At 47.4% G+C, this 134602-nt stretch overlaps 3 protein-coding genes across 6 annotated transcripts; 2 read left to right on the top strand and 1 right to left on the bottom strand.

The window, feature by feature from the left end:
- The first annotated feature begins 12831 nt into the window (after positions 1-12831).
- On the top strand, positions 12832-46468 carry LONRF1 (LON peptidase N-terminal domain and ring finger 1). Its single transcript, XM_038769125.1, has 13 exons — positions 12832-12837; positions 12922-13537; positions 26757-26875; positions 29441-29563; positions 30345-30494; positions 32552-32792; positions 32920-33016; positions 36107-36221; positions 36982-37103; positions 40220-40378; positions 40789-40951; positions 42119-42271; positions 45243-46468. Exons 1-13 carry the CDS (start codon positions 12832-12834, stop codon positions 45399-45401), a joined length of 2223 nt encoding a protein of 740 aa, XP_038625053.1. The 3' UTR covers positions 45402-46468.
- A 10241-nt stretch (positions 46469-56709) lies between these two features.
- LOC119947589 (multifunctional protein ADE2) lies at positions 56710-116732 on the bottom strand. 3 transcript variants are annotated; one of them, XM_038769150.1, is made up of 19 exons: positions 116342-116732; positions 113190-113330; positions 111999-112460; positions 109605-109694; positions 109330-109422; positions 103423-103506; positions 101910-101981; positions 100344-100739; positions 98907-98972; positions 97022-97176; positions 76304-76346; positions 71970-72167; positions 66118-66296; positions 65497-65676; positions 65248-65361; positions 63346-63429; positions 62948-63128; positions 61698-61856; positions 56710-57379 (listed from the first exon to the last, which is right to left on the bottom strand). In XM_038769150.1, exons 1-19 carry the CDS (start codon positions 116730-116732, stop codon positions 57222-57224), a joined length of 3246 nt encoding a protein of 1081 aa, XP_038625078.1. In that variant the 3' UTR covers positions 56710-57221. The 3 variants fall into 3 exon arrangements, with proteins under 3 accessions (XP_038625078.1, XP_038625076.1, XP_038625077.1); XM_038769148.1 differs by lacking the exons at positions 100344-100739; positions 101910-101981; positions 103423-103506; XM_038769149.1 differs by lacking the exons at positions 100344-100739; positions 101910-101981; positions 109330-109422; ... (2 more) ...; positions 113190-113330; positions 116342-116732 and having other exon boundaries at positions 56715-57379; positions 103423-103464.
- PPAT (phosphoribosyl pyrophosphate amidotransferase) lies at positions 79072-129454 on the top strand. Of its 2 annotated transcripts, XM_038769153.1 has the most exons (12): positions 79072-79242; positions 117986-118052; positions 119468-119674; positions 121355-121467; positions 121643-121788; positions 123100-123147; positions 123277-123349; positions 123655-123806; positions 126264-126391; positions 127472-127693; positions 128561-128681; positions 129048-129454. In XM_038769153.1, the coding sequence occupies exons 1-12, from the start codon at positions 79115-79117 to the stop codon at positions 129239-129241; spliced, it is 1599 nt and encodes a 532-aa protein (XP_038625081.1). In that variant the 5' UTR covers positions 79072-79114; the 3' UTR covers positions 129242-129454. The 2 variants fall into 2 exon arrangements, with proteins under 2 accessions (XP_038625081.1, XP_038625080.1); XM_038769152.1 differs by lacking the exon at positions 123100-123147 and having other exon boundaries at positions 79074-79242.
- The last annotated feature ends 5148 nt before the right edge of the window (positions 129455-134602 follow it).

Raw genomic sequence — 134602 nt, 5'->3', positions numbered from 1 at the left:
GAATAGTAAGCGTTTAACAAATGCAAGAAGGAAAAAAATAGCCCTATGCTCTTTCCACACTTACACCCCATTCACTGGTGTCCTAATAACTTAAAACAGTGCTTTGCACATAGTAAGCACTTAATAAATGCCATTTTTTTAAAAAAAATGGTCAGAATCCTTGACAGTGAACAGTACTGAGGAGAGCTGGTGTAAATTCCAGAATGAAACCATATAAAAAAGGACAAGCCCAAGTGGTGCATGGCTGGCAGTTTTAAAATTGCCAAATAAGGTCATTCTAGATAAAATAGGCACGTACGCCTCTGGATCTATTAAAAACACGCACAACGCACGAAGCATTTTATTTAGGCAAGAGGCCTGTTTCCAAGGCTAAAGTCTGAAAATATCGACTTGGTCTAGAATATTAAACTGGACCAGATGCACTACTTTGAGTCAAACATAACTTAGCTCACCTCCTCCAGGAGGTCTTCCCAGACTGAGCTCCCTCCTTCCTCTCCCCCTCCTCCCCCTCCCCCGCCTTACCTCCTTCCCCTCCCCACAGCACCTGTATATATGTATATATGTTTGTATATATTTATTACTCTATTTATTTTACTTGTACATATTTATTCTATTTATTTTATTCTGTTAATATGGTTTGTTCTGTTGTCTGTCTCCCCCTTCTACACTGTGAGCCCGCTGTTGGGTAGGGACCGTCTCTATATGTTGCCAACTTGTACTTCCCAAGCGCTTAGTACAGTGCTCTGCACACAGTAAGGGCTCAATAAATATGATTGATTGATTGATTGCCAACTTGTACTTCCCAAGCGCTTAGTACAGTGCTCTGCACACAGTAAGCACTCAATAAATATGATTGAATGAATAACTTGCCCAAAGCCTTCCGACCAATCAATCCATAGCATTTATTGAGTGCTTACCACGTGAGGAGCACTGTATGAAGCGCTTGGGAGAGTCCAAAGCAACAGAGTTGGTAGCCCTGTTCCCTGCCCACAACGAGCTTACAGTCTGGAGTCAGTCAGGCTGTCTAACGTATTTATTGAGTGCTTACTGTGTGCAGCACGCTGTTCTAAGCGCTTGGGAAAGTACAATAGAACGATAGAACATTTTAGACTGAGAGCCCACTGTTGGGTAGGGACTGTCTCTATATGTTGCCAATTTGTACTTCCCAAGCGCTTAGTACAGTGCTCTGCACATAGTAAGCGCTCAATAAATACGATTGATTGATAGGACAGACACATTCCCAATCCACAACGAGGGTAGAGGACGCATGGGATTTTGCCCGCAGCCCTGTATTTTGAGGCACTGACTCTGAAAACCAAAAGCACACTGAGAACGTGAAGTGGGAGGAGGCATTTGGTTCCTTCCCCAGTTTTGCGCGGCCCTGTTGACTCCCTAGCCCGATAACACAGTGACCTGGGCATGTTTTCCAGTCATTCAATCAATCGATCAATCAATCGTATTTATTGAGCGCTTACTGTGTGCAGAGCACAGGACTAAGCGCTTGGGAAGTACAAGTTGGCAATACATAGAGACAGTCCCTACCCAACAGTGGGCTCACAGTCTAGAATTCAATGCGTTAGTTACCTGCAGGATGTGATCATTACTTTAGAAGGGAAGAGGACAATTGATTATGTTCCCAATTTAGACACCAGCACTAAAACAATAAAAAGGTCGGTCGTTTCCTGGTGGGTTTCCATCACACAAACTGAGCCCCCAAAGCACACATATGCCAATGTGCCCTCAGAATCAAGCAATGGTATTCATTAGAGAAGCAGCATGGCTTAAAGGAAAGAGCACAAGCTTGGGAGTCAGAGGTCATGGGTTCAAATGCCGGCTCCGCTAATTGTCAGCTGCGTGACTTTGGGCAAGTCACTTCACTTCTCTGTACCTCAGTCACCTCATCTGTAAAATGAGGATTAAGATTGTGAGCCCCACATGGGACAACCTGATCACCTTGTATTTCATTCATTCAATCGTATTTATTGAGCACTTACTGTGTGCAGAGCACTGTACTAAGTGCTTGGGAAGTACCATTTGGCAACATATAGAGACGGTCCCTACCCCACAGCGGGCTCACAGTCTAGAACGGGGAGATTCTCCCCAGCACTTAGAGCAGTGCTTTGCACATAGTAAGCGCTTAACAAATGGTGTTTGTTAAGCGCTTACTATGTGCCAGACACTGTACTAAGCGCTGGGGTAGATACAAAGTAATCAGGTTGGACACAGTCCCTGTCCCACACTGGGCTCACAGTCTTCACCTGCATTTTACAGATGAGGTAACTAAGGACCAGAGAAGTGAAGTGACTTGCCAAGGTCACCAAGCAAATAGCCGGAATTCATTCATCCATTCATTCAATCGTATTTATTGAGCGCTTACTGTGTGCAGAGCACTGGACTAAGCGCTTGGGAAGTACAAGTCGGCAACATATAGAGACGGTCCTTACCCAACAACAGGCTCAGGGTATAGAAGGGGGAGACAGGCAACAAAACAAAACATGTAGACAGGCGTCAAAATCATCAGAAGAAATCGAATTAAAGAATTAGAACTCAGGTCCATCTGATTCCCAGGCCTGTGCCCAATCCACTGGGCCAGTGGTCAGGATGGGGCTTGGGAGAGTCATTCCTTTAGGCTATTTTGACTTCTCGTTAATAAGCCTTATTAAGGTCACATCTGTTCTTGGGGGTCCTGAGCCCACCTTTCACCTCCCTATCGGATGATCTTTAACAAGACTATAGTAGTAGAGCAGTAGTAGCAGGGGCGGGGAATGTGTCTACCAACTTTTTTACATTGTTATATTATTATATAACCTGTTATATTGTTATCTTGTACTCTCCCAAGCACTTAGTACAGTGCTGTGCGCCCAGTAAATGCTTAACGATAATAATGGTATTTGTTGAGCACTTACTATGGGCCAAGCACTATTCTAAGCGCTGGGGTAGATATAAGGTAATCAGGTTGTCCCACTTGGGGATCACAGTCTTCAGCTCTCCCCCTTCTAGACTGTGAGCCCACTGTTGGGTAGGGACCGTCTCTATAGGTTGCCAACTTGTACTTCCCAAGCGCTTAGTACAGTGCTCTGCACACAGTAAGCGCTCAATAAATACGATTGATTGATTGATTCAGCTCAATTTTACAAATGAGGGAAGTGAGACACAGAGAAGTTAAGGGACCTGCCCAGAATCACACAACTGATAAGTGGCAGAGCCGGGATTAGAACCCGTGACTTCTGACTCCCAAGCCTGAGCTCTTTCCACTAAGCCTTGCTGCTTCCTGTGGCCAAATATGATTGGTGGATGGATTGATAGATTGGTAGCATTTATTGAGTGCCCACTGGGAACCGTACATTGTACTAAGCACTACTAGGTGATAATATGCTTTCAAAGAAGAGCCTTCTAGCTGAGAGATTATGTGGCTCAAATATCCTGAGCAGGGGTGGTGTCTACCAACTCTGCTATTTTGTACTCTTCTAAAAGCTTATTACGGTGTTCTGCAGACAATAAATGCTCAATTAATACGTTTGATCGATTGCCGGATCAATCCTAAAAAAAAACCTTGTGAGATGTGTCTCGGTGGATTAATTACTTGGTCCAAGCACTTGTCCCATTTTCACTCTGCATTTTTCTGCAAATGTTCTTAGCAGTCGCCTCATGTAGGAGGTCTTCGGTCAGGTAACAGGATCAGGTGAGAAACAATCGGTCGATGCTATATATTTCCCGTTCTTCCTCCTACTTAAACTGGGAGCCCCATGTGAGAATTGATTACCTTCTAACTACCCCAGCACTTAGTACAGTGATTGGCATACAGTAAATGCTCAACGAATACTGGAATTATTGCTATTTTTATTATTTAAATCTTCAATGGTTTCCAGGCATAAAACTTTTGCATGCCCACAATTTACTTTCATTACGAGTAAAGAAGAATGTTGTCTGTCTAGACTGTAAACTTGCTATGGGCAGAGAATTTGTCTACTAATTCTGGGGTACTGTACTCTCCCAAGGGCTCTGCACATTGTGAGTGCTCCTCTAATAATGATGGTATTTGTTATGCGCTTACTATGTAAGCACCACTAAGCCACGCTGCTTCTCAATAGACTGTATCGACTCAATAATAATAATAATAATGGCATTTATTAAGCGCTTACTATGTATAAAGCACAGTTCTAAGCACTTGGGAGGTTACAAGGTTATCGGTTGTACCACGGGGGGCTCACAGTCTTAATCCCCATTTTACAGATGAGGTAACTGAGGCACAGAGAAGTTAAGTGACTCGCCCAAAGTCACACAGCTGACAATTGGTGGAGTCGGGATTTGAACCCATGACCTGTGACTCCAAAGACCCTGCTCTTTTCCACCGAGCCACGCTGCTTCTCAATAGACTTAATAGACCCTCTAGACTGTAAGGTGGGTGTGGGTAGGGAATGTGTCTATTGTTGTATAAAGCGCCTCTCCCAGGCGCTTAGTACAGTGTTCTGCATTCAGTAGGTGCTCAATAAGTATAATTGAATGAATGAATACATTCCAGTGATTGACCGATTGCCATCAGAAGGTTTTGAGAACCTTGAATGTGGTGGATATGCCAAGAATTCAGCTTTTCCATTAGAGTGTAAACTCCTGGGATGGCATGTGCCTTACTCCTGAGGATAATCTTCATCTGACCCTTGTCCAAAAAAGAGCCCTCCTTTTAAAAATAGCTGGCAGTTGTATGACGGAGTTGACTTTTGGGATAATTTTACAAAAGCTATTTTCCCGGAGAAAAATATTTTTGCATTACTAGACTGTAAACTCCTTGTGGGAAGAGATTATGTTTACTAATTCAGTTGTATTTTCCCAAGCGTTAGGTAAGGTGTTCAGGTGTTCAATAAATACTATTGATTGATATTGATGTCACTGAAAAATGGAAAAGGAATTTTTTAATCATTTAACCAGTTGGTGAAGAAAGACAAGCAGGAAGAGAAGAGTTTCTTTTGTCACATCACACCCAAAATACTCCTTCCCTCTACTAATTGGAGAATACTTCAAGCATGAGTCAGAGGCAAATCTATGTGTTGGTTAAAGGTAATTCGTTAATAAAAAGACATTAAAGGGCCATTTATTTAATCGGAATACCAATTCCATTTTGTTGGCACAAAATGTGTGGTGTATGGCTCTGTCTTTGGTATGCCGCTGAGAGTGATTTTGTCTGCAGTTTGCTGTTGATAATCTCAGTCATGGGATTGACTGAGTGCCCCCTTTTGCACTGTGCTTACCAAAGCATATAGTAAGCACTTAAATACCATTATTATTATTAAAAAGATGATCCCTGTGGGCCACGGTTTTTTTCCATTTGCAGTGCCTTTTGTTTCCAGTGCTGCCTCATGACATCAAGATCTCTCCCTACTAAAATTACATCTTTCCCAGGAAGCCTTCCCTGACTAATCTCTTATCTCCTCATCCTATTTTCCCTCCCTACTGACTCACCCAGGAATTCATTCCCCCTAAATACTTGGGTACTTCCCCCGCCCTGCCTCCCACATCAATCATGCACATATTAATCAACCTTATTTGTTGAGCACTTACTGTGTGCAGAGCACACAGGATAACAATAAATGTGGTATTTTGTTAAGCACAGGATAACAATAAATGTGGTATTTTGTTAAGCATTTACTATGTGCCAGGCACTGTACTAAACACTGGGGTATATTCAAGGTTGGACACAGTCCCTGTCCCACATGGGGCTCATAATCTTAATCCCCATTTTGCAGATGAAGAAACGGAGGTTCAGAGAAATGAAGTGACTTTCTCAAGGTCATGCAGTAAACAAGTGGCCAGGTCCTCCAACTCCCAGGCCCATGCTCTTTCATTCATTCAATCGTATTTATTGAGCGCTTACTGTGTGCAGAGCACTGTACTGAGCGCTTGGGAAGTACAAGTTGACAACAAGTTGCTCTTTCCACTAGACTACACTGCTTCTCACTGTACTAAGCGAAAGGGAGAGTACAGTATAACAGAGTTGATAAACATGTTGGTAGACACATATTTTTATACTCAGCTCCTTCCCCTATATACAATCCATTTTAATTCCCGTCTCCTTTCCAGACTGTAAGCTCCTTGCGGGCAAGGAATATATCGACTACCTCTAATGCAGTGGACTGTACTGAGAAGCAGCAAGTATTTGGGAGTCTAATGGACCTGGGTTCTAACCTCTAGACTGTAAACTCGTTGTGGGCAGGAAATGTGTCTGTTTATTGTGGTACTGTACTCTCCCAAGTGTACCGTGTTCCGCACAGGTTAAGCGCTCAATAAATACAATTGAACGAATGAATGAATCCTGGCTCTGCCACTCATTCATTCACTCATTCAATCGTATTTATTGAGCACTTACCGTGGGCAGAGCACTGTACTGAGCGCTTGGGAAGTACAAGTTGGCAACAAGTTGCTCTTCCCACTAGACCACACTGCTTCTCACTGTACTAAGCAAAAGGGAGACTACAGTATAACAGAGTTGATAAACACATTGGTAGACACATATTTTTATACTCAGCTCCTTCCCCTATATATAATCTATTTTAATCATCATCATCATCAATCGTATTTATTGAGCACTTACTGTGTGCAGAGCACTGTACTAAGCGCTTGGGAAGTACAAGTTGGCAACATATTTAATGTTCATCTCCTTTCCAGACTGTAAGCTCCTTGGGGGTAAGGAATATATCGACTACCTCTATTGCAGTGGACTGTACTGAAAAGCAGCAAGTGGCTCAGTGGAAAGAGCGCAGGCTTTGGAGTCAGAGGCCATGAGTTCAAATCCTGGCTCCGCCAACTGTCAACTGTGTGACTTTGGGCAAGTCACTTCACTTCTCTGGGCCTCAGTTCCCTCATCTGTAAAATGGGGATTAAAACTGTGAGGCCCCCATGGGACAACCCGATCACCTTGTAACCTCCCCAGTGCTTAGAACAGTGCTTTGCACATAGTAAGTGCTTAACAAATACCATCATTATTACTATTATTTGGGAGTCTAATGGACCTGGGTTCTAACCTCTAGACTGTAAACTCGTTGTGGGCAGGAAATGTGTCTGTTTATTGTGGTACTGCACTCTCCCAAGTGTACCGTGTTCTGCACAGGTTAAGCGCTCAATAAATACAATTGAACGAATGAATGAATCCCGGTCTGCTGTGTGACCTTGGCTGAGTCACTTCACCTCTCTATGCCTCAGTTACCTCATCTGCGAAATGGGGATGAGCGTGTGAGCCCCATGGGAGACAGGGATTGGGTCCAACCCGATTAACTTGTATCTACCCCTGCGCTTAGAACAGTGCTTAGCACATCGTAAGTGCTCTACCATCTTGCTCTGCACATAGTAAGCGCTCAATAAATACGATTGATGATGATGATGATGATGATGATCTTTACTACATTTACTACAAGGAAAGCATTCAAAAACTACCACCGATTGCTAGATTTCCAGGACCTCTTCTCCTAAAGGAACCTCTCCTATAAAAGCCACCGTTTCCCCCATTGTACTTCCCAAGCGCTTAGTCCAGTGCTCTGCACACAGTAAGCACTCAATAAATCCGATTGATTGATTGATTGATTGATTGATCCCTGATTTCTGTTGGGGCCTCCGGGGTTGAGCAGTGTCATTTGCAGTCTGGTTTCCCTGTCTTTTTAAAACGCTGGATTGAATTTGGAGGGGAGCGACTTGCTCGGCAGCCAAATGATTGCTTGGCCCCAGACTTCCTGATTCCTAGGGAAGTTAGGCGGCAGTGTGTAAAGGCTACAGCCCTGTTACAGCCCATTACATAAATAAGTTACATAAACGAGGACGAGTTATGTAAATATACATAGGCAGCAAACGTGAACTACCGGCGTTTACAGATGCCCAAAAGAAAACATGTAATCTGTCCCCCCCAGTCCCCATTCTCCCTCCCACGTCTTTGGAAGGATGGCGTTTCATAACCGGATTAGATTTGGAAGGGAACCGACACATATTTCAAAGAGAAAGTCACTGCCAGGAGACACACAATCCCTCACACTATTTCCTCAGAGTCACTCATTAATCCTCCTCAAGGAAACCCTCACCCCCTCACAATGATTAAAAATACTTTAGGAAATACACACACTCAGTGAATACGCACTGGAGTCAAACATATCCAGGCATACATGCCCGCTGCCTCTGTTTTTCAAAGTGAACCTTTCGAAGGATTGCCTCTGTACTTAATCAATCAATCAATCAATCGTATTTATTGAGCGCTTACTATGTGCAGAGCACTGTACTAAGCGCTTGGGAAGTACAAATTGGCAACACATAGAGACAGTCCCTACCCAACAGTGGGCTCACAGTCTAAAAGGGGGAGACAGAGAACAGAACCAGACATACCAACAAAATAAAATAAATAGGATAGAAATGTACAAGTAAAATAAATAAATAAATAAATAAATAGAGTAATAAATATATATACGTATATATATATACTTACATATATACATATATATTGCATATATACATGCATAATCGTGCACTTCTTTATATACGTGAACATAAAGAAGCATCATGGATAGAGCCCAGGCATGAGATCAGAAGGTCCTGTCATGGGTTCTAATCCCGCCTCCACCACGTGTCTGCTGTGTGACCTTGGGGAAGTCACTTTACTTCTCTGGGCCTCAGTTCCCTCATCAGTAAAATGGGGATAATAATAATGATGGCATTTGTTAAGCACTTACTATGTGCAAATCACTGTTCTAAGCGCTGGGGGGGATACAAAAGTTGTCCCACGTGAGGCTCACCGTCTTAATCCCCATTTTAATAATAATAATAATAATGATGATGGCATTTGTTAAGCGCTTACTACGTGCAAATCACTGTTCTAAGCGCTGGGGGGGGGGATACAAGGTGATCAAGTTGTCCCACGTGAGGCTCACCGTCTTAATCCCCATTTTAATAATAATAATAATAATAATGATGGCATTTGTTAAGCGCTTACTATGTGCAAAGCATTCATTCATTCATTCATTCAATCATATTTATTGAGCGCTTACTGTGTGCAGAGCACTGTACTAAGCGCTTGGGAAGTACAAGTTGGCAGCATATAGAGCCGGTCCCTACCCAACAGCAGGCTCACAATCTAGAAGGGGGAGGCAGACAACAAAACAAAACATATTAACAAAATAAAATAGAATATGTACAAGTAAAATAAATAAAGTAATAAATACGTACAAACATATATACATATATACAGGTGTTGTGGCGAGGGGAAGGAGGTAAGGCAGGGGGAGATGGGGAGGGGTAATAATAATAATGATAATGATGGATAATAATAATAAGAATGATGGCATTTATTAAGCGCTTACTATGTGCAAAGCACTGTTCTAAGCGCTGGGGAGGTTACAAGGTGATCAGGTTGACCCACAGGGTGAGACTGTGAGCCCCCCATGGGACAGGGACTATGTCCAACCCGATTTGCTTGTGTCTCCCCCCCTAAAGCTTAGTACAGTGCCGGGCACATAGTAGGTGCTTAACAATCAATCAATCAATCAATCGTATTTATTGAGCGCTTACTGTGTGCAGAGCACTGTACTAAGCGCTTGGGAAGTACAAGTTGGCAACATATAGAGACAGTCCCTACACAACAGTGGGCTCACAGTCTAAACAAATACCACAATTATTATTATTGTTATTATAATTTTTACTATTATTAAAGTAGTGCACAACTATCCACCGGCGAGACTCCTTTTTATTCCAGCTAGCATCAACCTTATAAAGGCTTTTTTGATCTGATTAATTTGTGTCTTGGAGTTTCATAGGAAATAACCTTCCGGGCATGAGATTACTTGAGCCTGGTGAGGTGAGGTCTGGATGTTGGTTTCATTCATTCATTCATTCATTCATTCATTCAATCGTATTTATTGAGCGCTTACTGTGTGCAGAGCACTGTACCTCCAGTAATGCCATCGATAATGCCATTATTATTATTATTATCTGTCAAATGGGGATGAAGACTGTGAGCCCCCCATGGGACAACCTGATTACCTTGTAACCCCCTCAGCGCTTAGAACAGTGCTGTGCACATAGTAAGCGCTTAATAAATGCCATCATCATTATTATTATAATTTCAGGGGAAGGGGTTGGCACTACGTAACAATGGGAGACCACGGCCTGAGGGGCTAACTGTGAGCCCGCTGCTGGGTAGGGACCGTCTCTATATGTTGCCAACTTGTACTCCCCAAGTGCTTAGTACAGTGCTCTATTTATTTTATTTATTTTATTTGTTTTATATGTTTTGTTTTGTTGTCTGTCTCCCCCTTCTAGACTGTGAGCCCGCTGTTGGGTAGGGACCGTCTCTATATGTTGCCAACTTGTACTCCCCAAGCGCTTAGTACAGTGCTCTATTTATTTTATTTATTTTATTTGTTTTATATGTTTTGTTTTGTTGTCTGTCTCCCCCTTCTAGACTGTGAGCCCGCTGTTGGGTAGGGACCGTCTCTATATGTTGCCAACTTGGACTTCCCAAGCGCTTAGTACAGTGCTCTGCACACAGTAATCGCTCAAGATGGAATGAATGAATGCACACAGTAAGCGCTCAATAAATACGATTGAATGAAGAATGAATGCACACGGTAAGCGCTCAATAAATACGATTAAATGAATGCACACAGTAAGCGCTCAATAAATACGATTGAATGAATGAACGAATGCACACAGTAAACGCTCAAGAAATACGGCTGAATGAATGAATGAATGCAGACAATAAGCGCTCAATAAATACGATTGAATGAACGAATGCAGACAGTAAGCACTCAATAAATACGATTGAATGAACGAATGCACTCAGCAAGCGTTCAATAAATACAATTGAATGAACGAATGCACTCAGTAAGCGTTCAATAAATACGATTGAGTGAACGAATGCATTCGGTAAGCGCTCAATAAATACGATTGAACGAAGAATGAATGCACACGGTAAGCGCTCAATAAATACAATTGAATGAAGAATGAATGCACACGGGAAGCGCTCAATAAATACAATTGAATGAAGAATGAATGCACACGGTAAGCGCTCAATAAATACGATTGAATGAAGAATGAATGCACTCGGTAAGCGCTCAATAAATACGATTGAATGAAGAATGAATGCACTCGGTAAGCGCTCAATAAATACGATTGAATGAAGAATGAATGCACTCGGTAAGCGCTCAATAAATACGATTGAATGAAGAATGAATGCACACGGTAAGCACTCAATAAATACGATTGAAGAATGAATGCACATGGTAAGTGCTCAATAAATACGATTTAACGAATGAATGCATACAGTAAGTGCTCAATAGACACGATTGAATGAATGAATGCACACGGTAAGCGCTCAATAAATACGATTTAATGAATGAATGAACACGGTAAGCGCTCAATAACTATGATTTAATGAATGAATGCACACGGTAAGCGCTCAATAAATACAATTTAATGAATGAATGATGCACACAGTAAGTGCTCAATAGATACGATTGAATGAATGAATGAATGCATGCACACAGTAAGTGCTCAATAAATACAACTGAATGAATGAATGCACACGGTAAGTGCTCAATAACTACGATTTAATGAATGCATGCACACGGTAAGCGCTCAATAACTATGATTTAATGAATGAATGCACACGGTAAGTGCTCAATAAATACGATTTAATGAATGAATGATGCACACGGTAAGCGCTCAATAGATACGATTGAATGAATGAATGCATGCACACAGTAAGTGCTCAATAAATACAACTGAATGAATGAATGCACACGGTAAGCGCTCAATAACAACGATTTAATGAATGAATGCACACGGTAAGCGCTCAATAAATACGATTTAATGAATGAATGAATGCACACGGTAAGCGCTCAATAAATACGATTTAATGAATGAATGAATGAATGAATGCACACGGTAAGCACTCAATAAATACGATTTAATGAATGCCCACGGTAAGCGTTCAATTAATACAATTTAATGAATGGATGAATGCATGCACACAGTAAGCGTTCAATACAATTTAATGAATGGATGAATGCATGCACACAGTAAGCGCTCAATAAATACGATTTAATGAATAAATGAATGAATGCACACGGTAGGCGCTCAATAAATACGATTTAATGAATGAATGAACGGATGAATGCACACAGTAAGTGCTCAAGAGATACGACTGAATGAATGAATGCACACAGGAAGTGCTCAAGAGATACGATCGAATGAATGAATGCACACAGTAAACGCTCAATGAACACGATTGAATGAATGAATGCGCATAGTAAGCGCTCAATAAATACGATTGATTGATTGAATGAATGAATGAATGAATGAATACACAGTAAGAGCTCAATAAATACGAATGAATGAATGAATGAATGAATACACAGTAAGAGCTCAATAAATACGAATGAACGAACGAACGAATGAATGAATGAATGAATGAATGAACGAACGAATGAACGAATGAATGAATGAACGAATGAATGAATGAATGAATGAATGAATGAACGAACTGCCGGCCGAAAGCCGTTACGTCGCTGCGCGCGCAACTCCCCCCGTCCGCGCGCCCGTCCCCCTTCGCGCGCACGCGCCGCCTGGAGGGCGCTCGCGACCACGTGAGGGACGCCAGCCAATGGGAGCTCCGGGATGAGGTCGGCTGACCGCTCGCCCCCCCCCCCCCCCCCGTGCGGGAACCCCGGCTCCCGGGGGATGCCGGGAGGACGGGTCCTCCGCGCGGAGAGGGGCGCATGCGCGCTCGGTCGGGCCGGGGTCGCGCGCGCGTGCGCGCGCGCCACACCCCCTCCGCTCGGGCCGCGTGAGGCGGCTGAGGCGATGTCGGTGGCGGGGCCCCCGGGCGGGACCCGCTCGTGGTCGCCGGACGCCGGGGCCCCCGAGGGCGGGGAGGAGGACGAAGAGGAGGAGGAGGAGGAGGAGGAGCCGGAGCCCCCGCCGCCGTCCCTGCCGCCGCCGTCCCCGGGCGACCACCTGAGGGAAGCGCTGGAGACGTTCTGGGCGGCGCTGCGGCGCGGGGCCCCGGCCCGGCCCGAGCGGCTGGGCGCCCTGGCCGACTGCCTGGTCCTCCACTACCGGCTGCGCCACCGGACGCGGGAGGGGGACGGACCGGGGGACGGACCGGGCCCCGGCCCCGGCCCCGGCCCCGGCCCCGGCCCCGGCGGGCTCCTGGCCTGCTGCGGCTGCCGGGGCTTCCTCAGCGAGCCCGTCACCGCGTCGTGCGGCCACAGCTACTGCCGCCGCTGCCTGCGCAGGCAGCTCCGGGCCCGCTGCCGCCTCTGCCGGGACCTGCTGCCGGCGCCCCCGGGCCCGGGCCCGGTGCCCCCGGTGCCCCCGGGCTCCGCCCCCGCCCCCGCCCCCCCGGCGGCTCCCGGCCTCCGGACCAGCGTGGTGCTCGGCCACCTGGCCGACAAGTGGTTCCCGGGGCAGCGGGAGCGCGCGCGCGCCGCCGGGCGGCTCGGGGACCTGCTGCGCGAGGGACGCTTCGCCGAGGCCCTGCGACACGCCACCGACGCCCTCGACGCAGGTCACTGCACGCTCCCCCTCCCTGCACACACACACACACACACCCTTCTCTCTCTCCACCCTCCGCCTCCCTTTCCCCCTTCTCTCTCTCTCTTCGCCCTCCGCTTCTCCCTTCCCTCTTCTCTGTCTCCACCCTCTGCCTCCCCTTTCTCCCTTCTCTGTCTTCATTTTCCGCCTCCCCTTTCCCCCTCCGCCTCCCCTTTCCCCCTTCTCCCTCTTCGCCCTCCGCTTCTCCCTTCCCCCTTCTCTCTCTCCACCCTCTGCCTCCCCTTTCTCCCTTCTCTGTCTTCATTTTCCGCCTCCCCTTTCACCCTCCGCCTCCCCTTTCCCCCTTCTCCGTCTTCACCCTCTGCTTCTCCCTTCCCTCTTTTCTCTCTCCACCCTCTGCCTCCCCTTTCTCCTTTCTCTGTCTTCATCTTCCGCCTCCCTTTTCACCCTCTGGCTCCCTGCTCCCCCTTCTCTCTCTTCACCCTCGGCCTCCCCTTTCCCCCTTCTCTGTCTTCACCCTCTGCTTCTCCCTTCCTTCTTTTCTCTCTCCACCCTCTGCCTCCCCTTTCTCCCTTCTGTGTCTTCATCTTCCGCCTCCCCTTTCACCCTCTGTCTCCCTGCTCCCCCTTCTCTCTCTTCACCCTCCGCCTCCCCTTCCCCCCTTCTCCGTCTTCACCCTCCGCTTCTCCCTTCCCTCTTTTCTCTCTCCACCCTCTGCCTCCCCTTTCTCCCTTCTCTGTCTTCATCTTCCGCCTCCCCTTTCACCCTCTGCCTCCCCTTTCCCCTTTCTCTGTCTTCACCCTCTGCTTCTCCCTTCCCTCTTTTCTCTCTTCACCCTCTGCCTCCCTTTTCTCCCTCCTCTGTCTTCATCTTCCGCCTCCCCTTTCACCTTCTGCCTCCCTTTCCCCCTTCTCTCTCTTCGCCCTCTGCCTCTCTTTTCTCCCTTCTCTGTCTTCACCCTCCGCCTCCCCTTTCGCCCTCTGCCTCCCTGCTCCCCCTTCTCTCTCTTCACCCTCAGCATCCCCTTTCCCCCTTCTTTCTCTTCACCCTCTGCTTCTCCCTTCCCCCTTCTCTGTCTTCACCCTCTGCTTCTCCCTTCCCTTTTGTCTTCACCTTCTGCTTCTCCCTTCCCTCTTTTCTCTCTTCACCCTCTGCCTCCCCTTTCCCCCTTCTCTCTCCGCCCTCCGCCTCCCTTTACTCCCTGCTCTCTCTTCACCCTCTATCTCCCCTTTCCCCCTTTTCTCTCTCCACCCGCTGCCTCCCTTTTAATAATAATGATGATGGTATCTGTTAAGGGCTTACTATGTGCAAAGTACTGTTCTAAGCGCTGGGGAGGTTACAAGGTGATCAGGTTGCCGTGGGGGTGGGGGGCCTCACAGTTTTAATCCCCATTTTACAGATGAGGTAACTGAGGCACAGTGAAGTGACTTGCCCAGAGTCACACAGCTGACAGTTGGCGGAGTCAGGATTTGAACCCAAGACTTCTGACTCCAAAGCCTGTGTTCTTTCCACTGAGCCACGCTGCTCCCTTTTCCTCCTTCTCTCCCTGTCCTCTGCGTCCCTTGACTCCCTTCTCTTTCTCCAGCCTCTACCTCCCCGCTCCCCCCTTCTCTCTCCGCCCTCCGCCTCCCTTTTCCCCCTTGTCTCCGTGTCCTCTGCCTCCCTTGACTCTCTTCACCCCGCCTCTCCGTTCCCCCTTCTCTCTTCACCTTCTGCCTCCCTGCTCCCCCCTCTCTGTCTTCACCCTCTGCTTCTCCTTTCCCCCTTCTCTCTTCATTCATTCAGTCGTATTGAACGCTTACTGTGTGCAGAGCACTGTACTAACCGCTTGGGAAGTACAGTTCGGCAACATATAGAGACGGTCCCTACCCAGCAAGGGGCTCAGTCTTCATCCTTCGCCTCCCTTTTCCCCCTTCTGTTTCACCCTCTACCTCCCCTTTCCCCCTTTTCTGTCTTCACCTTCTGCCTCCCTTTTCCCCCTTCTCTGCCTCCCTTTTCCCCCTTCTCTGCCTCCCTTTTCCCCCTCTCTGCCTCCCTTTTCCCCCTTTTCTCCCTCTCTGCCTCCCTTAACCCCCTTCTCTCTCTCACCCTCTCACCCTCTGCCTCCCCTTTCCCCCTTCTCCATCTTCACCCTCTGCCTCCTGTTTTCCTTTTCATTCATTCAGTCGCATTTATTGAGCGCTTACTGTGTGCAGAGCACCGTCCTAAGCGCTTGGAAAGTACAATTCGGCAACAGAGACAGTCCCTATACTCTCTTCACAATCTGCCTCCCTTCTGTCTCTTTTCTGTTCGCCCTCTGCCTTCTTTTCCCTCTTTTCTCTTTGCCCTCTGCCTTCTTTTCCCTCTTCTCTCTTCACCCTCTGCCGCCTTTCCCCTCTTTTCTCTTTGCCCTCCGCCTTCTTTCCCCTCTTTTCTCCCTGTCTTTTTTCCCTTCTTTTCTCTTCACCATCTGCCTTCTTTCCCCTCTTCTCACTTCGCCCTCTGCCTTCCTTTCCCCCCTTCTCTCTTCGCCCTCTGCTTCCCTTTTCTCTCTTCGCTCTCTGCCTTATTTTACCCCTTCCCCCCCTTTTCACCCTCTGCCTCCCTTTCTCCGCATCTCCTACCCCCCCCACCTCTCCCCTACCAGATCAGGAGGCTTGGGAGAGGGGCATCCTGCCCTGCACACAGTAAAACACTCAATAAATAGGATTGAGTGACTGATTCCTCCTAGGGGACTCTGCAGATCGGGATGCTTGGGGAAGGGTAGGCTTCTCTGAAAACACTCAGTGCTCAAAAAATATGACTGAGTGATTTCCTCGTGTTGTCCCATTCCCCCCCATTTTTTAAAAAAAAACAAAAGGTATTAGGGGCTTTCTATTTGCCAGGCACTGTATTAAGCACTGGGATGGATACAAGCTAGTCAGGTTGGAAACAGTCCAGTCCAACATGGGGCTCAGTCTTAATGCCCATTTTACAAGTGAGGGAATTGAGGCATAGAGAAGCAAAGTGACTTGCCCAAGGTCACCCAGCAGACAAGTGGCAGAGCCTGGATTAGAACTCAGATCTTCTGACTCTCAGGCCTGTGCGCTATCCACTAGACCATGCTGCTTCTCTCCCTCACAATCAGTGGATTGATTCCTCACTCCTTTCCTCTTCTGATGGGGAGAGAAGTGAGGGGAAGGTCATTGACCTGCCCCCTGTCGCTCCACATCCCTGGGGGACACTCAGCCACGGGATCCTGGGATCCCCCCAACCAGGGTCGGTCCCTCCTCATTCATTCATTCATTCAGTTATATTTATTGAGAGCTTACTGTGTGCAGAGCACTGTACTAAGCGCTTGGGAAGTTCAAGTCGGCAGCAGAGATGGTCCTTACCCAACAAGGGGATCACAGTCTAGAAGGGGGAGACAGACAACAAAACAAATAGGCGGGTGTCAAAACCGTCAGAATAAATAGAATTGTAGCTATATGCACATCGTTAATAAAATGGAGTAGTAAATATGTACAAGTAAAATAGAGTAACTTTCTTCTCCTCCTGCTCTTTCTCCTCCTCCTCTCCCCCCTCCCACCCCTACACCCCTGGACCATTAAACGCCCCACCGCCCGGCCTGGGGAGAGGGGAGAAGGAGGAAGGATGGGAGGCACCGGCGAGTCGCTCTGGTGTGGCCCTGAAGTTTTTTCTTCCTTCTTTCTTTCTGTCCTGGCGTTTTGAGACTTATTTTTAATCAGTCAGCAGTATTTATTGAGTGCCTACTGTGTGCAGAGCCCTGTTCTAAGCGCTGGGGAGAGTGCAGTACAAGAGAAATGAGCAGCCACGTTCCCAGCTCCTAAATGAGCTTACAAACTCCTTTAACTTCACCGCTGGGAGAGAAGTGGGAATCCCAGAGTGGGCTGTGTGGGGCGAAGGGAGTCAGCATCAGCAAAGTCACCCAGGCAAGCTGGAGGCAGCGAAGCCAAGTTGCATAAGCCCTGGGTTGTGTGTGTGTGTGTGTGTAGGAGAGGCGAGTTGTGTAACGCCAGTGACGTGGTGGGAGCATTGTAACAGAGCTGTGGGGAGAGAGGGGGCCGGCGCCATCGATACCTTGGGGAGGGGGAGAGAGAGGGAAGTTGGGGGTGGGAGGGTGTTGGTGAGCAGCTGGGTTACTTAACAATTTTTAGATTCCCCAGCTCCCAAAAGACAAGCGCTCCAACTCAAAATGCAAATTATGGCCCTTCCTCTGACCGTTGGAACCCCAGGCCCAAACTACCTGGTGCTCTCCCAAGCGCTTAGAGCAGTTGGTACTCTTCCAAATGTTGCATGAATGCTGAGGAGGGTGTATAATAATTATAAAGTGGGTTGGTTAAACACTATGTGACGAGCACCGGGGTAGTTATAAGATCATCGGGTTGGGTGCAGCCCTCGTCCCACATGGGGATCCCAGTCTAAATAGGAGAGAGAGGAGGATTTAATCCCCATTTTGGAGATGGGGAAACGGAGCCACAGACAACTGAAGTGACTTGCCCAAGGTCACACAGGAGGTAAATGGCAGGGTCAGGATTAGAACTCAGGTCTTCTGACTCCCAGCCCTGGGCTCTTTCCACTAAACCACACACTAAGGCCAGATAGAGATGATGGAATGATTCATAAATATAAATGCACTTTAAAATGTGTCATCAATGTGCCATCAATCCTGTTGAGCGCTAATTGCATTCAGAGCACTGTACTAAGCGCTTAGCCATCAGAGTGTCTTATGTGCAGGGCACAAAAAGAATTACCGGTGGAGCTGGTCATTTTAGTGCAGCTGTAAATTTTGTTTTAAGCCTAAACCTGGGGAAAGGGTTGGTTCTACCTGTTTATAACTTGACCTTCCTAGGCGCTTAGTACAGTGCTCTGCACACAGTAAGCGCTCAATAAATACGATTGATTGATTTAGTACAGTGCTCTAAACAAAGTAAGCCCTCAGTAAATGTCGTTGATTGCTAGGTCTCTGCCTTAATAGTAGTATTCTGTAATATAAATTCTCCTATCAGCAATTGCTTCAGCCTCAAGAAAACTGAGGTCTCAAGTAGACACAAGTCCCTCCAGAAAAGAAGGGAAGGGGTGGAAGTTGTTAATATTACTAACACACCAAAAGCTGTCTCTCCATTCATTCATTCTTTCGTATTTATTGAGTGCTTACTGTGTGCAGAGCACTGTACTAAGCGCTTGGGAAGTACAAGTTGGCAACATAGAGACGGTCCCTACCCAACAGCGGGTTCACAGTCTAGAAGGGTTCACAGTCTTTGACATGTGACTGTCAATTCTGTTGTGTTGTACTCTATCAATCAATCAATCGTATTTATTGAGCGCTTACTGTGTGCAGAGCACTGGACTAAGCGCTTGGGAAGTACAAGTTGGCAACATATACAGTCCCTACCCAACAGTGGGCTCACAGTGGGCTCACAGGGGGAGACAGAGAACAGAACCAAACATACTAACAAAATAAATAGAATAGACATGTACAAGTAAAATAAATAGAGTAATAAATATGTACAAACATATCAAGCACTTAGTATTGTGCTCTGCGCACAGTAAGCGCTCAATAAATGCGATTGAATGAATAGTCTAATCCTGGCTCCACCATTTGTCTGCTGTGTGACCACAGGCAAGTCACTTCACTTCCCTGGGCTTCTTACCTCATCTGTAAAATGGGGATTAAGACTGTGAGCCCCATGTGGAACAGGGACTGTGTTCAACCTGATTACCTTGCATCTACCCCAGTGCTTAGAACAGTGCCTGGCACATAGTAAGCGCTTGGAGAAGCAGCGTGGCTTAGTGGAAAGAGCTCCACCTTGGAAGTCAAAGGTCGTGGGTTCTAATCCCGATTCTGCCACTTGACAGCTGTGTGACTTTGGGCAAGTCACTTCACTCCTCTGGGCCTCCGTTCCCTCATCTGTAAAATGGGGAGGAAGTCTGTGAGCCCTACGTGGGACTCCCGGATTACCTTGTATCTACCCCAGCGCTTAGAACAGTGCCTTGCACATAGTAAGCACTTAACAAATGCCGTCATCATCATCATTATTATTAATAACAAATACATCATCATTAGTAGTAGTAGAAAGTACTCAAATATTCATGCCCTACAGGGACCCAATAGAAAGCATAGAACTGTATGTTTTGCCACCTTTAAGGGTTAATAACATGGGCATATTACCGATCTCTTGGCTTTTGCTTTCAAAAAGCAGGTGTTTTAAAGTGTAAGACGCTTAAAGTATAAAATGGCTTCTCAACCCTGTATAACGTGCATTAATGAGACTTTGGCATCTCATGACTTAGGTATTTTGGCAGTACTTACTCATTTGAATTAGCGCATTAGTCACTTGAAATATCACCTCAAATTATTTAAAGCCCTCTGGAACTCAGAATACACGTCATACACGTAAGGGGCATTGTCTTTATTCTCACAAAATCTTCATGGGGAGGGGGCAGTGATGGTGTCTTCACTCCTAGTTCCTATTTCATCTTGCTCCCTCCAGTCAGCACACCTGGTGCAAAGCGAAAAGGGTCTAGCGCAACTGTTAAAGTGAAGTTTTGTGGAAAATTAGGGCGGAGTGATAGCATATTTATGTAGTGTTTAATTTTTTTGCTTTATTTTATTTGTACATATCTATTCTATTTATTTTATTTTGTTAGTATGTTTGGTTTTGTTCTCTGTCTCCCCCTTTTAGACTGTGAGCCCACTAGTAGGGACTGTCTCTATATGTTGCCAATTTGTACTTCCCAAGCGCTTAGTACAGTGCTCTGCACATAGTAAGTGCTCAGTAAATGCGATTGATGATGATGATGATGATTTATAACCAGGCTAAGCAGGAATCCCAGCCCCCTTTCCCCGATGAGGAAGTCAAGCTCCAGAGAGGTTAAGTGAGCTGTCTGAGGTCAAATAGCAGAAGAGGCAGAGCCGGGAATCCCGGGCTTCCAGATCCATCCTCTTGTGTTGCCAGCTTGTACTTCCCAAGCGCTTAGTACAGTGCTCTGCACACAGTAAGCGCTCAATAAATACGATTGATGATGATGATGAACCGTTAGCGCCCTTGCATGAAGCCAGGCTGCCGATAATGGGGTTAGGGCCCGAGAGGCCAAAACGTGGCTCCTTCACATCAGAGTGATTTGTTTGTTTTCTTATGGTATTTAAGGGCTTACTATGTGCCAGGCACTGTAATAAACACCGAGGTAGATACAAGACAATCAGGTTGGACACCCTCTCCGTCCCACATTTGACTCAGCCTTGATCCCCATTTTACAGGGGTAATTGAGACAGAGAAGTGAAGTGACTTGCCCAAGGGCCCATAGCCAACAAGTGGCTGTGATCTTTCCACGCCGCTTGCCACCCATTCCTGCAGCTGAAACGACAGGTCACATCGGGGAAACTGTCCCCGCACAGTGCGTTTCCACCTAGTCGGCCCTCCTATAGCGCCAGTCGATTGTATTTACTGAGCGCCTTCTGGGTGTACTAAGCGCTTGGGAGAGTACAGTGGAATGATAGACACGTTCCCTGCCCACAGTGAGCTTACAGGTTAGAGGGATTGCCTGGCTGCCTAGAGAAGCAGCGTGGTTCAGTGGAAAGAGCCCGGGCTTTGGAGTCAGAAGTCATGGGTTCAAATCCTGCCTCCGCCAATTGTCAGCTGTGTGAATTTGGGCAAGTCACAACTTCTCTGGCCCTCAGTTACCTCATCTGTAAAATGGGGATTAAGACTGTGAGCCCCCCGTGGGACAACCTGATCCCCTTGTAACCTCCCCAGCGCTTAGAACAGTGCTTTGCACGTAGTAAGCGCCTAATAGATGCCATCATTATTATTATTCCTCAGAGTACTGTGTCGTGCCGGACACCGAGCGTGACATGGGCTTTGGCCACTCTGTGAGTGACCCGGTAATCAGACCGTTGCGTCTTGTGCAAAGACCATTCCCTTCATACCTTTCTATCAAGTCGTAGGATAAGTGGGTCAGTGATTATTATTGAGCGCTTACTGTGTGTACTGTACCAAGCGCTCGGGAGAGTGAGAAGCAGCGTGGCATAGTGGATAGATCGGGGGCCTCGGAGTCGGAAGGTCATGGGTTCTAATCCTGACTCTGCCACTTGTCTGCTGTCTGGCCTTGGGGAAGTCACTTCACTTCTCTGGGTTTCAGTTACATCCTCTGTAGAATGAGGATTTGAGACTGTGAGCCCCACTTGGGACAGGGACTACGTCCAATGTGATTAGCTTGCTATCCACCCCGGCACTTCGTACAGTGGCTGGCACATAGTAGGTGCTTAACAAATACTATTATTATTATTATTATTATTATTATTATTATTACATTACCAAGTTAGTAGCCACATTCCCTGCCCACGAGGAGCTCACAGCTTAGCGAGGAGACAGACGTTAATGTAAATATATAAATTAGGGATGTAGACATAAGTGCTGAGGGGCTGAGGGTGAGGTAAATATCAAGTGCCTAAATGAGACGACTTGGCAAAACTGACCAAACAGAATAAGAGCTGTTCACCACCCTCCCAAAAAAGATGCTAAATTCCTTGAACATTCTTGGTTATAGTTCACTTTCCTGTCATAGAGGCCAGCTCATTACCATCTGACTTGAGTGAATCCTTTGCCGTAAGTTAACAATAATAGTTGTATGTGTTAAGCGCTTATGTGGCAAGCACTTTACTAAACACTGGGATAAGTACAAAATAATCAGGTTGAGTACGGTCCCCATCCCTTATGGGGCTCACTGTCCATGCAGGTTTTGAATCCCCACTTTGCGGATGAGGAAATGGAGGCACAGAGAAATTAAGTGATCTGCCCAAGGGCACGTGGTCGGCAAGTGACAGAGCCGGGACTTAAACCCAGGTCCTCTGACCCCCATCCCTGACCCCTTTCCACTAAACCACCCCGCTACTCATAACTGGAGGGCTCGTTGATCAGCGATTGAAGAGCAGGTGTTCTGGGGCTTGGCTTCTGATAATTACTGAAAATTCATGCTTCTGTCTTCCTGAAAAATAAAAATTTCCTAAATATACACAAGATATGTCTGAAACAGATGAGCAGGTAGGAGGGACTGTTCATTTATAGCCTATTAGTTGGCAGTGTTTTACTTTTGTGAGAGAAAATTGAGCATTTGAGTATGACATTGTTGTAGAAATACCATGGCATTGTTTTAGAAACAAATTGTCATTTGCATTAACACTGACGACAGCTAAGAAAAAAAAGCTCATCTTCATTGACGTCATCTAGTTCTTTTTTCAGAATCAAGGGAAGAAATTAATTGAAACTGATGGCCCCAACCATGCTTGAATTAAATGACTAAAAAAGTCTGGAAAGCTATGGCCGTGTCCCATTTGTGTTCTTGTGCTGAAATGCAGAGGTTTCCCAAAGCATTACATAACTCCTTGGTGTGGGGTGCGTGTGTGTGAGTGTTTAGAGGACATTTAATCCATTAAACTTTAAGTAGATGTTTCATAACTTTTGGGTGGGAAAGGTATTTTGTAAATCTCAAGTTGTATTTTTGTGGTTACTTTGACTTTTATCAATTTTACTGTATGGAAAGCAGCGTGGCCTTCTGGACAGAGCCAGAGACCTGAGTTTAAGTCTTGGCTCTGTTGTGCAACCTTGGGGAAGTCACTTATCTGTGCCTCAGTTCCCTCATCTGCAAAATGGGATTCCAGTCCCTGTTCTTCCTCCCACTGAAGTGATCTTGTATCAACCTCAGCAATTAGTACAGTGCTTGGCACATAGTGCCTAACAAATATCACAATTATTATTTTCTAGCTTGTCTATTTTCTTGCATACTTTTGAAGAACAGCTTCCCCCTCCCCAGCTTGTTTTTGCCTTTATAGCTGATCAAACCGTACATTCATTCATTCAATCGTATTTATTGAGCGCTTACTGTGTGCAGAGCACTGGACTAAGCGCTTGGAAAGTACAAGTTGGCAACATCTAGAGACGGTCCCTACCCAACAGCGGGCTCACAGTCTAGAAGGGGGAGACAGAGAATGAAACAAAACATATTAACAAAATAAAATAGAATATGTACAAGTAAAATAAATAGAGTAATAAATACGTAAAAACATTCATTCATTCATTCAATCGTATTTATTGAGCGCTTACTCATGATAAAGACCAGCAAACCCCACAGCTATCTGTAGTGTTTTTGTACTTGTTAATACCCAGCCTCAAAACTTAGGTTTATTCAATTGTTTATTCAGTTATTTATTCCAATTACTCTATTTTTAAATGTATCTGTCTCCCCCTTAGTGTAAGTGCCTTATGGTCAGGGAAGGTGTAAGCTTAACAAAAACCATCATCAGGTGCTTAGTACAGTGCATTGGCCACAGTGGGTGCTCAGTAAATGCTAATATTACGATTACCTGATGGCCCCAAAGTATGTAAAGAAGAAAAAATTGGGCCCATAGACAGGAATCCCTCAACCATACTTATTAATGGCCAGCAGAGCATTGTACTGAACGTCTGGGAGAGTACAGTATAAGAGTTCATTCATTCAGTCATATTTATTGAGCGCTTACTGTGTGCAGAGCACTGCACTAAGAGATAGTGGACACATTTCCTGCCCCCAAAGAGCTTATGGTTTTGAGGGGGTTGACAGACTTTACAACAAATAGAAATGAATTGGGAACCAGATCCATCCTTTGAAATACTTTTTGGAGGAGCAAATACATTTGGGTGGAATAATGCAGTGTGGCTTTTGAATACTCCAGTCTTGTAGGCACAGTCGTGATGTTTTTTGACCATGTGTGATATTCTTGTTGTGATATTTTTAGAGCTTTCATTCATGTGGAGCCATTCTAGCCTGCAGATTAAGTCTAAATTCAAGGCTATATAATGAGGCTTTTATTGGTAAATTTAGCGACAGATATAAAAGATAAGTGGAGGGTGAATAGCTTCAGAATGAAGCCTAGTGCTCGGAGACATTACAGAAATTGAAAAGGAAAACCTTTCATCTTGATTACAAACTCCAGCATACTGACTTTCTATTACAACGGAATACTAAGCAGCTAAAGAAACTGGAAACCGGCATCGGCTTGATAACGTTATGCTTTAGGAAAAGGAAAAAAATAGGATGTGACAGAGGGCACTCAAATAGAATTAGAATATTAAGAAAAATGTCAGTGGTGTTTAATAAGTCTTGGGCTTCCATAGAGAAGCGTATTGGAAAATGAAACAGATACCAGAAAAAGGTGAAATCTGTGTGACTTAAAAGTTAAGCACTGTTGCACAGCATTTTAAAAGTGTTTCGGGTAGTGAGTTTTTTCTGTAGCTTATTTTGAAGGAGAATTAAGAGTGGTCTTGTGTCCCCTTCCTCAACGAAGGGCCACTTCCCAACCCTCCTCTAAGGAAAAATGACTTTTTCTCATCTTTTCAGTTCCCAACTCACCACAATGTACTTGGTTATAATCAACCATATTTATTGAGCACTTACCATGCTCTAAGCACGTGGGAGAGTGCAATAACTCAGGAATGAGTTTAAAATTCCGTTTCCCAATCATTTGGTCCCATTGTTGTTCCAGAAGGGTAAAGGGTAGCATCAGCACATTATGGACCATTCATTCAATCGTATTTATTGAGCGCTTACTGTGTGCAGAGCACTGTACTAAGCGCTTGGGAAGTCCAAGTTGGCAACATAGAGTGACGGTCCCTACCCAACAGTGGGTTCACAGTCTAGAAGGGGGAGACAGACAACAAAATATATTAACAAAATAAAATAAATAGAATATGTACAAGTAAAATAAATAGAGTAATAAATATGTACAAACATATATACAGGTGCTGTGGGAGGTCAGGTGGAATAGTAATAATAATATTCATTCAGTCATTCAATCGTATTTATTGAGCGCTTATGCGGACACCTTGTTGGCGGTAGAGTGGCCAGCCGCCACATCCTGTCCCGGACAACCAGTTGTCAGCAGGCCTGATCCCTTAGGTGCTGATGCAGCGCCGGAGGTCTTCAAGTGTAGCGTTTTTTATTTCAAATTTTATTTTATTTCTTATTTCAGATGCCAGCCCCCTCCCCCCCCACCGGGTCCAAAGGCTCAAGCCCATAGATTCCAGGGCCCCGAGAGGAGGAAGCAGTGGCCCTGGAGAAAGGCAGGGAGCCGGGGGTCCCTCCGGCTAATGGTGAACGGGCATTTCCCCTCACCGGTCCGGCAGTGTAACACCGTGTAGCCTGCTAGCGTGTGACACGCTTCTTTGTGTTTGTACGTGCCGCCAGCAAAGAGCAGTCCGGTCTTCGCTAGCTCTGTCAGGGGCAGGGCACACGTCTACCAACTCTGTTAGGGCTTAGTCTCCCAAGCGCTTGGTACGGTGCTGTGCACATGGTAAGCGCTCAATAAATACCACTGACTGGTCACCCTAGCTGGACTCTGGGGAAGAGGCAGCACGAAGGAGGCGGTCATTTCCCAGAGGCCCGAGGGTGGCCAGCCTGACCAGCGAAGGTCATGTTCTCCCTGTCTTCTACTGTGCTGTCCTTAGAGACGTTTTTCTTCTCTTCTTTGCCATTTAAAGGGAGGGTCACGCAACAGACAAGTGACGGAGCCCGGATTAGAACCCAGGCCTTCTGACATCCCGGCCTGTGTTCTGTTCAGTAGGCCCCACTGCTTCTCTTGTTTCTGTAGTAGCCCAAGTTCCCAGTACAGGGCTTTGAATTCAGTGAGCACTCAGTCAATACCATTGATTTATTGGGGATCTGGTTTGGAAGCTTGGGATTTTTAATCCTTTGCGATATAACTACGCGCTCCTTACCACCTAATCAACGGCTGCAGGAAGACCATCTACGGTGACAGGTGTACCAACGACTAGCCCATCGCATTCCAAACTTATGGGTTTTATGTAATGTCATCTTTCGTTTAAGAAGCCTGGAAGTTTGAAATTAGATGATAGGAGGTGAAAGTGAAACTAGTTTAAAAATAACTCAGCTTTTTCTCCGGTGGATTTGAACCTTATCTATCTTTAAAAATAGAAGGCTATTAATCTCAAAACTCTGGCAAAGCGTACTTATAATGAAGGTTGGAAAACAATGGAATAAGATTTAAAATTCAAATGTGAAGGCGGGCCTCAGTGGACTGTCTGACTCATAGAAAGAATTTAAAGTGTCTTACAGAACTCTCCAGTTGGCTAACCATCTTCAGATTAGATTAGTTTTACTTAGCCCCGGCAATGTTACGTGACTTCTGGATACTAAACGTTGGGTACTGTGTTCATTTTGCACTACCAGAGTTTTATAAAATCGTTGTTTCTTTTCAGAGCCTGGTGACTTGACACTAAAAGTTTACAGAGCTGAATCTTATGCTGGTCTACAAGAGTTCAAGGCAGCCATAGAAGATCTAAATGCAGTTCTCTCTCAGCTTCCAAACTGGCCCGAGGTAAAACTACTCTTTGGTATTTTCATCAATTTTTAATTTTACCTCTAGAATAATTGCATTAAGTAAGGGTTATTAGCTCCATCCAGATAGATCCGCTGACTCTGACTCAGGTAAGTGGTGTTCTGGGAGGTTTTATGGGTGAACTTGAAGCCCTGAATAATTAAGATCTGAATTATTATTATCGTTGTTGTTGTATTTAAGTGCATGCTGTGTGTCAAACACTGTTTCAAGTGCTGGGGTGGATACTCAATCCATTCGGACTTAGTCCCTGTCCCTCTTGGGGCTCACAGGCTACGCTGCGTGTTCTGGTAGTTAGAAATCCTGACTTGCCTTCATAATTACATCCCCCTTTCAGTTTGTGTAATGGATAACATGCCCTGTTTTTTTTTTTAATGGTATTTAAGCGCTTACTATGTGTCAGGCACTGTACTAAGTGCTGGGATTGAAACAAGCTAATCAGGTTGGACACAGTCCACGCCTCACTTGGGGCTCACAATCGTAATCTCCATTTTACAGATGAGGATAGTGAGGCCCAGTAATGATATTTCTTGAGCGCTTACTGTGCACAGTGCCTGTACTAAGTGCTTTGGAGCGTACAATATATGAGTTGATAGGCATATTCCCTGCTCACAATGAGTTTACAGTCTAGAGGGGGAAATAGACATTAGCGTAAATAAATAAATGACAGGTCTGTATGGAAGTTCTGTGGGGCTGAGGGAGGAGTGAATACAGACAGCAAATCAGAGTGATGCAGAAGGAGCGGGAGAAAAGGAAATGAGGGCAGGGAAGGCCTCTTGGAGGAGATGTCCCTTCAGTAAGGTGGGGAGAATAATTGTCGTCTATGAAGAGGGAGGGTGTTTCAGGACAGAGGCAGGACGTGGGCAAGAAGTTGGCGGCGAGATAGAGGAGGCTGAGGTACAGTGAGTAGGTCGGCGTTCGACGATCAGAGTGTGTGGTCTGGGTTGTAATATGAGAGCAGTGAGGTGAGGTAGGAGGGGGCAAGATAATTGAATGCTCCAAAGCCAATGATAAGGAGTTTCTGCATGATGCAAAGGGGAATGGGCAGCCACTGGAGGGATTTTTTTTTTTAATGGTATTTGTTAAACGCTTATTATGTTCCAAACACTGTACTAAGCACTGGGGTGGACACAAACTAATCAGGTTGGACACAGTTCCTATCTCACCTGGGGCTTGCAGTCTTAACCCCCATTTTCCAGACAAGGTAACTGAAGCCCGGAGAAGTGAAGTGACTTGCCCAAGATCACACAACAGACAAGTGGAGGAGCCAGGATTTCTAACCCAGATGCTTCTGACTCCCAGCCCTGTGTTCCATCCAGTAGGCCAAGCTGCTTCTCATTGGCAGTTCTTTGAGATGTGGGGAAGACGCAAACCGAACGTTTTTGTAGAAAAATGATCCGGGCAGCAGAGTGAAGTTTGGACCAGAGCGGGGAGAGACCAAGTCAGTAAGGAGGCTGATGCAGTACCAGTCCGTTGTGGCCATTCGCACCTTGCCAATTTGTCCTTCCCAAGCGCTTAGTACAGTGCTCTGCACACAGTAAGCGCTCAATAAATACGATTGATGATGAAGATGGTGCTGCGGGACCGTTGGTTTCCCCGAGCCAGCCCTCCCACGGAGCAGGCTAGATCCTTGGGACACTCCTCTTCTACCACGCATCTGCCCCTCGACTGTCCCGAGCTCCCTTTAGGCCCCTACTAGGAAAGGGCAATGCTGGGCCAGAGCTGTGTGGATAACTTGGGTGCTTCCAGCCCCACTATCTCTGGACACCCCCCCCGGGTTGGGGGAGATGATCCTCTCCCGCTCCCCAAGCACAGTTATCAGTGCAGCAACTTGCAAGAAGCTTTATGGTATTGCACAGTATGGAGCCTGGCCTATTTTTGTTTTAGGTTGAAATCCATTAGGAGATTTTAGCCAGCCACATGCGTTTTCTTTGAGAGAGGCCCAATGCTCATAGTGCTGAAACGTGTCTCAGTAGTGAATGTGATAGCTAGCGCTTAGTACAGTGCCTGGCTTGTAGGAAGTGCATCAACAGATACCGTCATTATTATGAGTGAATTGAGTGAATTTGACTGCCGGCTCAATTTCAGCCCCTTTAGTAGATCTGCAAGGGTTTGCTAAGTGTTTTGGCCTAGTCAGGGAAAATCCGCTCCAAGGGATTGGGTGGAAACTGCTTCCAACTTGATAGAGGAAATGAAACAAGCAGTATGGCCTAGTGGAAGGAGCAGGGGCCCAGGAGGCAGAGGCTCTGAGTTCTAATTCCAGTTCGGCTATTGGCCGATCCGTATTATATTCTTTATGAAGAACTCCTCCCAGGACCTGGTATCTCTGAACAATGTACATTATGTGAATTGTCTAAATTCCTTTGAGGGAAAACTCCACCTTCAAAATCAGCTGGTTTTCACGGCGTAAAATAAATTGGTTAGTTTACCCTTGTGCTCACTTTTGTCACTTCCCTTATAGAATGTTTAGGAAATCCATTCAGGGAAGAATGACTTTCCCACCCATCTTTTTGATGTCTCATTTTACTTCATTTTTATCTATCTTAGGTCTACTTCAGGAAAGGAAAAGTTCTTCATGCGGCAGGCTGTGTTGGTGATGCCTTACAACTCTTTCTTCAGTGCTTAGCCCTCGATGAGGATTTTGCACCAGCAAAACTAGAAGTTGAAAAGGTAGTCTTCCCTCTTCTTTCCGGAATAGCTCAAATTAGAACTCGGATAAAGTCCGGCTTCACGTGCCCATCAGTGGAGCTTTATTGGAAAGACGAGTGAGTTGATGCGGGTGGAGTGGTATGTTGTGTCCATAAGCGTTTGAAGTTTGTCAAATATTCTTTGACGAGATTCTCCCAAATTCAGCCCACTAAAATGGTTGAATTTTCTTTCCCTTTTTCATATGTCCATTGGCTGATACATGGAAAATTATTTCTTAGTTTACTTAAATGTGGACATTTATGGCAAAATAAGTGCCTTAGATAAATCATATTTATATTCGGTGAGCCCTGGTGAAGGTGAATGTCTGCTCAAACGTGTGCTTTACGAATGATGATGACCTGAAGTAGTCTGTCATTGTAATGTGAGGGAAGTCAGACATTTTTTAGGGCTTAACTTCATGTTTTTTTAAATAATAAAATGCTGTTTTCTTTTCATGTGACCCTATTGTGTTGTAATAATTCATGAACAATGCTGATGTCTGTATCTTTAAAATTAATTTGTGGCCAATAACTGCCAGACAAGCCTTCTACGCATAGAAATTCTTCATTGTAATTATATTCTTCGGCTCATTTGTCTGGCAGATTCTAGGTTTTAAGTAATCCATGAGGCATTTTCCTTTGAACCACAAACCTGGCACTTAACAAATGCCACGATTATTAATGTGCTAATATGAATTTACTTGATGCTTACAACAGGCCATAGCAAAAGATTTGTCCTTCATCCTAGCTAATGTATCTTATAGATTTTGTGTGACTTATTGTCACCAGAAAATGTCAAAGAAGGTCTGAAGGAATCTTCCTGGAGTTCGCTACCGTATATTCGAAATAAACCTTTTGTTCTCGGTTCGGAAAGGGAAGAGTCTTGCTGCCACTTACAGTTTTGCTCACCACAGGTAAGGAGTGAATGTCTAGTAGAGTGTCAGAGCTCACATTTTGTGGAACACACCCTAATTTCCCCACCCTTCAGTAACTCCTCGGGGTAGATCTCTGCCTTCAGAACGGAACTGTAGTTTGGGCCATTTGGCCTGGCAGAAAGAGAATAGGAGACCCTGCTTCTAGTTCCGGCTCTGCCCACTTGCCTGCTCTAGAACCTCAGGCAGGTCATCTCTCCGGGCCTCGGTTTCCTCATCTGCAAAATGGGGATAACGTAATTGTTCTCCCACCCTGTGTGACTGTGAGCTCTGTGTGTGAACAGGGACTGTCAGCTCTCATTATCTGGAAGGCACCAGGGGTCAAAACAAACACACACAAACCCTTCTCTCTCCATTCCCCCTGCCCCCCAAACTTCCAAAATAAGAATTAGGATCATGACCTCTGATTATCTATGGGTTTTCCACTTAACAGATTATTGTCTATGCACCTCCCTCCCTGCCCTCTACGATCCTCCCAAGAGTCTGTTGCCCTGTTATGCTCGTTCAATCAGTGTTACTTATTGAACGCTCTCTGTGTGGAGGGCACTGTACTAATCACGTGAGAGAGAAGAATATGAGTTGGTAGGCACGTTTTCTGCCCACAAAGAACTTACAGTCTAGAGGGGAGACGTCCTTTAAAACAAATTCTGGCTATGGATGTTTGTGCTGTGGGGGAACTTTCACTCCAGGCTTGTTTCCTCCCTTCTCCTGGAGGGCTTCCCTCCTTCTTTGTCTCTGATGGGCACTGAGATGCTGCTGCTGCTGCTGCATCCATTTTCATACCCCCAACTTAAGTCAGTGATATTTATTGAGCATCTTCTAGCAGCGTGGCATAGTGGAAAGAGTCCGGGCTTGGGAGTCAGAGGTCGTGGGTTCTAATCCCGGCACCGCCACTTGTCTGCTGTGTGACCTTAGGCAAGTCACTTCTCTGTGCTTGTTACCTCATCTGTAAAATGAGGATTAAAAGTTCGAGCCCCACGTGGGACAACCTGATTACCCTGTATTAACCACAGAGTAAGTGCTTAACAAATACCATCATTATTACTGTGATTATTATTACCTTCTGTGGGCAGAGCACCATACTAAGCACTTGAGAGGGTACAGTATAACAGAGTTGGTAGACATGTTCCCTGCCCACAGTGAGCTCACCGTCTGGAACCAAAGCAGGCCTCCCCAAAACACACCACTCTGAGAATCCATGGGCCAGAGGGTGAATCATCATCAATCGTATTTATTGAGCGCTTACTATGTGCAGAGCACTGGACTAAGCGCTTGAGGGTGAATCCCAGCAGAGAAGAGAAACAGTGTGGCATAGTGGACAGAGCCTGGGAATCAGAATGTCATGGGTTCTAATCCCGCCTCTGCCTCTTTTCTGCTGTGTGACCTTGGGCTAGTCTCTTCACTTCTTTGTACCTCAGTTAACTCATATGTAACATGGGGATTGGGATTGTGAGCCCTATGTGGGACGGAGACCGTGTCCAACTCAGTTTGCTTGTATCTACCCCACTGCTTATTAACAATAATAGGACCGGCTAAGAGCAGGGAAATGGCTTCAGTCTGGCTGCTGGAGAAATCCCGGCCTTTTCTGTAGATCGCTGCAATTTGATAGGTGATTCTGAGAGCTGAAAAATCCAGCTCTGTTGTGGGTAGCAGGAACCTTAGTTGCTCAGTTCCTTAAAAAAAATAAGAATATGATGTGGGTGCATTTTTCCACCACTTCAACTGCATGCCCAGCAGTTCTGCACTAATTGCAAATGCCAATAACCTTTCTTAAACTAATCATTTACCCCCCACCCCACCCCATTAAAGTAGGTGAACTTTGGAATGCTTTCAGCCAGTTCTGGCAAGAAAAAGATTTTAAAGTGGTTTTTTGTTTTCGTTTTCTTTCCACTTTATTTGTTGAGAATGATCTCCTTTGGTCTTGAAGTTTGTAACACTGCAATTTCATTTCAACATGGTTTTTGGCAGCAGTGACGTTGTGCAATTTTCAAAGGAAAGAAGGAAACCCAATTAGCTCTGTTTCATGGTCTTTTTAATAGAATGAAGAAGTGCCAGAGGTCACTTCGGAGCCTGTCAGAGGAAGCCTGAATCGTGCCCAGTCTGCACAGACTCTTAACTCCCCAGAAATGTTCACCAAAGAAGATGGTTTGAAAAGAGTTTCTTCTGAGCCCCTTCTCTCTGGTCAAGAAAAAAATACGCTGCTGAAAAGGAAGCTGTCTCTCCTGGAACAAGATGTTATAGTTAACGAAGATGGCAGAAATAAGCATAAAAAACAAGGAGGTAAAATTGTCTTTGGGGGGTATCGTCTTGCCTCCACATTTATATGGGAGTATACAGTGGTGCTCTTTCTGTCGTAGAGTTGGTGTGGAGAATTCTTCCAAGAAAACACTATTTAATTTTCTCATAGACACGACAAAAGGGCTTGCGGCGATGTCACTGGTGTGTGGAAACGTCCCAGAAGATCTGATAGATGTGTCCGACTTTGAGTGCTCTTTGTGTATGAGGTAAGTGTTCTTGCACGGAACGCTGATCGTGAACATCGAGTTCTGGAAATGTTAAGGTTTATAAGGCTGCACTTTTCGATCAGCGATCGCGGATAGCGAATTGACTTGCAGGCGGCCTTCTCGAGCCGGACACGCTTAATGACTGAGGGGCGTTTTCCATTTGTTCCAGAAATCTTTACTGTGCCCTGCCAAATAATGTAAGAGGTCATGAAAATGATGATCACAGCCTAGTGAAGCATGCGTTTCAAGGCTACCTTGTATTTTTCCCCTCCTCACTTAGGAACACAGCATGGCCTAGTGGAAAGAGCACAGGCCTGGGAATCAGAGATCCTGGGTTCTAATCCCAGCTCCGCTATTTGTCTGCTGTATGACCTTGGGCAAGTCGCTTTGACTTCTCTGGGCCTCCATTCCCTCACCTGTAAAATGGGGATTAACTGTGAGCCCCATGTGGGGAATGGACCGTGTCCAACCTGATTAGCTTCCTGCCACAGTAAGTGCTCAGTAAATATAATTGATTGGTTTTGTCTACCCCAGTGCTTAGTATAGTCCCTGACACATAGTAAGTGCTTAACATGCCATTAAAAAAAAATCTGTAATTTGATCTTGACACTCTCCCCTTTCTAAAATCTAGCTTTTTATAAAGAATACTTAATATTTACCAACAGTGGTAAAAAGGGGGGAAACTGACACCCTTCTCAGCCACATAATCAATTATAAGAATACTTAATATTTACCAACAATGGTAAAAAGGGGGGAAACTGACACCCTTCTCAGCCACATAATCAAGAAGCACCATCTTCAAATAATATCTTCTTTTAATGGTATTTAAGTGCTTTCTGTGTGCTGGGCACTGCAGTAAGCACTGGGGTAGTTGTAAGCTCAAACATTATTTCTTTCCTCCCCCCACCCCCAACATGTGGGCACCACTGGAAGGATCTGACTTTCCTTTTGAGCCTGGGGGGATTTGAAGACCCAGGAAGTCACCACCTTGGATCTTAATAAGAACCAGTGCTTAGAACAGTGCTTTGCACATAGTAAGTGCTTAATAAATGCCATTATTATTATTATTATTAAGCCCTGGCTGGAAACTCTCAGGTCTCTTCAGGCAGTCAGTCACTGGTATTTTTTGAACGCTCATTGTGTGCAGAGCACTGTCCTAAGCGTGTGGGATCAAATTAAAGATCAAATTACAGATTTTTTTTTAATGGCATGTTAAGCACTTATTATGTGTCAGGGACTGTACTACAGAATAACAATAGAACAGATAAATTCCTTGCCCACAGTGAGCAGAGCCTTGGGCTGTGCTGTGATTGCCCTCATGGAGTGTGAGCCCACTGTTGTGTAGGGACTGTCTCTATACGTTGCCAACTTGGACTTCCCAAGTGCTTAGTACAGTGCTATGCACACAGTAAGCGCTTAATAAATGCGATTGATGATGAGGATGATGAGCACCTCTGCTTACCCTTACATGTTTTGGTCAGAACGGTACCAGGCAGAATAAGGGGATGTTCTTCCTTCCAACAGGGCACCTCAACCCTGACTTTTCTGGACTGTGAGATTCTTCGCTGACCCAGCCCCATAGGAGCATTAACTGATTAATTTTCTAGATTGTGAGCCCGCTGTTGGGTAGGGACCGTCTCTATACGTTGCCACCTTGTACTTCCCAAGCGCTTAGTCCAGTGCTCTGCACACAGTAAGCGCTCAGTAAATACGATTGAATGAATGAGTCATCATCAATCGTATTTATTGAGCGCTTACCGTGTGCAGAGCACCGTACTAAGCGCTTAAAAAAAATCTATACAAACATATATACAGGTGCTGTGGGGAGGGGAAGGACATCATCAGTCGTCATCAGTGTGATGACAGTGAGTGATGGGAAAAGTAGCTTAGCATAGTGGATCGGGCACAGGCTTGGGACCCGTGGGGTCTCATCTCTTCTCTGCCACTTTGCTGTGTCACCTTGGGAAAGCCGCTTCACTTCTCTGTGCCTGTCACCCCATGTATAAAATGACGATTGAGACCATAAGCGCTTAGTACCGTACAAGCGCTTAGTACAGTGCTCTGCACATAGTAAGCGCTCAATAAATACGATTGATGATAAGCCCCGCGTGGGATAGGGACTCTTCCCCAACCTGGTTTGCTGATCTCCACCTCAGCGCTTAGCATGGTGCCTAGCACACAGTAAGCACTTAACAAATACCGTAGTTATTATTATTATGATAATGATCACTCTGTTGGGAAGTGCTCAGTACTGGGAAGGTATAAAAGGGCTGGGCCTGTGGCCACTGCGTTTGCTGACTCTGTGACCTCAAATGATAAACCCAGTAGCTGCGCTCAACCCAGTGGGAATCTTAACAAAGGAAGTGGTCCAAGGTGTCGTGAATAAAATCAGCCGTTTTCCTTCTCAAGCACAGCCAATTCTCATCAGCTGTGAACATGTGTGGAGATTCCTGTATGGGGGAGGTCGCTGGGATCAGTAAATGCTTCTGTGGGGTTGGGTACCTGAAGAACCTCACAAGCTAGAAATGTCCAGGTTGAGGTATCCCCACGTCTGACAGGCACGGTGCCGAAACATCAATCAATCAATCAATCAATCGTATTTATTGAGCGCTTACTATGTGCAGAGCACTGTACTAAGCGCTTGGGAAGTACAAATTGGCAACACATAGAGACAGTCCCTACCCAACAGTGGGCTCACAGTCTAAAAGGGGGAGACAGAGAACAGAACCAAACATACCAACAAAATAAAATAAATAGGATAGAAATGTACAAGCAAAATAAATAAATAAATAAATAAATAGAGTAATAAATATGTACAACCATATATACATATATACAGGTGTATATAAACATGTAAGGAAAACTCTCATTGGTGGCCAAACTGACTGCATGCAGGTATAAAGACTTACCTCCTTCTTTAGTTTCGTCCTCTCCTCCTCCTTTACCTCATCCCTTCTAGCTTTACAAGGGAACTGAGGCTCTATCCGATTGCATTTGAAGTTAATTAATGTGAAACCATTTTTTTCCCCCCCCTCCTCTCCAGTGTATGGTCAGTGTGTAACCTAACATCATGCTCTCTTTTGGTTTCAGGTTATTTTTTGAACCTGTGACAACTCCCTGTGGACATTCTTTCTGCAAGAACTGCCTCGAGCGTTCTTTAGATCACGCACCACATTGCCCCCTTTGTAAAGAGAGCTTAAAAGAGGTAATTCAAAGACGTGCCTCTGTGGACTCTGGAAAGTCACTAATTTCTGTTCCGTCTTGGAAATAGTCATTTTTCAGTCTACTTTCCCAGGAAGTGTGCTAAGAAGTTACGGTGGGAGAGAGGATAAGAATGTTGATTTCTGAGGCCGTCATTTTACTGTTTAAATTCTGACTCTTTCCAGGGAAGCTTAAGAAAATCTGATCAACCCTCTCGCTTCCTTTTTTGGTACCTCACTTACAAGGCGGCCATGAATGAATTTCAAAAGCTACCTGCTAGCCACAATTTAATTATCAATCCGTGATATTGGGGGAGCCCGATACAGCAGAATTAGCAGAGACATTCCCTGCCCACAGTGAGCCCACGTCATCCTGAATTGAGCAGGTTATTCAGCAATATCACCGCCTGCCGAGACCATTTTGCAGGATTCCAGGCCAGATGTAGGACTTGGGCCGGGTCGGCGGCAAGACAGGTGAGAGAGGCACAGTGAGAAGGTTAGCACTTAGAGGAGTGAAGTGTACGGGCTGGGCTGTAGAAGGAGAGAAGCACCGGAGCAGCGACACACTGCGAGCCCCAGCCACTGGGAAAAGGAAGCCCTTAAAGCCCGGGAAGTGGACCCTGAGGGTGGCCACCCCTGCACCTGCTCAAGAAGCCCCATCCTTCTACTTCAGATAAGGAGGAAGTCGAACCAGATGGTATTTAGATTATAGCAGCCCAACTTTTTGCAAATAATCTCTCTCTGCTGTTTGTGGTTTTCTGTCAGTATCTGGCAAACAGGCGGTTTAGTATCACCCAGCTCCTGGAAGAATTAATACAGAAGTATCTCCCCGAGGAACTGGCTGAGAGAAAAAGAATTTACGATGAAGAAAATGCTGAGCACTCAAAGTAAGTTGGGTTTCACCAGGGTTAATGTACGGCGACAGCGACTCGCTCGCTGAAAGGCCTCCGAGTCCCAGATGGATTGAAGTGGACGTTTCTTTGGGTTCTTGCTGGTCATAGAAGTAATGTCAAATTCACTTAAGTCATACCATTTCCTTACCGTTCTTATTCTGGTGGTCATCCTCTTTTGGAGGATGAGCTGCTTTAGCAGTTCAAGATGTGTGGAGAGTTTCAATGTAATCCTCGAAGCAAATTGGCCACATATTGTGAAGGGTTTTTGGGTCTTTTCCTTCCCTGTGTCTTTCCTTTACCTAGCCCTACAGGAGAAGCTAGTGGGAAAGGTGAACGATCAATAGCATTTACTGAGCGCCTACTGTGTGCAGAGTGCTGTCCTTAGCATGGGGACCAGTACAGTGGAAATAGGAGGCACAATCCCTGCCCATAAGGAGGCTACAGTCTAATCCGGGAGATGAAGCCCCAATTTTTGGATAGGAGGAAGAAATACAAAAATGGCAGAGTCAAACAAATAAGTCCCTTAAGACCAGAGAGGGTGAGAGGAGCTGAAGATCAAGGAGAAACCTGTCATCTCACTCTAACTTCTAAGGATTCCTCATGCCTTTGGTAGATTAGCCTGGCTTGGATGAGTTTCTCATGTTTTGTGCAGCATCTCGAGCAACTGAGCTAGATTTCTCTTTAAAAAAATAAGAGTAGATCATAAAAAAAAAACACAAGTTCCATCTTTGGATCAGCTCAGTGGTCCATCCAACCCACTACTGGGACACCGGGGCGCTTAAAGAACTGTGTGTTGGTTCTCTGTCTGGATGTCCCTCTTCATTGTTAGCGATGGCCTAAATGGGCAGGTAATGTGTCTGTGTGTTGTTTGTACTCTCCCAAATGCTTAGTGCAGTGCTCTACACACAGTAAGCGCTCAATAAATACCATTGAATGAATGGATGGATGATACATGGGGTCCACCCCTAACCTTTTCACTAGATGCTATTTTTGGACCCTCCATCCAAGAATTGATCCAGACCCCATCTGAACCTGTTGCTCTCTCTGGCCTTCTTTGGTAGGTAGTGAATTCCGCTGCCAGAAAAGTTGTCAAAATCAAATGGGGAGGTGGGGGGATGTCTGTAGATGACAAGCCTCAGAGTGTCCTAAAGACACTGTCTTGTCTAGAGGTATGATGGGCACGCCTTGGGAATTACTATAATTCTAGGTTTTGGTCACTACTATTATTTTATTTTGTTGGTATGTTTGGTTCTGTTCTCTGTCTCCCCCTTTTAGACTGTGAGCCCACTGTTGGGTAGGGACTGTCTCTATGTGTTGCCAATTTGTACTTCCCAAGCGCTTAGTACAGTGCTCTGCACATAGTAAGCGCTCAATAAATACGATTGATTGATTGATTGATTGATTACTATGGGCATTTCAGAGGTGCAGTAACTAGCCCAGGCCACATGTGCACAAGACGGTCTTTAAATGTGCTCCAGACTCCTATGAATTTGAACGGAAATTTAGTTTATTATTCTTATGACAGTTTATTGGGCTACAGTAGTCTCCTTTCTAATATTTCTTAAGAGTGTATTAGGTGCTTAGCATTGGGGTGGATACCAGGTAATAATAATTATGATTATTGTGGTATTCTTTAAGCACTTACTATGTGCCGAGCACTGTTCTAAGTACCGGGGTGGGTACAAGGTAATGAGGTTGTCCCACGTGGGGCTCACAGTCTTAATCCCCATTTTACAGATGAGGGAACGGAGGCACAGAGAAGGTAAGTGGCTTGCCCAGGGTCACACACAGCAGGCAAGTGGTGGAGCCGGTGTGAGAACCCGCGTTCTGTGACTCTCCAGTCTGTGCTCTTTCCTTATTGGAAAGGAAAGCCTTGCTGCCCCACCTGCAGGGCTCACGGTCCGTCCTGTGGGGCAAAGCCAGGGCTCTGGGTTTGGGATTCTGAGGCCTGGGATAAGAATTCCAGGGGCAGGGAACCCCAAGAGGTGAAGGTCCACCTTCAGACGGGGGTGATGTTTTTTGGAGTGGATGACCTAACTGCCTGGAGACAGTCTCTGAGTAAGGCGCCTGTGTATCTCCAAGTGCCCCTGTGGAATGTCGGTGCGGAGAAGTGGCTTCGGGGTGTTTGCTCAAGTTTCCATAGTTGGGGGTGACATTTAGGAGAGGAAGGAGGCCTTTAAGGTTTTGTTTTGTTGGTTTTTTTTTAATGGCATTTAAGCACTTACTATGCGCCAGGCACTCTGCTAAGCACTGGAGTAGGTACAAGGTAATCAATCACTCATATTGAGCGCTTACTGTGTGCAGAGCACTGTACTAGGCACTTGGGAAGTATAAGTTGGCAACATATAGAGACGGTCCCTACCCAACAGTGGGCTCACAGTCTAGAAGGGGGAGACAGAGAACAAAACATATTAACAAAATAAAATAAATAGAATAAAAAGGTACAAGTAAAATAAATAGAGTAATAAATACGTGCAAACATATATACATATATACAGGTGCTGTGGGGAAGGGAAGGAGGTAAGGTGGGGGGGAGGGAGAAAGGAAGGAGGGGGCTCAGTCTGGGAAGGCCTCCTGGAGGAGGGGAGCTCTCAGTGGGGCCTTGAAGGGACACAGGTAATGAGGTTGGACACAGTCCCTGTCCCACATGGGGCTTACAGTCTTAATCCCCATTTAACAAATGAGGGCAATTGAGGCCCAGAGAAGTGAAGAGACTTGCCCAGGGTCACACAGCAGACAAGTGGCGGACCTGGGATTAGAACCTAGGTCCTTCCGACTCCCATGCTCTACTAGGCCACGTGTTCCCAGTTCTGACCCACTTCTCTTCTCTTCCTGTCTTCTATCCTTATCCTTGTAATCTTTGGTCCTCTGCACCGCTCTTCCTTCAGAGATTTGCTTTTTTTAATCTCTTCTTTTTTTATATAGAGCTGGACTAGTACCTTGTAAATTCCAAATGAATTATTTCAATCTCAACAAGGTTAACTGTAGTAAACCTTATTCATCCCTCTCATCTTTGGCAAGAATAAAGTTGCAAAGTTGCTGGCTTGCATGCTCTGGTGTAACCCAGTGATTAGTGCTTTGTTTTTTCTCTTTTTCTTTTTTTTCTTTAGCTTGACCAAGAATGTCCCAGTATTTGTTTGCACTATGGCATACCCCACCGTGCCTTGCCCCCTTCACGTGTTTGAGCCAAGATATCGACTGATGATTAGGAGGTGTATGCAGACTGGAACTAAACAGTTCGGGATGTGTGTCAGCGACTCTCAAAACAGGTATGTTTTGGGGGCGGTCCTTAAACTTTAGTGTTGGAAAGCGATCCAGACATTTACCTTTTTTTGAAGAAGCACATGTGAGCCTTTTCTGGGATTACTATTAATATTAAAAGTAATAGTGATATTTGTTAAGCACTTACTGTGTGCCAGGCACTGTAAGTACTTGGGTACTTACAAATTTGTCGGGTTGGTCACGGTCCCTGTCCCACATGAGGTTCACAGTCTTAATCCCTATTTTACAGATGAGGTAACCGAAACCCTGATAAATGAAGTGACTTGCCCAAGGTCACCCAGCAGACAAGTGGAGGAGCGGGGATTAGAACCCAGGTCCTTCTGACGCCCAGACCCGGGCGCCATCCACTTGGCCGTACTGCTTCTCTATCAAATCCCAATCCTGCCTTTCATGTTAGTTTTGCAGATTACGGCTGCATGCTGCAAATCAGAAATGTTCACTTCTTACCTGACGGGCGGTCCGTGGTGGACACCGTCGGAGGAAAGAGGTTTAGAGTTCTGCAGAGGGGAATGAAGGATGGCTACTTCACTGCCGACATCGAGTACCTCGAAGACGTGGAGGTATTAAAAACCCATGCCGCCGACACCCTGGCATGCTCGACTCTCATCCGAACCGCCTTGGTTGGGAGCCGTAGAAACCGTATCCGAGGGGTACACGTCGATTACCACCGTCACTCCGCTCTAGGAAAGCCGCGTGGCTTTGGTCGTAGCACTGTTGGGTGGGTCCCAGCTGGCTTACCGGTTTCTGTCAGTGGTGTGGCTTCTCATTTGAATTTGAGCGCTGACTGTGTGCAAAGCTTTGTATTAAGCGCTTGGGGGGGAGCACAGTAGAACAATAAACATACACATTCCCTGCCCACGACGAGCTTACAGTTAGAGGGCAAACTTTGTAGAGGCACCGGGGCGGAGTTTAAGTCTAACCACACGTAGTAATGAGGACCTGGAAGAAGGAAGGGCAGGAGCTGATGAGAATGATCAGTTGGGCAAGGCTGGCTAAGTCTTTGGTAACGGCCCAGCCTTGACTTATTCTTGGTGATAAGGCTAGGCTGGGAGATGCGTCACCCCTCCCAAGCAACTAGGGCACCTCTGGTGAAATTACCGTTCCAGGGCACTCGTCAGTAGTCAGAAGAGCCTGACTTCCCGTCAGGCACCAGGAAAACCGAGCTACGGACGGCCTGCCGAGAAGCATACGGCTCGGCGGAGGCCACCGAAAAAGATGGGTCTCAGGTCGCCTCCCGAAAGTTCAGGCGTTCGGACTCCGATGTAAAGGATGGACCTGATTTCGGGACTCGGAATCTAGTACCTCAGAGTCGAAAGGCTCTCCGAATGAGTCGGAGAGAAATTTGCCAAGTGCTTGATGATTGTTATTAATATAGTAAAAATGGATTTTGTGGGCACCTAAGGACTTAGTCCTGCCTTTCCTGTTTCCTATTTTTGGTTGGAGTTTAGCTGAGAGAAAAGCAGAACCAAGTGCCGAACTGAAACATCGGTTGCAGGATACGTAGGAAAGTGGGTCAAGTGAGAACTTGACAAAAATTTAAAAAAGGAATGTTAGAAGGGCCGTTGAAGTGGAGCATGCTTGGGTTGGACGTCATTCTCCCTGCCATCACCGCTAATCGGTCCCCAGTCCCAGGATCGTACAAATTGGGTTTGTAAGGTCATTGAGTTGATGGTGTCTTTTTAACTCCTTGACTTTCTAACCCTTCAGTTGTACTGTCGTCTTCACAGGTCGAAGATGAGGGAGAGCAAAAGAACCTCAAAGAGCTTCATGATCTGGTGTACTCTCAGGCCTGCAGCTGGTTCCAAAACTTAAGAAACAGGTTTCGCAGTCAAATCCTGCAGCACTTTGGGTCGATGCCGGAGAGAGAAGAAAATCTACAGGTGAGAAGAATCCCCTATTGCTTGCTTCTGACGTGTGGATTTTTAAGGGAATGGAAGTGTTGGGTGAGGGTGGCGGTCTGGGTTGGAAGCGCCCCAGTGAGGGGGAGGGAAGGGCGCTTAATACAGTCCTCTGCCCACGAAAAGCGCTCAATAAGCACCCTTCCTCCATTAACTTTTACCTCCGGCTTCCTTACCCGTTTTGGCAAAATTTGCCTGCTTGGGCAAATCACTTAAGTTCTCTGGGCCCTATTCTCCCTCCTACTCAGCCGAGCCTGATGAACTGGCATCTAACCCAGCGCTTAGTGCTTGACACATAGTCAACACCATTAAATAAAAACCAAAAGGACAAAAAAAGTAACCGTTTAACTGTTCCCAAGCAGCCCTCTGCTGATCTCTTGTGGTGAGGGACCCGTTTAGACATCTGGTGAGGGAAATCTAAACCCGGATTAGCTCATTCATTCATTCATTCATTCAATCGTATTTATTGAGCGCTTACTGTGTGCAGAGCACTGTACTAAGCGCTTGGGAAGTACAAGTGGGCAACATATAGAGACGGTCCCTACCCAGCAGTGGGCTCACAGTCTAGAAGGGGGAGACAGAGAACAAAACAAAACATATTAACAAAATAAAATAAATAGAATAAATATGAACAAATAAAATAGAGTAATAAATCCGTACAAACATATATACATATATACAGGTGCTGTGGGGAGGGGAAGGGGAAGGAGGGGGCTCAGTCTGGGAAGGCCTCCCAGATTGGATTTAGCTGGATTTAAATCTCCTGAAAGCACCACGCCTTAACCGTGATGTTAACAGAATTGATGAAATGAGAAGACGTTTAGGACTGTTAGCTTAGCTTCTCACTTAGCTTCTCTGTGCCTCAGTTCCCTCATCTGTAAAATGGGGATTAAGACTGTGAGCCCTATGTTGGACAGGGACTGTGTCCAGCACAATTTGCTTGTATTGCACCCCAGTGCTTAGTACAGTACCTGGAACATAGTAAGCGCTTAAGAACTATTATTGTTATTATTGCTGTTATTAGAATACCACTGGGTAGGTGACCTTGGACAAACCATCCAAATTCTCTGGGCTTCAGTTTCCTCCCCTGTAGAATGAGAATAAAATACCCGTTCTTCCCCCCCCCCTTAGACCATGTGGAATAAGGACGACATCCAGTGTGATTTCCTTGAATCTGCCTCAGTGTTTGGCACATAGTATGTGCTTGGTATTTCCCCATTCCTAATTATTATTATGATGGCATTTAAGCACTTATTATATGCCAAGCACTGTACTAAGTGCTGAGGTACACACAAGTTCATCAGATTGGACACAGTCCCGTGGGGCTCACGGTTCAAGTGGGAGGAAGAGCAGGCCCTGAATCCCTATTTTACAGATGAGGAAACTGAGGCACAGAGAAGTGAAGGGACCTGCCCAAGGTTACACAGCAGGCAAGCAACAAAACCGGGAGTAGAATCCAAGTCCTCTGACTCTGAGGCCCGGGCTCTTTCCTCTGTTTGTTAATTCAGTTGAGTGCTTACTGTGTGCAGAGCACTGTACTAAGCACCTAGCAGTGTACTGAGGCCACGCTGCTTCCCTAATCTGTTGTAATGAGTGTCTTCCCCTATAGACTAAGCTCCTTGGCGGCAGGGATCGTGAGTTGTCCTTTCCTAAACACTTAGTACAGTGCTCTGCACACAGTTAAACTCTCAATAAATACCACTGATTAATAAAGGCCAGCGTAATAGAGATTACTTGAGAAAGGTCTCCTGGAAATAGGATTTCGGAAGTTCCAGGTGAAAAGCAGGGCATGAGCAACTAGTTCAAGACAGGAGAAGATGCAATGAGGCACAGTGAGTAGGTGGGCTTGACAGGAACAAAGATTGCAAAGGTGAGGTCAGGCGGAAACCAGCCAAAGGGCCTTCAAGCCGATGGTCAGGAGTTTCTGCTTGGTGGGGAGATGAGCCTGATTATTTGTTTTATGGTACTCGTTAAGCACTGTCAAGTTCTGTTCTAAGGACAGGGATAGGTACAAACTAAATAGGTTGGATACAGTCCCTGTCCCGCATGGGTACTCACAGTCTTAAGTAGGAGGGAGAACGGGTATTGAATCCCCATTTTACATTTGAGGAAACTGAGGCCCAGAGCAGTGAAAAGACTTGCCCAAGGTCACACAGCAAGCAGTTGGCAGAGCCAGGATTTAGAACCCAGGTCCCTTGACTCCCAGGACCTTGCGCTATCCATTGGGAAGCCAGGAGACACGCGCACGATGATGGGGTAGAGGGATGATCTGGGCAGCAGCGTGAAGTGTGGCGTGGAAGGAGGGAAGGTCAACCAGGAGACTGATGCCGTAGTCCTGCTGGGGGAGGATGAAGAGGAGAGGGAAGGATCCCAATAATTGTGGTTGTTGTATCTGTTAAGCGTTTACTATGTGCCAACTACTGTTCAGTGCACTGTTAGCTTACAAGCTAATGGTATCTGTTAAGCACTTACTAGACACCAAGCACTGGTCACTGTTAGATATGTTAATGGTATTTGTTAAGCACGTACTATGTGCCAAGCACTCTTCTAAACACTAAGTTAGAGGCAATTCCGTGGTATTTAAGCATTTATATGTGCCAGGCATCGTTCTGAGCACTGAGTTAGATACAAGATAGTGGTATTTAGATATAAGTTAACCAGGTCAGACACAGTCCCTGTCCTCCGTGGGGCTCACAGTTGAGGAGGGAGAACAGGTATTGCCATTTTGCAGATGAGGAAACTGAGACTCAGAGAAGTGAAGGGACTTGCCCCGGGTCACCCAGCAGGCATGTGGCAGAGCGGGGATTAGAAGCCAGGTCCTCTGACCCCCCCCGGGCCCGTGCTCTTTCCCCCTTGGCCACGCTCCTTCTCCTGTCGCCTTGTCTCGTCCTCTGATTTCTAAACCGCCCCTCGGCCTGGCCAAGGGACTGAACGCCGTCTGTCCCCTTTTCAGGCCCCTCCCAACGGGCCGGCCTGGTGCTGGTGGCTCCTGGCGGTCCTCCCCGTAGACCCCCGCTATCAGCTGTCCGTCCTGTCCATGAGGTCTCTGAGAGAGCGCTTGGTGAAGATACAGCACATCCTGGTCTATTTTTCCAGAGACCAGTCCAAGTGAGGCTCCGGCCCCCGCCGCACACCTAGTGCCGGGGTCCGAAGCGGGACCCAAACCTCGCTCTCTCTCTCCCCCGCCGCGACCTCCCCGAACCTCAGAACGGCCGCCAGGCTCGAGCCCACCGATCCCTCGCCCGGGAAGGGCGGACCGTCCACCCCGGCGGCGGGGAATCCTCTCCGTCACGATGAGAGCGTGGCACTGCCGACCGAGAAGCCACGTCGCCGGCTCTGAAGCGAGAGGAGGACTTGGGTGTTCGGCCACGGGGCTCGGTCAAGGGTCCTAGCCCAAGTTTACAAAAACTAGGAACACACTCAAGTTGTCAGCATATCGAATTTGCCTCAGACTTAACCGTCCTACTTGCTACTTTTTGCACAACTCCGTGAACTCTAGTACTGAACGTCACCGTTGGCCGGAATGGCAGTTCCTGCCCGACCGTCTCGACCGCCAGTATGGCACGGACTCTTCGTCGTGTAAAATATCTGGTCTCTCTAGAGCTGAACTCCTCAATTTCACACACACACTCTTTCTTTTTCAGGAACAGTTTGCAAACCTAACACGGTACTGTGCTTCTATTCAAAACTACACTTAAAACTGTGAAGAAAAAAAACAAACAAAAGCTGGTTTACATAGAGGTGTACATAGAGTTGAATGGGGGAATTCCCCAATTCAGTACCTTGTTAGTTCGCATGTTTGGGGGCTTTTTACACTTGAGCACTTAAATAGTTAGAGCTTCAAACAGGCAGAAGTGGTAGGAATTGCGTAGTGTAAACCCGCTAGAGGAAAGACTTTATGTAGAACCAACCGAAGGTTTTGTTTTTGTTTTTCTGTTGGGGTTTTTTTTTGTTTTTGTATGTTTTGGTGCAGACGTTAGAATTCTCTGCCTTATTCATATGGATTAATAGGGCTCACTGCTGTGGCACCATCGGTATTCATCCAGCCCTAGGTACTTTTATAGAATTATTCGTTGCAAACTCGTGACCGTCCGATATTGGCTTTCTTTTATGTAAGTCATTTGTAAACATTTCTTATAAATTTTGCTTTTGCTAATATTTAATTTTCAATAAAAATTAAGTTCGTAACCTTGTCTTTTTTTTTTTTTTTTGTAACGTGGAAAGGTTTTCTCGAAGCAGCTTTTCTTTTCAGAACCGCTGCTAAAGAGCAGCGTGGCCAAGTGGAAAGAACACGGCCCTGGGAGTCGAAGGACCCGACTTCTATCCTGACTCCGCCACTTGCTTCACGCAGTCAATCAATTGTATTTATTGAGCGCTTGCTGTGTGCAGAGCACTGAACTAAGCACTTGAGAGAGTACAATGCAACAGAAAACAGACGCTTCCTGCTTGCTCTGGGACCTTGGGTGAGCCACTTCTCTGTAACTTACTCTCCTCAACTGTAGAATGGGAATTCAGTGCCTGTTCTCCCTCTTAAGACTGTGAGCCCTGTGTGGGACCTGATGATCTTGTATGTGCCCCAGCCCTTAGTACGGCGCTTAGCACATAGTAAGCACGTAATAATCATAATGGTATTTATCTCCGAACAGCGGTTCCACGGACTTGACCCCCTCCATCGTTTAGAAATGTTGCAGTGGTGGGATTTTAACCGCTGCTTCGGTGGGAGGCGAGGAGGGCAGATGATGAGGGCAGAGAAGCCCTGGGAGCCAGAAGGGCCTGGGTTCTAATCCCAGCTCTGCCGGTTGTCTGCTACATGGCCTTGGCCAAGTCACTTCATTTCTCTGGGCCTCAGTTCCCTCATCTGTAAAATGAGGATTAAGACTGGAAGCCCCATTGACTATGCCCAACTTAATTACTTGGCATCTACCCCAGCACTTAGTACAGTGCCCGGTACACAGTAAGCTCTTAACAAATGCCATTTACAGCAATAAAAGGGCAGTTTCAGGAGCCAATCTTCCTTCACTTGTCCCAGCCTCCTCTGAGACTGCAGGATTGGGCTTCTGGGAGGAGGCATCAGAGGTGGTAGTGGGGGGTGGTTAGGAAAGGAGGGCGGGGAGAGAAGGGGCAGAATCAGTGCCAAGAATCTGCAAATAGCAAAAGATGATCTTAAGTGCCCACCAAACCTGCACACATGGGAAAAGTCACTACCTCGGTCGTCGGTGGGCAAAGAGGTCGGGTCTGAAAACACACACTTACATGACGTGGGTTTGTGTGGGGGAGAATGAAGCAGATGAACTCCCAGGACCCGTGAAATTGGTCAGGCGGCATGGTAAGTCTCGCGTGAAGAGCCGCTGTTCAGTGGGAAGACCCCGGCTTTGAAGAACGAGGGCAGTGGTGAGGGGATTGGGTGCGATTTAGGGACGGAGAGGTGGGATCCCGAATGTCCCAGGAAGGGCCAAGAAGGTGGCCAAACCCCTTGTTTGTTGCAGCTCTGATGGATGAAGTTTGCCGACCCATTCGCGGAAGCAGTGGTATGTTGGAACACTTGGGTTCCCTCCCCAACCCGGCTTTTAATTTGGTCCAAATCTGGATTTGATTGGCGTCGCTCCCAGGCTGCGATCAACACTTGTTTCTCCCCCATTTTTCCTGTGCGTTCCCAACGATTTTCCCCGTGAGACGGAGCGTCTGTGTTGAACTCTCACTGAAAACCCGGTAAGTTCCTCCATTTGGAAAAAACTGAACACATTGTTCTGGCATCTGCAATGGGAAAATTTCCACATCCCTTCCCACCTCCCAGGTTCTTCCCGCTGCCTCTCAGGTGTCTTTCCCTTGATTTCTAGGGACAGTGAGTTACAGGACAGTTGCAATGAGGGTGTTTCTCCCTGGGAGTTGTCTCTAGTAAATGCACCTCACTGTGGGAGCACATTACCATCAGCCTGAGAAGTCGAGTGAGCTACTGGAAATCAATGGCTTTTAAACATACTCACGTCTCCCTTGTCCTAAAATTAATCCTCCCTCTGCCCCACGGTTCCTTCCAGTTATCGCTCCATCTCCCTCCTACCATTCCACTTCAAACTTTTTCCGATGATAATATAATAATGATGGTATTTAAGTGCTTAGTATGTGCCAGGCACTCTAAAGTGCTGAGGTGGATACAAGCAAATCGGGTTGGACACAGTCCCTGTCCCACATAGGGCTCACAATCTCAATCCCCCTTTTACAGATGAGGTAACTGAGGTACAGAGATGTGACGTTACTTGCCCAAAGTTGGCAGACAAATGGCAGAGCCAGGTTTAGAACCCATGACCTGACCCCCAGACCCGGCCTCTGTCCCCTAATCAATCAATCAATCCTATTTATTGAGCGCTTACTGTGTGCAGAGCACTGTACTAAGCGCTTGGGAAGTACAAATTGGCAACATATAGAGACAGTCCCTACCCAACAGTGGGCTCACAGTCTAAAAGGGGGAGACAAAACCAAACATACTAACAAAATAAAATAGAATAGATATGTACAAGTAAAATAAATAGAGTAATAAATATGTACAAACATATATACAGGTGCTGTGGGGAAGGGAAGGAGGTAAGCCATGCTGCGTCTCTCGTCTCTGCCGGGATTCACCCTCGGGCCCACGGATTCTCAGAGCAGAGTGGTGTCTTTTGGGGAGCGTTGTAGGCCTGCTGTGGTTCCAGATGGTGAGCTCATTGTTGTGGGCAGGGAATGTGCCTCCCAACTGTTATACCGTACTCTCCCAAGCTCTTAGTACAGTGCTTCGCCCACAGAAGGTGCTCAGTAAATACCATTGATTGAAGTTGGGGGTACCAACACGGATGCAGCAGCAGCAGCATCTCGGTGCCCATTAGCGGCGAAGAAGGAAGGAAGCCCACCAGCAGAAGGGAGGAAACAAGCCTGGAGTGACAGTTCCCCCACAGCACAAACATCCATAGCCAGAATTTATTTCAAAGGACGTCTCCCGGTCTAGACTGTAAGTTCTTTGTGGGCAGGGAATGTGCCTACAAACTCTTATACTCTCCCATGTGATTAGTACAGTGCTCTCCACACAGAAAGCATTCAACAAATAACAATGATGGAGCAACAACCTCTTAGGAGGGTCATAGGGCAGGGAGGGGGGTGCATAGACAATAATCTGTTAGGTGGAAAACCCATAGATAATCAGAGGTCATGATCCTAATTCTTATTTTGGAAGTTGGGGGGTGGGTAGGGGGGATGGAGAGAGGGGTTTGTGTATGTTTGTTTTGACCCCTGCGGTGCATTCAAGATAATAGCTGACAGTCCCTGTTCACACACACAGCTCACAGTCACAGAGGGGGGGAGAACAGCTATGTTATCCCCATTTTACAGATGAGGAAACCGAGGCCCGGAGAAGCGACCTGCCCGAAGTCCTATGGCAGGCAAAGAGCCGGAACTAGAAGCAAGGTCTCCCGTGAGCTTTCTGCCAGGCCATCAAACCGCCTGAACTACAGTTCCGTTCTGAAGGTAGGAATCTACACTGAGGGGGGGTGGCTGAAGGGAGAGGAAATGAGGGTGTTCCACAAAAAAGTAAGTTCTGACACACATTCCTTACCTGTTGTGAGCAAAACTGTAAGTGGGAGCAAGACTCTTCCCTTTCCGAACTGAGAACAAAAGGTTTATAGCGAATATATGGCAGCGAACTCGGAAGATTATTTCAGACCTCCTTTTACATTTTCTGGTGACAATACATCATCAATCGTATTTATTGAGCACTTACTATGTGCAGAGCACTGTACATAGTTGTTTACACCCACTATCTCCACTTCTTCTCCAGTTCTCTTCTTGACCCCTTCCAATCTGGCTTCCGCCCCTTTCACTCCGTGGAAACGGCCCCTTCTAAGGTAACCAACGATGTCCTTACCGGCAAAGCTGATGACCTCCACTCTGTCCTAATCCTCCTAGACCGATCCCTTCCTCCCATCCTCCCCCTCCATATATGCCAGACCACCACTCTGCCCCGCTTCAAAGCCGTATTAAGTTCCCATCTCCTCCAAGAGGCCTTCCCAGATTAAACCCCCTTTTCCCCGGCCTCCTCTCCCTTCTGCCCTTGGATCTGTGGGCATTTGATATTTGCCCCACCTTCAACCCCAGAGCATTTACCTAAATATAGATTACGTATTACAAACTATATATATAAATGTCTGTCTTCCCCTCTAAACTGTAAGGTCATCGTGGCAGGGAATTTGCATTGTACTTTTCCGAGTGCTCAGGACAGTAAAGGCTCAAAAAATACCACTGACTAAGGGACCTTCCCAAATCTTGTTTTAGCAACCCAAACTCTGACAAGAGCTATTAATAAATAACCAAGTTGGGATGTTTCAGCTGACCCTTTTGTCCTGTTGGGAGGGGCGGGATAGCAAAGAGGAGGTCAGGAGGTAAGCCGCAGGAGAAAAATGAAGCAAGTCCGTTGATTATAGGCAATGTATTCCTGGTGGAAAAAAAAAATATAACTAAGTCTACCAACAAACAAGATTTAATTGGGCCTCAAGTCAGTTTCTCTGCAAAATGAGAAAAGCAGGCAGATGACTGGGTTGTGAGATGTGTTGGGAGAGGGTATCCTTCCCAAGCGCTTAGTACAGTGCTCTGCACACAGTAAGCGCTCAATAAATACGATCGAATAGCCCATAGCCCCTGAGAGAAGCAGCGTGGCTCAGTGGAAGGAGCACGGGCTTGGGAGTCAGAGGTCGTGGGTTCTAATTCCAGCCCCGTCACTTGTTAGTTGTGTGACTTTGGGCAAGGCACTTCACTTCCCTGTACCTCTGTTACCTCATCTGTAAAATGGGGATTCATTCATTCACTCAGTCGTATTTATTGAGCGCTTACCGTGTGCAGAGCACTGTACTAAGCACTTGGGAAGTACAAGTTGGCAACATATAGAAGACAGCCCCACGAGGGACAAACTGATTACCTTGTCTCCCCCAGCGCTTAGAACAGTGCTTGGCACATAGTAAGCGCTTAACAATACCATTATTATTATTATAAATCCACTTATCTGCTATGTGACATTGGGCAGGTCGCTTCACCTCTCTGTTTCTGTAACCTCATCTCTAAAATGGGGATTAAGACTGTGAACCCCACGTAGAACATAGACTGTGTCGAACCTGATTACCTTGCACCTACCCCAGCGCTTAGTAAAGTGCCTGGCACGTAGTAAGCGCTTAACGAACACCACTAAAAAAACCCCCCAAAACAAAGTATGAGCTGTTGCAAGGATTCCACAATCAGCAGCCTTGAGTTTGGCTGACAAAGGACAGGAGAGAGGCATAGGGAATTAATTTATGGACTTTATTGAGTTCACTAAAATCCATTTAGTAGGAGAAACAATCATACATTCCCAGGTAGATGAACAGATAATGAGAGTTACAGGTCAGTCAGCTAATTATCTTTAGCTGACTAAATTATTAAAAAATAATTAAAAATTAATTATTTTTAATAATAATTTTTAGACTGTGAGCCCACTGTTGGGTAGGGACTGTCTCTATATGTTGCCAACTTGTACTTCCCAAGCGCTTAGTACAGTGCTCTGCACACAGTAAGCACTCAATAAATATGATTGATTGATTGATTAATTAAGGCCAACAGGTGGGGTAGGAGGAATCAGCAGCTGAGGGCCACTTGGCTCCTGATGGTTACTTTTCATTCATTCATCCAATCGTATTTATTGAGCACTTACTGTGTGCAGAGCACTGTACTAAGCGCTTGGGAAGTGCAAGTTGGCGACATATAGAGACGGTCCCTACCCAACAACGGGCTCGCAGTCTAGAAGGGGGGAGACGGACAACAAAACAAACCATGTGGACAGGTGTCAAATCGTCAGAATAAATAGAATTAAAGCTAAATCCTCATCATCAATCGTATTTATTGAGCGCTTACTATGTGCAGAGCACTGTACTAAGCGCTTGGGAAGTACAAATCGGCAACATATAGAGACAGTCCCTACCCAACAGTGGGCTCACAAGTCTAAAAATGCACCTCATTAACAAAATAAATAGAATAGTAAATATGTACTTCTTAAAAGGACCTCTGTCTGGCCACTCAAGACATAATTGGAGTTCAATCCCTGTGTCCATCGCAGGTGGTTCTGCTGGGAGGCAGAAATACTAGGCGGAGGAACCAGCATTAGACTGTGAGCCCACTGTTGGGTAGGGACCGTCTCTATATGTTGCCAACTTGTACTTCCCAAGCGCTTAGTACAGTGCTCTGCACACAGAAAGCGCTCAATAAATACGATTGATTGATTATAGCTTACTTGTACTACTTCTCATAACTGTGCTTACTATGCGCCAGGCACTCCTCTAAGCACTAGGGTAAAGTACAAGATAATCGGGTTGGACACAGCCCCTCTCAGAATGCTCACAGCCTTCACCCCCATTTTACAGGTGAGGTAACTGAGGCACGGAGAAGTGAATGACTTGCCCAAGGTCACACAGCGGACAAGTGGCAGAGCAGGGATTAGGAGGACTCCCAGGCGTGTGCTCTACCCATAGGCCATGGTATTGCTCCTTCATCACCAAGATGACACCGGTTCGTGAACTACTATGCGAGAAAGGGTGGGCAGGAGGAATGCTGCCGAACAGAAAATCAGTTTAAAGCCGGGCCTTAAGGGGCTGAATCAGGGTGTTAAAAGGGGGTACAGATTCCACTGAGCAGAAGGGGATTCCTCTTTAAAAAATTTCTCCCACTCAAGGTGCTAGTCGTGAACAAACCCCAGGGATCAATATGATTAACATGGTACACTTCGAATATCAAATTTCTCCAGAGATTAAAAAAAGGGGCTTTCCCACAGGATTCTCAGACTGTAAACTCCCTTAGGGCAGGGATAATAATTATGATGGCATTTGTTAAGCACTTACTATGTGCCGTTTGGGGGATACAAGGTGATCAGGTTGTCCCGCGCAGGGCTCACAGCCTTAATCCCCATTTTACAGATGAGGGAACGGAGGCTCAGAGAAGCGAAGTGACTTGCCGAAGGTCACGCAGCAGGCATGTGGCGGAGCCGGGATTCGAACCCACTACCTCTGAGTCCCAAGCCCGGGCTCTTTCCACTGAGCCTCGCCGCTTCTCTATCAGGCCTATTACTTGAGAAGCAGCGTGGCTCAATGGAAAGAGCCCGGGCTTGGGAGTCAGAGGTCACAGGTTCAAATCCCGGCTCTGCCAACTGTCGGCTGTTTGATTTTGGGCAGGTCACTTGATCATAATAATGATGGCATTTACTAAGCGCTTACTATATGCAAAGCACTGTTCTAAGCACTTCTCTGTGCCTCAGCTACCTCATCTGTAAAATGGGGATGAAGACTGTGAACCCCACATCAATCTGATCAACTTGTATCCTCCCCAGCGCTTACAACAGTGCTTTGCACATAGTAAGTGCTTAACAAATGCCATTATTATTATTATTACTACTTCTGGTGCCTTCCCCCAAGTGCTAGACTGGAAGCCCTTTGTGGACGGGGAATGTGTCTGTTTTATATTGGTTGCATTGTACTCTCCCAAGCGCTGAGTACAGTGCTCAGCGCACAGTAAGCCCTTAATAAATACGACGGACAGGTGCTTAATACATAGTGACTTGCCAGTTTTTTAACTGAAACTCTCATCATCATCATCAATCGTATTTATTGAGCGCTTACTGGGTGCAGAACACTGTACTAAGCGCTTGGGAAGTACAAGCTGGTAACATAACATACTCTCATACCGTTATTGAGCGCTTAGTACAGTGCTCTGCATGCAGTAAGCGCTTTTGTACGATCGAATGAATGAGAGTGTGAATGGAGCTATAATTTTGCAAAGGTAGATTTCAGAATGACCAGTCAGCTGACTTTGTGCTCTTATGATTGACAAGCAGCTGTGTCTGACCTGATTACTTTGTAGCTACCCCAGTGCTTTTGGCACATAATAAGCACTTAACAAATACCACCATTATTATAATTATATTATTATATTACCATAACAATAATTGTGGTATTCGTTAAGCGCCTACTGTGTGCCAGGCACTGTACTAAGCACTGGGGAGGATACAGGCAAATTAGGTTGGACACAATCCCTGCTCCATGTGGGCTCACGATCTCAATCTCCATTTTACAGACGAGGGAACTGAGGCCTAGAGAAGTGAAGGGACTTGCCCAAGGTCCCACAGAAGACAAGTGGCAGAGCGGAATTAGAACCCAAGACCTTCTGACTCCCGGGTCCGGATTCAAGCAACTAGACCAGCTGCCTCTCTGAGAATGACGGTATATAAGCGCTTACTATGTGCTGAGCACTGTTCTGAGGTTGTCCCACGTAGGTCTTAATCCCCATTTTACAGATGAGGTAACTGAGGCACAGAGAAGTTAAGTGGCTTTGCCCAAGGCCACACAGCAGACAAGTGGCGGAGCTGAGATTAGAACCCATGTCCTCTGACTCCTAAACCTGTGATCTTTCCACTGACACGCTGCTTCTTTTCAACTCTCCAAGACACTAGTTTACAATGATACCATGACCCAGTTTTTGCAACTTGTACTTCCCAAGCGCTTAGTACAGTGCTCTGCACACAGTAAGTGCTCAATAAATACGACTGAATGAATGAATGAAAAGGGGAATGATGTGGGGGGGGGGGGGCGCACAATCATTCAGTGGTATTTAGTGGTATTAAGAGAAGCAGCGTGGCTCAATGGAAAGAGCCCAGGCTTTGGAGTCAGAAGTCACGGGTTCAAATCCTGACTCTGCCACTTGTAAGCTGTGTGACTTTGGGCAAGTCACTTCACTTCTCTGGGCCTCAGTTCCCTCATCTGTAAAATGGGGATGAAGACTGTGAGCCCCCCGTGGGACAATCCGATCACCTTGTATCTCCCCCAGCGCTTAGAACAGTGCTTTGCACGTAGTAAGCGCTTAATAAATGCCATCATTATTTAGTAAGCACTTTGTATTAAGTGCTTGGGAGAATATTCATTCACTCATATTTATTGAGCGCTTACTGTGCAGAGCACTGTACTAAGCACTTGGAAAGAAAGTACAATTCAGCAACAAATAGAGACAGTCCTTGCCCACAAAGGGCTCACAGTCTAGAAGGGGGGAAGACAGACATCAAAAAACAAGTAAAAGGGCATCACAGCAAGAGTTGGTGGACACGTTCCCTGCCCACAAGGAGCTTACAGTCCAGAGGGGAGTTGTCCACAGCCCCGATAGTCATCAGATATGTTGGTTATAGATAAATGCCCTTCAGCTGGGCACATTTACAAACAAAATATATCGTGAGCTCCATAGGGAGCTGAGATGGTATAATTGGATTATCTTCTCCCTAGGCCAATGCTGAGCGCCACCATAATTATTATTAATCAGCTAACCAATCCAACCAGCGTCCAGCTGAGATTGAAACCTAGTAGGCCATTGATTGATTGATTGATAGGCTACGTGTAGGATTTCATCTAGGAAAGCTGTCGTGTGGTAACCTTGAGTTTACTGGAGGGTAAATGGATCATCCCCCTCGGTGAATTGCTGACACTGAACATTTCACCTTGTGTGCTGTAACTTTCCTAGCCCGCTGAAGACTTAGTACGTCACTGCAGCGCTTTGTCCTAGAGTTAAATTACAACAGTAAAATTATTACAGTGCCTGGTGCTTAATACCGTAACTAAAAAAAAAAAAAGGGGGGGGGGGGGAGCTAGTCAAGGAGCTGCTGGCCAACGGACCCTCCACTCCCCTTCCTGAACAGACCACTTCAGTTTGGGGGTCACAGCGATGGTATCCGTCCCTTATTCAAAATAAACGCTTACTATGTGTCAAGCGCTGGGGTAGATATGTGATAATCAGGTCAGGTGAAGTCCGTGTCCCACCTGGGACTCACAGTCTAATTGGGAGAACGGGTACTGAGTCTTCATTTTACAGCTGAGGAAACTGAGGCCCAGAGAATCAATCAATCATCAATCGTATTTATTGGGCGCTTACTGTGTGCAGAGCACTGTACTAAGCGCTTGGGAAGTACAAGTTGGCAACATATAGAGACAGTCCCTACCCAACAGTGGGCTCACAGTCTAAAGTGAAGTGACTTGCCCAGAGAAGAAAGTGGCAGAGCCAGGATAGATTTACTACAGTGCCTGGCACATAGTAGGCACTTAACAAATACCACAATTATCATTATCAACCCAGCTAAAACTAGAGAGAAGCAGCGAGGCTCAGTGGAAAGAGCCCGGACTTTGGAGTCAGAGGTCATGGGTTCAAATCCCCACTCGGCCAACTGTCAGCTGTGTGACTTTGGGCAAAGTCACTTAACGTCTCTGGGCCTCAGTTCCCTCATCTGTAAAACGGGGATGAAGACTGTGAGCCCACCCGTGGGACAGCCTGATCACCTTGTAACCTCCCCGGCGCTTAGAACAGTGCGCTGCACGTAGTAAGCGCTTAATAATGCCATTATTATTATTATTACTAGGCCGCACTGCTTCCCAAATAAGCGGGCAGCGCCATAGCAGAACTAATCCCTGGAAAGCGGGCCGCGGCAGCCCCATCTGTCCAGGCCTGAGGCTTAGCACTTGGGAGGCTGGAAGCTCAGGAATGCCACCCTACCAGCCGTACCCTGTGACGGGGCTGGCACTCGGCCCCGGCCCTGGCATACAACGTGCCGAACGCGTGACAGTACCCGCCCCCCCCATCAAGACCCACCTCCGGGGATTTGTCCCGTCAGGATGACCGCACTTCCAGCACATTGGGATTCCCGAAGACACAGGAATCCCCCAGAGCATCTGCCGGCCCCCCAAATCCCAGAGGTCCGTCTGTCGATCAGTCGCATTTATCGAGCGCTTACGAGAGGATAATACAACGGGATGGACGCGTTCCCTGCCCGCAACGCGGAGGTAAGCTTTTATTTCTCGTACGGTAGCCTGCATCTTTTACTCGGCCGCTGGGATGCCGGAGCGCGTTTCCCCCGGCGGCTTCAGGTGCGGAGGTCCTTGTCGGCCTTCTTCAGGGCGATCCAGGTGTTCAGCAGGCTGGCTCGGAGCTTGGCCCAGACCAGGTGGTTGTGCAGCCCCAAGACCTGGGCTGCGAACTGGGCGGCCCCCTCTGCGGCCAGGATGGTCGGGCAACCGACACCTGCGGAGGGGCAGAGAGCCAGCTTCAGGATGGGGGGATCTGGCTTTCCAGGCAGCGTGGCCTAACGGATAGTACGCCAACTTGTACTTCCCGGCTGGACTACTGCACCAGCCTTCTCTCTGATCTCCCATCCTCTTGTCTCTCTCCACTTCAATCCATACTTCATGCTGCTGCCCGGATTATCTTTGTCCAGAAACGCTCTGGGCATATTACTCCCCTCCTCAAAAACCTCCAATGGCTACCGATCAATCTGTGCATCAGGCAGAAACTCCTCACCCTGGGCTTCAAGGCTCTCCATCACCTCGCCCCCTCCGACCTCACCTCCCTTCTCTCCTTCTACTGCCCAGCCCGCACCCTCTGCTCCTCCGCCGCCAATCTCCTCACCATACCACGTTCTCGCCTGTCCTGCCGTCGACCCCCGGCCCACGTCATCCCCCGGGCCTGGAATGCCCTCCCTCTGCCCCTCCGCCAAGCTAGCTCTCTTCCTCCCTTCAAGGCCCTGCTGAGAGCTCACCTCCTCCAGGAGGCCTTCCCAGACTGAGCCCCTTCCTTCCTCTCCCCCTCGTCCCCCTCTCCACCCCCCCATCTTACCTCCTTCCCTTCCCCACAGCACCTGTATATATGGTTGTACATATTTATTACTCTATTTATTTATTTTACTTGTACATTTCTATCCTATTTATTTTATTTTGTTGGTATGTTTGGCTCTGTTCTCTGTCTCCCCCTTTTAGACTGTGAGCCCACTGTTGGGTAGGGACTGTCTCTATGTGTTGCCAATTTGTACTTCCCAAGCGCTTAGTACAGTGCTCTGCACATAGTAAGCGCTCAATAAATACGATTGATTGACTGATTGGTTCCCAAGCGCTCAGTACAGTGCTCTGCACACAGTAAGCGCTCAATAAATACGACTGATTGATTGATTGATAGAGCCCGGGCTTGCAAGTCCCTGGTTCTAATCCCGGCTCCTCCGCCTGTCTGCTGTAGGACCTTGGCCGAATCCCATGGCTTCTCAGTGCCCATGGCCTAGGAGTCAGGAGGACTTGGGTTCAAATCCCAGCTCCGCCACTTCTCTGCTGGGTGACCCTGGGCAAGCCACTCTACTTCTCCGGATCTCAGTTCCCTCGTCTGTAAATTGGGGATTAAGACTGTGGGATGGAGCTCACCTCCTCCAGGAGGCCTTCCCAGACTGAGCCCCCTCCTTCCTCTCCCCCCTGCATCCCCCCGTCTTACCTCCTTCCCTTCCCCACAGCACCTGTATATATGTTTGTACATATTTATTACTCTATTTTACTTGTACATATCTATTCTATTTATTTTATTTTGTTAATATGTTTGGTTTTGTTCTCTGTCTCCCCCTTCTAGACTGTCGGGTAGGGACTGTCTCTATATGTTGCCAACTTGTACTTCCCAAGCGCTTAGTACAGTGCTCTGCACACAGTAAGCGCTCAATAAATACGACTGATTGACTGTGATTAGCTTGCACCTACCCCAGTGCTCAGTACAGTGCCTGAAACGTAGTGAGCGCTTAAATACCACAATTATTATTCATCTGTATAATGGGGATTAAGAAGGTGAGCCCCATGTGGCACACGGGACTGTGTCCAACCTAATTAACTTGTATCTATCTCAGCGCTTAGTACAGTCTCAGAGAAGCAGCGTGGCTCAGTGGAAAGAGCACGGGCTTGGGAGTCAGAGGTCATGGGTTCAAATTTCGGCTCCGCTGCCTGTCAGCTGTGTGACTTTGGGCAGGTCACTTAACTTCTCTGTGCCTGTTACCGCAAAGTGGGGATTAAGATTGTGAGCCCCACATGGGACAACCTGATCACCTTGTATCCTCCCCAGCGCTTAGAACAGCGCTTTGCACATACTAACGCTTAACAAATACCAAAATTATAATTATTACAGTCCCTACCACAATAAGAAGCGCTTAAATACCTTTAAAAAAAGCAGACTTGCCTCATTTGGGAAGATATTAATATAGTATCTGTTCAGTACTCATGAAGTGTCACGCTCAGTTCTAAGCACTGGGGTTGATACAAGCTGATCATCATCATCATCAATCGTATTTACCGATACAGTTGGACACAGTCTCTGTCCCACATGGGGCTTGCAGTCTTAACGCCCATTTTACAAATGAGGAACTGAGGCACGGGGAAGTGAAGTAACTTGCCCAAGGTCACTCGGCAGACAAGTGATTCAGGATGGCCGGTTACTTTGGAGAAGCAGCGTGGCTCAGTGGAAAGAGCAAGGGCTTGGGAGTCAGAGGTCATGGGTTCAAATCCCGACTCCGCCAATTGCTAGCTGTGTGACTGTGGGCAAGTCACTTCACTTCTCTGGGCCTCAGGGACCTCATCTGTCAAATGGGGATGAAGACTGTGAGCCCTCTGTGGGACAGCCTGATCCCTTGTAATAATAATAATAATAAGGGCATTTATTAAGCGCTTACTACGTGCAAAGCACTGTTCTAAGCACTGGGGGGGATACAAGGTGATCAGGTTGTCCCACATGCGGCTCACAGTCTTCATCCCCATTTTAGAGATGAGGAAACTGAGGCTCAGAGAAGTTAAATGACTTGCCCAAGGTCACACAGCAGACATGTGGCGGAGCTGGGATTCGAACCCATGACCTCTGACTCCAAAGCCCGGGCTCTTTCCACTGAGCCACGCTGCTTCTCTAGTTAAAAAAAATTTGTTAAGTGCTTACTATGTGCAAAGCACTGTTCTAAGCGCTGGGGGGATACAGTGTGATCAAGTTGTCCCACGTGGGGCTCACAGTCTTAACCCCCATTTTTACCGATGAGGTAATTTGAGGCTCAGAGAAGTGAAGTGACTTGCCCAAGGTCACACAGCAGACTTGTGGCGGAGCCGGGACTCGAACCCATGACCTCTGACTCCAAAGCCCAGGCTCTTTCCACTGAGCCACGCTGCTTCCCTTGGACCCTCCCCAGCGCTTAGAACAGGGCCTTGCACACAGTAAGCGCTTAATAAATACTATCATTATTAGGACTGTCTCTAGATGTTGCCAACTTGTACTTCCCAAGCGCTTGGTACAGTGCTCTGCACACAGTAAGCGCTCAATAAATACGATTGATGATGATGATGATGATGATGAAGTGGCGGAGCTGGGATTAGAGAGATGGGGTAGGCGGGTGGCAGAAGCAGACAGACCTGGTGGTTCTCGCCCTGGGACTCAGGAGTGGAGCCGTTATGTCTGCCTGTTCTCGTTCTGGTGGTGACTCGACGCTCCCCAAGTTGCCCCAACTCCCTGGGGCAGAAGCCGCCCACGCTCCACTAGCCTTCATGCCCAGACCACCCCCCCCCCCGGGAAACTTTCAGGTAGAGGACCCTACCCTCCCCCGGATTCTCCCAAGCGCTCAGTACAGTGCTCTGCACACGGCAAGCGCTCAGTAAATACGACCGAATGACTGGCCGATCCTCTCTTCCAGGCCACGGGGGTCAAATAAATCTGCTTCTGAGAAAGAAGGAAGTTCATCGCCCCAACGACAAACGCAGTTTCACAACGAGTTAACGTTCCTGCAAGACCGGCCTTGTGATTCACGATGGCCGGTTACTCTGGAGAAGCAGCGCGGCTTTTAGTGGGTAGAGCCTGGGGGTCAGAAGGACCCGGGTTCTAATCCCGGCTCCCCCACGTCTCCTGTGTGACCTTGGGCAAGTCACTTCTCTGGGCCTCGGCTACCTCAGCTGGGAAATGGGGATGAGCGTGAGCCCCACGTGGGACAGGGACTGGGCCCAACCTGATTAACTGGTATGTACGCCAGCACTTAGAACATCCTCAATCGTATTTATTGAGCGCTTACTATGTGCAGAGCACTGTACTAAGCGCTTGGGAAGTACAAATTGGCAACATATAGAGACAGTCCCTACCCAACAGTGGGCTCACGGTCTAAAAGGGGGAGAACAGCGCTTGGCACATAGAGAGCGGCTTAACAAGGACTATAATTGTTATTATTATTATTATTATTATAATATTATTATATTATTATAATATTATAATAATATATTATATTATATTATATTATTATTACTATTATTGTACATATTTATTACTCCATTTATTTATTTATTTATTTATTTTATTTATTTATTTATTTTACTTGTACATTTCTATCCTATTTATTTTATTTTGTTGGTATGTTTGGTTCTGTTCTCTGTCTCCCCCTTTTAGACTGTGAGCCCACTGTTGGGTAGGGACTGTCTCTATGTGTTGCCACTTTGTACTTCCCAAGCGCTTAGTACAGTGCTCTGCACATAGTAAGCGCTCAATAAATACGATTGATTGATTGATTGATTATTCTTACCACTGGGCAACCGGAGGGAAGACCAGACGTCCTGGGCCCCCCAGTCGGCTGTGAGCGGAGGACAGTTGACCACCGGGTAGGCGGTGTTGCCGGCCATCACGGGTCCCAAACCGTTGCTCCGCCCCGCCACGGCCACAAACACGGTGGGCACCCCGTCTCCTGCACGGAAGAGGAGAACGAGGTTAGACAGGGACCCCAACACTCCTCCACCCCCAAGACCACACCTCTAAACTGTCAGCTCGTTGCGGGCAGGGACTGTGTCTGTTTGTGGTTACACTGTCCTCTCTCAAGCACTTAGTACAGTGCTATGTACACGGTAAGCGCTCAATACATTCGACCGAATGGATGAATGAACCCCACTACCAGCTCGGCCCAAATCCCGGGGTCCCCTTGCCAAGAACACGATCGGGAGGACGGCGGAATCAATCGCCTTGAGCCTGACTGCCCTCCACCCCACCTGTCTGTTATATTTTTCTATTCCACCCTCCCAAGCGCTTTGTACAGTGCTCTGCACACAGTAAGCGCTCAATCATCATCAATCGCATTTATTGAGCGCTTACCGTGTGCAGAGCACTGTACTAAGCGCTTGGGAAGTCCAAGTTGGCAACATCTAGAGACAGTCCCTACCCAACAGTGGGCTCACAGTCTAAAAGGGGGAGACAGAGAACAAAACCAAGCATACTAACATGAATGAATGCCTCAGATTCACTCACGTATTTTTCTCCCCAGTGCTTTAGTAGGGTGCTCAGTACACAGTAGGAGCTTAGTAGGTACTACTACCCCTCTCACTGGAACCCCACTCCCAGAACCAAGGTGAGAGGCGGAGGAAACCCATTTGGTAGCACTTACATGACTGCATGATCATCTTTTCCCATTTTCCCGGAAATACAGAGGGCCACCGAAATTTGTACAACCCAGGATGAAAACGTCCCGCATTGCGAACAATTCTTTAACGAGACGTCAGAGAGGCAGCGTGGCCTAATGGAAAGAGCCCGGGCCTGGGATCCTAATCCCGACTCCGCCACCAGTCTGCTGCGTGACCTTGGGTAAGTCACTTCACTTCTCTGGGCTTCAGTTCCCTCATTCGTAAAACGGGGAATAAGACCGGGAGCCCGACGTGGGACACAGACAGTGTCCATCCTGATGGGCTTGTGTCTACCCCAGCATAGTCTAGTGCTTAACAAGTGCCATTAAAAAAAATAAAAGACGAGAATAATGATGATAATGATAAAAAAATAGAACTCTGCCACCTTCATACTCGGCCTTGATCCTCAGCGTCTCGTCGGGCCCCTTATGGGCAGACGTGACTCGAAGTTGGCAGGGGATGCCGAAGTGTCCGCAGGCCTTCCGGATCTTTTCGCAGTGAGCGAGGTCGGAAGTGGAGCCCATCAGCACCACCACCCTGCCGCGGCTGTCCGATTTCAGAAGCAGCTGGGGAACACGTAGCGAGATGCGCGTTTAAATGTGGGGAAAAGGGGGAAAAGGTCAGTGGACGGTAAAAGCCCCCTCTCCCCACTCCCACCTACTGTGGGACCTCAGAGGACCGTCACAAAGCGGGCTGGGATTTCTTCTTTCTTTCCAGAAGCCTCCCTCAGCCCCCCCGGAGATGGTGGAGCGGTACGGACCCGGAGGGAAAAGCCACGTTTACCTCCACCCTCTCCGCAACCCACTCGAAGTTCTTCTTCACCATCTGCAGGCCTTCGGGGGTCACTTCCTTGAGGTCCCGGTAAGACTGAAAAATACAGCCAAGGAGCCGCCCACTATGGTTACTCCTCGTCCCGTGTCCCGCGGAGGCTGGCTGCCACCCCCTGCTCAGGGCATGTGTCTGTTTACTGTTATTTTGTACTCTCCCAAGCGCTTAGTACAGTGCTCTGCACACATTAAGCGCTCAATACGATTGAATGAGAATTACTCTCCCCTTTGCACATCTCCCCCCCCGCCTTACCTCCTTCCCCTCCCCACAGCACCTGTATATATGTATGTTTGTACGTATTTATTACTCTATTTATTTACTTGTACATATTTATTCTATTTCTTTTATTTTGTTAATATGTTTTGTTTTGTTGTCTGTCTCCCCCTTCTAGACTGTGAGCCCACTGTTGGGTAGGGACCGTCTCTATATGTTGCCAACTTGGACTTCCCAAGCACTTAGTACAGTGCTCTGCACATAGTAAGCGCTCAATAAATACGATTGATTGATTGATTGATTAGTACAGTGCTCTGCACACAGTAAGCGCTCAATAAATACGATTGAAAAATAAAATAAAATCTCTTCCAAGAGGCCTTCCCTAAGTCCTCCTTTCCTCCTCTCCCACTCCCTTCTGTCACCCTGACTTGCTCCCTCTTATTCATCCCCGCTCCCAGCCCCACCTGACCGTATCCGTCATTTATTTCTATTAATGTCTGTCTCCCCCTCTAGACTGTAAGCTCCTTGTGGGCAGGCCATGTGTCTGTTTCATTGTACTCTCCCAAGCGTTTAGCACAGCGCTCTGCACACAGTAAGCGCTCAATAAACACGACTGACTGACCAGCAGGCCGAGAGCGAATGGACCAACACGAGGTGGGGACTCCCAGCACTTGGGAGAGGACAGTAGAGTAAGAAGAGTAGAACCCTGCCCTCGAGGAGCTTTAGCTCTAGCTCAGAGGCAGACTCTGACACTTAACAAGGGTGGGACGGAGCAGGAATAGGGACGGAAGGGTGGCCACAGCCAAGGCGATGTCCATTTACACCTCAGTTTGTCATTTTGCTAGGGCAACCCCCACCTTCGATAAAGACATTTTCCAACTTTTAACACCCTGGGGATGGATCTTTTAGGAACCCCATTCTCACCTCCCCCCGCACCCACATCCGGCTGAAACTAGAAACAGGAGGACCCATCTACTCTTTTTTTTTTAATGGCATTTATTAAGTGCTTACTATATGCTAGGTACTATACTAAGTGCTGGGGTAGATTCATTCATTCATTCAATCGTATTTATTGAGCGCTTACTGTGTGCAGAGCACTGTACTGAGCGCTTGGGAAGTCCAAGTTGGCAACATATAGAGACGGTCCCTACCCAACAATGGGTTCACAGTCTAGAAGGGGGAGAGATGTGAGACAAATCCGGTTGGACACAGTGTGTCTCTCACACCAGGTTCATCATCACCATCAATCGTATTTATTGAGCGCTTACTATGTGCAGGTCTAAGTAGGACCTAAGTTACCAAGGTTCAGGTCTAAGTAGGACGAACAGCAGATATTGAATTGCCGTTTTACAGATGAGGTAACAGGCACAGAGAATAATAATTATGGTGTTTAAGCACCTACAATGTACCAGACACTGTTCAAAGCACTGGGGTAGATACAAGTTAATGAGGTTGGACAGAGTCCCAGTCCCACATGGGGCTCGTGGTCTCGATCCCCATTTTACAGATGAGGTAGCTGAGGTACAGACAACTAAGCAACTGGCCCCAGGTCACACAGCAGACAAGTGGCGGAGCTGGGATTAGAAGCCAGGTCCTCCGACCCCCAGGCCCGTGGTCTTCCCACTCGGCCACACCGCCTCCCACCTGCTTGTCCTTCTGCTGGCTCCGGTCTCCCGACGGCCAGAGCCTCCAGGAATCGTTGTCGATCACATCGGCCAGAACGATCTCTCTGGTGGACACGCTGACACCAAATTCAATCTGGGGGCCGAAAAACAAAAGTGGGACTCAACACACCCACATGGATCCCCACCCCACAGTCAGCCCTGCCACCCCTAACATCCCAAGCCACCATCTCCCGCCTCCCTCCTCTCTCCCTTTCTCAGCTCCTCGGACCTTCATGTCCACCAGCGTGCAGTTCTGGGGCAACCAGGACTTCTCCAGGATCTCAAAGATCGCCTGGGTCGCGTGGCTCATGATGTCCACTTCAGTCTGGCCGATTGTCAGGCCGGCAAAGGTCAGTTGGGAAGCAATCAGCTGCTCTTCAGACCATTGGGGGTCATTATTGGCGTCATCCTAGGAAAGACAGAAAAATATATGGGGTTTTTAACTGAATCATCATCCTTGGTATTTATTGAGCGCTCACTGCGATCAGAGCATCATCATCATCAATTGTATTTATTGAGCGCTTACTGTGTGCAGAGCACTGTACTAAGCGCTTGAAAAGTACAAATTGGCAACATATAGAGACGGTCCCTACCCAACAGTGGGCTCACAGTCTAAAAGGGGGAGACAAAACCAAACATACTAACAAAATAGAATAGATATGTACAAGTAAAATACTAAGCGCTTGGGAGAGTACGCTACGACAGAGCTGGCAGACTCGTTCTCTGCCCACGAGCTTGCGGTCTAGAATGAAAACTCTTCCCACTCAAACCACGGGAGACGGATGATCTGAGCTTCCCGTCACGTCAGCTTATAAGTTGGCCCGAATGCTATTCCGGGAGAGCCAATTACCTTGAAAAACAGCTCCACTTTCGGTGGGTAAAACTGGTAACCTTCCTGGACGCCGGGGTTTCTTTTGAGAAAAGAGCCGGTGGCTATCCTTCTGCACACCCACTCGATTGGGATCATTTCGCACTGGAGGGCGACGAAGGCGGTGTCTCCGTGTTTCCTGGTAAAGGCCGTCTTGATCCCTAGATGACAGAAATGCCAGGGGTTTGGGTTCTTGTTTCCATTTTATAAACAAGGAGAATGTGAAAGCACATTTTGCATGTAGCTTTTAAAATAAAATTCCATAATCACATCTTCTATCTCCCACCAGGAAGAAGAGTCAGGTGTTTGTCTTTATTTTTTAAATGGCATTTATTAAGCACTTACTAGGTGCAGGCACTGTACTAAGCGCTAGGGCAGATACAAGTTAATCAAGTCGGATAGTCCCTGCCCCACCATCTATATTCCAATTTTATATCTTGGGCAACCGTGGCACAGATGTTAATTGGCTTGCCCGAGGTCTCTCAGCAAATTCTCAAGTGCTTAGTACAGTGTTCTGCACCTAGTAAGGGCTCAATAAACGCCACTGATGATGAAGTGGCAGAGCCAGGATTAGAACCCAGGTCCCCCGTCTCCCAGGTTCGTGCTCTTTCCTCTAGACCTCACTGTTTCTAGGCATTGCGGCAGCCTTCTAGTAGCTTTCTCAGTCTGCTACCCAGAGCCAAATAGAAAGAGGGCACCTTCCCTGTCCACATTCTTGGAAAGGTGCAGGACTGTAATAATAATAATAATAATAATAATAATGGTATTTGATAAGCACTTACTATGTGCCAATCACTGTTCTTCCAAGTCCTTAGTACAGTGCTCTACACTTAGTAAGAGCTCAAAAAATACCACTGTTTGATTGGAAGGGAATCCACTGTTTGACTTAGGGAGGTCAATACAAAATCTTCAGGGTGGGGGGCTAATCTACACACAATGGGAGCTTGAAAAAACTCCCAGTGACTGACTGGTTTAGCATTCTATCGCAATGGTTGATTAATGATGGTATTTGCTAAGCCCTTACTATGTGCCAAACTCTAACATTTGTGGGGGGCAATTTTCGGGCCTCTAGGGCTGTGATAGATGCCCATCAACTCCCCTCAGCTAAAGGAACATTGGTGACTTTGGGGCGTTCAGGATGGAGGATCAGCGAAGAGAAAGGGACTAGGTACCGGGGAGGAAATAGGGGGAGGCGAGGAGAGAAGAGGGCGACCTTAAATATTAGCTGTTTTTACTGTGGACGGAATCAGGGGGAGATTTCATATTTAGAATCCCAAACCGCAAGACAGTCATCAGGTGGGCGAGCTCATTTTTTCCGGCTCCGGCGGCATCCCGGACCGTGGCAAACACGACTCACTGGCTCGCCGGGAGCCACCCCGCCTAAGCCCAACGCTGGCCAGCGGGACCGTGAGGCTGGCCCAGAGTCGTCGGGACACGCCAGCTCCTGCCCCACCGGACGTTTCCGCCGCAGACGTGATCCTTTGTGTCTGGGGAAAAGCCCCCTCCCTCCCAGTTTAAACGGAATCGCAAGATTTATACCGACGACTTTTGAGTTCTGTGCTCCTCAGGGCGGCGAGAAAAACATTTGCTAAGGAAGAGCTAAGGGTTGCCCTGGGAGAGAAGTGGCAGTTTTGTTGCTCAGAAAGTTATTTGAGGGATGATTTATTAAAATATGTTCTGTCTCAATACTGCACGATTAGTGAAACGCCATTTAATAGGGACAAAATTCCTCTGATTTATTTGGGTTCTACTCCCGGCTCTGCCTTTTGTCTGCTGTGTGACTCTGGGCAAGTCACTTCCCTTCTCGATGCCTTAGTGACCTCATCTTTTTAGACTGTGAGCCCACTGTTGGGTAGGGACTGTCTCTATATGTTGCCAACTTGGACTTCCCAAGCACTTAGTACAGTGCTCTGCACACAGTAAGCGCTCAATAAATACGATTGATTAAAATGGGGATTAAGACTGTGTGCCTCATGTGGGACAAGGACCGTGCGACCTGATTAGCTCGTATCAACCCCAGTGCTTAGAACAGTGCTCGACACATAGTAAGCACTTAACAAATACCATAATCTTCATTAAGCTCTGAGTACGATGCTCTGCATCCAGTAAGCGCTTAACAAATACCAGTGGTTGATTGACAGATAATGTTTCAGTGTATGCTGTCTACAGCTGGAACTGGCGGTGAGGGGGAGTAAACGTGCCCGGGGTGGGGAGGGGGTGTCGGAAGGGCAGGTCTGGAGGTTTGGGGGTGGCCATGGGAGATCCCCCATATAATTCTATAATTTTATTTATCTATTTGATGCTACTGACGTCTATCTACTTGTTTGTTGTCTGTCTCCCCCTTCTAGAGCGTTAGCCCATCGTTGGGTAGGGGTTGTCTCTATCTGTCGCCGGACTGTACTTTCTAAGCGCTTAGTACAATGCTCTGCACACAGTAAGCACTCAGTAAGTATGACAATGAATGAATGACTCCCCCAGCCCAGAGACTCCCCATTCCAGGCACCCTTCCTGGGCCTCTGGAGCATGAAATCCAGGAACAGTGCAGTGTCATTGTTACAAACAAACAAGCCACAGCACCATAGCGACAAAGTTTGCAAACAGTGTGTCCCCAGAGAAGAAGCGGAGACCCCTGTGTGGACGGTAGCGGGGTCAAGAGCGCTTTGGAGCAGTCCTTTGAGCGTCACCGGACCGGGGTATTCTTTAAGTGAAGGGTCAGCTGGGAGGGGGAGATTTCTCCCCATTTTCCCCTCCTGCTTTTGTACCGTAGATGGCTCTCAGAGCGTGGTCAGGCAGGCGGAGGGAGAACTGAAAGTGCGAAGCCAAATTAAAGTCCGCTGGCGGAGCAGAAATGGGGTGGTGGGAACCGTGGACCCGAACCACGGAGGGAGACAGTGGTGGAACTGTGGTCAGGGGAGCGAGTCCGGGTAATCATTCATTCATTCAATCGTATTTATTGAACGCTATGTACAGACCACCTGTGCTAGATGCTTGCAAAGCACAATTCGGCAACAGAGACAATCCCTACCCAACAACGGGCTCACTAGAAGAGGGGTTCACATCTGTCGGCGTTCAGACATGTGATGGAAGATAATAATGATGGTATTTGATAAACGCTTACTATGTGCCAAGCACTGTTCTAAAAGCTGGGGGAGAAGCAAGGTGATCAGGTTGTCCCAGGTGGGGCTCAGTCTTAACCCCCATTTTGCAGATGAGGGGACTGAGGCACAGAGAAATAAAGTGGCTTGCCCAAAGTCACCCAGCTGACAAATGGTGGAGCTGGGATTTATTTTGTTAGTATGTTTGGTTTTGTTGTCTGTCTCCCCCTTTTAGACTGTGAGCCCACTGTTGGGTAGGGACTGTCTCTATATGTTGCCAACTTGTACTTCCCAAGCGCTTAGTACAGTGCTCTGCACACAGTAAGCGCACAATAAATACGATTGATGATGATGATGATGATGATGATCTCTGACTCCCAAGCCCGGGCTCTTTCCACTAAGCCACACTGCTTCTCCAAGTCAGGTGAGCTGACCTGGGAAAACAAGAGGAATTTGAGGAGAATTCCTCTGAAAATGCCACTACCAAGAAATGCCTGGGTTTGGGGTGGCATGCCCCCCCGAGATGGAAAAGGATGTGCTATTCCTTTCATTTTATAATGGCATTTGCTAAACGTTTATTATGTGCTAGGCCCTGTACTAAGCATTGGGGTAGGTACCATTCATCAGGTTGGACACATCCCTGTCCCACATGGGGCTCCATCTTAACCTTAGTCTTTCTAGACTGTGTGTCCGTTGTGAGCAGGGACTGTCAATCTTTGTTGCTGAACTGTACTTTCCAAGCACTTGGTACAGGGCTCTGCACACAGTAAGCGCTCAATAAATACGACAATGAATGAATCATTTTCCAGCTGAGGTATCTGAGGCCCAGAGAAGTGAAGTGACTTGCCCGAGGTCACACAGCAGACAAGGGGGTGGGGGGTGGAGGGGAGCCGGGATGATCAGAACCCAGATCCTTTGACTCCCAGCTAGGCAGGCCACGCTGATTGTCAAGCTGCACTTTGCTCTGGGATGCTTCACTGGTTTCTGATAAAAATCTAAATTATGCAACACTTTGAAGTCGGATTAAAGTTTAACAGGTGAGGGAGGCCGGAGGATTGAAGTGACTAGGTCTGGACCCCACAGGCTGGGACCACCCCCTGTGGAAAATTAATGGTCAAGGTCCTCTTCACCTCTTTCCCTCTCAGACCCCCTGCCTCTGGTTACCAAGGCAATCCTTTAGGAGTACCTGAAAGCCAGATGAAGCTACTCCTTTAGTAGTGTTGAGTGAGATTAATCACCTTGAGAACAAGGTAGAAAACCCCGCCCAAGGAGTGTGGCTGCCCATTCTGATATATTTATCCTGTATTGCACTTTTATTAAATTAGATGCTCTTATTCTTTAAAAAAGAAAAAAAAATCCAGAGTGGATCAACAGGACAATCGTCAAGGATGTAGGTTTCCTAAAGCAAAGATGAGGAATCTTTGGCCAGCCCCCAAGAGCCCTCTCCCGCCTTTCCCCCCACCAAAAAAGGAATATTTTTTTCTTGGAAGGAACTGGCCTTGGCTAACGGGGAATCTCTGCTGATCAGTGTCTCGCCCTACTAAATGCTGAATAAATAGCTGGTAGTAATGAACATGTCCTTTTAAATACAACACAGAGTTTGTGAAGTTTTTCGTCCACACACCCCCCTCCGCCTCCCATTCTACCGGGGAAAGGGGCTTGAAGGGGGCTGACAATGACAGTGTCAGAGATGGTTGGGGGTATTTGGAGGATCGTAAGGGTCACAAGAGGAGCCCAGAACAATGCCGAGACCCTTGAGTCTACTTTCTCGGGCACCAACATACCACCTTCGGATCTATCCCAGGGCTCAGCACAGACCTTGGCACATAGAGTGACTTCACTTCTCTGAGCCTCAGTTTGCTCATCCGTAAAATGGGGAGTAATCCCGTGAGCCTGATGTGAGACTGGGACTGTGTCTAACATGATTAAATTTTGTCTACCCCACCATTTAGTACGTCCTTGGCACCTGATAATTACTTAAATGCCATTAAAAAAAAACTACTATAAAAACTGTTTTCAATACTATACCAACTCTACCGGATTGGATTCTTCTCCACTTAGTACAGGGCTCTGCAAGCAGTCAGTAAATACCGCAGATTGATTAATGAATAACATAATTACACCAAGGGAGCATAATGGCTCTCAACAACTATTGAGTCATAAGGTGAGGAGATGCCAATGATTAACGAATAACGTACCTACCTATAGCGGCATAGTGCCTCTCAACAACTAATAAGGTGACTAGGATGCTTCTGACGGTTTCTCTTCTCTTGTCACCCAGCTGGATGACCCCAGGTGAGGGGACGGGGACAGACGTACACGGGATGAGGCAGATGATGTATGGCTCAGGAGAGATCTGACAGTGCTGGGGGTGAGTACGGGGGGGGTGGTATGTTGTGGGTGTGGCGGGGCAGGCAGGGCATTTGGAGAGGTGGGGAATCAATCAAAGGTACTTGTTGACCATTCACTGTGTGCAGAGTGCTGTACTAAGCGCTCGGGAGAGTCCAGTACACACCAGAGTTGGTAGATGCACTCCCTGCGCACAAGGAGCGTGGGAATGTCACCGTTTATTGTTGTGTTGTACTCTCCCAAGCACTTAGGACGGTGCTCTGCACACAGTAAGCGCTCAATAAATAGGACAATGAATGAATGGAGGAACATCCAGTATAGTGGGCCGACCTTTGCCCTTCCCCACTGGGGAGGAGGGACAGAGACAGCAGAAACCAGACCGCTATTTACCCGCTTCCTGAAGCAACTGGAAAATGCAGCAGGTGATTTTGTTGGAGATGGCAGCCTTTCCTTCCAAGTGGTTCTTCCGGGCGGCATTTCCTGCCGTAATCTGGTCTTTGGACTGCAGCAGCACATTTCCCGGGAGATGCGGCAACAGGTAGACTTCTTTGGTCTTCCCCTCGTACAGTTTTTCACCACGCTTCAGCTCTGGAAAAACAAAACCGCACCTCTGAGGACCTCTGGAAAACTTGGGTTCAGGCGGCAGGCTTCCGTGGAAATATTGGTACCCGCCCCCAATCTGACTCCAGGCCTCGGAGTCAGAAGGACCTGGTTTCTAATCCCGGCTCTGCCGTCTGTCTGCTGGGTGCCGCTGGGCTAGTCGCTTCGCTTCTCTGTGCCTCAGTTCCCTCGTTTGTAAAATAGGGATTAAGACTGTGAGCCCCATGTGGGATGGGGGCCCTTTCCACTAGGTCACCCTGCTTCTCCACACTGTCGGTGAGGTTGATGAAAATGAGCAGATAAAGGAGGTTGAAAAAATCCACCTCCACCACTCTCCCCTCAATCACCCCTGTGTCTGTGCACACACTCTGAGTCCTATCACCTTCTTCTTCGCCCGATTCCCCTCCCTCATCCCATCCCCACTGCGAAACTCCCCAAAACAGGCGCCTGAAAGAATCCTCCCTAAACTTGCTCATTTCTGGTGGCCCAAACAATAGGTTTTAAGGTCCTTCATGGACAAGAACATTCCTTTAAAGTTCTCCTCTTTCCAGACATGCCACCTCTACATAATACTACTAATGTTAGTATTTTTTAAGCGCTTACTCTGTGCCAAGCACTAAGTGCTGGGAGGGATACAAGGTGATCAGGTTGTCCCACGTGGGGCCCATTTTACAGATGAGGGAACTGAGGCCCAGAGAAGTTAAGTGGCTTGCCCAAAGTCACCCAGCTGACAAGTGGCGGAGTGGGATTAGAACCCGTGACCTCCGACCCCCCAAGCCCGGGCTCTTTCCACCGAGCCACGCTGCTCTGCATCATTAGGGTAGAAGCTCCTGGTAGACGGAGGACGTCTCTTGCTTCTGTTGTATTTTCCAGAGCGCTCCGTACACTGCGTGGTATCCGAGCAGCGCTCAATAAATACTCTCATTCGGCCGGGTTGACATCTCCCACTCCCTTCTGCCCTGGCCCCCTTTATTCCCAGCTCCCTCAGCACTTATGTACATACCCATAATTGACTTCTGAAAGTCCCTTACGGGGCAGGGAACAGCTCCACTAATTCTGTTTTATTGTACTCTCCCAGGTGCCTAGTTCAGTCACATAGTAAGCGTTCAATAAATACCACTGACTGATTGTTCTGCATACAGTAAGAGCTAACCTTAACCCTTAGTTGATTGATTCAAACTTGGAAGTTTATGTTGCCAATTTGTACTTCCCAAGCGCTTAGTACAGTGCTCTGCACATAGTAAGCGCTCAATAAATACGATTGATGATGACTGATGATGGAAGCGGAATTTCCAGCACGTGCTTCAGGGTACAAACCCCAGGTAAGCATGGACCCGTCTCCCTTCAAAACTCCACCTCGCCCCTGTCCTTTAAATCAATTCCAGTATCCCCTTCATTTACTGAGCACTTACTGTGTGCAGGGCACTGTACTAAGCGCTTGGGAAAGTACACTACAACCATAAACAGGGACATTCCCTGCCCACAACGAGCTCACAGTCTACAGCGGGGGAGACAGACATCAATACAAATAAATAAAATTTCAGATATGCATAACTGCTTGGGGGCTGGGAGAGGGGAAGAGCAAAGGGATAAATAAGATATCATCAATCGTATTTATTGAGCGCTTACTGTGTGCGGAGCACTGTACTAAGCGCTTGGGAAGTACAAGTTGGCAACATCTAGAGACAGTCCCTACCCAACAGTGGGCTCACAGTCTAAAAGGGGGAGACAGAGAACAAAACCAAACATACTAACAAAATAGAATAAATAAGGATAAATAGGATAAATAAGATATGTATATAAGTACTGTAAGGATACATATCTATAAGGATAGATATGTATATAGATTCTTTGGGGCTGGGGGGAGAGAAAAAGGAGCAAGTCCAGGTGACTCAAAAGGGAGTGGGAGATGAGGAAAAGTGGGGCTTAGTCTGGGAAGGCCTCTTGGAGGTGGTGTTTCAGTGCAAGACAATGCTCTGCACACAATAAATACTCAGTCAATACAATCAAATTATTATTATTATGTGTGTTTACTGAGTGAGGAGCGCTTGCACAGAATTACCGGTGGCCAGACACATTCTACTGGAGGCACACCTCCTCCAAGAGGCCTTCCCAGACTAAGCCCTTTTCCTCAGCTCCCCCATCTGTATCACCTCGACTCACTCTCCCCCCCCTCCCGCCCAACAGCACGTAGGTATAAACGTATATACCTATAATTCTATTTATTAATATTGATGCCCGTTTATTTGTTTTGATGTCTGTCACCCGACTCTAGACTTTAAGCCCGCTGTGGGCAGTGACTGTCTCCAGTCCGAAGACCCGGGCTCAATCGATCAACTGTATTTATTGGGCTCTTGTTGCGTGCGGAGCACTGTGCGAAGCGCTCGGGAAAATGCAACGTAACAGAGTTGGTAGACACATCGATCCACATCCACAATATGTTGCCAATTTGTACTTCCCAAGCGCATAGTACAGTGCTCTGCACATAGTAAGCGCTCAATAAATACGATTGATGATTGATGATCCCCTGCCCACAACGGGCGGGTCTAATCCTGGCTCCACCACGTGTCTGCTGTGTGGCCTTGGGCAAGTCTCGGTCACTTCTCTGGGCCTCAGCGTGGCTCAGTGGAAAAGAGCGCGGGCTTTGGAGGCAGGGGTCATGGGTTCAAATCCCGACTCCGCCAACTGTCAGCTGGGTGACTTTGGGCAAGTCGCTTCACTTCTCCGGGCCTCAGTTACCTCATCTGTAAAATGGGGATGAAGACTGTGAGCCCCCCCGTCGGACAACCTGATCACCTTGTAATCTCCCCAGCGCTTAGAACAGTCCTTTGCACATAGTAAGCGCTTAATAAATGCTATTATTATTATTCTTCTCTGGGCCTCAGTTCCCTCATCTGTAAAATGGGGATGAAGACTGGGAGCCCCCCCGTGGGACAACCTGATCACCTTGTAATCTCCCCAGCGCTTAGAACAGTCCTTTGCACATAGTAAGCGCTTAATAAATGCTATTATTATTATTATTCTCTGGGCCTCAGTTCCCTCATCTGTAAAATGGGGATGAAGACTGTGAGCCCCCCGTGGGACAACCTGATCTCCTTGTAACCTCCCCAGCGCTTAGAACAGTGCTTTGCACATAGTAAGCGCTTAATAAATGCTATTATTATTATTCTCTGGGCCTCAGTTCCCTCATCTGTAAAATGGGGATGAAAACTGTGAGCCCCCCGTGGGACAACCTGATCACCTTGTAACCTCCCCAGCGCTTAGAACAGTGCTTTGCACATAGTAAGCGCTTAATAAATACTATTATTATTATTATTATTCTCTGGGCCTCAGTTACCTCATCTGTAAAATGGGGATGAAGACTGTGAGCCCCCCGTGGGACAACCTGATCACGTTGTAACCTCCCCAGCGCTTAGAACAGTGCTTTGCACATAGTAAGCGCTTAATAAATGCTATTACTATTATTATTCTCTGGGCCTCAGTTCCCTCATCTGTAAAATGGGGATGAAGACTGTGAGCCCCACGTGGGACAACCTGATCACCTTGTAACCTCCCCAGCGCTTAGAACAGTCCTTTGCACATAGTAAGCGCTTAATAAATGCTATTATTATTATTCTTCTTCTCCGGGCCTCAGTTACCTCATCTGTAAAATGGGGATGAAGACTGTGAGCCCCCCGTGGGACAACCTGATCACCTTGTAACCTCCCCAGCGCTTAGAACAGTGCTTTGCACGTAGTAAGCGCTTAATAAATGTTATTATTGTTATTATTATTCTCCGGGCCTCAGTTCCCTCATCTGGAAAAGGGGGATGGAGCCTGTGGGACCACCTGACGACCTTGCACCCACCCCAGCGCTTGGACCAGCTCTTGGAGCGTAGTGAGCGCTCAGCAGGTACCAAGATTGTGGTTCTGATGATGGGGGCGGGATCATCATCATCATCATCATCAATCGTATTTATTGAGCGCTTACTGTGTGCAGAGCACTGTACTAAGCGCTTGGGATGTACAAGTTGGCAACCTATAGAGACAGTCCCTACCCACCAGTGGGCTCACAGTCTAGAAGGGGGAGACAGAGAACAAAACCCAACAGACTAACGAAATAAAATAAATCCTGGGGCCACTCACCTGCGGCGGGGTCCATGGGCCCGGCGGGGGAAGCGGGGACAGCCTGGAAACGAGCAGAAAATGGCAGGATGAGGAGGATGAGGAGGATGAGGACGACGGGCCTCCCTCCTCAGGCCCAGCCCGCGCGCGCCACGAGGACAACGAGCCCCCTCTGCGCATGCGCCGCCGCGCACTTTCGCGCGCGCCCCGAGGACAACGAGCCCCCTCCGCGCATGCGCCTCCGCGCGCGTGCCCTGAGGACAACGAGCGCCCCCCCGCGCATGCGCGCCCCGAGGACAACGAGCCCCCTCTGCGCATGCGTCGCCGCTCGCGCTCTTTTCCCCGTCCCCCCCCCCCCGCCCTCCCTAAGGAAGGGCGGACCGAACCACCGGCTCCGCCCCTCGCGGGGAGGAGGGCGGACCGAACCACCGTCCCCGCCCTTCGCGTGGGGAGGGAGGGCGCCGCCGATTCGCTCCCGAAAAGCGGCCGCCGTCCGTCGTCCTATTCATTCATTCGTATTCATTCATTCATTCATTCAATCGTATTTATTCATTCAATCGTATTCATTCATTCATTCAATCAATCGTATTTATTCATTCAATCGTATTCATTCATTCATTCAATCGTATTTATTCATTCATTCACTCATTCATTCAATCGTATTTATTCATTCATTTATTCGTATTTATTCATTCATTCATTCAATCGTATTCATTCATTCATTCAATCGTATTTATTCATTCAATCGTATTCATTCATTCATTCAATCGTATTTATTCATTCATTCATTCATTCATTCAATCGTATTTATTCATTTATTCGTATTTATTCATTCATTCATTCAATCGTATTTATTCATTCATTCATTCGTATTCATTCATTCATTCAATCGTGTTTATTCATCCATTCGTATTTATTTATTTATTCATTCATTCGTATTCATTCATTCATTCAATCGTATTTATTCATTCATTCATTCAACTGTATTTATTCTCTTCCTCCCTTCAAGGCCCTACTGAGAGCTCACCTCCTCCAGGAGGCCTTCCCACACTGAGCCCCTTCCTTCCTCTCCCCCTCGTCCCTCCTCCATCCCCCCATCTTACCTCCTTCCCTTCCCCACAGCACCTGTATATATGTATATATGTTTCTACATATTTATTACTCTATTTATTTATATTTATTTTACTTGTACATATCTATTCTATTTATTTTATTTTGTTAGTATGTTTGGTTTTGTTCTCTGTCTCTCCCTTTTAGACTGTGAGCCCACTGTTGGGTAGGGACTGTCTCTATATGTTGCCACCTTGTACTTCCCAAGTGCTTAGTACAGTGCTCTGCACACAGTAAGTGCTCAATAAATACAATTGATGATGAAGATGATGATGATTTATTCATTCATTCAATCGTATTTATTCATTCATTCAATCATATTCATTCATTCATTCATTCAATCGTATTTACCCATTCATTCAATCGTATTTATTCATTCATTCAATCGTATTTATTCATTAATTCATTCATTCAATCGTATTTATTCATCCATTCATTATGAAGGGATGAAGGTTTATAATAAATAAATACGAATGAATGAATATGATTGAATGAATGAATAAATACGATTGAATAATGAATGAATAAATACGATTGAATGAATGAATAAATATGATTGAATGAATGAATAAATAAATACGAATGAATGAGTACGATTGAATGAATGAATAAATACGATTGAATGAATGAATAAATACGATTGAATGAATGAATAAATACGATTGAATAATGAATGAATTAATACGATTGAATGAATGAATAAATACGATTGAATGAATGAATAAATACGAATGAATGAATGAATACGATTGAATGAATGAATAAATACGATTGAATGAATGGATAAATAAATACGATTGAATGAATGAATAAATATGATTGAATAATGAATGAATGAATACGATTGAATGAATAAATACGATTGAATGAATGAATAAATAAATACGAATGAATGAATGAATACGATTGAATGAATGAATAAATACGATTGAATGAATGGATAAATAAATACGAATGAATGAATGAATACGATTGAATGAATGAATAAATACGATTGAATGAATGGATAAATAAATGCGATTGAATGAATGAATAAATACGATTGAATAAATGAATAAATACGAATGAATGACTGAATACGATTGAATGAATGAATAAATACAATTGAATGAATGAATAAATAAATACGATTGAATGAATGAATAAATACGATTGAATGAATGAATTGAATGAATGAGCGGGCGGACCGAACCATCGGCTCCGCCCTTCGCGGGGGGGAGGGCGGACCGAACCACCGGCTCCGCCCCTCGCGGGGGGAGGGCGGGCCGAACCACCGTCCCCGCCCTTCGCGGGGGGGAGGGCGGCGCCGATTCGCTCCCGAAAAGCGGCCGCTCCTAATACCGTGAAAGGGGGGGGGGGGTGTTTTGGACGGCGGCGCGCGTGGGGAGGGCGGGCCGAACCACCGGCTCCGCCCCTCTCGGGGGGGGGGAGGGCGGACCGAACCACCGTCCCCGCCCTTCGCGGGGGGGGAGGGCGGCGCCGATTCGCTCCGGAAAAGCGTCCGCCGTCGGTCCTCCCGGGCGGTGGGAAGCGGGGCCGGCGAGGGGGAGCCCGCCAACGGCCGTCCCGAGCGGGCGCGGGCGCGCGCGCGACCCCCGCTGCCCGGGCGCGCGTGGAGCGGTCCGGCTCGGGGGCCCCCCGCCGGCGGAGGGGGCGCGGCGGTTTCAGGGCCCCCCCCGCCCGCCACGTGCGGCGGCGGCGGCGGCGGCATCATCGTCCGCCATGGAGCTGTGGGAGCTGGGCGTGGGCGAGGAGTGCGGCGTGTTCGGCTGCATCGCGTCGGGGGGCTGGCCCTCGCAGCTCGACGTCCCCCATGTCATCACCCTCGGCCTCGTCGGCCTGCAGCACCGGTGAGCACGAAGGGGGGGACCCCGGGGGGGGGGACCCCCACAACCATCCCGGGAACGCTACTTCTTCTTAATGATGCGCTCACTATGGGCCCAGCACTGCCCTAAGCGCTGGGACACATCCAAGGACATCAGGTGGCCCCACAGCCTTCATCCCCCTGGTCATTCATTCGGATTTATTGAGCGCTTAGTGTGGGCCCATGTTAAGCGCTCACTATGTGCCCAGCACTGCTCCAAGCGCTGGGTAGATCCAAGGACATCAGGTGGGGCCCACAGGCTTCATCCCCCTGGTCATTCATTCATGCATTTAATCGGATTTAGTGAGCACTTAGTGTGGGCCCATGTTAAGCGCTCACTATGTGCCCAGCACTGCTCTAAGCGTTGGGGCACATCCAAGGACATCAGGTGGGGCCCACAGGCTTCATCCCCCTGGTCATTCATTCATGCATTCAGTCGGATTTAGTGAGCGCTTAGTGTGGGCCCATGTTAAGCGCTCACTATGTGCCCAGCACTGCTCCAAGCGCTGGGTAGACCCAAGGACATCAGGTGGGGCCCACAGGCTTCATCCCCCTGGTCATTCATTCATGCATTCAGTCGGATTTAGTGAGCGCTTAGTGTGGGCCCATGTTAAGCGCTCACTATGTGCCCAGCACTGCTCCAAGCGCTGGGTAGATCCAAGGACATCAAGTGGGGCCCACAGGCTTCATCCCCCTGGTCATTCATTCATGCATTCAATCGGATTTAGTGAGCGCTTACTGTGTGTGCCCATGTTAAGCGCTCACTATGTGCCCAGCACTGCTCTAAGCACTGGGTAGATCCAAGGACATCAGGTGGGGCCCACAGGCTTCATCCCCCTGGTCATTCATTCATGCATTCAATCTGATTTAGTGAGCGCTTAGTGTGGGCCCATGTTAAGCGCTCACTATGGGCCAAGCACTGCTTTAAGCGCCGGAGTAGATCCAAGGATATTAGGTGGTCCCACGTGGGGCCCACAGGCTTCATCCCCCTGTTCATTTATTCATGCATTCAATCGGATTTAGTGAGCGCTTACTGTGTGCCCATGTTAAGCGCTCGCTATGTGCCCAGCGCTGCTGTAAGCGCTGGGTAGATCCAAGGACATCAGGTGGCCCCACATGGGGATCACGGCCTTCATCCCCTTGGTCATTCATTCATGCATTCAGTCGGATTTAGTGAGCACTTAGTGTGGGCCCATGTTAAGCGCTCAGTATGTGCCCAGCACTGCTCTAAGCGCTGGGTAGATCCAAGGACATCAGGTGGGGCCCACAGGCTTCATCCCCCTGTGCATTTATTCATGCATTCAGTCGGATTTAGTGAGCGCTTATTGTATGCCCATGTTAAGCGCTCACTATGTGCCAAGCACTGCTTTAAGCGCCGGAGTAGATCCAAGGATATTAGGTGGTCCCACGTGGGGCTCACAGGCTTCATCCCCCTGGTCATTCATTCATGCATTCAATCGGATTTAGTGAGCACCTAGTGTGGGCCCATGTTAAGCGCTCACTATGTGCCCAGCACTGCTCTAAGCACTGGGTAGATCCAAGGACATCAGGTGGGGCCCACAGGCTTCATCCCCCTGGTCATTTATTCATGCATTCAATCGGATTTAGTGAGCGCTTACTGTGTGGGCCCATGTTAAGCGCTCACTATGTGCCCAGCACTGCTCCAAGCGCTGGGTAGATCCAAGGACATCAGGTGGGGCCCACAGGCTTCATCCCCCTGGTCATTCATTCATGCATTCAATCGGATTTAGTGAGCGCTTACTGTGTGGGCCCATGTTAAGCGCTCACTATGTGCCCAGTACTGCTCTAAGCACTGGGTAGATCCAAGGACATCAGGTGGGGCCCACAGGCTTCATCCCCCTGGTCATTCATTCATGCATTCAATCTGATTTAGTGAGCGCTTAGTGTGGGCCCATGTTAAGCGCTCACTATGGGCCAAGCACTGCTTTAAGCGCCGGAGTAGATCCAAGGATATTAGGTGGTCCCACGTGGGGCCCACAGGCTTCATCCCCCTGTTCATTTATTCATGCATTCAATCGGATTTAGTGAGCGCTTACTGTGTGCCCATGTTAAGCGCTCACTATGTGCCCAGCACTGCTGTAAGCGCTACATCAGGTGGGGCTCACAGGCTTCATCCCCCTGGTCATTCATTCATGCATTCAGTCGGATTTAGTGAGCGCTTACTGTGTGCCCATGTTAAGCACTCACTATGTGCCCAGCACTGCTCTAAGCGCTGGGTAGATCCAAGGACATCAGGTGGGGCCCACAGGCTTCATCCCCCTGGTCATTCATTCATGCATTCAATCGGATTTAGTGAGCGCTTACTGTGTGGGCCCATGTTAAGCGCTCACTATGTGCCCAGCACTGCTCTAAGCACTGGGTAGATCCAAGGACATCAGGTGGGGCCCACAGGCTTCATCCCCCTGGTCATTCATTCATGCATTCAATCGGATTTAGTGAGCGCTTACTGTGTGGGCCCATGTTAAGCGCTCACTATGTGCCCAGCACTGCTCTAAGCACTGGGTAGATCCAAGGACATCAGGTGGGGCCCACAGGCTTCATCCCCCTGGTCATTCATTCATGCATTCAGTCGGATTTAGTGAGCGCTTAGTGTGGGCCCATGTTAAGCGCTCACTATGGGCCAAGCACTGCTTTAAGCTCCGGAGTAGATCCAAGGATATTAGGTGGTCCCACGTGGGGCCCACAGGCTTCATCCCCCTGTTCATTTATTCATGCATTCAGTCGGATTTAGTGAGCGCTTACTGTGTGCCCATGTTAAGCGCTCGCTATGTGCCCAGCGCTGCTGTAAGCGCTGGGTAGATCCAAGGACATCAGGTGGCCCCACATGGGGATCACGGCCTTCATCCCCTTGGTTATTCATTCATGCATTCAGTCGGATTTAGTGAGCACTTAGTATGGGCCCATGTTAAGCGCTCAGTATGTGCCCAGCACTGCTCTAAGCGCTGGGTAGATCCAAGGACATCAGGTGGGGCCCACAGGCTTCATCCCCCTGTGCATTTATTCATGCATTCAGTCGGATTTAGTGAGCGCTTATTGTATGCCCATGTTAAGCGCTCACTATGTGCCAAGCACTGCTTTAAGCGCCGGAGTAGATCCAAGGATATTAGGTGGTCCCACGTGGGGCTCACAGGCTTCATCCCCCTGGTCATTCATTCATGCATTCAATCGGATTTAGTGAGCACCTAGTGTGGGCCCATGTTAAGCGCTCACTATGTGCCCAGCACTGCTCTAAGCACTGGGTAGATCCAAGGACATCAGGTGGGGCCCACAGGCTTCATCCCCCTGGTCATTCATTCATGCATTTAATCGGATTTAGTGAGCACTTAGTGTGGGCCCATGTTAAGCGCTCACTATGTGCCCAGCACTGCTCCAAGCGCTGGGTAGATCCAAGGACATCAGGTGGGGCCCACAGGCTTCATCCCCCTGGTCATTCATTCATGCATTCAATCTGATTTAGTGAGCGCTTAGTGTGGGCCCATGTTAAGCGCTCACTATGAGCCAAGCACTGCTTTAAGCTCCGGAGTAGATCCAAGGATATTAGGTGGTCCCACGTGGGGCCCACAGGCTTCATCCCCCTGTTCATTTATTCATGCATTCAGTCGGATTTAGTGAGCGCTTACTGTGTGCCCATGTTAAGCGCTCGCTATGTGCCCAGCGCTGCTGTAAGCGCTGGGTAGATCCAAGGACATCAGGTGGCCCCACATGGGGATCACGGCCTTCATCCCCTTGGTCATTCATTCATGCATTCAGTCGGATTTAGTGAGCACTTAGTGTGGGCCCATGTTAAGCGCTCAGTATGTGCCCAGCACTGCTCTAAGCGCTGGGTAGATCCAAGGACATCAGGTGGGGCCCACAGGCTTCATCCCCCTGTGCATTTATTCATGCATTCAGTCGGATTTAGTGAGCGCTTATTGTATGCCCATGTTAAGCGCTCACTATGTGCCAAGCACTGCTTTAAGCGCCGGAGTAGATCCAAGGATATTAGGTGGTCCCACGTGGGGCTCACAGGCTTCATCCCCCTGGTCATTCATTCATGCATTCAATCGGATTTAGTGAGCACCTAGTGTGGGCCCATGTTAAGCGCTCACTATGTGCCCAGCACTGCTCTAAGCACTGGGTAGATCCAAGGACATCAGGTGGGGCCCACAGGCTTCATCCCCCTGGTCATTTATTCATGCATTCAATCGGATTTAGTGAGTGCTTACTGTGTGGGCCCATGTTAAGCGCTCACTATGTGCCCAGCACTGCTCCAAGCGCTGGGTAGATCCAAGGACATCAGGTGGGGCCCACAGGCTTCATCCCCCTGGTCATTCATTCATGCATTCAGTCGGATTTAGTGAGCGCTTAGTGTGGGCCCATGTTAAGCGCTCACTATGTGCCCAGCACTGCTCTAAGCGCTGGGTAGATCCAAGGACATCAAGTGGGGCCCACAGGCTTCATCCCCCTGGTCATTCATTCATGCATTCAATCGGATTTAGTGAGCGCTTAGTGTGGGCCCATGTTAAGCACACTGCTCTAAGCGCTGGGGCACATCCAAGGACATCAGGTGGCCCCACATGGGGCTCATGGCCTTCATCCCCCTGGTCATTCATTCATGCATTCAGTCGGATTTAGTGAGCGCTTACTGTGTGCCCATGTTAAGCGCTCACTGTGTGCCCAGCACTGCTCTAAGCGCTGGGTAGATCCAAGGACATCAAGTGGGGCCCACAGGCTTCATCCCCCTGTGCATTTATTTACGCATTCAGTCGGATTTAGTGAGCGCTTACTGTGTGGGCCCATGTTAAGCGCTCAGTATGTGCCCAGCACTGCTCTAAGTGCTGGGTAGATCCAAGGACATCAAGTGGGGCCCACAGGCTTCATCCCCCTGTTCATTTATTCATGCATTCAGTCGGATTTAGTGAGCGCTTAGTGTGGGCCCATGTTAAGCGCTCACTGTGTGCCCAGCACTGCTCTAAGCGCTGGGGCACATCCAAGGACATCAGGTGGCCCCACATGGGGCCCACAGCCTTCATCCCCCCGGTCACTCATTCATGCATTCAATCGGATTTAGTGAGCGCTTAGTGTGGGCCCATGTTAAGCGCTCACTATGGGCCAAGCACTGCTTTAAGCACCGGAGTAGATCCAAGGATATTAGGTGGTCCCACGTGGGGCCCACAGGCTTCATCCCCCTGTTCATTTATTCATGCATTCAGTCGGATTTAGTGAGCGCTTAGTGTGGGCCCATGTTAAGCGCTCACTATGTGCCAAGCACTGCTTTAAGCGCTGGGTAGATCCAAGGACATCAGGTGGCCCCACATGGAGCTCACAGCCTTCATCCCCTTGGTCATTCATTCATGCATTCAGTCGGATTTAGTGAGCACTTAGTGTGGGCCCATGTTAAGCGCTCAGTATGTGCCCAGCACTGCTCTAAGCGCTGGGTAGATCCAAGGACATCAGGTGGGGCTCACAGGCTTCATCCCCCTGTTCATTTATTAATGCATTGTCGGATTTAGTGAGCGCTTACTGTGTGCCCATGTTAAGCACTCACTATGTGCCCAGCACTGCTCTAAGCGCTGGGGCACATCCAAGGACATCAGGTGGCCCCACATGGGGCTCACAGCCTTCATCCCCTTGGTAATTCATTCATGCATTCATTCGGATTTAGTGAGCGCTTACTGTGTGCCCATGTTAAGCGCTCACTATGTGCCCAGCACTGCTCTAAGCGCTGGGTAGATCCAAGGACATCAGGTGGGGCTCACAGGCTTCATCCCCCTGTTCATTTATTAATGCATTCAGTCGGATTTAGTGAGCGCTTACTGTGTGCCCATGTTAAGCGCTCACTATGTGTCAAGCCCTGCTCTAAGCACCAGGGTAGATCCAAGGACGTTAGGTGGTTCCACGTGGGGCTTACAGGCTTCATCCCCGTATTCAATCGGATTTATTGAGCGCTTACTATGTGCCCATGTTAAGCGCTCACTATGTGCCAAGCACTGCTTTAAGCGCTGGGTAGATCCACGGACATCAGGTGGCTCCACGTGGGGCTCACAGCCTTCATCCCCCTGGTCATTCATTCATGCATTCAGTCGGATCTAGTGAGCGCTTACTGTGTGCCCATGTTAAGCGCTCACTATGGGCCAAGCGCCGGGCTACATCCAAGGACATCAGGTGGCCCAACATGGAGCTCACAGCCTTCATCCCCCTGGCCATTCATTCGTGCATTCAATCAGATTTAGTGAGCGCTCACTGTGTGCCCATGATAAGCGCTCACTATGTGCCAAGCACTGCTTTAAGCGCTTAGTACAGTGCTAAGCACTTAGTACAGTGCTCTGCACATAGTAAGCGCTCAATAAATACGATTGAGGATGGAGTAGATCCAAGGACATCAGGTGGCCCCGCAGGCTTCATCCCCCTGTTCATTCATTCGGTCGGATTTAGTGAGCGCTTACTGTGTGCCCATGTTAAGCGCTCACTATGTGCCCAGCACTGCTCTAAGCGCTGGGCAGATCCAAGGACATTAGGTGGTCCCACGTGGGGTTCACAGGCTTCATCCCCATATTCAGTCAGATTTATTGAGCACTTAGTGTGGGCCCATGTTAAGCGCTCACTATGTGCCAAGCACCTCTCTAAGCGCTGGGGCACATCCAAGGACATCAGGTGGCCCCACATGGGGCTCACAGCCTTCACCCCCCTGGTCATTCATTCATGCATTCAATCGGATTTAGTGAGCGCTTACTGTGTGCCCATGTTAAGTGCTCACTATGTGCCAAGCACTGCTCTAAGCGCTGGGGCACATCCAAGGACATCAGGTGATCCCACATGGGGCTCACAGCCTTCATCCCCATGTTCATTTATTCATGCATTCAATTGGATTTAGTGAGCGCTTACTGTGTGCCCATGTTAAGCGCTCACTATGTGCCAAGCACTGCTCTAAGCGCTGGGGTAAATCCCAGGACATCAGGTGACCCCACATGGAGCTCACAGCCTTCATCCCCATGTTTATTCATTCGGATTTATTGAGCGCTTACTGTGTGTCCATGTTAAGCGCTCACTATGTGCCAAGCACTGTTCTAAGCGCTGGGTAGATCCAAGGACATCAGGTGGTCCCACGTGGGACTCACAGGCTTCATCCCCGTGTTCATGCATTCACTCAGTCATATTTATTGAGCGCTTACTATGTGCCCATGTTAAGTGCTCACTATGTGCCAAGCACTGCTCTAAGCGCTGGCGGGGATCCAAGGTGATCAGGTGGCCTCACATGGAGCTCACAGGCTTCATCCCCGTGTTAGGCGCTCACTATGTGCCAAGCACTGCTCTAACTGCTGGGGTAGATCCAAGGACATCAGGTGGTCCCACATGGGGCTCACAGGCTTCATCCCCGTGTTAAGTGCTCATTATGTTCTAAGCGCTGGGGGATACAATAATGATGGTATTTATTAAGCGCTTACTATGTGCGAAACACTGTTCTAAGTGCTGGGGAGGTTACAAGGTGATCAGGTTATCCCACGTGGGGCTCACAGTCTCCATCCCCAGTTTACAGATGAGGGAACTGAGGCTCAGAGAAGTGAAGTGACTTGCCCAAAGTCACCCAGCTGACAATTGGCGGAGCCGGGATTTGAACCCATGACCTCTGACTCCAAAGCCTGGGCTCTTCCCACTGAGCCACGCTGCTTAACATGGCTTCATCCCCATGTTAAGTGCTCACTATGTGCCAGGCACTGCTCTAAGCGCTTGGGGGATCCAAGGGCATCGGGTCACAGGTCCCCATGTTAAGTGCCCACTATGTGCCAAGCACATAGTAAGCGCCGGGGGGATTGGCAAATTATGTTGCCAATATTGTACTTCCCAAGCGCTTAGTACAGCGCTCTGCACATAGTAAGCGCTCAATAAATACGATTGATGATGCTGATGATCCAAGGACATCAGGTGGTCCCACATGGGGCTCACAGGCTTCATCCCCCTGTTACGCGCTTACTCTGTACTAAGCGCTGGGGTCGATACAAGGTGATCAGGTGATCCCACTTGGGGCTCATAGGCAACATAATAATAATAATGGTATTTATTAAGCGCTTACTATGTGCGAAGCACTGTTCTAAGCGCTGGGGGGATACAAGGTGATCAGGTTGTCCACGTGGGGCTCACAGGCTTCATCCCCATTTTACACGATCCCAGTGTTAAGCGCTCAGTATGTGCCAAGCACTGTTCTAAGCGCCCTGGGGGGGATGCAAGGACATCAAGTGGGCCCATGTGGGGCCTTCCACCTCCTCCAGGAGGCCTTCCCAGACTGAGCCCCTTCCTTCCTCTCCCCCTCGTCCCCCCTCCATTCCCCCATCTTACCTCCTTCCCTTCCCCACAGCACCTGTATATATGGATATATGTTTGTACATATTTATTACTCTATTTATTTGACTTGTACATATCTATTCTATTTATTTTATTTTGTTAGTATGTTTGGTTTTCTCCTCTGTCTCCCCCTTTTAGACTGTGAGCCCACTGTTGGGTAGGGACTGTCTCTATATGTTGCCACCTTGTACTTCCCAAGTGCTTAGTACAGTGCTCTGCACACAGTAAGTGCTCAATAAATACGATTGATGATGATGTGGGGCTCACAGGCTTCATCCCCATTTTACACGATCCCCGTGTCAAGCGCTTTACTCTGCGCCAAGCACTCTTCCAAGCGCCGAATGGACGGATGGATGGACCGGACCCGTCTCCTTGTTTTGTTGTGTTGTTTGTCTCTACTTGCCTTGTTTTGTTTTCTGTCTTCCCCTTCTAGACTGTGAGCCCACTGTTGGGTAGAGATTGTCTCTGTTGTACTTTCCAATCGCTTAGTACAGTGCTCTGCACACAGCAAGCGCTCAGTAAATACGATTGAATGAATGACGGGGGGGAGGGAAGTCATTGAGAGGCCCAACGGCCGGTGTCCGTCCTCGCGGCCTTCCGCTCCCCGCCAGGGAAACTGAGGCCGGGCCGACCCTGTCCCCCTCTCCTCGCCCTCCACACCCCCACGTCGTCGGGAACGCGATTGGTGCTGCTCAACACGTGCTGCGAGCCCCCCCACGGCCTCCCTTTTTTTATAGTCTCTACTGCTATTAATAATAACCGTATTTAGTAATGATGCGGTTTATCAAGCTCTTACTACGTGCCAAGCACAGTTCTCAGCGCTGGGGTAATAATAATGATAATAATGATGGCATTTGGTAAGCGCTTACTAGGTGCCAAGCGTTGGGGTAGATACAAGGTGATCAGGTTGTCCCAATGTGGGGTTTACAGTCTTCACCCCCATTTTACAGATGAGGGAACTGAGGCCCAGTGAAGTGAGTTGTGAAGCACTCTCTAGGTGCCTTGATGTTTGGTAATGATCTTCTTTGATGTTCTAAGCACTGTAGTAAGCGCTGGGGTAGATAAAGGGCAGGGAATAATAATAATGGTGGTATCTGTTAAGCGCTTACTATATGCAAAGCACTGTTCCAAGCGCTGGAGTGGATACAAGGTAGTCAGGTTGTCACTTGTGGGGCTCACAGCCTTAATCCCCATTTTACAGATGAGGGAACTGAGGCCCAGAGAAGGGGCTTGCCCAGGGTCATACAGCAGACAAGTGGGGGAGCCGGGATTAGAACCCACGTCCTCCGACTCTCAGGCCCCGGATCTGGCCACTCTGCCACGCTGCTTCTCAAGTCTGTTGTAATCAATCGTATTTATTGGGCGCTTAATGTACTCTCCCAAGCGCTTAGGACAGTACGCTGCACACTGTGAGCTCATCCCTAAAACACCAACGGTCACCCTTACTAGTAGCCTTTTCTAGGCAGAAATAATCATAATACTATTAATATTTATTTGGCGTTTACCAAGTGCCAGGCACTGTACTGAGCGCTGGGGTGGATGCAAGCAAATGGGGCTGGACACAGCCCCTGCCCCACGTGGGGCTCATTTTCCAGATGAGGGAACTGAGGCGCTGAGAATAATAATAATAACAGTAATGGTATTTGTTAGGCGCTTACTATGGGTGTCATTTATGAGCTCACCTCCTCCAGGAGGCCTTCCCAGACTGAGCCCCTTCCTTCCTCTCCCCCTCGTCCCCCTCTCCATCCCCCCCGTCTTACCTCCTTCCCTTCCCCACAGCACCTGTATATATGTTTGTACATATTTATTACTCTACTTATTTATTTATTTAACTTGTACATAACTATTCTGTTTATTTTATTTTGTTAATATGTTTGGTTTTGTTCTCTGTCTCCCCCTTCTAGACTGTGAGCCCACTGTTGGGTAGGGACCGTCTCTATATGTTGCCACCTTGTACTTCCCAAGCGCTTAGTACAGTGCTCTGCACACAGTAAGCGCTCAATAAATACGATTGAATGAATGAATGAATTGTGGGCAGGGAAGGTGTCTGTTCATTCATTTCATTCAATCAATCAATCAATCAATCGTATTTATTGAGCGCTTACTATGTGCAGAGCACTGTACTAAGCGCTTGGGAAGTACAAATTGGCAACACATAGAGACAGTCCCTACCCAACAGTGGGCTCACAGTCTAAAAGGGGGAGACAGAGAACAGAACCAAACATACCAACAAAATAAAATAAATAGGATAGAAATGTACAAGTAAAATAAATAAATAAATAAATAGAGTAATAAATATGTACAACCATATATACATATATACAGGTGCTTTGGGGAAGGGAAGGAGGTAAGATGGGGGGATGGAGAGGGGGATGAGGGGGAATTCGTTCAATCGTATTTACTGAGCGCTTACTGTGTGCAGAGCACTGTACTAACTGTTCTTTTGGGCTCTCCCAAGCGCTTAGTACAGTGCTTTCCACCCAGTAAGCGCTCCAATACAACTGAATGAATAAACGTAATCAATCTGGACACCGGCCCTGCCCCACGCGGTGCTCCCAGCTCTTAATCTCCATTTTACAGGTGAGGTAACTGAGGTGCGGAGAAGTGAAGGGACTTTGCCACTTGTCTGCTGTGTGACCTTGGGCGAGCCGGGATTAGAACCCGTGACCTTATGTCTCCCAGGCCCGTGTTGTAGCCACAACGCCATGCTGCCCCTCCCAATTCACCTGGCAGTGGTGGTTAAGAGCCTCCTAAGTGCCTGGCACTGTGCTAAGCGCTGGGGAAGACACAAGCTAGTCAGCCCACACAGGGCTTTCCCTCGTCAATCAACCAGTGGAATATAGCGAGTGCTTATTATTCATTCAGTCACACTTAATTGAGCGCTTACTGCGTGCACAGCACTGTACTAAGCGCTCGGGAGAGTACAGTGCAACAGAATTAGTACTCTCCATGCCACCCTCGGGATCAACCACCTGGAAACCGGGAGCAGCCCAGCGCTTTTATTCCTTAAAGCGCTCGGCATGCGTTAGGTGCTCAACAAATGCGATGGATCGATCTAGACGGTGAGCTCGATGTGGGCACGGAATGTGTCTACCGAGTCGTCAATCGTATTTATTGAGCGCTTACTGCGTGCAGGGCACTGTACTAAGCGCTTGGGAAGTACAAGTTGGCAACGTGCTTGGGAGTCTGTCGTAGTCTCCCAAGGGCTTAAAACGGTGCTCTGCCCAGAGCAAGTGCTCAGTAAATTACGACTGAGTCCGTGCCCCGGGGACCCGAGCTTTGCCCCGTTTGCCATAGTAAAGGCGGGGTACCTCTAATTTGGGATGTCGGGAGAGGAGGAGGAGCAATTTGAGGTTGACATGTGATTCCCGGGACACAGATGCCAGTTAGACTGTTTTCCTGCACGTTGGATTCATCTCCTTTCACAAGTTCACGAGGAATCGATCTGTAGTCATCCCGATTAATCCGTTGTCTTCCCGGCCTCATATGTTTTACTATTAAGTCTCAATGACTAGAATAGACTTTTCTAGACTGTGAGCCCACTGTCGGGTAGGGACCGTCTCTATATGTTGCCAACTTGGACTTCCCAAGCGCTTAGTACAGTGCTCTGCACACAGTAAGCGCCCAATAAATGCGATTGAATGAATGAATGAAGTCTGTTCCACGGCTTATCCGGGAGTTGCAATTGAAATGTAATAATCATGGTATTTGGGTTTTTTATGGCATTTATTAAGTGCTTACTATGTGCAAAGCATTGTTCTAAGCGCTGGACCACTGGAACATTTGTCCAACAAATGGACCATTTGTTGACCACTTATAAAGTGCCGGAGTAGATGAGATAATCATCATCAGTCGTATTTATTGAGCGCTTACTGTGTGCAGAGCACTGTACTTAGCGCTTGGGAAGTCAAATTGGCAACATATTGAGACAGTCCCTACCCAACAGTGGGCTCACAGTCTAAAAGGGGTTGGACAGTCCCTGTCCCACATCGGGCTCAGTCTTAATCCCCATTTTATAGATGAGGTAACTGAGGCACAGAGGAAGGTCACACAGCGGACAGGCGGTGGAGCCAGAATTAGAACCCGGGTCCCCTGACTCCTGTGACTTTCCATTCGGCCATGCTGCTGTCTCAATTTAACAGGGACTCCAGCGACAAAAGTGACCCTCAAGATTGAAAAGTTTATCGAAATTGTCTCCTCATGGTTTGGAGACTACCACAGGCATAAAGGGTGATGACCGGGCAATGGGTGCAAATGTTCCCAGCATTTTAGCATGTGTCCTCACCTTGTTTTCAGGAGCAGCCCTCCTTAAAGAAGTGCAAATCCCCTCCTGTTAAGTGCTAACAAGCAACAGCATAAACTGAGCTTTACATTTTTGCTTTTGTCTCTGATGGTCCTTCCTGTTTCCTGTTGCCAAACGAGGCCGTAAGGGCATCTTTAAAGGGTCCTTTCCCATCCTGCTCCTGTTGCTCCCTTCCCCACAGCACCTGTATATATGTATATATGTTTGTACATATTTTTTTACTCTATTTAATTTATTTGTACATATCTATTCTATTTATTTTATTTTGTTAGTACGTTTGTTCTCTGTCTCCCCCTTTTAGACTGTGAGCCCACTGTTGGGTAGGGACTGTCTCTATATGTTGCCAATTTGTACTTCCCAAGCGCTTAGTACAGTGCTCTGCACATAGTAAGCGCTCAATAAATACGATTGATGATGATGATGATGATATATTGGGTTTCCCTCCTTATTGGAGTTGGGCGGCACTGATGGTGATTGATTGATTGTCCCCTGAGCAGTTGTGGGGTTGGGAAGGTCCTTGGAAGGCCCCCAGTCGTAACTATGTTCCGCACCCCCCAAACAAAGGCTGCTCCTTGTCGTCCTGTCATGCTGACATTTTTTTTGCAGCACCTGGCACCCGTTTTCCCCCTTGGCTTTCGTTCCCCAAGAGGCGCTCCTTTCTGGCTGGCAGCGGGCCGTTCGCAGCCAACGGACTCCCAGTTTTTAGCGGAGACGCGGCATCGGCCAAAGCTTCATCTTACCGTGTCCTTAGTCCACCCTCCTTGCTTTCCGTTTCCCGGCTTTCGGCCCTCTACCATCTGCAGCTCATTCTCCTCACCTCCACGCAGCCCACCTGGCATCGACAGTAGCCAGAGGCGGCTATCACAGGACCGGGAGGAGGATTTCAGACTGGGGATGATTCCTACTTTCGGAACCGCGCTTTTTACCCCAACGCCCTTCTGGTGCCCCTTCTGCGTCAGACATTGCAGTTTGACACCAACACGCTCCTTCAGGGTTTGGCCAGAAGCAGGAAGGAGGAAGGCCCATTTCCCAGGGTAGCCCATTATTTGAGTAATAGAGAACTTCACTGGCATCAAGTTGTGATCCCTTTCTCAATCAGTGGTATTCACTGAGCAAAGCACTGTATGAAGCTCTTGGGAGAGTACAGTACAACAGAATTAGCAGGCACGTTCCCAGCCCATGACAACAGTGCCTGCCTCATTCCTCTCCCCCTCTACATCCCCTCCCCACAGCACCTGTATATATGTTTGTACATATTTATTACTCTATTTATCCATATTTATTCTATTTATTTTATGTTGTTAATATGTCTTGTTTTGTTATAATAATAATAATGGCATTTATTAAGCGCTTACTATGTGCAAAGCACTGTTCTAAGCACTGGGGAGGCTACAAGGTGATCAGGTGTCCCACGGGGGCTCACAGTCTTAATCCCCATTTTACAGATGAGGGAACTGAGGCCCAGAGAAGTGAAGTGACTTGCCCAGAGTCACACAGCTGACAAGCAGTAGAGCCGGCATTTGAACCCATGACCTCTGGCTCCAAAGCCCGGGCTCTTTCCACTGAGCCACGCTGCTTCTCTAAAAACAAGAGAACGGTTTTGTTGTCTGTCTCCCCCTTCTAGACTGTGAGCCCGCTGTTGGGTAGGGACCGTCTCTATATGTTGCCAACTTGAACTTCCCAAGCGCTTAGTATAGTGCTCTGCACACAATAAGCGCTCAATAAATGTGATTGAGTGGATGAATGAATGACAAACGTACAGTCCTGTAATAGGACTGTCGGACATTATGTCCCGATGGTGAAATGCTTTCTGCGCGTTCCACGGCAGAGACATCAGCCGTCTAGTCCTTGCACCCTTTACCCTTCCCTCAGCCCCATGGCACTTATTCCATATCCTTAATTTAATTTATTTTATTGTCTCCCCTTCTAGATTGTAAGCTCCTCATAAGCAGGGAACGTTTGTTTATTTTGTTGTACTGTACTCAGAAGGACCCGGTTCTAATTCAGCCCTGCTTGTCTGTTGTGTGATCTTGGGCAAGTCACTTCACTTCTGTGCCTCGGTTCCCCACCCCCCCCATTTGTAAAAGGGGGATTAAGACTGAACCCCCTATGGAACATAGACTATGTCCAATCTGATTAGCTTGTAGCTATCCCTGCACTTAATACGATGCCTGCCACATAGTAAGCGCTTAACAATTACCAAAATTATAGCTATTATTATTACTCTCTCAAACACTTGGTATAGTGCTGTGCACACAGTAAGCGCTCAATAAATTTGATTGTCTCCCCCAGTCTCTTGGCACCCTGTCCCTGCTTCCTATGATGATGATAATAATAATGATGATGATGATGATGGCATTTGTTAAGCACTTACTATGTGCAAAGCACCGTTCTAAGCGCTGGGAGAGATACAAGGAGATGAGGTTGTGCACATGGGGCTCACAGTCTTAATCCCCATTTTCCAGATGAGGTTTCTGAGGCACAGAGAAATGAAGTGACTTGCCCAGAGTCACACAGCTGACAAGCGGTGGAGCCGGGATTTGAACCCATGACCTCTGACTCCCAAGCTGCTCCCTGTACCCCAAAAGCGGCTCCCCTTGCTTTCTGATTACTTAGGAAAGCGATGGAAGCTCAGAAGGAAGTGGTCCGTGCTGACCCAGGAGGCCAGATCAAAAAGAAGGGATTCAGCTCCCTGATTCAATCAGTGCCTCACGACTCCCTCCAGCACCCTGAACACAAGTAGTTTTAACAGTCAGTTAACAGAATTTGAAGTGCCACGGCGGGGATCTGGAATCTTGATTTTTTTTTTTTACCGTTTGCACAACTTGCTTGGGGGACTCCAGTAAACCCGAGGAGCAGCTTCTCCCCCGAAAGGATCTCCCGCTCTTGAAAGTTCATAAGCGGCATTTTACAATATCTCACATTATCACGCATTCACTGGCCAGTGCCTTAGGGGAGAACTGTGTGTATCTGGGTCTCCGGGCCACTGATGTCGTTGTACTGAGGCTGAACTCCCTACTGTGTTCACCTTATGCCAAAAGTTCATGAATTAATACCTTGTGTTTCTGAGCCTTGGGAAACTATTCATCTTGTGCGTTCTTTCTGTCCCCTGGGATACTGATGGGGGCCTTGAACTTGGTAAAACTGCAACAACTGCCACAGTGTGGGACTGCTGCTTATGACCCAAAGAAAGATTCAAGCAATTGAGCGGGGTTTTTGTGGTCCATAATGGACCTGTAAATCTGGTTGAATAAGTACATAAAGTTGTGCCCTTTACAATAATAATAATTATGGTATCTGTTAAGTGCTCACTATGTGCCAAGCACTTGAGGTAGATCAAAGATCATCAGGTCCCACGTGGGGCTCCCAGCCTGAGTCGGAGGGAGAACAGGTATTGAATTCCCATTCATTCATTCATTATCATTCAATCGTATTTATTGAATGATTCCCACTTTGCAGATGAGGGAACTGAGGCACAAAAGTGAAGTGGCTGGCCCCAAGTCCCACAGCAGACACGAGGCAGAGCTGGGCTTAGAAGCCAGGTCCTCCGACTCGGGCCTGTGGTCTTTCCACTAGGCCACACTGCTTTCCAAGGATACATTTGTGCCATGAGGGGCCGGGGTCGTACACATCTATAAGACTTTGGTCCTTTGGGAGACCAAAAGACTGAGAGAGAGCTTTCATCATTTAGCCTCTCCTCCCTCTGTGACCCCTAGAGACCAGGTAAACCTGAAGGGATGAGTTAGAAACCATGTCTTGGAATGTTCTGTGATGTTCATGGATGCGGCCAGCGGAGCATCCCAAAGAGGAATCCCTGATCTTGGTTACTTAATCCACAGTGGGCTCACTACACTTCATCGGGGCCTTATTTATAGCTGACATTCTGCTCACTTGCAGATTTGGAGGGTAGTCTGGCTTCTCGTCAAGGAAAATTTCAGACTAATATGTCAGCTGAAAGGACAGCGTTTCTGCTGTAAATCAGTTTTTTTCTTCTGGGGCGGGGGTGTTAGATTCTCCTGGTTCCTACATTTCGCCTTGCTTTGAAACTGTCACATGACATTGGGTGCAGAGATTCTTGAACGATAAGTAGATCACGTCTCCGTAGTTTCCGAGCCATACTTCCAAGCCCGTTCAAGGTGTTTCAGGTCCTCGTGGTGAAACCCTGGTTCCTTTTTAAGAACCTTAGGTTATGCTGCACATTTCCATAAAGGGAGGCATTCCTTTTTTTGAATCAAAATCATCTAATACGCGATCGGGTATTCGATGGCATTTAGAATGCCTGCATTGATGGGCTAACCTGCTCCACCAATACAGTTAATGGATTCACGCGTTGCTTTGTGAGTTCTCTGGGCAACTGAGTGAATATTTTGTGCTGTGATGTCCCCAAGGGTACACGGAGTAAACGTTCTTTTGCTTTTTTTAAATGAGCCGGTAGCGCAGAACGTATGACTTGGGTATTGCTCGCTAGTTTTGGGCGGCCCAAGATACTTCCCCCGTATACCATCGCTTCAGGGTATGCCATCGATACATCCAGGAGCGCTCAGTGCAGCGCTCTGCACAAAGTAAGCGCTCAATAAATACGATCAAATGAATGGCTTAGGCCTGACCTTAAGAAGTGAGCCTCTGTGTGCGGAAGAATTTTCACTCCCAGGTGGAAATGTGAATAATGTCATTGAAAGACAGTGGTCTGGGTTGAGCGATTACTACATGCCGGGCACTGTGCTAAGCACTGGAGAAGATACAGTATAGACACAGTCCCTGCCCCAACTGGGGACCTTGCGTTCTCTGGTAGAGAATGAGGGACTGTACAGGCAGTGTGGTCCAGTGGAAAATACACGAGACTGGACGTCAAGACCCTGGGCTTGAATTCCAGCTCTGACGCTGGTCGTCTGGGTGACCTTGGGCAAGTCACTTCACCTCTCTGGGCCTCAGTTTCCTCATCCGTACATTGGATACACCTCCTCTCCCTTTTCCGCTTAAGACTGTGCGTCCTGAGGGGCACCAGAACAATCTCTGATCATCACGTTCTGTATTTACCCCAGCACAGTAAGCACATAATATGGGTTTAGTGAATGATGTAATAATAATACTACCATGACAGAAGAAAGCTCAGTAGACTCACCCTTGGGATGGTTTGGTAATTGGGAAGCCGTGTCTGAACGGTGGATTGGGTCTCTTGTCTGTAAAATCCTTCTGTAGAGTGTTCTGTGACACTCCTGGGCAGCTGGTTTGAATTGTTCTCAGAAGTCCTTCTCTTAAGAGGAACAGGTGCTGATTCTGTTTGATAGAGCACACCGTCCGTTGATTAGAGGGACTGGCAAACTCTCTGCTCTCCCTACCTACCCTCTGAACGTTCTCCCATCAAATAACTGGATCAAGAAAGTCTAGCATTCCTCTTTATCTTCTTTTTATCTTCATCCTTTTTTCCCCCCCTTAATCTCACACTCTTCAGTGAATCTACCCTTCCCTGAGAAATCCCTCTTAGAATTCACCTTAAGTTCTCTTCCTTGTTCAGTGCTCTCCTCTGGCAACCCAGCCCATGGAAGGGAGAAATGGTGGAACATGAATATACCTGAAATGGGATAATCCCAAAGTTCGCTCTCTCCGTTGGTATTTCTCTTCTTTGTCTCCCCTCACCCCCCTTTGTACTGCTTTCAAATGGAATCTTTTCTTTCGAGAACTATTGTCCTCCATGCCTGGCGTCAGTTTTCTTTTTCACGGGTGACTGCACCCCGAAGTCACTTTAAAATCACCCAGCTGGGAGTCTCTAATTTGTGGCTAGTTTGAAGTGGTAGTGTTAATGCCCTCATATAATAATTATGTTATTTGCGGGCTTACTGTGGGTCGAGCACTGTTCTAAGCATCGGGGTAGATCCAAGGTAGCCAGATTGGGCACAGTCCCTCCCCTACATGGGTCTGGCAGTCTGAATAGAAGGGAGAACAGGTCCTGAATCCCCATTTTGCAGATGAGAAAACCGAGGCCCAGAGAAGGGAAATGACCTCCCCAGAGTCACACACAGCAGGCATTTGGCAGAGCCAAGATTAGAAGCCATGCTCCCTGGACCAGGCCCTTTCCACCAGGCCATGCTGATTCTTGGTGTCCGATTTTTCTCAAACTCCTTTTCCTTCTCCTTCCTCCTCCCTCCCATCAGGTCCCTTTACGTCTATTCTCCTGTCCAAACTGTGTAAACTAGGAGTAGAGGCAGTGATTCCCAAGCCAATTCCAGGGAATGGGGATGAAACTTGCCAGTCCCTTGGCAGAATGACCCCCTTTCCTCGGAAAGATGGGACCGTGAAAAGCGCAACACCTTTTTGGGTAGCCTGGGGCTTCCTTTATGATGGTGATAATTTTTTTATTATTATGGCATTTAAGTGCTTATTATGTGTCTTACTGTTGTACTCTTCTAAGTACTTAGTACAGTGCTGTGCAAACAGTAAATGTTCAATAAATACGGCTGATAAAGACTGTGAGCACCATGTGGGACATGGACTGTGTCCAACCTGATTAGCTTGTATGTACCGCAGTGCTTAGTACAGTGCCTGGCTCATCGCCAGGGCTTAACAAGCACTATTAAATCTATCAATACTATCTATTGAATGCTTACTGTGTGCAGAGCACTGTACTAAGCACTTGGGAGAATACAGTGTGACAGCTGGTAAATGTGTTCCCTACCCACAGTGACCTCACAGTCTCTTTTGGCTCCAAGTCTCCAGCTGGATCAAGATAAACGTGGTGGCCATATGCATTATCCTTAGAAAATAACTTTTTTTTCCTGACCATGAGAACTACGTACTGATGGATCTTTCCTCTCCTTAATGAACTATGGAGATAAGAGATCATTTCCTATCCATATCCATGGCTTTTTCCCCACCCCCAAGCACGTCAGCTGCATATCTAATTTTTCAAGGACTCATTCGAGTGTTTTGATGATCAGAAGCCTCAAACACTGATACGTATTTATATTTCCATCCGCCAAAAGCTGCGTCGCTCCAAACAAGATCCTTACCGGCTCCGTACGCTCTCCTCTTGACCCTCACGGTGCCTGGGCTGAAGCCGGGGTCCTTGGGTGACTCTGAAAGACAATAACAAGGCTCCAGGTGCCAGTTTGACACAAAACTTTCCACCTTAGCTGCGACGGTTTAAACTGTGGCGGACAAAGGGTGAAGAATATAGTTATGATGGGGTAATAATAATAACAGTGCTTTTCAAGTGCTTACTACATGCCAAGCACTGTTCGAAGCACTGGGGCAAATATAAGGTAATCAGGTTGAACACAGTCCCCGTCCCCTATGGGGGCCCACACTCTTAATCCCCATTTTGCAGATGAGGGAACTGAGGCCCGCGAGGGGTGTGAGTGGTGATTTAGGGGAGGGTGGGGAGATGCATCCTGGTTGCGCAGAAGCTGCTGTCTGTTCTGTGGGGGTCTCTTTTCTTCCCCCCACCCCAGGTGCCCTTCCGTAGAGGTGGTAGCCATGGCACCGGAGTCCCGTGGGTCCTGCCAACCACCCTCCAGTTCCCGTCACGCGCGCCTGGGGATTTTTTGGTCTGTTCTGTTCCACTCCCTCCTGGTTCTCACCAAGCCGGGAGCAAATTCAGCTGGGATTTGTTACAGAGGCCTCGGATCAGGTGTCGATGTTCAAATGACAATGAAACCGGTTTCTGAGGGTATTCTACTGTGGTGAGACTGGAGGCTTAAAAAAAAAAATCGTTCTGCTCCTTATCCTTCCCCACCACCTCCTCTTCTCTAAGTTGGTCTCTTCTGCGGTGAGACGTGAATGCACCCCTAGAAAATTGACTTGGGAATTGGGAATATCAGTCGGTCCTCCTGCTTGAGGAAGCAGCTTGACCCAGGGGAAAGAGCCTGGGCCCTGGGTTCCCATCCCAGCTCTCTCACTCGTCTGCTGTGTGACCTCAGGCAAGTGAGTTACCTCGCGCAAAATGGGGATTAAGAAGATGAGCCCCATGTGGGACCGGGACAGTGTCCGACCTGATTAGCTTATATCTACCCCAGCACTTAGTTCAGGGCCTGGCACGTAGTAAGTGCTTCACAAATACCATTTAAAAAAAAGGTAGAGTGAGGCGGTGCGGCACGTTCATCCCTCTAGACCGTGAGCTCGCTGTGGGCAGGGAATGTGTCGACCACCTCTATTGTATTGGACTGTCCAATTTTAGACTGTGAGCCCACTGTTGGGTAGGGACTGTCTCTATATGTTGCCAATTTGTACTTCCCAAGTGCTTAGTACAGTGCTCTGCACATAGTAAGCGCTCAATAAATACGATTGATGATGATGACTGTCCCAAGCGCTCAATACAGGTGCTCTGCACACAGCGAGCACTCAAATCCAGTTGATAAAGGAAATCCCCAAGGTCGTGGTGGAGGGGGTGCCCTATCTTACTGGGGGTTTCCCATCCGGAACCCGGCGCCCTGAAGTGCCCTGGGTACCTGCAAGGTTGGGGCACCCGCTTCTCCAGCTCGGCACCCCCGGAGCCCTTGGCCTAAGGATGCCATCAATTTCCTCATAGAATCGCATCTTCCTGCGAGGGTTCCCCAGGTCGCTGCCTCTCTGCCCCACCCGGTATTCGTATTTGAGGTTCTTGTACTTTGTGCGGCACTGCTTCCAGTCCCTGTCGATTCCAAACCACAGCAACCGTCTGGCGATCTCCTCAAATATTTCCTTGTTTCTCGTCGCTCCTTCCAGCATCTGCCTTATGTTTTCATCCGACCATATGTGGATCAGGGCTCTGACTTCACTGTCGCTCCAGTGTTTTCCTGCCCCCGTGTCACTCACTGTGATGATGCGAAAGTGATTCTGGGCATCTCCTAAAGGGCTAGGATTTTCTGTTTTTTTTAAAAAACAAACAAACCAACCAACAATCATTTGGGTACCGTTTTGAACTAAAGGGCAAACGCATCGCGGCTCCCATTAATTCTCTTTTGCCCGAGGACAAGGTTGTTCTCCGAAAACATCAGGTACTAAAATGTCATCTGGATTCATGGATTGCCTTTTGAACATTGAATCATCCTCATTGAGAGGGGGGCCTTATCCTTCCCCCTGGCCTTCTGCCCCAAAATACAGATTTTTAACCACTGCCGCTGGGTGTGAAATACGTCTGGAGATTAGCTGTGTGAGAGGTAGACTAGTACTGTGCAAACGCATATTAAGGTACACAGTACTAAGAAGCAGATTATATCTTTCCTTTTCCTTTAGATGTGCTTGTAAAGTTTCTTGGGAAATAGAGGGTTTCAGAAGCAGATTCTGGGGGAGAGACTCGACTTCACAACCATAATTGTAAAAGAACAAGAAGTGATTTGTTGGAATTTCCAAGATTTAAAAAGGTTTTTAGGGGCTTAGACAAACTTAGTTGTTTCAGCTTTAATTTTCAACATTGGCTCTACCAATGCTCTACCAAGACCATTCTGTTACTGTCAGGTCCTTCAGCGTGTCTGCCAACTCTGAATTGTTCTCTCCCAAGCGCTTAGTACAGTGTTCTGCAAAGAATAAGCACTCAGCACCATTGATCGGTTGCTGCCTGTGGAACTTTTTCCTTCCTGCATCCCCAAGCTCAGGTAGTGGGTGTCTGAACAGTCTGATTCTGGGAGATCTGCAGTCCTTGGGAATATTCATGGATGTGGAAGTTACTTATTAAATACTACTGACTGAGTGGCCAAGACATGCAATTTCAGAAATTAGCTCTAGTCCCAAGCTGTAGTCAGAAATCAGCTCCTGGAACCCAAATCTATGACTTAACTATGGTATGGTTGGTAACGGGGCTGGGAGTCCGCATTTCCTGCACATTTTGTACTCTTTTTCACTTTTCAGAGCACTGGTAAGAGCAGGAAGGTCATCATCAATCAATCGTATTTGAGCACTTAATGTGTGCAGAGCACCATATGAAGTGCTTCGGAGAGTACATTATAACAGAGTTGGTAGGCATGTTCTTTGGGACGATCCTAGCTGCTGAAGGTAGTGAAAGACTGCAGAAATCATGAGAATGCCAGGATTTGTACCTTCCACGGTTCCCCGTTTGGCTATCGTGGGGCTAGCCAGGTCTTCAGAGGTGCTGCTTGTAGAGTCGTGGTCTACCAAAAATCAAACGGGCAGAAGGTCAATTCCGAGATGAAGTCCAAAACAAATCCATTCAACTTTTAAGCCCTTACTATGCACTAAGCGCTGGGAGAGATACAAGATCAGACACAGTCCCTGCCCCAAACAGGACTCACAGTCCAAGTGGGAGGGAGGATAGGTTTTGACTCCCCATTTTCTAGATGAGGGAACTGAGACCTAGAGAAGGGAAGAGACTTGCCCGAGGTCACACAGCGGTCAAGAGGCAAACCTGGGTTGAGAACCCCAGTCCTCCGACCCCCAGGCCTGTGCCCTGTCCACTAATCCAGGCTGCTTCTCATGAGCTTGCTAAAATAGCTGATGGAGGTAGACCCAACTGGACTGAGATGAAGAGACAGTTTACATTTCCCTCAAAATACATCTCCTGCCTCTCCAGATTTGCCTTAAGATGTCAGCAACATCTCAATGCTGATTAATAATAATGACGGCATTCATTAAGCGCTTACTATGTGCAAAGCACTGTTCTAAGCGCTGGGGAGGTTACAAGGGGATCAGGTTGTCCCACGGGAGGCTCACAGTCTTCATCCTCACTTTACAGATGTGGTAACTGAGGCACAGAGAAGTTAAGTGACTTGCCTGAAGTCACAAAGCTGGCAATTGGCAGAGCCGGGATTTGAACCCATGACCTCTGACTCCAAAGCCCAAGCTCTTACCACTGAGCCACGCTGCTTCCTCATTGGCCTTTAACAGGCAATGTAGAGCAAGAACAATTTATTACCTCTGGCCTGTTTTCCAAATGGTATCCTCCTAGCCATACAGCAGCTCCGATCCACAGCATTTCACTCTGACAAAATGGGGCCCAAAGAAATAGCCAAAGACAGCAAAGCTGGGCACAGCATTATTAATCATTGATAGTCTTGGAAAATGGTGATGCTGGAGAGAGCCTTCCACATCACTGGCTTTACCTAGAATTTCTAGGCCTGGGATTAATAGAGGACTTGGGAGTCACACAGTCAGTGAAGGATCTGGGACTTTGAACATAAACTCCTGTATGTGGGGAGGTGGAGTGGAGAGCTTAAACAACCAAATGTGACCAACCCTGGAATATTCGGAATCTGATCTCACTTGGATCGCATTTTTTAATTCTTCAACAAACTCTTGGCAGGCCTGAGAATCCTTCTGTGGCTCATGTGCCTTAAAGCCCAGTGGATGGCCAAGCATAGCTCAGACACCTGCCATTAAACTTCCCAAACAAGTGTCTCAGGCCAGACTCGAGGGACTCCTTTAAAGCAATCGGGGATCATCATTTCTTGGGGCAGAAACGCTCATTTTCCCTCTCACACTCACTCACTCGCTCTTCCAGTCTAGATTTCTGAATGTGAACACTGAAGGGATGTTGGAGAACTTTGGGTTTGGGGGCTGAGAAAATGGGCACAGAATGACATTTTCCCCACTCACCTACGTCTAGACTTTCTTTTTTAATGCGTACAACTCTTGGGTCTTTTGGGTTAGGGGTGAAGTCTTCAGTATCTGGCTCTTCGACTGCGTTCAAAGGAAATAGCGATGAAATCAGTTATCTCAGACCATATGCTAAATGACAACACATGTGCCTTTTGTGATTATCTTAGCTGCTCTGAGTAGATTCATCCATAATGTTAAAAAAGCATAGTCTGTTAGCAAGCTCATTCTTAATAATTGGGGTATTTTTTAGGCGCTTACTCTGTATCCAATGCTGTAGTGAGCACTGGGGACAGGATTCCATAATCCAATCGGGCACAGCCCCTCATTCATTCATTCAATCGTATTTATTGAGCACTTACTGTGTGCAGAGCACTGTACTAAGCGCTTGGGAAGTACAAGTTGGTAACATATAGAGACGGTCCCTACCCAACAGTGGGCTCACAGTCTAGAAGGAGGAGACAGAGAACAAAACATATTAACAAAATAAAATAAATAGAATAAATATGTACAAATAAATAGAGTAATAAATACATACAAACATATATACATATACAGGTGCTGTAGGGAGGGGAAGGAGGTAAGGCGGGGTGGGGGGGGAACCTGGGCTAACAGTTTGAGGGGAAGAGACTGGGTATTTGATCCCCATTTTATAAGGGAAGAAACAGTATTAGAGAAGTTAAATGACTTGCCCAAGGTCACAGAGCATACAAGTGGCAGATTCCTGGCCCCGTTTTGCCTTCTTCCTGTTGAAGGGTTTAAAATGAATTGTATTCCAGGATCCACCTCTGTTATATAGGTGCCTGCTGTAAAAGTTGTAGAAAATCTGTGCGTTTTCTGACTCAGAGGAAGCCCCTCAACCAGGAAATCCTGAGTGATCCTTTTCACTGGTTGGAGTGACTTTCCCTTAAGAAAGGAGTGACCTTGGAGAGTGAGGGCAGGAGAAATGAGAAGCAGCACGACCTAGTGGAAAGAGCACGGGCTTGAGAGTCAAAGGACCTAGGTTCTAATGCCAGTTCCACCACCTGTCTGCTGTGTGACTTTGGGCAAGTCGCTTAACTTCTCTCTGCCTCAGTTCCCTCATCTGTAAATTGGGGATGAAAACTGAGCCCCATGTGGGACAGGGACCGTGTCCAACCCGATTACCTTGTTATCTACCCTAGAGCTCAGAACAGTTCTTGGCACATAGTAAGCACTTAACAAATGCCATTATTATTATTATTATTATTATTATTATTATTATTATTATTATTATTATTATTAATATTACCAGAGCCGGGGGGGAAGGTAATTTTTGGGATTCCTAGGCAAAGGAGCCCAGGCAGCTGGCTTGCTCATGGGTTGGGGAGACATAGCATCGGAGGAAAGGTTCTTTGGGTCCCACGATATTCTGGCTTACTCTGTCCTCCGCTTCCCCTGTACATAGAAAGGTAATTCCCACAACACCCAGGGAAGACGAGTGTGGGACGCAGTTGCAGCCGAGGCAGGCTTTTTTTTTTTTCTTTTTTCCTAATATTTAAGTGCTTCCCCTCTCAAGATCGCAGCTGGAAAGTTTCCAGTACTCTAACGGTCTTGGCTACGGGAGAAAGAGTCAAGCAGAGATGTACCCATTCTATTCCTGGCTTGGGCAGTGGCTAGCTAGGGGAAGGCAATCTGCCACAAGTCAAAACTAACCTGTGCAGGGTAGCAGCGGCATGGGAGAGATTCAGAATCAGAGACTTAAGTTTATTGTGCGGAAGAAGGTGATGGTAAACCACTTTTGGATTTTTACCAAGAAAATCGGATGGATACGCCACCAGAACGATGGCAGATGGATGTGGGACATTCTGGGAGAGATGTGTCTGGAGTCGCTATGGGTTGGAAACGACTCTATGGCATCAGACAAGACTCGATATATGTGTTTACTCTGAGAAGCCTAGTTTGACCTGGTGAAAAGAGCACTGCCCTGGGTGTCAGAGAACCCAGGGTCTAATCCTGCATGCCAGACACTATACTAAAAACTGGGGTAGATACAGGCTAATCAGGTTGAACATGTCCCACATGAGGGTCCCATTTTACAGGTGAGAGACCTGAGACCCAGAGAAGTAAAGTGACTTGCCCAGGGTGTCACAGCAAACAAGTGGAGGAGCTGCGATTAGAACCCAGGTCCTCCCGATTCCCAGACCGGGGCTCTATCCACTGGGCCGCGGTGCTTATCATTTCTCTTTGAAACATTGTCCTTTGCCTCAGAGATGCATTCTTCCTGTCTTTCACAGACTTACACTTTGAGGGCTGGGATAGTCCCAAATAGACATGCTGACTTTAGAATGTCGGTTTCCCCAAAAGCAGGCCTCCTGAACAGTTCCCAAAATCTCTCCTCCCAAAATCCCTGCTCCTCCAATTCCAAAAAACAGCAGGGGGACATAGAACTGTAGCGGGGCCTCCGTTAAACGACGGGCCCATTTCAGGGCAGGAGAAAAACAAAGTGTAGGCATCGAAGCAGGGAGGATTGAATCAGTAACCAGATTAACGTGGCAGCCATCGAAAGGCACGCCCCGAAAGAATGTGCAGGTGTTTTGATTTAATTACCGGGCACGGTTTTGCCGCAGTTCAAACCGGCCAAGTCTTCAGTAAAACTGCCCGGAGGCTCGGAATAGTGAACAAATACTTAAGAATCATTCCCATTTGCATTATTGGGAAATGTGTTATTAGAAAGAGCCTGGGAGCCAGAGGACCTGGGTTTTCTGCCACTTGCCTGCTGACCTCGGGCAAGTCACTTGATTTCTAGGTGCCTGCTTCCTCATCTGTAAAATGGGGGTGCAATACCAGTTCTCTTTCCCACTTAGACTGTGCCTGACCTGATTATCTTGTTTCTGTACCCCAGCACTTAGTGTAGTACAGTTCTTGGCACATAGCGAGCACTTGAAATGCTATTATTGTTACTGTTATTATATGTAAAATATAAGTATAATGTAATTAGACTAGAATTGTAATAATTACAGCTGTAAAATCCAGTGCCACATGGGGCTCAGAAGTCTTATCCCCACTTTACAGATGAGGTAACCGGCCCGGAGAAGTGACTTGCCCAAGGCCACACAGCAGACAAGTGGCAGAGCCGGGATTAGACCCCAGGCCCACGCTCTATCCATTAGGCCAAGCTGCTCTCTCTTAAGTTTCTTGTTTCTCTCCCTTGTGCTCGCCAGTATTGCCTGAATACCTCCTGTGTGCAGAGCACTGTATTTGATGTTCAGGAGCACACCGTGGAGGTAAAAGATCTCCCGTTCTAGTGGAGCCAGAGTTCTGGGGTCAGGTGAGAGAGGCAGAATGGTGGGCTTGAAGGCCCAGAAGACTCCCACCCAATGGGCCACCCATTTTTAAATGTGTCGCTACATCACAGCTGGCTGAGAGCTTGGGCCTGAACAAAAAAAATGAGGAAGTTGAGGGGAGGGGACCACGTAATCTAGAAAACAGCACCAAATCTTCTGGGTGGGGTCAGGGCGGTGCCACTTGAAGAGCTGCCTAACACTTGAAGAGCAATCAATCAATCAATCGATCGTATTTATTGAGCGCTTACTATGTGCAGAGCACTGTACTAAGCGCTTGGGAAGTACAAATTGGCAACATATAGAGACAGACCCTACCCAACAGTGGGCTCACAGTCTAAAAGGGGGAGACAGAGAACAAAACCGAACATACCAACAAAATAAAATAAATAGAATAGATATGTACAAGTAAAATAAATAAATAGAGTAATATAAATAGAGTAATGAGTAGTAGAGCAATAGAGCAGCCAATGAAATGTTCAAAATTCGGGACAGGGGTCAGGGCGGGCCTGGTGGGTAAGGACAGATCCAGTTCTAGGCATTTGTACCATGCAGCATTGTACTGAAAGGCCCAGAAACTGGATGATTGCAGATATTGTCTGTTCTCATTGCGGAGGCACTGGAGAGGAGGACTATGGGTGCCTTCATCATCATCAATCGTATTTATTGAGCGCTTACTGTGTGCAGAGCACTGTACTAAGCGCTTGGGAAGTACAAGATGGCAACATATAGAAACAGTCCCTACCCAACAGTGGGCTCACAGTCTAAAAGGGGTCTTGTACTCTCCCAAGCGCCTAGAACGGTGCTCTTCACACAGTAAGGGCTCAATCGGTACCAATGATTGATTGGTTAATCGAACCATCTATACCGTTTGAGGAAATAACAGGAATTGTGAGACCTGGGCTAATGTGTACCTGGAGAATTTAGTGAGGTCAGAAATTTGAATGAATTTGATTTTTCTGTGAATAGACTACTGTTCCAGACTGGTCTCGTGAGAGTCTATTCCTGAAATCAATCAATCGTATTTATTGAGCACTTACTGTGTGCAGAGCACTGTACTAAGCGCTTGGGAAGTACAAGTTGGCACCATATAGAGACGGTCCCTACCCAACAGTGGGCTCACAGTCTAAAGGGGGGAGACAGAGAACAAAACCAAACATACTAACAAAATAAAATAGAATAGATGGTAATACTTGCTCTTCTCATTGTAAAATCATGACGATTTAAGGTTAGCCTGTGCTTTGTACAGAGAAGCAGCGTGGCTCAGTGAAAAGAGCACGGGCTTTGGAGTCAGAGGTCATGGGTTCAAGTCCCAGCTCCGCCAATTGTCAGCTGTGTGACTTTGGGCAAGTCACTTAACTTCTCTGGGCCTCAGCTCCCTCGTCTGTAAAATGGGGATTAAGACTGTGAGCCCCCCGTGGGACAATCTGATCACCAGCGCTTAGAACAGTGCCTTGCACATAGTAAGCGCTTAATAAAATGCCATCATCATCATCATCATCATTACAGCAAGGACAAAACTGGATTGACTTGTCCTCTTCCTGAAACTGTAGGATTTTTGCACTGACCCCAAAGTGATTTTTCTAAGGCAGGTGATGTTCAGCAAATAGACACCTGTTTCCTCGCCCCCGTCCCCCTTGCCCTGCCTACAAGCCAGTTCAGTTCTTGGCCCACCCTCCCCTCCTCAACGTCCCCAACCCTCAGATGGTCCCATCTGTGGCTTGACCCCAGGGGACAATCTCTTTTCACATGGGTCCAGGTGACCCGGAATCAGGGTGCCATCAGCCATGCTGCACAACCATCTGCACACGTTGTTCTATGTACTCTTCCAAGTGGTTAGTACAGTACTCTGTGCATAGTAAGAGCTCAATAAATATGACCACCGACTACTCAGTCCCCATTGCGCAGTGTAGAAGCGTTCAAAACTCAAGTGCCTTCTGCTGGTTAAGCCATACAAGTCACTTCAAAAACCTTGAGCCACAAAGGTTTGTGTTTTTTGTTAAACACTTATTATGTAAGAGATGGTGTTTAAATGTTTACTGTGTGCCAAGTACTCTACTAACCACTGGGCTAGATACAGACTAATCAGATGGGACACAGTCCATGCCCCCCATGAGGCTCCCAGTCTTAATCTCCATTTTATAGGTGAGGTAACTGAGCCCGGGAAGTGAATTGGATTGCCCAAGGACACACAGCAGGCAAGTGGCAGAGCTGGAACTAGAACCCAGGACCCGACGCCCAGGCTCTATCCATTAGGCCACACTGTTTTTCAGGCTTTTTTATGCTTCCCAAGGCTTAGAACACCATGGACATAACGGGATTGCTTACGTTGCTGCGAGATGCCCTCACTGGGTATTCTTAATCAGTTGAAAATACTTTTTAAGCCTACACATAGGGACCTTTAGATAGATTTTTAGAAGCTTGCTTTGTTCTTCCAACCCTGTTGTTTAAACGGGGAGACCTATCACTTTTATGTCCATGGTTATTTGACTTTAAAACAAATCCAGCAATCACTTGATTGGGGGAAAGAACGTGTGAACAATCAGTTCTCCCAGGGCCACTGACCCCTCGAAAAAGGGAATTGAGTAAACATTGTCCGACTCACCCGACTCGGCATTTTCCTCCTTGATGAAGGCAGGCCTTGGATCTTCTGACAGGTCACTTGCAGAGTTGTCTTGGTCTGTTCTGTCAGGGAGCTCTAGCAAAGCAAATCCCGAATTAATGAAGCACGGACCGAGGTCTCTACATCACGTAACCGCTTTTCCTCGTTTTTATAAATCCAGGACAGATTTCACCCGGGACCGTGATACCTCTGCCAGGTTTAGGAACTTACAATACAGCTCCGACTGAGATTTAGTAAATGAGAACATTTCAGATTACCTGTGTCGGGGATTTCTTTGACGTCTGTAACCCTTGCTTCTTCTGACACGTCTTTTACTGGACCCTCTTCACTGAAATCTCCAGGACTTTCTGTGTGTGTGATGAAGACGTATATTATTCTCATTTCCTAGGTTTGTCTTGCAAACCTTAAATTAAATTTTCCCCTTTTGAGTCACTAGAAATATTACAGCAAATTGCTCGCCGGTTTAATTTTTGGAGGCAGGTATGTAATTGCTTGACAAGGGGATCAATCCATCAATCGGTGGTAGTTTATTGAGCACTTATTACTGTGGAAAGAGCACTGTCTTAAGTGCATGGGAGAATATAATGCACAGTTCCCGGCCCACGAGGAGCTTCGCAATCTGGAGACGGTTCGGTGCTTCCCCGAGCCATCTTGGAAGCAGCTGGTTCTATCGTCACCTTCCCCAATTCGGAAGTCGAATGTTGTTCAACAGGGAATAGGACAAAAAGGGGAAGAAGAGGACCTGCAGCCCCCCATTGAGACAAAAACAGTTCCTCGCCCCCTTCACCTCCCCCTCTTGCCCACCTTGCTAATCTCTAAAGGCCTGTTACCAGAAGAGAATGAAATTCCACCCTCTGTCTTCTAGCATTTGTCATACTTTACTTTAATCTTTGGGACCAAGTATTAGCATTGATGAATGAGTTTTGCATTAAGAGCGTGGCTACAATAATAACAATAATAATGATGGTATTTGTTAAGCACTTACTATGTGCAAAGCACTGTTCTAAGCTCTGGGTAGGTTACAAGGTGATCATGTTGTCCCACGGGGCTCATAGTTTTAATCCCCATTTTACAGATGAGGTAACTGAGGCACAGAGAAGTTAAGTGACTTGCCCAAAGTCACACAGCTGACAGTTGGCGGAGCTGGGATTTGAACCCATGACCCCTGACTCCAAAGCCCATACTCTTAGTGCGTAGAACCATCTGTGAGCCGATCAGAACTCTGGCAGGAAGGTGCCTCAGATGGGTAAATCTTTTCTCATATCTACCCCAAAGCAAAACTGCATCTTCTCTGCCCCCATCCCCCCATTAGCCTTCCCCGACTAAGCCCTTCTTTCCCCTCCCCACACGTACACACCTGCCCCTCTCCCACCAAAGTCTCTGCACTTGGCTGTGTACTTAAATAGGAATAATAATGATGGTATTTGTTAAGCGCTTACTATGTGCGAAGCACTGTTCTAAGCGCTGGGGGGGATACAAGGTGATTAGTTTGTCCCACATGGGGCTCACAGTCTTAATCCCCATTTTACAGATGAGGCAACTGAGGCACAGAGAAGTGAGTTGCCCCAAGTCACAGCAGACAAGTGGCGGAGGCAGAATTAGAACCCATGACTTCTGGCTATCAAGCCCGTACTCTTTCCACCGAGCCACGCTGCTTCTAGTGCTTAAAGTGCTCTGATACCCCAAGCCCCCTCGGCACTTATGTAAATATCCTTTACTCTGTTATTTCCCCCATCTGTAATTTAATGTCTTTCTCTCCCTGAAGACTGTAAGCTCTCTGTGGGCAGACATCGTGCCTACCAACTGTAATCTCCCAAACACTCAGTACAGTTCTCTGTACACACAAAGTACTCAATAAATACGATTGATTAAGATTAGTTAGCTTGGCAGGGAATCATGAATTAAGTATGTGACCTTACACCCATCTTAAATTCATCATCACCTAAGAGAAGCAGTGTGGCTCAGTGGAAGGAGCACGGGCTTTGGAGTCAGAGGTCATGGGTTCAAATCCCGGCTCCGCCAGTTGTCAGCTGTGTGACTTCAGGCAAGTCATTTAACTTCTCTGGGCCTTAGTTCCCTCATCTGTAAAATGGGGGTTGACTGTGAGCCCCACGTGGGACAACCTGATCACGTTGTATCCCCCCAGCGCTTAGAACAGTGCTTTGCACGTAGTAAGCGCTTAACAAATACCATCATCATTATTATTATTATCATCCCACCACTTAGGTACTAATGAATCAATCCCTGGTACAGGAGCACTCTTAATGTGTGCAGAGGGAGAGTACAACACACCAATAAATGCCATTGATTGATCGATCCTCTATCTCAAGCTTTCCAGAATAAATCTCTTCTGTCCATTGCTGGAACTTTATCCCTGCCATATAGGCTCGAAGCAACAACTCAGCCGAGAGCCAGTCTCCCTCCATCTTTTTTTTTTCCTCCTTCATTTAAACGCTCTGCCGTATGCTGAAAATTGGAATTTTAAGGTGATTCCACATAAAATATACCATATTCCCAAGTTGCCAAACTCACTGGTTTATGCGAACCTCTCAGTAATAGACGTTATTGGTGCCACATGCTCTTTGTCTTTCCACAAGTGAAAGGTTTCACAGTGGTTCAAGAAAGCGGTTTGATCTGCTCGGCGCTCTTACCCGAGTGCTCCTTTTCCATCGTAGCGTCTGCCTCGTCTCTGCTTTCCGGCGTGCCAGACCGTCTCATGTTATCGTGCCCCAGGATAGCATCGAGCTCGGTGAAAAACTTCATCCTTTTTGAGGTCCCCCCAGAATCCTGCGCATGCCGTACGATCTTATATTCGTGTTTTAGGTTTTTGTATTTTGTTCTACACTGCTTCCAGTCTCTCTCTATTCCGTGCTTTTGCAGCTTTGCCGCGACTTGCTCAAATATCCGTTTATTCCTCACTGTCCCTTCCAGTTGCCGTTGGATATTTTTATCCGCCCAAACATCTATCAGAGCCCTGACTTCATTCACGGTCCAGTGCTTTCCTCCCTCGTTGGCCACCATTGGAATGAGGGGCTGACGATCGGTAGGGTCCAAAATTGAGGGTGGCTCACCTGTATCAGGTGGAGTTGGCGACGCACAGGGATAGGGGGTACCTGGTGAAGGGGGGGGGTTAAAAAAAAAGGGGTGGGATGGGAGGAAGGAGAAACAGATGGGCAAGTGCTTTAATCCTTATACGTGGAAGAAAATCCATCGTTCAGGCCAGAGTGCCAACTTTTCGATTGGCATTTGGGAGCGAAAAAGAGGTGGGAAGCAGCTGCCAATAAGGCCAGGGGATCCACACAGCAATCGGGTGGGTGGGTGAATTGAGGCTCAGCTTCCTAGGGCAGGCTGACAGGCGGGCATTGGATCACTCGGTGCTATTTATTACCCACCTACTGTGTGCCACCCACCTCCCTAAGCACCAGGCTAGGTACAGGATAATTCAGGACACAATATCCATCTTATTCCCATGGCCCATCCCTCGCCAGAGTTAGATGGGCATCTATGTTCGGCTTGCTTCCTGTGGGTTTACTAATAACCGAGCTCAAATGGTTCCGATTCAGCTCTTCTAAATATTGTTCCTTGTTCTTAAAGTGGGAGATGGGTCATTGCTTTGGATTCAAATACCTGGCTGATAACTTAGGGTGCCAAAGTAGATTGTAGTCGCGGGGTTACCCTGGGCAGTTTAAGTTTGAGAATAATTCCACAGCCCTGAAAAGGTCCTTTCCGTTTCAGCTTCTTAATGGCCCCAGGCCCCTACCACCCCTTTCCAACAGGGTAAATACACCCCACCCCACCTTCCGTCCCTGCCTTTCTCCTTGATTTCCACTCTCTGACTGTACCTAGTTCAATCGTTCTGACGTGGGAAATGAAAAGAAGTGGATTGTCTCTGATCTCCTCCTCTTCTTCCTCCTCCTCCTCCTCCTCCTCCTCTACAGCAACAGATATTTCACCCGAGGGTGAAACGGAGTTTCCCGCTGCAACTGATCAGGGCACAGAAGAAAAGACACGTCACAAAAGCAGCATGTTGAAATGCACAGGAACAGTAATGGTGCTTAATATTTAAGAAGAAAATAGCCGCCAAAGCTGGTGAAGGGGGCCGACTTTGATAGTGGGTCTTTTGGGATTGTAGGTTTTTATTTTATTTTTCAAGGCACGTTTCATGAGTAGCTCTATTGGCTCTGTGAAGCAGAAGCCAAAGACGAGTGACATCAGCCCAAATTGGCTAGAGTGCAAGCGGCTTTCAAAACGGGTCATCGATTGATCGGTCTTTGGGGATCCCAGCCTGGCCTGCTGTAAGGAAAAGCGATGGGGTGTCTCCCCTTTTTAGACTGTGAGCCCACTGTTGGGTAGGGACTGTCTCTATATGTTGCCAATTTGTACTTCCCAAGCGCTTAGTACAGTGCTCTGCACACAGTAAGTGCTCAATAAATACGATTGATGATGATGATGACAGGGCACGCCCGTGTCTCCTTTGGCCACGGTGGCCCAGGGTCCCCCAGCCCATAGTGGAGTTTGGAAAATCATTTTGATCACCTCTGGGGAGAAGAAACTTCATTTTACAGACCGTAACTGCCGGGAGCACTTTTTTTTAAAAAGGGCAGACCCACTCATGAATAACCAGACAGCGTTTTGTCAGGAGGGTGCGTTCGTGCCGCATGCCTCTGTCGTTTGAAGCAGGACAGCTGCAGTGCAGATATTTTTGCAATTAGTGTTGTCACTGCTAGATGTAGAGGCCATCAGTGAAAAGAAATCCAGCGTTGCCGGGTAAAATCACGAGTCATTAACCCCAATCAGAAATGCCGAGTAGAAGCCATCCCACTCGCCTCTTTGTTGACTTATCTTGTGGAAAGGGGGGCAATGGGTAGAGCAATTGTTTGAACAGCTCCGAGCACCTTGAGACCCAGCCTGTGTTCTGTGGATTTACAGGGGTCCACAGTAGGAAATAGCTCCGGAGCGGCTTCTCAGAAGGGAAACCCTCCCATGTTCTGTGGATTTACAGGGATCCACAGTAGGAAATAGCTGCCTGTTTACTTGTTTTGATGTCTGTCTTCCCAGCAGACTGTAAGCCTGTTGTGGGCTGGGATTTTCTTTCTTTACTGCTGAATTTACTTTCCAAGCACTTAGTACAGTGCTTTGTACACAGTAAGCACTCAATAAATATGAATGAATGCTCTGACAGTGATTGGTGTAGGTTAGGACAATGTTATATGGCCCCTGGGGTTATTAACTCTTTTCACTCCCATCCCCCTAACTTATTTTTCTAAGTAGAAAATGGGGTGTGTGCTGGGGGAAGGGGGGATTCTAGAAAGTCTGCCTTGTAAGTTGTAACCCCTTACAGTAATCTGATTTACCGAGGAGTCATTCATTCATTGTCGTATTTATTGAACGCTTACTGTGTGCAGAGCACTGTACTAAGTGCTTGGGAAGTACAAATTGGGATGACTTGAAAGCAATCATTAGTATTCTCTTCCGTGCTTCCTCTTTCCTCCATCTTTCAAATCCAGGGCAACCCAAACTCTCAAAGAGGACGAAAGCAAACGAGCCATGGAGGCGCTCCAAGCCAGTAGAAAATTCAGAAGAATGAACTTTGGCTCCTCTCACCCGTCAGCCATGGGTGAATGTAGCGCAGAAGTGGTAGTGAAGCCTGTGGGTGCCCGAAACTGGCCTCTCGCTAGAGAGATGATGCCCTAGCTTATGGGGACCGCTCTGGCAAATGAACTGCTGCTATAGTCTTCCACCTGACGCATGCAATCCAAGCTTTCCCCAGCCCTCTGCCCCTCCCTGAGTTTTGCCATGGTGTAGGCCTGTTTTTGCACACACCAGTTTGACACAAAACCTCTCCTTAAAACAGAAGATTTTGCCAATCCCAGCAAGAATTTCCCAGTAGCTGAAGGAAGGATTGGCCCTCCCAGATCAACCCATCGATTATTGGCTAATCCACTAGGTAGGCATGCTGTCATAACATTTTAGAAAATCCTGAGGTTTGGGGAATGCAGCAAACCATACGCATACAATGATTTTTTCCTTCAAGATCTACATCGTATATAATATTTTTTTCAAGGCTTTTTGAGTTCAGCAAAGATTGCATTCAGAAGAGGTTTTCAAATCCCGATTTATGTCAGTTAATGAAAACTTAATCCTTAAAGAATAAGAGCATACACTCTGCTTTGCCTTTTTTCTTCCTTTTCCTGTCGATATATTCCTGTAACCCATTTACAGTGTGACTGACAAATGCTTGCACACACACCCCACCCAACACACCCCTGTATGTGTTTGAAATAGAAATGGATTTAGAATTTTTAAATTTAGCAGAAGCACATTATCTTATGTTGCCAACTTGTACTTCCCAAGCGCTTAGTACAGTGCTCTGCACACAGTAAGCGCTCAATAAATACGATTGATTGATTGATTATCATACAGCATTTAGGTTGAGGTTTCAGGTTAATTTCTCTTCACTTTGGTCTGAGTAATCCAGTGATCATTGATTTAATTGAGGACTACGTTACACAGATTATCCTCAAAAGGCAGGGCGGGCAGTGTATAACAATGCCCGGTTGGCTGGCGTGGCATTTTTCTGTATAAATCTAACAAAAGATCGATCGGGAGTGGAAGAACTCGCCACTACAGCGAAAGGATAAGTCATTCTGGGCTTCGGCAAGAATTAATCGACTGGGGAAAGCAGGAGCCCTTGCTGGTTGAGAAACGCACACTCGCCTATGAGAACGCTGAGGAAAACCTGCCGGGATTGGGTTGGGCTTAGCCGGAATTTCACGAGGTAGACATTTCCGGGAACCGCTCAGAGGACTGGAGAGCCCCCGTTGCTTGCAGATTTCATGGGGTGCTGTGGGAATTTTCCTCCTTCCACTGGGGCGGTGCTAACCACTTTTCTATGTGAGAAGCATAGCAAGTCAGTTCGCTCGGCAGCTGGACGGGACCGTCACCCACCGGTGGTCCGTCAGGTCAAAATAAAGAAGGGAGGGGACACTTTTACCTTGAGCATTCTCCTGGGACGACCCCGGGTTCAACCGAGATTCCTCAGGAGCCGGGCACCTGCCGCCTTCGTCCTCCATCAGCGGGGCGACCTGTTCCCGCCGCAGGATCGCATCCAGGTCTTGGAAGAACTTCATGGTTTTCGAGGCATCTCCAGAGTCGCGCGCGTATTTCACCGTCCTGTATTCATACTTGAGGTTCTTGTACTTTGCCCGGCACTGCTTCCAATCCCTGCAGACTCCTAGCTCCCGAAGCCTCTTGGCAATGTAGATGAATATTCCTTTATTCCTCAGGGTGCCATGAAGTTGCTTCCTTATGTCCTCCTCGGACCAGACGCTCAGCAAAGCCTTAACCTCCTCTTCGGTCCAGTGCTTCCCTGCTCCACTCTCCATGTTGAAAGTGACCTGGAAATGATTCACAATTTCTAGCCAAGGTTTTGTTTCCTAGGAAACCAGGCGGCTGGTTTGTCAGTAAGCTCCATGGAGAGAGAGGATCTAGTTAAACCGGTTCAAGCTGCCTGAGGGGTGTAACTTGAGAAACTGCCAAATAAGCAGGATCCTGCGATTAAAGGCACTGGGGCCTCAAAGATTGCTAATCTTCTTGGGAGTTACATGGAGAAAAGCCCCCCTCCCCATCACCCTCACTCCTAAGAAGAGTAGAAACACTATTTTGTATTAAAAAGAAAATACTCTTAAATGGGCAGGGTTTTCTTGAAAATACCTATACACGCCTGTGTGTGCTTAACATGGCCTAGTGGGAAGAGCTCTGGTCTAGGAATCAGAAGGACCTGGGTTCTAATCCCGGCTCCACCACTTGTCTGCAGTGTGACCTTGGGCAAGTCACTTCACTTTTCTGTGTCAGTTCCCTCGTCTGTAAAATGAGATTAAGATTGTGAGCCCCATGTGGGACAGGGACTGTCCCAACCTGATTAGCTTTTATCTACCTCAGCACTTAGCTCAGTGCCTGGCACATTGTAAATGCCTAATATATATTATATATTCATATATATATATATTCATTTTCTCTCCTCCCTATTGGGATCTCACCATATCTTCAGGGTTTTCTTGGGTCATCCCATACTTTATGCTGGTGCCGACATTAAATGACACACTCAGTTCTGGGGCTTTGAAATCTACAGTGTTAATATAGCTAGGATGGTAGTCGGTTATCAGAAACACCTCTGCTTTTGTCAGGACTTGGGCTAGTCCGCATCTGTCCCCTTAGGAAAAGGCAGAAGGAGGCAGAGAGCTTGAGAATATTTCCCTCTCCAGAAGTATGGTTTATCTGTTCCCCAGCAGTTTACTGGGATCACTTGTTAAACTCTAAAAATGATCACCATTCTATGTAAACACCACGTATTATTTTCGTGTCTTTTAAGAAAAAAGCTTAAGAACAACACAGTTTGGATTAAAATGGCTTCCAACATGGGTTACTAGTAAAATCCCAGTCCACCAGCAGGATATCCAGAATGGATGTGTTAGAAACCCCCAGCCCCTCCAAACCTGGCTCTTGTGTTTAATGATGCTGTTGTTTCAAAAAGAACTAAATGGCACAGTCGATGAACGTTCCTTTCTGGAGTTGTGAAGAGAGAGATACAATCATTTTGTGGGCATTTTAACCAAAGGTGTTTTTACTTTGTTCACAGGGGCCAGGAGAGTGCTGGAATTGTGACAAGTGATGGACACACAGAGCCAACGTTCAAAATTCATAAAGTAAGGGGGGAAAAGAAATTGGGGTTTTTTTAAAATCATATGCTGTGGAAATTTCCCAACCAGAGTTCTCTGGTATTTGGTGAGGGTTTTCATTTTTAATAAGCGTAATCAGTGGTATTTGAGTGCTTCCTGCGTGTAGAGCACAGTACTAAGCAACTTGGGGAGAGTATAATACAGCAGAGTTGGCAGACGTGTCTTCCCACAGCAAGTTTAAAGTCTAGAGTAAGGTAAGTGACAAGATTTAGGTCAGGCCCGGGCTTTTGCGACTTCACATGTATATCCCTTGTTGTTTTGGCAAGTGATATTACTCTTGTTTGAATGCTTTCACTTCCCAAAGTCAGTCTGGTTCCTGTTAAATAGTTTGAAGAAACTAGTGCCTTTTTTAACGATCACCTGAGCCCCAAAATAACTGTTGGGGATTTAGTTAATGTAAGGTCTGTTTTTCTTCTTGCCGAAGGAATATTCCCTCTCCTGTTAGACACAGCCTTGCCAGAGTTCATAGGGCCAGATCTGGTAGCGGTGGGTCTAATTATCTCCCGGTCCCCCACAATTTCAAGTTCCTAGCAGCCGTGCCCAGCATCTAGAAAACGGTGGTGGGGGTGCACAGAAGCAAGAGGGGAGACATCCCTGTCTCGCATAGGCCAGGCCAGATTTTTGAAGCCCACTCAGTGGTATCTATTGAGCGCGTACCGTGTATGAAGCACTGTAATAAGTGCTTGGGAGAATTAGGAGACTCATTCCCTGCCCATGACGAGGTTACAGTCTAGAGCGGAAGACGGATATTAATATGAATAAATAGTTTATAATGTACATATCTCATCTTTAGCTTATTTAAGTCTCTTTCCCCGCTAGATTGTAAGATCACTGAGGGCAGCGATCGTGGCTTCCTAATCTCTCGCACTCTCCCACAAGCACTTGAACAATGCACTACACTGAGCTAGTTGTGGGCAGGGATTGTCTCTGTTGCTGTTATCATACTTTCCCAAGAGCTTAGTACAGTGCTCTGCCGCTGGCGGTCAATAAATACGATTGAATAAATGAATGCACACAGCAGGTGCTCAACCAATGACACTCATCAGGTCATCCCAGCACATTCTCCCAGTGGTTGGGTTGACAACTGTGTCAATTCTCACACTGCCCATTCCGAGCCATCCTTGGTATTTATTGAGCACTTACTGTAGACCGAGCATAATGAGAGCTTGGAAAAGCACGGTTCAATAGAATTGATAGACACAATCCCTGCCCACATGACAGCCATGATCTTTTTAGATGGGAAGTGTAGAGAAGCATGTAGCCAGAGCTGAAATTACGGTCTTAAACTCCCAAGTTTCCCACCCTCGATTTAGGTTTCCGAGTTCTGCTCGGGTCGGTCTCTTTCTCTCGGGTACTCAGTGGATTTTCTCTCGTTTCTCAAGGGAATGGGGCTAGTAAATCACGTGTTTACTGAAGATAATGTGAAGAAGCTGTACGTCTCGAATCTGGGAATTGGCCACACGCGGTACTCCACTACCGGGAACTCGGAGCTAGAGAACTGTCAGCCTTTTGTGGTGGAAACCCTCCACGGGAAGATTGCCGTGGCCCACAATGGAGAGTTGATAAATGCTGTCCGCCTGAGGAAAAAGGTCAGTTTTATTGTTGTACTGTACTCTCCCAAGCACTTAGTACAGTGCTCTGCATGCAGTAAGCACTCAGTAAATATGATCAAGTGAAAGAATGAATGCTGAGGCTTGGTGTGAGGGCTGGCTTTTATGTACATCACCTAAAAATGATAATCTAAAACCATCTACTTTGGACACACTTGGATTGTCACGGTTACCGTTTTCTGCACAGATTTGCATGCTTGTGAGTGCAAAGGGAGTCTGATATTTACATATCAACGAGAACTTAGGGCAATTGGCTGTTTTCATTCAGGGCCCCAGTTGGGTTTTAATATCATTATTAATATAATATTAATAATAATTTTTAAATACTTAGTGTGTATCAAGCACTGTTCTAAAGGCCAGGGCAGATACAAGGTAATTAAGGGAGAACAGGTTTTGAATCCCCATCTGGCAGAAGTTCAGTGACTTGCCCAAGGTCACACAGCAGACAAGGGGCAGAGCCAGGCTTAGAACCCAGGTCTCCTGTCTCCCAGGCCCGGGCTTGTAATGTAGAGAAGACATAGATGAGTAGCATGGTCAGCGAGAGAGCTGGACCCGAGGGGTTTAGTTTGCTGAAGCAAGATTTACAGGGAGGAGGGCAAATGTTAGTGCCTTGAAGCTCTGGCAGAAAGAAAATGAAGGCTACCTGGGTCCAATCGAAATTGGGAAATCAGATGCCACGGTCTGATTTAAACCTCCACAGCAGAAGAAGCGGGGGAGGTTGCCTTTAGCCAGTTAGCCAAAATGGCTCTGGTTGTCTCTTGACTCCTACGTATTGAGTATCAAAAAGATGAAGAATGGTGTGGAAGACAAACTGTGGGAGTCAAGACCCGAGTTCTAATCTCAGCTCTGCCACTGGCCCTGCTGTAGACCCTGGGCAAGGTATTCCCCCTTTTAGACTGTGAGCCCACTGTTGGGTAGGGACTGTCTCTATATGTTGCCAATTTGTACTTCCCAAGCGCTTAGTACAGTGCTCTGCACATAGTAAGCACTCAATAAATACGATTGATGATGATGATTGCGTCTTTCTGGGCTTCACCTACCTTAAGGATGTCGCGAGGAAGAGAGCGAGTTAGATAGATAACGTGACCAAGAAAAGAAAAAAAGAAACACGAAAATAAGAAAAAAAAGTCAAAGGATGTTGAAGTAATTCAAGTTGCTTTTCTCAAGGGAGGCTAAAAGGTCAAACAGGTTTTTCAGTCTTCTTATTAAACAAGCTTCTGTTTTCTCAAATGGAGAAAATCCACTAATGCAACTCAAAATGAGACTTGTTTCTTTGAATGTCTGTTGGTGCCAAGGAGCTTACTTTGGTAGGAAGCCTATTGCTAAATGGAGTACCATCATTCTGGATAGTCAGCCTTCTTTTCTGCCAGTTGCTTGCTGTGTGACCTTGGGCAAGTCACATAACTGCTGTATGCTTCGGTTTCCCCAACTGAAAAATGGGGATTAACTGCCTGTTCTGTGCCCACCTCCCCAACCCCCTTAAAGCTGTAAACTTTAGGTAGGACAGCGACTGTGTCCAATCTGCTTAACTTGGGGCTACCCCAGCAGTGCTTGACACATAGCGAGTGCTTAACAAATGCCACGGTAACAATGATGACGGCATGGGCACAAAGAGAAAAGAAAGCTGTAATGTATGTGGTGTCTGACGTTTTCTCATAGTTGCTGCGTTACGGCGTGGGGCTTTCCACGAGTTCCGACAGTGAGATGATCACCCAGCTTTTAGCGTACACGCCGCCTCAAGAACGCGATGACACTCCAGACTGGGTGGCAAGGTGAGTCTTTTGTTCCCGTGGTCCTCTCCCAAGTGCTTAGCGCAGGCCTCATGCACAGTAGGCGCTCCGTGGCAGCCAGTCAGTGACGGATCTGGCATCAAGTTGAAAGAACACGAGAGACACAGGCGAAACATAGAGGTGGCTTTTCCCTCACTTCCTTCCGTTCTCATTCCAGGATTAAAAACCTGATGAAAGAGACGCCTACGTCGTACTCGCTGCTCATTATGCACAGAGACGTCATTTACGCCGTGCGCGACCCTTACGGAAACCGTCCCCTCTGCATCGGCCGTCTCATTCCTGTATCGGACATAAATGGAAGAGGTAAAACCGTGCAGAACAAAGAGAGATTCTCCAAGGAAACTGCACGTGTGTGCAGCCGGGGGCTTCTCTGTCCTCTCTTCCTGTGTGGATTTCACTGTTGGCCCTCCAGGTTGTCATGGGGAGTCGTGCGGCGGGGGTGGTCCTCCTACTTAGTGAAATGAAACGTCGGCCCTGGGCCATTTCTGGAGACATTAGGCTAGATTCTGCATTGTAGGAGTTACTTCCTCGATAGGCTGATGGCATCAAAAAGTTTCTACAGGGGTATGAGTTAACCCCAGGTGGTAGTGTAATTACGACTGTGAGCCCCACATGGGACAACCTGATTACTTCGTATCTTCCCCAGTGCTTAGAACTGTGCTTCGCATATAGTAAGCGCTTAACAAGTACCACTATCATTATTATTACCCCTTGAACTTACTACGGCAAAACATGGACCGTGACTTCCCTCGAGGAGAGAGCCATCTCTTTAAAGAATTGTGTAGATGGATTCTGTGTGGTGCATCCTAAAGCCCACCAGCGCTAAAAAACAATCCTAGGAGGACCGTCCCTCTGAGCCCAGCAGATATTACCTAGAGAGAATTTGGTTCCCGTGTTCCTTGGTTTCACGTTATCATCGCACCAACTTTTGAGCCCATTTCTGTTAAGATTAAGTCAGTGCAACTCTGACGGATTAAAGGTCATGTTTAAAGGCAGAGAAATTTGAATGGAGGTGTGCTTTGGATCTGTTCGGGATTCCTAGATCCCAGAGTCCCAGTCCCAGTTTTCCTAGCTGAGTTGAAAAGATGCCTGTTCTTCCAAGGCCTCAGTAGTGGGTGGGGGCGGGATTGGAGCAGATCTGGCCCTTTCTGCAAAACAAATGAACACCCAATTCTGTCACAACACAGTAGGCGAGTTGGATGCCCCCGATGCAACAGTGAGGGGAATGGCTGGGCACATGCGGATAGCATCGAGCACCTTCTTGATCTCCCTCCCGCTTAGCCTGGAAGCCCCATGTGGGTCAGGGATTGCGTCCTACCTGATTAACTTGTGTCTACCCCAGTGCTTAGCACAGTGGTTGACACATAATAAGAGCTTAACAAACACCATAGTATTGCCTTCTGTAAAATAGCAATAGGGGGGTGAGGGTGACAAGCATTCCTCTGGCAGTGGGCATAACAATATAGGAATTGGTTTGGAAACTGTCAAGGTTTCGAAACTCATTATGAGGGGTGGTCCCTCATATTCATTGATTTCCATTGAATTAATCGGTTGCCATCATGTGATTTTTTTTTTTTTCTCTTCCCTCCCTGCCCCCCCATCTGTAACCCAAAGGTTTATTCAGCGTTGCAGGCAGATCCACACCTAAACCATCCCGGACAGGTGAAAATCTGATTTTGAAAAAACTCCACAACTGCGTTCAAGTTACCCATACAAATGCCGAGCGTTCCTCGTTAAGTTCTGTTGATGAGGCGAGCCGAAATTCATTTTAAAATTGCTTATTTCTTACAGGAAAGAACAGCACCGAAACAGAGGGTTGGGTGGTGTCCTCTGAGTCCTGTAGCTTTCTGTCCATTGGCGCAGTGTAAGTCTCGTGCTGTCTTAAATTATGGCACTAACTGTTTAATCCCAGATAAAAGAATGTTGGGTTTTTATTTGTTTAGTTTGTCCCCCCCCCGTGAACTGACACTGGTAGAAATGTTCCCCTTTCAAATGAAGCAGTCAGACTCGCCCATCAGTCTGTCTGTCATATCGTTCTCGTCCTCAAATGAGTCTTAAAATACTCCCATTATTGGGAAGATCAATTTTGGTGAGTCGGGGAGGGGTTTGTCAGTATAGATTCCATATAACTCCTCTCATCTCTGCCTCTACTCTTCTTTTCTTTTTAAGTTATTACCGGGAAGTCTTACCTGGAGAGATTGTGAAAATTTCCAAAGACGAAGTTCAAACCCTGGATACCGTAGAAAGATCCCGAGGAGGCCCAGCAGCCTTTTGTATCTTCGAATATGTTTATTTCGCGAGACCGGACAGCATGTTTGAAGGTATGGCAGATTTATCTTCTGGGTGTGCATCATCTGCACTTTTCTAAATAGGATAGAACAGTCAATCAGTCATATTTATTGAACACTTACTGTGTGCAGAGTGCTGTACTAAACGCTTGGGAGAGTACAATTGAACAGACACATTCTCTGCCCACAGTGAGCTTACAGTCTAGTGGGAGAGACAGTAATAGAAATTTATAAATTACAGATATGGGCATCTCTTTCCCACTCTTCGAGTACTTGAGGATGTAGGCCTTGAGAAGGGGTAAGATAGCAACCTTATAACAGTCATTCTTTCATTCAAATTCATTCATTCAATTGTATTTATTGAGTGCTTACTATATGCAAAGCTCTGTGCTAAGTGCCTGGGAGAGTACAATATAACAGACACGTTCCTGCCTACAGCGAACGCACAGTCTAGAGGGGGAGACAGACATTAATATAAATAAATAAATACATTACAGTTAAATTACAGTCCCTGATCCGGTCCTCAAGACGGGGTTTGTGAGACCCTTGGCCCCGGCCTCCAAACATTGGCTCGGTCACCTTACACATGTGGTTTGAAGCGCAAGGTCTCCCACCCCTGGAGCCTGAGAGAGAATGACGGTGGTGAGAGGGAAAAGGAACGGATTAGAGTAGAACATTCTTGCCGTTGGCGGAAGACCTGAAGGCCTGGCAGTAAGCAGAACTTCTTGTTCTGCTTTACATTATGGCATAAGGAGGGATCCCTCCACAGAGGACTCATTTTTCTTCTAATACTCCCCTAGGCCATGTTGCCGCTAAGTTGCTAGGGAGACTCTCCCCCTTCTAGACTGTGAGCCCGTTGTTGGGTAGGGACCATCTCTATATGTTGCCGACTTGTACTTCCCAAGCGCTTAGTGCAGTGCTCTGCACACAGTAAGCGCTCAATAAATATGATTGAATGAATGAATGAGACCCAGGCGGTGTATTTGGGAACCGGTTTCCACTGGCCCGGTTGGGCCCGCTGGAACCAGAACTCCCCCTGGCTGGTTCTCTGCTTAGGGGACCCTGGACTCATGGAGGACTGCGAGATTGGGTCTTTGGGAACTTTACACAATTGGGTCTGTTTTTGGACAGAAGAATATTAAATTGAGAAGCAAGCACGGCCGGGTGGATAGAGCCCAGGTGTGGAACTCAGAAGGACCTGGGTTCTAATCTCGGCTCTGTCACTTGTCTGCTGGGGCAAGTCACTTCACTTCTGTGCCTCAGCTCCCTCATGTGTGAAACGAGGATTAGAACTGTGAGCCTCCATCTGAATCACGGACAATGTCCAACCTAATTAGTTTGTATTTACCCAGCACTTAGTACAGTGTCTAGCACATTGTAAGCGCTTAAATGTCATCCCCAGCATTTGTTAAGTGCTTGGCATATAGTAAGTGCTTAACAAATACCATTATTATTATTATTTTTGAAAAAGAAAAGACTAGTGAGCTTGTCATTCATTCAATCATATTAAGCGCTTACTGTGTGCAAAACAGTGTATTAAGCACTTGGCAGAGTACAACAACAGATCGACTCATCCCAGATAGATGCCCAAGAGCTAACCCACTTCCCACCATCCCCGCTCCTGGAGCACAAATACAGCCATGTGACCAGCCCCTTGACAGCCTGTCAGAAATACCCTCAGAGGGAGCGCTTCTGGCTAACGAGAAACACGCAGTATCCTGTTCCTGGTGGTCCGGTCTTCTAGGAGCTACTTTTGGAGCCAGGAAGGGTTCTTCCACTTGATGAGAAGCACGAGAGGGAGGAACAGGTTTGCCGGGCAAGGTCTGCAGTGCTTTGTTGTGGCTGAGTCATCTTTCCACACCGATGTGGAGCTAAGATGTGTACTAAGAGCGCTTAGTACAGTGTTCTGCACATAGCGCTCAATAAATACGATTGATAAATACGATTGATTGATTTCCATCTTTCAGCATCAAAACATCACAGGTGTTTGTTTAAGCGCCTGTCAGCCCTGACCTCTCACCCATGTCCTGCCTCTGGCTGGACCGCCCTCTCTCCTCGAATCCAACGGGCAGTTACTCTTGCCCCCCTCCCAAAACCTAATCGAAGGCACATCTCCAAGAGGCCATCCCTGACTAAGCCCTCTTTTCATTCATTCACTCATTCAGTCATATTTATTGAGCACTTACTGTGTGCAGAGCACAGCGCTTGGGAAGTACAAGTTGGCAACATATAGAGATGGTCCCTACTCAACAACGAGCTGTGTTGCCCTGACTTGCTCCCTTTATTCATCCCCTCTCCCAGCCCCAAAGTACTTGCGTGTGTGTCCGTTATTACAGATAAACATCTCTGATTGTGAAACCAGAGAAGCCTACAGAAAAATCAAATCCGCTATTTCGAGAAAAGCAGTGGGCTGTACAGCATGAGAATTAGCGCCGATCGGGTGATGTGAATTTTAAAATGTTCCTCTCCCCCCTCTCACCCCCGTACCAGACCAGATGGTGTACACGGTTCGACATCGGTGTGGCCAGCAGCTGGCCATCGAAGCCCCCGTGGATGCAGACCTGGTCAGCACGGTCCCCGAGTCCGCCACTCCGGCTGCGCTCGGCTATGCAGGAAAGGTAATTTTTCTTGGTGGGGGTTGCGGGACGGGGCGGGGGCAGAAATCTCACACACTGGAGTCACCCAGAAGTGGGGTCCAAACACCAGAAAATCAGAGACACGCACTCCACAGCGGCAGCGGTGACAGCACACCTCCAGACGGACTGGAACGGGCACACACACAGTTTGATAAAATACACTTTTAAATCATCCGTGAATTCTTAGCATCATTTCATTGTCGTATTTATTGCGCACTTACTGTGTGCCGAGCTCTGTCCTAAGCACTTGGGAGAGTACAATACAAAAATAAATAGACACCTTCCCTACCCACAATGAGCTAAGTTTAGTGGGGGAGAGACAGACATCAATAGAAATGAATAGATTACAGATATGTACCTAAGTGCTGTGGGGCTGGGAGGGGGAGGATGACCAAAGGGAGGAAGTGGGAGAAGAGGCAAGTGGAGCTTAGTTAGGGAAGGCCTCCATGGAGGAGATGTTCCCTCAATAAGGCTTTGAAGCCGGGGAGAGTCATTGTTTGTCGGATTTGAGGAGGGAGGGATTTCCAGGCCGGTGGCTGGATGTGGGTGAGGGGTTGGTGGCGAAATAGACGAGATCGAAGCACAATGAGAAGGTTGGCAGTAGAGGAGCAAAGTGTGCAGGTTGGGTCATAGTCAGAGAGTAGCGAGGTGAGGTAGGAGGGGCAAGGGGATTTAGGGCTTTAAAACCAATGGTGAGGAGTTTTTGTTTGCGGGGGTGAATGAGCAGCCTTTCGTTTCAAAGGGATGGGTTTCTCCTTTTTCGTAATTTTAAGGGCCAAGGAAGTTAATAGACTAATCACTTTTTCCTCCGGCACTTCCATAAGAGAAAAATTTGGCCCACGGCAGATAAAATGAGTCCCTTCCCAATATGACCTTTACATCCTCATTTAATTCTCCAACTGGCTCCCGGGGCCTCAGATTCTTTTTAGGCTGGGAGCAGTGCCCTGCGGCTGGAATTCTGCCTTTTATATTTCCTGTGAAATGAGCTCCCTGGGTTTGGACGGCAACTTGGAGGTGATGCCGGTGACCGTCTCACGGCCTCGTTCTTTGATTCTCCCACAGTGTGGCTTACCCTATGTAGAAGTGCTGTGTAAAAACCGCTATGTAGGGAGAACCTTCATCCAACCAAATATGCGATTAAGACAGCTGGGCGTGGCCAAAAAATTTGGAGTGTTGTCGGACAACTTCAAAGACAAAAGGATCGTTCTTGTCGACGATTCCATTGTGAGAGGCAATACCATCTCACCCATAATCAAGTTACTCAAGGAATCTGGGGCAAAAGAGGTGAGTGGCTAGAAATGTTTTCACGTTCATCTCTCCCTTTGGCATGGAGTCAGTCTTGTTGTTTGCGACACTGCCCGCGTGTTTCATAGGCTGCATTTGCGTTCAGTATTTTCTGAGCAGCTACTGTTCACATAACTCCAAGATTCAGTGCAGATGTCTGGGAAAGGGAAGACAGAGGGACAGCTCAGGGCCGTGACCAAATATTCTTTCTCCCTTTTTATTTTGTCCCCTTTTTATCTTTTAAATGGTTTTTATAGTGTGCTTACTGTGTGTCAGACACTGAATTAAGTGCTGGGTAGAAACAAGCTAACGAGGCCTTTCCCACATGGGGCTCACAGTCTTAATCCCCATTTTACGGATGAAGAAATTGAGGGCCAGAGAATTGAAACGACTTGCACAAGGTCCCACAGGAGCAGACAAGTGCCAGTTCTGGGATTGGAACCCCGCTTCTTCTGACTCTCGGGCCTGTGCTCTAATCGCTATGCCATGCTGCTTCTCTTTAAGGAAAGGCAAAAGGGAATGACTTTAGGCTGCGAAAAGTCAGCTCTAAGCTGGCTGAAAGCAGGAATTTTTTGACAGTAGTTGAAATTGTAAGAAGTTACTGAGAGGAGCAGAAGTCACCTGGGAAGCTCTTTAGAAACATACAGACATATCTCCTCTGCCCGGGAGGGTGGGGATGTCCTGGCTCTGACTAGAAGAAGCAGAATCAGCCCCGAGATTCCACTTGTGGAAAAGAAATAGGTGGCTTAGGGGTTTTTTGTTTGTTTTCTGAGGGTTTTCTTTTGGAGGCAGTATTGGGAGTTGTTGCTACCTGCGGTGGTTTTCTCTTCCTGGGATTTTAATTGCCATATTCCCGTCTATCACCAGGTGCATATCCGGGTAGCTTCACCGCCCATCAGATACCCCTGCTACATGGGAATAAATATTCCTACAAAAGAAGAGCTGATTGCCAATAGGCCGGAATTTGACAACCTTGCAAAATACATCGGTGAGTACCCGATTTTTTTAAAATAATCCCATCATGTGCGAAAGCCCATCGTAGGGGAAACCGAGCCATGGAAGAATTTGTACGGGTGAAAGGGAAATAGCAACGGGAAGGAGAGTGTGACAAAAAATGAGGACAGACTGTTGTTTCAGTAGAAAGGGGTTTTCGGAAGGCAATTCCAATATCGTTGCTGGTGGATTGACAAAAAAAGACCCCATCTTTATCTCCCTCCCCTCTTGTTTAGATGGTCTCTTCGCCCGGGTCGGCATCAAGCAACCATTCTTTCATCTTCGAGAACCGTTTTCTAAGACTAATCCATGGCCCATGAGCTTTCCTTATTTCATTTTATTATTTTCCCCCCATCCTCAGGAGCAAACAGCGTTGTGTATCTCTCTGTTGATGGACTGTTATCATCCGTTCAAGAAGGGATCAAATGTAAGAAGAAAGCGGCAAAGCAAGAAAACGAAATTCAAGAAAATGGGATTGATGTGAAGTCATTTCAAAGGAACGGTCATTGCACCGCATGCCTCACTGGGAAGTATCCAGTCGAATTGGAATGGTGAATTGTCCTTGGATGGGGCGCCAGTGAAAAGTGAAAGCGGAGGGATTTTGTTAGATGCATGGTGTAAAAAGCGAAACAAACCAAATCCACTGTTACTTCATGAAACCATGCAGACGTGGTGGGGTTTTTTTGTTACCTTTGGTCTTTATAATTGTGAGTATCAAGAATCTTTGGTTTTGTTGTATGATGTAGATAAATATATTTCTTTATCCAGGATTCGAGTGTGTTCAGTTTTATTAGGTAGTTCAGTAAAGTGATCTTGGAATGCTGGTGACTTGGGTTGGATACGTTACATTTTGAAGCACTGAAATGGTGGAACAGAGAGGGGAAAAATGTCAACCTTAGACGCTCTGGGAGAATGCCAATAATTAGGATGTTAGCATCTTCCTAAAAGTTCTTCTCTACAGCCAGGTGGAATTTCAAGAATGACTTCTGTCCAAGCTCCAGTATGAAGCAGTTTCCTGGACTGAATTAACCTGTGACAGGAGAAGTCCAGTGCAGTAGTGTGTGATATTTTTAGCTCAGACAGCCCTTCCGTCTTCTCGTCATTTTGGCCAGAGGAGCTAAGTCCGAGCAGCACCGAAGGGATCTTGAGGAATCATTTGTTTTGCCAGTCAACTGAGAAAAACCTCAGTCTTGTAGGGCACACGAGATGGAGCCCGGGAATGTGACGTGTGACACCCCCCCAGTCCGACCTTGCCTTGTCTCGCTATTTTGTGCCTTTCCCGTCATCTGTGGGCTAAACCGCTCGTTTCCCTCTGCTCCTACAAAGACTCGTTCGTCTGGGAACGGTCCACCAATTTTCCCGTCAGATTTTAAGAGGAAAGCATGGTGGGTAGGAAGACTGTGAGGGTTTTGTTTTTTGTTTGGTTCTTTGACCTCCACCTGGTGCTTAGTAGAAAGCGGAAGACTGAAGTTGCTCTGAAGTTACGTATCCAACTCCACGCCACCGGTGTCCCTCGGGGCTTGGACCATGTGGAGGCTTAGAGAAGCACTGTGGCTCAGTAGAAAAGATCCCGGGCTTTGGAGTCAGAGGTCGTGGGTTCAAATCCCGGCTCTGCTAGTTGTCAGCTATGTGACTTGGGGCAAGTCACTTAACTTCTCTGTGCCTCAGTTACCTCGTCTGTAAAATGGTGATGAAGACTGTGAGCCCCGCGTGGGACAACCTGATCACCTTGTAACCTCCCCAGCGCTTAGAAGAGTGCTTTATACATAGTAAGCGCTTAATAAATGCCATCATTATTATTATTATTATTATGGGGGAGGGTCTCTCCGAACTGTGTCCCGGGGGCGGAGGGCGGGCTCCAACAGGGCCCAGCAAGGGGACCCACTTAGAACCTTCCTCACCAAAACTAGGACTCTTAACTTTGTTGCCCCAGTTTGGTTTTGGAGGAGACACTTCCAAGTGTAGAGTTTAAAACAAAAATTGCGCCTCGATGGTATCTTTAGACTTAAGAGGTCTTGATCTAAAAACACTGTGCCGTTTTCTCACCAGACAAAAAAGGTAAGTTCATTTCCAATGGCTTCAAACCCCGGGTCGGCGACCAGGGATATAGGTACGGCAGAGGTCAAGGTTTTAGTGGGACTACGGAGACCAACTGAGCTGCTCTATGTGGACATAAATATTTTCTTTTTTTTTTTTTTAACATTGCAAAGATGTTTCTAGGGCTTTTTTGTACACTGTTCATTTGGAGGCTGTGCTTTCTTACACCTGTTCAGCGTTTTTAAGATTGAGAGGCAGCTCAGCGTGTCGGGGCGTTCTGGGATGTCTTATGTACTGAGGCACGACGGATCTTGGGGTCTTTGTGTTGATAAATCCCCCTCGGTCTAATGGGCACAACGCAGCACCGTGGCAGGCGCACACGGCATCCCCCCGCCAACCGGGGTTGAGTGCACGATGGTTCCCGACCTGCTTTGCCACCACTCAACTGTCCTCAGGCTGGCAGAGGTACGGAGACGAGCGGGTGGCATTTAGGCACAGCTCTCTACGGCAAAATATGGCATGACGGCCTTTAGGGAAATCCTCATGGTTTCCAAGGAACCGCGGACTGCCGTTCAGGTGTGCAGGCCGTGTGTTTAGAAAAACAAGAAACTCAGGGAAATACTAAACCAAACTATCTGAATCTGTTGTTTTGGTTGGCTTAAAAGTCTCGCGTTATTTTGGAATGTTTTTTCTAGCTAGGTTATGATGGAAAAGGAACGTGACCATTTTTTTTTATGTGAATGTACCTGTTACAGATGTCTCGATTTTTCTCACGTCAAGTTCACCTTTACTTTCTCAAGTCAATCAGTGATACTGGACAGATTTCTCGACATTTTAAATTTACAAATTGAATTTTGTAAATGGGAGTACTGTAAAAATGAAGAGGTAGAAAATGCCTTTCATGAGAAATATATTGAATTTGTGTTCTAACTAATGTGTGGCTCTGTTTTTCCTTGCATTTGGAAGTTGTAATGCTGGTGGACTGGGCTCACTTTGGGGTGGCTACTTCTGTGTGGATAAGCAGCTTGTCTTAGTGGACAGAGCCCGGGCCTGGGCTTCAGAAGGACCTGGCTTCTAATCCTGGCTCTGCCTCTGATTTGTCTGCTGTGGGATCTTGGGCAAGTATGAAGTGTGCCAGGAAAGGGGCATGCGTGGGCATGGGGCAGGCATCAAGCAAATGAGCACAGAATCTGGCACCGGGAGTGTTCAGGAGGCAAACTAGAGTCAGCGTTTAGGCCAGGTGGACGGAGTGGTTGGAGAAGGGGGGAGAATCCAGACCAAATAGTTCCCCCACACCCCTTAACCCACTGGGGCTGTTGGAGCTGGAGGAGAGGACTCCTCTTCTTGCTCCTTCTCTTTTCTCTTCCTCCTCTCCTTTCTTTCCCTCCCTGTCTCCTACTCCTCCTTATCCAAACTTTCTCCCTCCCTCTCCTCCTCTTTCTCTCCCTCTTCCCCCTTCTTCTCTCCCCTCATCCTCCTTACTGTGCCTCCCACTTAAAGCAGGGAACCATTTTTGTAATGCTGGTGGACTGGGCTCACTTTGGGGTGGCTACTGGTCATTTCTACTTCTGTGTGGATAAGCAGCTTGGAACCATTTTTTTACTTTTTTTCCCCAGCCCCCAATATTCACCCCACCACAGGCCACTCCTTTATTTTCCCCAAACTCGAGCCATGTGTTAATAATAGTAATGATACTATCACAGGTCTTTCTGGCAATGCCACCTTGCCATCCCTCCTACCCCAGGGATGGACCTGGCTAGGTGGAGAAGGGGGAAGCTTGGAGCAGGGGGCTCTAATTCCAGCTCCTCCACTTGGGCAACTGACTTTAACTTCTCCGTCCCTCAGTTCTCTCATCTGTAAAATGGGGTTTAAGATTGTGAGCTCCATGTGGGACAGGGACTCTGTCCAACCTTATTAGCTTCTATTCATTCAATCATTTATTGAGCACTTACTGTGTGCAGAGTGCTGTACAAACACTTGGAAGAGTACAATACAACAATAAACAGTCACATTCCTTGCCCGCAATGGGCTTTCAGTCTACACTGAGGGAGGCAGGTATTAATACAAATAAAATTACAGATATGTACATAAGTGCTGTGGGGAAGAGCAAAGAGAGCAAGTCAGGGTGACCATTCAATCATATTTATTGAGCGCTTACTGTGTGCAGAGCACTGTACTAAGCGCTTGGGAAGTACAAGTTGGCAACATATAGAGACGGTCCCTACCCAACAGCAGGCTCACAGTCTAGAAGGGGGAGACAGACAACAAAACAAAGCATATTAACAAAATGAAATAAATAGAATAAATATGTACACATAAACTAGAGTAATAAATACATACAAACATATATACATATATACAGGTGCTGTGGCGAGGGGAAGGAGGTAAGGCGGGGGAATGGGGAGGGGGAGAGGAAGGAGGGGGCTCAGTCTGGGAAGGCCTGGAGGAGGTGAGCACTCAGTAGGGTTTTGAAAGGAACCTGATCCATTCATTCAATCATACTTATTGAGCGCTTACTGTGTGCTGAGCCCTGTACTAAGCGCTTGGGAAGTACAAGTTGGCAACATATAGAGACGGTCCCTACCCAACAGCGGGCTTACAGTCTAGAAGATCACCTTGTAACCTCCCCAGCACTTAGAATAGTGCTTTGCACACAGTAAGCGATTAATAAATGCCATCATCATTATTATTATTATTATTCCCCCCAGCTCTTAGAATAGTACTTGGCACATAGTAAGCGCTTAACAAATGCCGTTGTTATTAGTAGTAGTACAGCTCTGCCGGCTGTGTGACTTTGGGTAAGTCACTTCACTTCTCTGGGCCTCAGTTCCCTCATCTGTAAAATGGGGATGAAGACTGTGAGCTCCCCGTGGGACAACCTGATCACCTTGTATTCATTCACTCATTCATTCAATCGTATTTACTGAGCGCTTACTGTGTGCACAGCACTGTACTAAGCGCTTGGGAAATGCAAGCTGGGAACATATAGAGACGATCCCTACCCAACAGTGGGCTCACAGTCTAGAAGACTCATTTTCCCTCATTTTCCAGATGAGGGAACTGAGGCGCCGAGAATAATAATAATAACAGTAATGGTATTTGTTAGGCGCTTACTATGTGCCAAGCGTTGGGTAGGGACTGTCTCTATGTGTTGCTAACTTGTACTTCCCAAGCGCTTAGTACAGTGCTCTGCACACAGTAAGCGCTCAATAAATACGATTGATTGTTGATTCATTCATTCAATCGTATTTATTGAGCGCTTACTGTGTGCAGAGCACTGTACTAAGCGCTTGGGATGTGCAAGTTGGCAACATCTAGAGACGGTCCCTACCCAACAGTGGGCTCACAGTCTAGAAGGGGGAGACAGAGAACAAAACATATTAACAAAATAATATAAATAGAATAGATATGTACAAGTAGAATAAATAAAGCGCTTAATAAATGCCATCATTATTATTATTACAGCCCATCAGAAGCTCTAGTGGGCCGGTCCTTCGGGCGCGCATGCGCGCGTCCCCGGGCAGCGAGGCGGTGGCTTGTGCGCGTCGGCGTCATGACGTCACGACGTCACGCACAAGGGGCCGGGTTTGCTCCGCCCACGAGGCCGGGCCTGAGGCGACCTCGGCTGTCCGCCATTGACGTGAGGCCTGCGGCCGGAAGCTGAGGTAATGCCGGGCCCAGGCGTCCTTAAAACACCAACGGTCAACCTTACTAGTAGCCTTTTCCAGGCAGTAATAATCATAATGCTATTTATTTATATTTATTTGGCGTTTACCAAGTGCCAGGCACTGTACTGAGCGCTGGGGTGGATGCAAGCAAATGGGGTTGGACACAGCCCCTGCCCCACGTGGGGCTCATTTTCCAGATGAGTGAATCAAT

The sequence above is a fragment of the Tachyglossus aculeatus genome, chromosome X5, assembly GCF_015852505.1.
Source record: "Tachyglossus aculeatus isolate mTacAcu1 chromosome X5, mTacAcu1.pri, whole genome shotgun sequence".
In the NCBI taxonomy this organism is placed as follows: Eukaryota; Metazoa; Chordata; class Mammalia; order Monotremata; family Tachyglossidae; genus Tachyglossus; species Tachyglossus aculeatus.
This window is presented reverse-complemented; position numbering and strand designations above follow the sequence as displayed.

Excerpts from the sequence above, each read along its gene's own strand:
- LONRF1 (XM_038769125.1), top strand. Across the intron at positions 30,495-32,551 it reads TACAGTTTTGCTCACCACAG|AATGAAGAAGTGCCAGAGGT; the intron begins GTAAGGAGTGAA and ends TCTTTTTAATAG. Across the intron at positions 37,104-40,219 it reads GAAAATGCTGAGCACTCAAA|CTTGACCAAGAATGTCCCAG; the intron begins GTAAGTTGGGTT and ends TTTTTTCTTTAG.
- LOC119947589 (XM_038769150.1), bottom strand. The coding sequence starts at position 116,732 with ATGGAGAGTGGAGCAGGGAAGCACTGGACCGAAGAGGAGGTTAAGGCT. Across the intron at positions 97,177-98,906 it reads GAGGAGAGCGTACGGAGCCG|AATCAGCACCTGTTCCTCTT; the intron begins GTAAGGATCTTG and ends TCTATCAAACAG. Across the intron at positions 65,677-66,117 it reads AAGTGGAGCTGTTTTTCAAG|GATGACGCCAATAATGACCC; the intron begins GTAATTGGCTCT and ends TGTCTTTCCTAG.
- PPAT (XM_038769153.1), top strand. The coding sequence starts at position 79,115 with ATGGAGCTGTGGGAGCTGGGCGTGGGCGAGGAGTGCGGCGTGTTCGGC. Across the intron at positions 121,789-123,099 it reads ATCGGACATAAATGGAAGAG|GTTTATTCAGCGTTGCAGGC; the intron begins GTAAAACCGTGC and ends TGTAACCCAAAG. Across the intron at positions 126,392-127,471 it reads CGCTCGGCTATGCAGGAAAG|TGTGGCTTACCCTATGTAGA; the intron begins GTAATTTTTCTT and ends ATTCTCCCACAG.